This window comes from Salvelinus alpinus, chromosome 38, assembly GCF_045679555.1.
Source record: "Salvelinus alpinus chromosome 38, SLU_Salpinus.1, whole genome shotgun sequence".
Lineage (NCBI taxonomy): Eukaryota > Metazoa > Chordata > Actinopteri > Salmoniformes > Salmonidae > Salvelinus > Salvelinus alpinus.
The window spans coordinates 805,369-946,301 of record NC_092123.1 but is presented as its reverse complement, the minus strand read 5'-3'; the positions used below and the strand labels follow the sequence as shown (position 1 = coordinate 946,301).

Sequence of the window (140,933 nt, the reverse complement as noted above, 5' to 3'; positions counted from 1 at the left end):
GGTGTAGAGATCATCAACTAGACTGCGTGGTGTAGAGATCATCAACTAGACTGCGTGGTATAGAGATCATCAACTAGACTGCGTGGTGTAGAGATCATCAACTAGACTGCGTGGTGTAGAGATCATCAACTAGACTGCGTGGTGTAGAGATCATCAACTAGACTGCGTGGTGTAGAGATCATCAACTAGACTGCGTGGTGTAGAGATCATCAACTAGACTGCGTGGTGTAGAGATCATCAACTAGACTGCGTGGTGTAGAGATCATCAACTAGACTGCGTGGTGTAGAGATCATCAACTAGACTGCGTGGTGTAGAGATCATCAACTAGACTGCGTGGTGTAGAGATCATCAACTAGACTGCGTGGTGTAGAGATCATCAACTAGACTGCGTGGTGTAGAGATCATCAACTAGACTGCGTGGTGTAGAGATCATCAACTAGACTGCGTGGTGTAGAGATCATCAACTAGACTGCGTGGTGTAGAGATCATCAACTAGACTGCGTGGTGTAGAGATCATCAACTAGACTGCGTGGTGTAGAGATCATCAACTAGACTGCGTGGTGTAGAGATCATCAACTAGACTGCGTGGTATAGAGATCATCAACTAGACTGCGTGGTGTAGAGATCATCAACTAGACTGCGTGGTGTAGAGATCATCAACTAGACTGCGTGGTGTAGAGATCATCAACTAGACTGCGTGGTGTAGAGATCATCAACTAGACTGCGTGGTGTAGAGATCATCAACTAGACTGCGTGGTGTAGAGATCATCAACTAGACTGCGTGGTGTAGAGATCATCAACTAGACTGCGTGGTGTAGAGATCATCAACTAGACTGCGTGGTATAGAGATCATCAACTAGACTGCGTGGTGTAGAGATCATCAACTAGACTGCGTGGTGTAGAGATCATCAACTAGACTGCGTGGTGTAGAGATCATCAACTAGACTGCGTGGTGTAGAGATCATCAACTAGACTGCGTGGTATAGAGATCATCAACTAGACTGCGTGGTGTAGAGATCATCAACTAGACTGCGTGGTGTAGAGATCATCAACTAGACTGCGTGGTGTAGAGATCATCAACTAGACTGCGTGGTGTAGAGATCATCAACTAGACTGCGTGGTATAGAGATCATCAACTAGACTGCGTGGTGTAGAGATCATCAACTAGACTGCGTGGTGTAGAGATCATCAACTAGACTGCGTGGTGTAGAGATCATCAACTAGACTGCGTGGTGTAGAGATCATCAACTAGACTGCGTGGTGTAGAGATCATCAACTAGACTGCGTGGTGTAGAGATCATCAACTAGACTGCGTGGTGTAGAGATCATCAACTAGACTGCGTGGTGTAGAGATCATCAACTAGACTGCGTGGTGTAGAGATCATCAACTAGACTGCGTGGTGTAGAGATCATCAACTAGACTGCGTGGTGTAGAGATCATCAACTAGACTGCGTGGTGTAGAGATCATCAACTAGACTGCGTGGTGTAGAGATCATCAACTAGACTGCGTGGTGTAGAGATCATCAACTAGACTGCGTGGTGTAGAGATCATCAACTAGACTGCGTGGTGTAGAGATCATCAACTAGACTGCGTGGTGTAGAGATCATCAACTAGACTGCGTGGTGTAGAGATCATCAACTAGACTGCGTGGTGTAGAGATCATCAACTAGACTGCGTGGTGTAGAGATCATCAACTAGACTGCGTGGTGTAGAGATCATCAACTAGACTGCGTGGTGTAGAGATCATCAACTAGACTGCGTGGTGTAGAGATCATCAACTAGACTGCGTGGTGTAGAGATCATCAACTAGACTGCGTGGTGTAGAGATCATCAACTAGACTGCGTGGTGTAGAGATCATCAACTAGACTGCGTGGTGTAGAGATCATCAACTAGACTGCGTGGTGTAGAGATCATCAACTAGACTGCGTGGTGTAGAGATCATCAACTAGACTGCGTGGTGTAGAGATCATCAACTAGACTGCGTGGTATAGAGATCATCAACTAGACTGCGTGGTGTAGAGATCATCAACTAGACTGCGTGGTGTAGAGATCATCAACTAGACTGCGTGGTGTAGAGATCATCAACTAGACTGTGTGGTGTAGAGATCATCAACTAGACTGCGTGGTGTAGAGATCATCAACTAGACTGCGTGGTGTAGAGATCATCAACTAGACTGCGTGGTGTAGAGATCATCAACTAGACTGCGTGGTGTAGAGATCATCAACTAGACTGCGTGGTGTAGAGATCATCAACTAGACTGCGTGGTGTAGAGATCATCAACTAGATTCAGCCACGGGCCAATTGTTTCTTGAGCGGAAGGTCGGGGGGCCTGAACATAATTACAAATAATTAGAATTTACCGCAAGAAGCCCAAACAGATATAATATTGGAATAAAAACGTAATACTTTCAAACCTTGCTTCCATTTGTTTATGATCACGTGCCTCTCTATTATTCATGGGAATACTTGGGAACAGATTTTCCAAATTAAAATCACATGAAGCTGATTTTCTGGTGTTTTTACTTTTTTTTATATCCAACAATTACATTTTTTTTTAAATGCTCAGAACTTGGGGAGCCAAATAAAACATTGGTGTAGACCTTTGCATCTGTAATTAAAATGATACTCATAAGGTTATCTGATCCTTGATCTGTGCCCGAGGGCAGACAGGAAATATAGCACAGTGTAGTCAAAGTCGACATATAACCGTTGGTAATTAGTTAAAACTTCTTCTTAATATGGGGGCGCTGTTTTCACTTTGGAAAAAATCGTGCCCAAATTAAACGGCATCGTACTCTGTTCTAGATCATACAATATGCATATTATTATTACTATTGGATAGAAAACACTCTGAAGTTTCTAAAACTGTTTGAATTATATCTGTGAGTAAAACAGAACTCCTTTTGCAGCAAACTTCCATACAGGAAGTGAAAATTCTGAAAATGAGGCTCTGTGTCAGGGCCTGCCTATTCAACTGGTTTTTATTTATGGATCTGTATGCACTTCATACGCCTTCCACTAGATGTCAACAGGCAGTAGAAGGTTGAATGGGGTGTCTAGCTTGATGTGAGGCCGAATAAGAGCTTTTGGAGTGACAGGTCCGCTCTTTTGTCAGTTTTCAACTGCGCGCCGGGGAACCTCACATTGTCTTCTGAAAAGCGTTCGGTATACATGATGAATTGCTCCGGCTCTGATTTTATTGGATACATATGAGAAGAACATCATAAAGTAGGATTTTCAACCGAGTTTGACCAGTTTATTCGACGTTTATTGGGAATTTTTGAATTTTTCGTTCCAGGCGCCAAGAGTTGATGGGCATGTTCGCGCCACAATGCTAGCCAAAGTTGCTAATTCGACAGAAGAAATGGACATTCTAAAACCAAACAACGATTTATTCTGGAACTAGGACTCCTTGCACAACATTCTGATGGAAGATCAACAAAGGTAAGAGAATATTTATGATGTTATTTCGTATTTTTGTGGTAAATGTTGGCTCCAACAAGGCGGAGAATATGTGAGCGCTGTCTCACAATACTGCATGCTGTATGTTGTACTAAAGTTATTTTAAAAAATCTAACACAGTGGTTGCATTAAGAACCAGTGTATCGTTCATTTGCTGTACAACATGTATTTTTAAGTTTATGATGAGTTCTTTGGTTAGATTAGGTGACTGTCCAAAATATCCCTGGACATTTTGGCGTATTGTGGCTACGTATTCACAATGTAAAACCAGGATTTGTACCTCTAAATATGCACATTTTCGAACAAAACATAAATGTATTGTATAACATGATGTTATAAGACTGTCATCTGATGAAGTTGTCCAAAGGTTAGTGATTAATTTTATCTCTATTGCTGGGTTTTGTGAAAACTATTTTGGCGGTGAATAAATGGCGTTGTGTGTTTGGCTATTGTGGTGAGCTAATAGAAATATATATTGTGTTTTCGCTGTAAAACACTTAAAAAATCGGAAATATTGGCTGGATTCACAAGATGTTTATCTTTCATTTGCTGTACACCATGTATTTTTCATAAATGTTTTATGATGAGTATTTATGTATTTCACGTTGCTCTCTGTAATTATTCTGGCTGCTTTGGTGCTATTTGTGATGGTGGCTGCAATGTAAAACTACGATTTATACCTCAAATATGCACATTTTCGAACAAAACATAAATGTATTGTATAACATGATGTTATAAGACTGTCATCTGATGAAGTTGTTCAAGGTTAGTGATTAATTTTATCTCTATTTGTGGGTTTTGTGAAAGCTACCTATGCGGTGGAAACATGGTGAAAACATGGCGTTGTGTGTTTGGCTATTGTGGTGAGCTAATGTAACGGATGTGAAATGGCTAGCTAGTTAGCGGGTACGCGCTACTAGCATTTCAATCAGTTACGTCACTTGCTCTGAGACTTAAGTAGGGTTTCCCCTTGCTCTGCAAGGGCCGCGGCTTTTGTGGAGCGATGGGTAACGACGCTTCGTGGGTGTCAGTTGTTGATGTGTGCAGAAGGTCCCTGGTTCGCGCCCGTGTCGGGGCGAGGGGACGGTTTAAAGTTTTACTGTTACATTGATGCTGTTGACCCGGATCACTGGTTGCTGCGGAAAAGGAGGAGGTTGAAAGGGGGGTGAGTGTAACGGATGTGAAATGGCTAGCTAGTTAGCGGGTACGCGCTACTAGCATTTCAATCAGTTACGTCACTTGCTCTGAGACTTAAGTAGGGTTTCCCCTTGCTCTGCAAGGGCCGCGGCTTTTGTGGAGCGATGGGTAACGACGCTTCGTGGGTGTCAGTTGTTGATGTGTGCAGAGGGTCCCTGGTTCGCGCCCGTGTTGGGGCGAGGGGACGGTCTAAAGTTATACTGTTACACTAATATAAATACATATTGTGTTTTCGCTGTAAAACATTTTAAAAATCGGAAATGATGGCTGGATTCACAAGATGTTTATCTTTCATTTGCTGTATTGGACTTGTGATTTCATGAAATTATATTATATGATATCCCTGTCCCGTTAGGCTAGGCTATGCTAGTCAGCTTTTTTGATGAGGAGGATCCCGGTTCCGGGAGGGAGACTCGTTAGAGTTAAGGCAGAAGTTGGGAGAAAAGACAAAAATAGCCAAACCTTTATTAGTAGGCTACCAGAGTAGTCTATTGAAACCACTGACCAATGGTCTTTTTCAAGTGGCTCAGCATAGGGAGAGAGAGCAGTGGGGAAAAAGATAATATCTTCTGTCTAGAACAAAGAGGACTGGATGAGAGAGAAAAGAGAAAGTAAATCAGCAGAAACAGACTGGCTTCCAGAACAGTTCAATTACAATAATTTAAAACACATACCCATGCAACACCAGAGGAGCAACCAAGCAACAAACACAAACACACACAGTGACACACACACACACACACACACACACACACACACACACACACACACACACACACACACACACACACACACACACACACACACACACACACACACACACACACACACACACACACACACACACACACAGTGACACACACACAGTGACACACACAGTGACACACACAGTGAAACACAGTGACACACACACAGACATTGAGCAGCCTCTCCACAAGCCTCTCATTGGACACTCATTGCTTTGCCTGCACAGTGCAATATTTGTACCATACAGTGTCCAGTGGTTTCATTTTAAGCAGTTTGACCACAGTAAAAGGCCAGCAACACTCCATATTATTCAGATCCCTATGAAATGACACCACACAGAAGATTACACTACATGACCGAAAGCATGTGGACACCTGCTGGTCAAACATCTCACTCCAAAATGATGGGCATTAATATGGAGTTGATCCCCCCCCTTTGCTGCAATAACAGCATCCACTCTTCTGAGAAGGCTTTCCACTAGATGTCGGGACATTGCTGCGGGGACTTGCATCCATTCAGCTACAAGAGCATTTGTGAGGTCGGGCACTGATGTTGTGCGATTAGGCCTGGCTCGCAGTCGGCATTCTAATTCAAGGTGTTTGATGGGGTTGAAGTCAGGACTCTGTGCAGGCCAGTCAAGTTTTTCCACACCGATCTCGACAAACCATTTCTGTATAGACCTCGCTTTGTGCACGGTGGCATTGTCATGTTGAAACAGGAAAGGGCTTCCCCCAAACTGTTGCCACAAAGTTGGAAGCACATAATCGTCTAGAATGTCATTGTATGCTGTAGCGTTAATATTTTCCTTCACTGGAACAAAGTGCCTAGTCCAAACCATGGAAAACAGCCCTAGACCATTATTCCTCCTCCACCAAACTTTACAGTTGGCACTATGCATAACGGCAGGCAGCGTTCTCCTGGCATCCGCCAAATACAGATTCGTCCGTCGGACTGCCAGATGGTGAAACGTGATTCATCACTCCAGAGAACGCGTTTCCACTGCTCCAGAGTCCAATGGTGGCGAGCTTTACAACACTCCAGCCAAGGCTTGGCATTGCGCATGGTGATTTTAGGCTTGTGTGCGGCTGCTCGGCCATGAAAACCCATTTCATGAAGCTCCCGACGAACAGTTCTTGTGCTGACATTGTTTCCAGAGGCAGTTTGGAACTCGGTAGTGAGTGTTGCAACTGAGGACCAACGATTTTTACGTGCTACACGCTTCAGCACTCAGCGGTTCTGTTCTGTGAGCTTGTGTGGCCTACCACTTTGCTTCTGAGCCGTTGTTGCTCCTAGACGTTTCCACTTCACAATAACAGCACTTACAGTTGACTAGGGCAGTTCTATCAGGGCAGAAATTTGACGAACTGGCTTGTTGGAAAGGTAGCTTCCTATGACAGTACCATGTTGAAAGCCACTGAGTTTTCAGTAAGGCCGTTCTACTGACAGTGTTTGTCTATTGAGATTGCATGGCTGTGTGCTCGATTTTATACACCTGTTAGCAACGGGGGTGGTTGAAATAGTGGAATCCACTAATTTGAAGGGAGTTCCACATACTTTTTAATATATAGTGTAGATTAGTGTACATCGGCATAGTGAATCATTTTGCCTGTAAGTTGTTTGACCACATAAAAGTCCAGTAACACTTCCTATGACCTAGCTTTTTGTTAAGACTCACCTGTTTTGCATTCTAAGGACTGTAGTGAGTAGACTGGACAATGGTTTAATTGACACGCAATTGATCGTTTGCCCATACTGTGCTATACAGTTGAAGTCGGAAGTTTACATACACCTTAGCCAAATACATTTAAACTCAGTTTTTCACAATTCCTGACATTTAATCCTAGTAAAAATCCCCTGTCTTAGGTCAGTTAGGATCACCACTTTATTTTAAGAATGTGAAATGTCAGAATAATAGTAGAGAGATTGATTTATTTCAGCTTTTATTTCATTCATCACATTCCCAGTGGGTCAGAAGTTTACATACACTCAATTAATATTTGGTAGCATTGCCTTTAAATTGTTTAACATGGGTCAAACGTTTCAGGTAGCTTTCCACAAGCTTCCCACAATAAGTTGGGTGAATTTTGGCCCATTCCTCCTGACAGAGCTGGTGTAACTGAGTCAGGTTTGTAGGCCTCCTTGCTCGCACATGCTTTTTCAGTTCTGCCCACAAATTTTCTATAGGGTTGAGGTCAAGGCTTTGTGATGGCCACTCCAATACCTTGACTTTGTTGTCCTTCAGCCATTTTGCCACAACTTTGGAAGTATGCTTGGGGTCATTGTCCATTTGGAAGACCCATTTGCGACCAAGCTTTAACTTCCTGACTGATGTCTTGAGATGTTGCTTCAATATATCCACATAATTCTCCGTCCTCATGATGCCATCTATTTTGTAAAGTGCACCAGTCCCCCTTGCAGCAAAGCACCCCCACAACATGATACTGCCACCCCCGTGCTTCACGGTTAGGAGCTTGCAAGCCTCCCCCTTTTTCCTCCAAACATAACGATGGTCATTATGGCCAAACAGTTCTATTTTTGTTTCATCAGACCAGAGGACATTTCTCCAAAAAGTACGATCTTGTCCCCATGTGCAGTTGCAAACCATAGTCTGGCTTCTTTATGGCGGTTTTGGAGCAGTGGATTCTTCCTTGCTGAGCGGCCTTTCAGGTTATGTCGATATAGGACTCGTTTGACTGTGGAAATATATACTTTTGTACCTGTTTTCTCGAGCATCTTCACAAGGTCCTTTGCTGTTGTTCTGGGATTGATTTGCACTTTTCGCACCATCTCTAGGAGACAAAATGCGTCTCCTTCCTGAGCGGTATGGCGGCTGCGTGGTCCCATGGTGTTTATACTAGCGTACTATTGTTTGTACAGATGAATGTGGTACCTTCAGGGGTTTGGAAATTGCTCCCAAGGATGAACCAGACTTGTGGAGGTCTACAATTTTTTTCTGAGGTTTTGGCTGATTTCTTTTGATTTTCCAATGATGTCAAGCAAAGAGGCACTGAGTTTGAAGGTAGGCCTTGAAATACATCCACAGGTACACCTCCAATTGACTCAAATGAAGCTTCTAAAGCCATTACATCGTTTTCTGGAATTTTCCAAGCTGTTTATTAAAGGCACAGTCAATTTAGTGTATGTAAACTTCTGACCCACTGGAATTGTGATACAGTGAATTATAAGTGAAATAATCTGTCTGTAAACAATTGTTGGAAAAATGTCTTGTATCAATAACAAAGTAGATGTCCTAACCGACTTGCCAAAACTATAGTTTATTAACAAGAAATTTGTGGAGTGGTTAAAAAACAAATTTTAATGACTCCAACCTAAGTGTATGTAAACTTCCGACTTCAACTGTATTTGTACCAGGCACTCCATTTTAAGCTATTCGACCACAGTAAAAGGCCAGCAACACTCCGTATAATTCCATGGCCCATGAAATTACACCATATTTACATTCTACAGATCCTACTATGCATTCCTGTCGTTTACTTTTGCACCTAGAATAGTTTTTGCTCTGTAAACCAATATATAGTGATTTGCATTGTGGCCAGTGCAATGGGTGGAGTAAATGGGTGTGTGTACCCTTTATTTAACTAGGCAAGTCAGCTAAGAACAAATTATTATTTGACGGCCTACACCGGTCAAACCCAGACGATGCTGGGCCAATTGTGGCCCGCCCTATGGGACTCCCAATCACGGCCGGTTGTGATGCAGCCTGGATTATAACTAGGGTGTTGGTAGTGACTTCTCTACCACTGCGATGCAGTGCTTTAGACCGCTGCGCCACTCGGGAGCCCAAAACAAAAGTAAAAGGCCAGCAATACTGCGTATAATTCAGTGACCCATGAAATGACACCATTTATACATTCTACAGACCCTACTGAGTATTCCCTACAATACTTTTACTGCGGCACCTTGAATAGTTTTTGCTCCAGAGCTAATATTTATGTCATGTACAATGATTTCCATTGCGGGCATTTATTCGACCTTAGAACATTTAATGCAAATGTCACTTAAATATGAACAAATATGAATCATTGTTCATGTTTCGACAATTATTTTTAATGTATCATGAATAATTGAGGTTATTGACACTTTTCTACTATTATGTGGGGGACTTTTATTTAGAGCGTTTCCAAAATTCCGTGACCCGGAAGTGTCGCTGAAGGAGAGGCTGATGATAACAACACAGCTAACTAGACAGTGTGGCTATTAGAACGGTGACAAGAAAGGTAACTATCTGTGGTTACTTAAGATAACTACCATTGGACCGTTAGACGCATCTCTACTGAATGACAGTGCATTAGCCACAAATTTGCGAGTTGCTCAAGCGTCACTAACGTGTTAGCTACAGTAGCATGATACTGACAGGTAATGCAGTTACTTAATGTTAGCTATATGCCTTGGTGATTTTTCACAGTTAAAGGTCCGCCTAAATTGACATATAATCTGCAAACTAGCTAGGTAGTTAGTTACCAAACGTTGGTAACTAAAGTTAGCGAACATGTGTGACAGCTAAGTTAGCTAGCTTCTTAGGAACCGAACATGTTTAACGTTAACTTGCATGGTAACGTTCTTGTGTACCGTAGCTAATCATGTCACAGTAGAAGAGGAAGTTAATAACGCCTTAGGCCTGTCTACATGACAACATAGACAAAGCTCTCTCTATTCAATTCAAATGGCTTTATTGGCATGGGAAACATATGTTTACATTGCCAAAGCAAGTGAAATAGATAATAAACAAACGTGAAATAAACAATCAAATGAACAGTAAACATTACTCACAAAAGTTTCAAAGGAATAGAGACATTTCAAATGTCATATTATAGCTATGTAAAGTGTTAAAATGATGTGCAAATAGTTAAAGTACAGAAGGGAAAATAAATACACATAAATATGGGTTGTATTTACAATGGTGTTTGTTTTTCACTGGTTGCCCTTGTGGCAACAGGTAACAAATCTCTCTCTCTCTAGGCTCTTGTCACTCTGGGGACTCTTGGTGCTTCTCTCTCTCTCTCTCTCTGTGTGTGTGTGTGAAAGAGAAAGATAGGAGAAAGTGAGTGTGTGTTCTCTGCACCTCCTTGGAGGATGACCATGGAAGAGATGAGGATTGAAACCGAGACAAACTCCATGGTCTCCATGACGCTATACGCTGTCATGTACCCAGTTTTTAACGAGGTAATGTGTGTGAGTGTTTTGTCTAATATAGATTGAGGTAAATTTTCAAGTGACACACCGGACCAGTGCGACCTGAAGCTACTGGTCCAAATGAAAAACATACTGGCCAAGGCCAAGATCTCAAAGGATGGTTGATGATGCGTGCATCATTTAAATATCAGGTGGTTTTATCTTTAATTTGTGGGCTGAGCAAGCTAGCGTATAGCCTATAACCTACTCTCCATACACAAATAATAACATTTTAACTTGGCAATGTAATATTTACATTGCTTAAGTTTTATTTTTCCCCTCAAAACAATCAATCTCAAAAAGGGTATTCTTGTTAGTGATTTTGAACAGTCAGTTCTAGGGCCCTTTAAAATCTGTTTTATCTTACGCTGAATTCCGTTTTCAAGGTTTTGTTTGTCCGGGTTTCCGAGTTTTCCTATAGTTTTTTCTGGTTTCCACTCTCTAAATCACACTTTTTCTTACAGAAAAACCAAAGAATTGGGATGTTCTAAGTTCTAAGTCTAAGAAACCGTTTACTCCAAATGCTGTTGATTTCCATTTTATTCTTAAACGGAAGTTGTAGTTCAGTCGTGTCTCTCCTTAAAAAACAAAAATGAGTGGCTGGAAGAAGTTGAAATATGGAACCCTGTGGACTTCACTCCACTTTAGAGCATGGAAGAATTTATAGATGTGCAGCTTGTGCTTAACCTAACGTAGCAGGCTTGTGCCAAACATTCGCAAACTATTCAGATTGGAATGGCAATGTGTGGAAACCATACAAATCAAATTGTATTTGTCATATGATTGGTAAACAACAGGTGTAGACTAAAAGCAGTGGTGGGAAAAGTACTGAAAAGTCATACTTCAGTAAAGGTTCTTTCTTTTCCAACAATGCGGAGTTAAAGATGCACTATGCAGAAATCGCTCCGCCATTTCCTGGTTGCTAAAATTCTAATTTCAGTTTGTGACAAAACAAGCAAGTATAGGGTAGAGAATCATTGTGTAGACCTTACATTGAAATGCTTACTTACAAGCCCCTACCCCAAAATGCTTTAAGAAGTTTTAAAAAATAATAAAAAATAAGTGTCAAGTAAAAAATTGAAAATAAAGTAACAAATAATTAAACAGCAGCAGTAAAATAACAAGAGAGGCTATATACAGGGGGTTACCGGTACAGAGTCAATGTGCATGGGCACCGGTTAGTCGAGGTAATATGTACATGTAGGTAGAGTTAAAGTGACTATGCATAGATAATAAACAGAAAGTAGCAGCAGCGTTAAAGAGGGGTCTGGGTAGCCCTTTGATTAGCTGTTCAGGAGTCTTATGGCTTGGGGGTAGAAGCTGTTAGGAAGCCTCTTGGACCTAGACTTGGCACTCCGGTACCGCTTGCCGTGTGGTAGCAGAGAGAACAGTCTCTGACTAGGGTGGCTGGAGTCTTTGACAATTTTTAGGGCCTTCCTCTGACACCTCCTGGTATAGAGGTCCTGGATGGCAAGAAGCTTGGCCCCAGTGATGTACTGGGCCATACTTACCACCCTGTGTAGATCAGGTGCCTTGCAGTTGCCGTACCAAGCGGTGTTGCAGCCTGTCAAGATGCTCTCAATGGTCCAGGCCACATTTTTTCAGCCTCCTGAGGGCAGGCGCTGTCATGCCCTTTTCACAACTGTGTGGGTGTGTGTGGACCATGATAATTCCTTAGTGATTTGGACACTGAGGAACTTGAAGCTCTCGACCTGCTCCACTACAGCCCCGTCTGTGGATGGGGGCGTACTCGCCCCTCCGGTTTCCTGTGGTCCACGGTCAGCTCCTTTGTCTTGCTGACATTGAGGGAGAGGTTGTTGTCCTGGCACCACCCTGTCAGGTTTCTTTGCCTCCTCCCTATAGGCTGCCTCATCGTCGTCGGTGATCAGTCGTACCACCGTTGTGTTGTCAGCAAACTTGATGATGGTGTTGGAGTCATGCACGGCCACGCAAGGAGTACAGGTGGGGACAAAGCACACACCTCTGAGGGGCCCCCGTGTTGATGATCAGCGTGCCGGATGTGTTGTTGCCTACACTCACCACTTGGGGGTGGCCCATCAGGAAGTCCAGGATCCAATTGCAGAGGCAGGTGTTTAGTACCAGGGTCCTGAGCTTGGTGATGAGTTTGGAGGTGACTGTGGTGTTGGTACATGGGACTATGGTACAACTTCCGTTTAAGAACCCAACAGCTTTTACGTTGAAGAGCATTTGGAATAAATGGTGTCTGTTGCAAAAGAATCAGGACAGTTGAGAGCTGCGTGCTCTTGCTGCCCGACAGATGATTCCGCTCAAATGAGGCTGTGTGTGCGGCCCGTGTGAGATAAATAATCTATATAATGAACTAGCAGCTTCAGGAATTCCTGTTTTTTTCATCAATTATATAGCCTTGATTGAAAATAACTCCCCGGACCAGCAGGCAGCCCTGTATGTCGAACCCTGGATGAGTGTGTTTGTTCTTGTCAGCCCCTAACGATGTGTGTGTGTGTTGGTTTGGCAGCTGGAGAGGATCAACTTGTCAGCTGCCCAGACACTGAGGGCAGCCTTCATCAAGGTAAGACACACAAACACACGATCCCTATCTAACCCCTTACCTCATAAACGTATGACCTTTGCCCTTACGTAACCGCTGGGCTCTGGTTGCAAGGATGGGCAGTGTAATTGTGTGTTGGTGTTGCTAGGCGGAGAGGGAGAACCCAGGCCTAACTCAGGACATCATAATGAAAATTCTGGAGAAGAAAAACGTTCAGATAAACTACACAGAGTCTCTGCTGCGCATGGCTGCAGATGACGTGGAAGGTGTGTGTGTAGAAAAGTGCCAGCACTAAGCATCTGCTTACAAGGGCTTCAGTGTGTTTGTAGCTGTTTATTAAAATATACTCCTATGTCCTATTCCCTGTATGTGTGTGTGTGTGTGTGTGTGTGTGTGTGTGTGTGTGTGTGTGTGTGTGTGTGTGTGTGTGTGTGTGTGTGTGTGTGTGTGTGTGTGTGTGTGTGTGTGTGTGTGTGTGTGTGTGTGTATAGAGTTCTTAGTGGACAGGCCAGAGCAGGAGTTCCAGGACCTAAATGAGAAATCCAGAGCTCTGAAACACATCCTCAGTAAGATACCTGACGAGATCAACGACAGGGTACGCTTCCTACAGACAATTAAGTGAGTACACGCACACTGTACACACTAACACACACACCTTCATGAGCATGTCCTTGACATCCTGCTTCTTGATTGGTGTTGGTTGTTGTTTTCCATAGAGACATCGCCAGTGCTATAAAGGAGCTCCTGGATACAGTCAATAACGTCTTTAAGAAATACCACTACCAGAACCGCAGGGTAAGACACAGATGTGGAATATACACTGAGTGGACAAAACAGCTCTTTCCATGACATAGACTGAGCAGGTGAATCCAGGTGAAAAGCTATGAACCCTTATTGATGTCACTTGTTAAATGGACTTCAATCAGTGTAGATTAATGGGAGGAGACAGGTTAAAGAAGGACATGGATTGTGTGTGTGCGCCATTCAAAAAATATTGAAGTGCTTTTAACCAGGGTATGGTAGTAGGTGCCAGGCGCACAGGTGTGAGTGTCAAGAACTGCAACGCTGCTGGGTTTTTCACGCTCAATAGTTTCCTGTGTGTATCAAGAATGGTCCACCACCCAAAGGACATCCAGTCAACTTGACACGACTGTGGGAAGCATTGGAGTCAACATGGGCCATCGTCCCTGTGGAACCCTTTCGACATCCTTGTAGAGACCATACCCTGACGAATTGAGGCTGTTCTGAGGGCAAAAGGGGTTGCAACTCAAGATTAGGAAGGTGTTCCTAATGTTTTGTACACTCAGTGTGTTTCTTCCTTATCTTTAATGTGATCAATGGCTGCAAGGAGAGCTGATATCATTGTGAAGGCGATGTTCACATCTGTCTGTCTCTTCTCTGTGTGTCCAGGCTCTTGAGCACCAGAAGAAGGAGTTTGTCAAATACTCCAAAAGCTTCAGCGACACTCTCAAAACATACTTCAAAGATGGAAAGTGAGTCGTGTAGAGTAGATTCATAAGGAAGCTGAATAGATAGATATATGCTTATCGAAAGCAGTGAATTGTGATTGGGGGATTTGTTTTCTTCACAAAATAGCACTTACTAAACCCACAGCAAAAATACACTGAACAAAAATTTAAACGCAACATATAAGGTGTTGGTCCCATGTTACATGAGCTAAAATAGAAGATCCCAGAAATGTTCCATACGCACAAAAAGCGTATTTCTCTCAAATGTTGTGCACAAATTTGTTTATATCCCTGTTAGTGAGCATTTCTCCTTTGCCAAGATAATCCATCCACCTGACAGGTGTGGCATATCAAGAAGCTGATTAAAGAGCATGATCATTACACAGGTGCACCTTGTGCTGTTGACAATAAAAGGCTACTCTAAAATGTGCAGTTTTGTCACACAACACACTGCCACAGATGTTCTGGGGGAGCGTGCAATTGGCATGCTGACTGCAGGAATTTCCCCCAGAGCTCTTGCCAGAGAATTGGGAATTTGACAATACGTCCAACCGCAGACCACATGTAACCATGCCAGCCCAGGACCTCCACATCCAGCTTCTTCACCTGCGGGTACGTCTGAGACCAGCCACCTGGACAGCTGGTGAAACTGTGGGTTTGCACAACCCGAAGAATTTCTGCACAAACCAAACCGTCTCAGGGAAGCTCATCTGCATGCTCGTTGTCCTCCACCAAAGCTTTGATCTAACTGCAGTTTGGCGTTGTAACAGACTTCAGTGGGAAAATGCTTACCTTCGATGGCCACTGGCACGCTGGAGAAGTGTGCTCTTCACGGATGAATCTCGGTTTCAACTATACCGGGCAGACGTGTATATTATCATGTGGGCGAGCGGTTTACTGATGTCAACGTTGTCAACAGAGTGCCCCATGGTGGTGGTGGGGTTATGGTATGGCAAGGCATAAGCTATGGACAACGAACACAATTGCATTTTATCGATGACAATTTGAATGCACAGAGATACCGTGGCGAGATCCTGGCCCATTGTCGTGCCATTCATCCACCACCATCACCTCATGTTTCAGAATGATAATGCACGGCCCCATGTCGCAAGGATCTGTACACAATTCCTGGCAACTGAAAATGTCCCAGTTCTTCCATGGCCTGCACACTCACCAGACATGTCACCCATTGAGCATGTTTGGGATGCTCTGGATCGACAGCATGTTCCAGTTCTCTTCAATATCCAGCAACTTTCCACAGCCATTAAAGAAGAGTTGGACAACATTGCACAGGCCACAAGCAATAGCCTGATCGACTCAATCCCCAGTTCAAAACTATTTTTCCCAGTCGCATCTAGTTTTTTCCCGAGTTCCCTGTTGTCTTGAACGCACTGAAGTCGGAAGTCTGAAATTTCCGTGTTCCTAGTTGTTTTGAACACTGCATTAGTCTCAGCGGAGGGAGAGAGCAGCAGAGGGTCTGCCTCTCACGGTCCCTGCTCTGTCCTTCCTTGCCTTGCCTCAGGTGAGACTGACCAGAGATGGGGGACACCGTCTTCCACCTGATGGCAAAATGAGTCGGAGCTCATCTACCTCATGCACAAATTCATGTTGTTCCTATGACCAGAGAAAGTGAAATATTCCTCGATATATTAAAATAGACACGATGAGCTGCTAATAACAATAAAAACGCAGGGCTATCGATACACTTGGCTACTAATTAATCACAGCTGCAGCGCGAGTGGTGTTACAGAGTACGTTTTATGTTTTGTACTCGTGTTGAATAAAAACAGTGTTGACAGTGCGGAATAAAAACAGTGTTGACAGTGCGGAATAAAAACAGTGTTGACAGTGCTGAATAAAAACAGTGTTGACAGTGCGGAATAAAAACAGTGTTGACAGTGCGGAATAAAAACAGTGTTGACAGTGCTGAATAAAAACAGTGTTGACAGTGCTGAATAAAAACAGTGTTGACAGTGCTGAATAAAAACAGTGTTGACAGTGCTGAATAAAAACAGTGTTGACAGTGCTGAATAAAAACAGTGTTGACAGTGCTGAATAAAAACAGTGTTGACAGTGCTGAATAAAAACAGTGTTGACAGTGCTGAATAAAAACAGTGTTGACAGTGCTGAATAAAAACAGTGTTGACAGTGCTGAATAAAAACTCAGTCATAAAAACAGCAGCTCTTTGCTGTATTCTTTGAGTCTCTCTCTGCTCATGGTTTTTAAAAGTTCTGACATCTCATGTAGCTAGTATCAAACTTTGCTGGAAGCTGTAGGCACAGTAGGCCCACTCGATTTAGCCACAGATCTGCCGGTGCGCAGGGCTTCTGAATCAAGTGCACCGCCAATTGCGCCACCGACCGGTTGGTGACCACTGCCTTATATGAACTGTAACTCAGTAAAATCTTTGAAATTGTTGCATGTTGCGTTTTATATTTTGTTCAGTGTACATGAATTCTAATAATATTAGTAGTGGGAATGTTCTTACTAACTGTTTATTTTACGATGACCATGAGAAACCAATTATTTAAGCAGGTTTGAAATGTCAGGGCTATTTTGAAACAACTGTTTTGCTGACATTGTGTTTTCGTTTAATTTGCAGTCGTTAAATAACAATATAAATGAACCATCCTTGTTTCCAGGGCGATCAATGTGTTCATCAGTGCGAACAGACTGATCCACCAAACCAACCTCATTCTGCAGACCTTCAAGACCGTCTCATAGGTACAATAAGAGTGTGTGTGAGACATAGAGATAGTTAGAGTTCTAGTTGGATATAACCTGTTGTTGCATGAACATTGCCATTGAGGGCTTCCATAATTTTAAAGTAGACAAGTGAGTGGCGATTCCTATGGATTGGGAGGTATCAGCCAATGAAGGAATGAGCAGAACATTGGCTGCTTCTTCAAATTGGGTTACCCAGTTTGTAAATGGCTTTAAGCTGTATCACTGCTATCTAATGGCCACAATAAATGAATGACGCACAAGATTTGGTTCAGGATTCCAGCACTGCGGGTGGCGGTAATTCACCATTATAAAGTTCATGCTTTTTTAAAACACAACAAAGAAGAAAATGGACTACTTCAAAATGGAGATAGCACAGGCAGTGCCATTGAGGCTGTCACAGAAGCCATAATGGGACAGATACAAAGATGAGATCTCTAACTAACTATGGTGGGAGATTGTTTATTAGGCTGGTGCTACTGTCTATGTCCACTGACATCCTCCTCTCTCCTCAAATCAAATCAAGTTTTATTAGTCACATACACGTGTTTAGCAGATGTTATTGCGGGTGTTGCGAAATGCTTGTGCTTCTAGATCCAACAGTGCAGTAATATCTAACAAGTAACATCTAACAGTTTCACAAGATATACCCAAAATGCACTTAAATCTAATTAAGGAATGGATTAAGAACATATATACATATGTCAGAGCAGCATTGGACTAAGATACCGCAGAATAGTACAGAGTACAGTTTACACATATGAGATTAATAATGCAAGATACGGAGAGACATTACGTCCTTGATTAAAGTGGCTAGTGTTTCATTTCCTTAAAGTGGCCAGTGATTCCTAATCTATGTCTATAGGCAGCAGCCTCTGATGTGCTGAAGATGGCTGTTTGACAGTCAGTGGTGTAGTCTAGAATACAATACAGTATATACATATGAAATGGGTGATGCAATATGTAAACACAATTTAAAAGTGACTAAGATACCGTAGAATAGTGTGGAGTGCAGTTTATACATATGAGATGAGTAATGCTAGATACGGAACATTATTGAAGTGGCTAGTGATCCATTTCTAAAAGTGACCAGTGATTTCTAATCTATGTCTCCTGTGTTTGTGTGTCTTTGTCTGAACGTGTGTGTAGGCTTGCCTTGGAGAGGCCATCCAATCTTCCAACAAAGCAACATTAAAAATGGCATATGTTCGGAGAGCACCTTTTACCAGATTCAAATGTACAATAGAGGCTTGATTTTTACCGGACAGTTTTAATTTATACACTTGAGGTGCGTTCAAAAAGGCTGATGTTAGCAGTGAAATACGTCAGCTTTTAAACTGTTAGCTAATGTTAGTGAATGTTTTATGGCCAAAAGCTAGCTGAAGAACTTCAGCATATGTGATAGCTTTTTTACTTATCCCTAGCTACTGTTTAATTGTTTGAATCAGCATTTTAACGTTTAGGGACAGTCTTGTTGATCGGGCTGTGACGATAACAGTATGACAATATTTTTTCCATTTTTCTTTGGTCCTATAAAAACCTGCTGTATGTAAAATATTCTGTGCTATATCTTAGAAAATAAATAAATGTGACAAGATAATGATATTTGTTTCTAGCATTAGGGCTGTTTCCTAAAGATGTAAAATTCGCTTTGTGTTTTGTTTCTTGCCACGGTATTAATGATACTGGTATCTTCCTGGCCCTTCTTGTTGAACACACACCTGGTCTTGTTAGAAGTAGAGGAGACGAGGCGTTTGTCAGACTAATTGCCATTTTTGCTAATATATATTCATGTGATTACTTTACATTAGGCTCAAGGTAGAAGTTGCCCCTAACCACATATCTAGGATCAGATTACCTTTCCCCAATCCTAACTTTACCTGTTACTGGGATGGAGAATACAGTTAGCTCCAAAAGTATTTCATTTTTTGTTGTTTTGGCTGTGTACTCTAGCACTTTGGATTTGAAATGATATAATGAATGAGGTTAAAGTGCAGACTGTCAGCTTTAGTTTGAGGGTATTTTCATCCATATCGGGTGAATTGTTTAGAAATTACAGCACTTTTTGTACGTAGTCCCCCCATTTTAGGGGACCAAAGGTATTTCATACAAATTCACTTGTGTATTAAAGTAGTAAAAAGTATTTGGTCCCATAATCATAGTACACAATGACTACATCAAGCTTGTGACTACACATTTGTTGAGTGCATTTGCTGTTTGTTTTGGTTGTGTTTTAGATTATTTTGTGCCCAATAGAAATGAATGGTAAATATTGTATTGTCATTTTGTAGTGAGTTTTAGTGTAAATAAGAATATAATGTTTCTAAACTCTTCTACATTAATGTGGATGCTACCATGATTATGGATAATCCTGAATAAATTGTGAATAATGATATGAGAAAGTTAGACACAAACATGCTAACGTCCCCTGTTATTGTAATGGTGAGCGGTTAGCATGTTTTAGGGGGATGATATTTGTGCATCTGTAACTTTCGCACTCATCATTATTCACGATGCATTCAGAATTATCCATGATCATGGTAGCATCCACATCAATGTAGAAGTGTATTCTATGACAGTCTGCACTTTAACCTCATTGTCATTGTATAATTTCAAATCCAAAGTGCTGAAGTACAGAGCCAAAATAACAACAGCAAAAACTCACTGTTCCAATACTTTTGGAGCTCACTGTATCTGACCTTGTGTCAGTGTTTAGGGGCAACTTCCTCCTGCATCTACTATAGCTTCTTAATCATGCTTTCAGAACGGAAACTGCTTTCACTACCTACTGTGCATCTCAAGTGTCTCCCTCTCTTAAGAGAAAGCAATATGATGTTCTAACCCTACTGGGTATCAGACTGTTTGTCTGGTGGCAAATGTTCAATAAATTATTTCCTAATGATGCAGTTTGTGTTTAGGGGGGAGACAAGAGATTTTTTTTAAAGACTACTGGGATTTACCCCCATGGGATTTTCCATGAATGGAGTACTTTAGATAAGATAGTGTTTTATTGTCTGTTTACACAGACAGTTGCCTCATCATAAAAACTAAACTTGTTCTGTTTTCTGTTCCAGAGATCTAGTGCTTAGCCCCTAACCCCTCTCCTCTAATCACTTGTGTATATCTGAAAGGATTGTATAGGTGGAACCAGACCTGGGTTAAATGACTAATTAAAATATCTCAATTACTTTCACATACATTTCAAAGTAAGTATTCAGATATACTTTTATTTGAAAAGACAAGTAGCTGAATATTGGAAAGTATTTCCTCATTGAAGAACTTTTTTGTTAACAGGTAGACCGGTAGAACTTTCAGGAACTATAAGGTAACTACTTCCTCATTGAGAACAATAATAAGTATGTCAGATTTCTAGGGTGGTCTTGCTTTTTGCAAACACACTCATTACATGAAAATCTAGTACTTTGAAGTACATGGTATTCTAGTTCATTTATTGTAAGTATACTAAAGAAAGTTTTTGAAGACATGAAAAGTATACTTTTTGTAAGTATACTGAAGTACACTTATTGAGATATGAAAATCAAGTGTATGCTCATGAAGTATACTGCAGTACACTTTTCACCACATGAAAATAGAGTACACTTTGGATATACTGTATTTGAATGAAAATGAGGTTGAATATAAACTACATTCATCAATCTGACTTCATTATTATGCGAATAAATACATCAGGCCCTGTACTTTTCTGGAAGATCTTAGTCAAGGAAGCGACCATGGCATCACAACTCATTATCACTATAATGAACATGTGTCTATCTCGCACCTTTATGCAAGTATTAAGAGGCTAGTTACAAATAGCTAATCCTGGCGACCAATGTTCTAGCATTTAATTTATTGAGGCAAGTAGATCAGGGATGTCAAGGTGGAACCAAGCATAAGCTATATGTATAGTGTAAATGGGTCTTTCTATGTACTAGGGTACCAGGGAGGATTTCCTACACTGAACAACTTGTTACAGATGTTGATAAGTCATTGATCATTTTTTAAATGTCATTACATGAAGATAGAAGGGGGCATCATAGCTATATTTAATAAAATTCACGAGTTGATTTAATACCTGTTTAACACACTATCATGGTTGGTGTCTTGACGGATTTGTCCAAAATCATGTGACATAAAATATGACTTTCTGTCCTTGCATTTATGGTAGTGTAAGTTGTCATTATATAATATATTACACAATCAGTTAAATTATACATTGAACTTGAACCCTGAAAGAATCCTGGATCTAGCTGTTGGACAGTTTGTTGTATAGAGATATCAGAAATGCAGTGTAACTACATAACATTTTGTGTCTCCTTATCTTATGGCGTGAAAACAGTTTTCATGTGTACACAATTCCAAAATAATGTATTTGATTGCAAAATTGAATGCTTCTAACCCGAAAGAGTCACCTTACCTTGATACTTAAAACCTAAATCGATATTGTCATTAATGTGGTTCTTCAATGATTATGCATAATACTTGTTGGATGCACATTTGGTGTCCAGCTGATTAGTTATGCCATGATATTTTCACACATCATCATCTGATCCAGAAGGCAATTTTCTGAATGACAGTCAAGTGATGAACAGCTGTTGTGATAGCGCATGCAAAGGTGTTGGCGAGGAATGTCCAGAATATTTTGGTGTCTCATTCCTTAAACTGGTGAAGACAGTTGTGCCTGGATCCACATTGGATCTAATATCTACATAGCCACGGGAAGTAGGGGTGCTGAGGGTGCTGAATCCCAAATAGACTCTTGGATGAGGGGGTAGGGAGGGACTAGGGAAATATAAAAAAAAATCTTCCCAAAGTAGTGCACTGTTACAAGTCCTGTATTAGCAGACCAAATAGCTGTCTGCAGCTCTGGCAATGTTATTTTTTCTCCAGAAAAGTAGTGTGTTGGGCCTTATTTACTGCTCTATTAGCAGATCAATTATACAATTGTATAACATTGAGGTCCTCGAAAATTAAAATGTAGTGCTTGAAAACGTCCCTGAAACTCCTTGAATTAGACTTGCCAGTGTCTGTATGAACCCTACTTAAAGGATGTATAGTCCTAGTCCTGTGTTGTTGTATAGGTGGAGTAATGGGCTAATTTGCATGTATTCCCTTTTATTCCTCTAAGTACACATGTGGAACTGCATGAAAATCCTTTTGATCTTGTTTCAAACCATTTAGAAATGTTAATCCCAATGTCACACATTGGCCCTATTATTTATAGAAAGACCCTAATAACAACTACCGATAGACCTACAGTCGTAGCCAAAAGTTTGGAGAACGACACAAATACAAATTTTCACAAAGTCTCCTGCCTCAGTTTGTATGATGGCAATTTGCATATACTCCAGAATGTTATGAAGAGTGATCAAATGAATTGCAATTAATTGCAGAGTCCCTCTTTGCCATGCAAATGAACTGAATCCCCCAAAAACATTTCCACTGCATTTCATCCCTGCCTCAAAAGGACCAGTCAGTGATTATCTCGTTAACACAGGTGTGAGTGTTGACGAGGACAAGGCTGGAGATCACTCTGTAATGCTGATTGAGTTTGAATAACAGACTGGAAGCTTCAAAAGGAGGGTGGTGCTTGGAATCATTGTTCTTCCTCTTCCTGTCAACCATGGTTACCTGCAAGGAAACACGTGCCATCATCATTGCTTTACACAAAAAGGTCTTCACAGGCAAGGATATTGCTGCCAGTAAGATTGCACCTAAATCAACCCTTTATCAGATCATCAAGAACTTCAAGGAGAGCGGTTCAATTGTTGTGAAGAAGGCTTCAGGGCACCCAAAAAAGTCCAGCAAGCGCCAGGACCGTCTCCTAAAGTTGATTCAGCTGCGGGATCGGGGCACCACCAGTACAGAGCTTGCTCAGAAATGGCAGCAGGCAGGTGGGAGTGCATTTGCACACACAGTGAGGCGAAGACTTTTGGAGGATTGCCTGGTGTCAAGAAGGGCAGCAAAGAAGCCACTTCTCTCCAGGAAAAACATCAGGGACAGACTGATATTCTGCAAAAGGTACAGGGATTGGACTGCTGAGGACTGGGGTAACGTCATTTTCTCTGATGAATCCCCTTTCCGATTGTTTGGGGCATCTGGAAAAAAGCTTGTCCGGAGAAGACAAGGTGAGCGCTACCATCAGTCCTGTGTCATGCCAACAGTAAAGCATCCTAAGATCATTCATGTGTGGGGTTGCTTCTCAGCCAAGGGAGTGGGCTCACTCACAATTTTGCCTAAGAACACAGCCATGAATAAAGAATGGTACCAACACATCCTCCGAGAGCAACTTCTCCCAACCATCCAGGGACAGTTTGGTGACGAACAATGCCTTTTCCAGCATGATGGAGCACCTTGCCATAAGGCAAAAGTGATAACTAAGTGGCTCGGGGAACAAAACATCGATATTTTGGGTCCATGGCCAGGAAACTCCCCAGACCTTAATCCCATTGAGAACTTGTGGTCAATCCTCAAGAGGCGGGTGGACAAACAAAAACCCACAAATTCTGACAAACTCCAAGCATTGATTATGCAAGAATGGGCTGCCATCAGTCAGGATGTGGCCCAGAAGTGAATTGACAGCGTGCCAGGGCGGATTGCAGAGGTCTTGAAAAAGAAGGGTCAAAACCGCAAATATTGACTCTTTGCATCAACTTCATGTAATTGTCAATAAAAGCCTTTGACACTTATGAAATGCTTGTGATTATACTTCAGTATTCCATAGTAACATCCGACAAAAATATCTAAAGACACTGAAGCAGCAAACTTTGTGGAAATTAATATTTGTGTTATTCTCAAAACTTTTGGCCACGACTGTACTAAATAGGAAATAAAATAATTCCTCTGTAAAATGTGGAATGCATTTACTCAATTCAACTAATAGGATGTATTAATCACTAACGAATTAACACTCAACTACAGTGTACATGAAATACATGTGACATTACAGAATAACACACTAACACCCCTTCAAATGAGTGGATTCAGCTATTTCAGCCACACCTGTTGCTGGCAGGTGTATAAAATCAAGCACGCAGCCATGCAATCTCCATAGCCTATATTGGCAGTAGAATGACCTTACTGAAGAGCTCTGTGACTTTCAACATGGAACCGTCATAGGATGCCACCTTTCCAACAAGTCGGTTCGTCAAATTTCTGCCCTGCTAGAGCTGCGCCGGTCAATTGTAAATGCTGTTATTGTGAATTGGAAACGTCTAGGAGCAACAACGGCTCAGCCGAGAAATGGTAGGCCACACAAGCTCACAGAACAGGACCGCCAAGTGCTGAAGTGCGTGGTGTGTAAAAATTGTCTGTCCTTGGTTGCAGCACTCACTACCGAGTTCCAAACTGCCTCTGGAAGGAATGTCAGCACAAGAACTGTTAGTCGGGAGCTTCATGAAATGGGTTTCCATGGCCGAGCAGCTGCACACAAGCCTAAGATCACCATGCGTAATGCCAAGCGTTGGCTAGAGCGGTGTAAAGCTCACCGCCATTGGACTCTGGAACAGTGGAAACGCGTTCTCTGGAGTGATGAATCACGCTTCAATACACATGATTTTTGAATGAGATGTTTGAGGAGCAGGTGTCCACATGCTTTTGTTCATGTAGTGTAAGACTCAACATGGTTACACGTGTCTTCTGATCAAAATTATCTAAGAGAAAAAACTGTGTGTGTGATACACACAGGAGTTTGCTAACAAAGTATGAACAAATTCACTGTCCTTACAACCAAAGTCAAGCAGAAACTCAAGCCCAACCTGAATTAACATTTCTTTGCCGTTTGCTAGTTTAAAGAAGTTAGGAAAACACACCAAGATTCTAATCTAATCAACTCAATTTAAATGACAGGTGCGCACCCCTGTCGCTCAGGCTTTGAACTATCCGCTGTCCAATGAACAGAATAACACAGTTTCCCTGTAACACAACCTGGTCTCAGAACATTTTGTATTTTTCTGTAAGTAAATCCAAGACACATTTAGTATGATATGTTACGTTTCGTATGGTATGTATTAATTTGTGGATGTCCATCATCCATTTTGTATGATATGTTACACATTACAATTTGTATATGTTATGAAATGCAATTAATACAGTATATAAGAAATTGCAATTCGTACAATATATTACAATATGTTAGGAATTCGCAAAATGTACAATATGTTACGAATGTGAAAAAACTTATCATAGGTTACGAATCCAATTTGTTGTGGCTAACGTTAGCTAGGTGGCTAATACTAATGTTAGCTAACTGGCTAACGTTAGCTAGGTTAGGAGTTAGGTTAAAGAGTTAAGGTTAGGGTTAAGGGAAGGTTTAGCTAAAAGGGTTAAGGGAAGGGTTCGCTAACATGCCAAGTAGTTACAAAGTCGCTAAAAAGAAGTAAGTAGTTGAAAAATTGCTGATTAGCTAGAATGCTAAAGCTGTCCATGATGAGATTCATACACAAAACCTTTGGGTTGCTAGACTTTTGCGTAATATGCCTACTTATCCACTCCAAGTAAACAGCAAAGTGTGGTCAATTACGAGCGTTGAAGCATAGGCAACATTTCTCTGCCAGTTTGGTTCCATTGCTACCACACTGTAACAGCATGAAGTCTACCTTTAAGTATACTTTTTCCACCTGCAGGCACACTAATGATATGGTCCTTTTGAAATACTTAAAACACAGAAATAGATTACCCCTCAGTTTAAAAAAAATCCTTTTAGGGGGTAGATCAGCTTTAATGTTGCAGATAGGGTTGTCAATGTAATTGCCTGCATAATTTCCAATCCCCCATATATTTTTTTGTAAATATACAGTGCCTTCGGAAAGTATTCAGACTCCTTGACTTTTTCCACATTTTGTTAGGTTACAGCCTTCTTCTAAAATTGATAAATAGTTTCCCCCCTCATCAATCTACACACAATACCCCATAATGACAAAGCAAAAACAGGTTGAGAAATGTTTGCTAATTTATAAAAAATGAAAAAATATAATATCACATTCACATAAGTATCCAGACCCTTTACTCAGTACTTTATTGAAGCACCTTTGGGATTACAGCATCTTCTTGGGTAGGACGCTACAAGCTTGGCATAGCTGTATATGGGGAGTTTCTGCCATTCTTCTCTGCAGATTCTCTCAAGCTCTGTCAGGTTGGATGGGGAGCGTTGCTGCACAGCTACATTCAGGTCTCTCCAGAGAGACCTGAAGGTCTCTTCGGGTTCAAGTCCGGGCTCTGGCTGGGCCACTCAAGGACATTCAAAGACTTGTCCCGAAGCCACTCCTGCGATGTCTTGGCTGTGTGCTTAGGGTCGTTGTCCTGCTGGACAATGAACCTTGCCCCAGTCTGAGGTCCTGAGCACTCTGGAGCAGGTTTTCATCAAGGATCTCTTTGTACTTTGCTCCGTTCATCTTTGCCTCGATCCTGACAAGTCTCCCTGCCACTGAAGTTTGGACACCTACTCTTTCCAGTGTTTTTCTAGAATTTTTTAAATAGTGAAGACATCAAAACTATGAAATAACACATGGAATCATGTAGTAACCAAAAAAGTGTTAAACTATTAATATTTTTTATAAATGAAGAATAATCATGGATTAAGGTTCCACAATATGTATCATATTTCTAATGTCAGTTAGCCTACCACTGACTCAGTGTTTACAATTATAAAGCGTTTAATATAGATTTCATAAGTGGCAGATATAAAAAAAAAAGAGTCTGGTAGAAATGAAAGAGATGAATTATCCTGCGTTGGTGTCTTATCAACAAAGTGAAACAAACAACTTAAAAAAGCCCCCCAAAATGTTCAAATTTTTTGAGCCAATTTATTTTAACTTCATTGTCATTTGGTGATGGAAACTGTACTATCTCTGACAGGAAAACATTCTGATTTAGTTTATGGTCGAAGCACTCCAATTTAAGCCAATCATTAAGTTGGTTCTGGTTGTACTTACAACCACGAACGGCACATGTTGTCCCCGAGCTCCGTAACATTTCATCATCTAGCGAGTGAATATCTTATTATTGCTTATCCCAGTTGGCTTCTAAAATCTACTCAGTACTTCGCTACTTCTGCCGGAAATGCCACCCATAATCTTTTCCCCAGTAACCTCCCCAGGAAACCTGTGGATACATTTTACGAACACAATCTATTTTACAATAGTTATCTTTTGTTTCTTTTTACTTCTATCCTTCTGCTACACTGAACCCCTCCCATCTACAGTTGAAGTCGGAAGTTTACATACACTTATGTTGGAGTCATTCAAACTCGTTTTCTTTGTGTATGACACAAGTCATTTTTCCAACAATTGTTTACAGACAGATTATTTCACTGTATCACAATTCCAGTAGGTCAGAAGTTTACATACACTAAGTTGACTGTGCCTTTAAACAGCTTGAAAAAGTCCAGAAAATGATGTCGTGGCTTTAGAAGCTTCTGATAGGCTAATTTACATAATATGAGTCAATTGGAGGTGTACCTGTGGATGTATTTCAAGGCCTACCTTTAAACTCAGTGCCTCTTTGCTTGACGTCATGGGAAACTCAAAAGAAAACAGCCAAAACCTCAGGTTCATCCTTGGGAGCAATTTCCAAATGCCTGAAGGTACCACGTTCATCTGTACAAACAATAGTACGCAAGTATAAACACCATGGGACCACGCAGCCATCATATCGCTCAGGAAGGAGACGCGTTCTGTCTCCTAGAGATGAACGTACTTTGGTGCGAAAGTGCAAATCAATCCCAGAACAGCAGCAAAGGACCTTGTGAAGATGCTGGAGGATACAGGTTCAAAAGTATCTATGTCCACAGTAAACAAGTCCTATATCGACATAACCTGAAAGGCCGCTCAGCAAGGAAGAACCCACTGCTCCAAAACCGCCATAAAAAAGCCAGACTACAGTTTGCAACTGCACATGGGGACAAATATCGTACTTTTTGGAGAAATGTCCTCTGGTCTGATGAAACAAAAATAGAACTGTTTGGCCAGGAAACGGGGAGGCTTGCAAGCCGAAGAACACCATCCCAACCGTGAAGCACGGGTGTGGCAGCATCATGCTGTGGGGGTGCTTTGCAGCAGGAGGAACTGGTGCACTTCATAAAAATAAATAGCATCATGAGGAAGGACTTATGTGGATATATTGAAGCAACATCAAGACATCAGTCAGGAAGTTAAAGCTTGGTCGCAAATGGGTCTTCCAAATGGACAATGACCCCAAGCATATTTCCAAAGTTGTGGCAAAATGGCTTAAGGACAACAAAGTCAAGGTATTGGAGTGGCCATCACAAAGCCCTGACCTCAATCCTATAGAAAATGTGTGGGCAGAACTGAAAAAGCCTTTGCGAGCAACGATTCCTACAAACCTGACTCAGTTACACCAGCACTGTCAAGAGGAATGGGCCACAATTCACCCAACTTAGCTTGTGGAAGGCTACCCGAAAAGTTTGACCCAAGTTAAACAATTTAAAGGCAATGCTACCAAATACTAATTGAGTGTATGTAAACTTCTGACCCACTGGGAATGTGATGAAAGAAATAAAAGCTCACGTAAATAATTCTCTACTAGTATTCTGACATTTCACATTCTTAAAATAAAAAGTGGTGATCCTAACTGACCTAAGACAGGGAATAATTTTTACGAGGATTAAATGTCAGGAATTGTGAAAAACAGAGTTTAAATGTATTTGGCTAAGGTGTATGTAAACTTCCGACTTCAACTGTATTTCTGAATACCATCCTGTTTGATTTCTATTTGCCATATATTTTTTAAACTCTACTGTTCCACAAAAGTTCTGAACCTATATACATTTTACAGACACAGTATATTTTACATTAGTTATCTTGTTGTTAGTCCCACCCTTCAGCTCCACTTAACTCCTCCCATCTATCTTTTAACACCATCCATATTGGATTTCTACTTGCCATATTTTTCAACTGTGCTGTGATATTTTACAAAGGTTCTGAACCGTTCTATTCTCATAGTTTCTACAGATTGTAAATGAAAGTTAACATCTTTTGCTGGAAGTTTTATTATTCATTGATTGACTAGGACTTTTTTAAATCACCGAACAGTGCTATCTGCAGAGTTAGCTCCAGGTAAATATTGCAATTCTTCAGCCATTGCTGGACTTTGGTAGTTTAAACTGCAATCGGTGACATTGGTCCCATAGCCACCAATGTGATAGCAGCTGGGTCTTGTCTGCTGAGTTCATTGATTGTATATGAACCAGAAAAAAAAAATTGTGAGTGGATGTCTCACTTCCATCTCTCACTACTCCTTCCTCCTTCCTTCGATTAGTAGTCCTGCTTGCTCCAGTGCTTTATCTACATTAGGCACCAGTTGTCTCTCGTAGTCCCAGACTCTCTTGTCTTCATGCAGCTCCTCCTTGGTCAGTTCTCCTCGTAGGGGAACTCTGACATGGATGATACGACACATGTTAGGAAGAACCTTCACCGTCTGCCCGAAGTTACGCAGCACAGAGTGGACCGACGTCTGCTCCACTGCCCTGGGGTCAGAGACAGAGAAGGGTTGTTAGACAGAGCCTCTATTCTATCCTTTCCTGGGTCTTACTTTCATCTTGTAGGGGTGGTAGGTTCTAACCAGAGCCCTATACTACAAACTCTGAGTTCAACCACTTACATAAATGTGGCTCACCTTTTAGCCAGGTACATTTCTGGGCAGGCTAAATCAGGGCTAACTCTACTCATCCTGAATGAAATATCTGAGCCGTGAGTTGAGGACCATTGAGATCAGGTTCCCATCATCCCTTTCATTTGAGGAGGACCACTGATTAAATATTATATTAATCAAATGTTTTTTCTGTGTCATTTTTTGTTGTTGTAATATTACAATATTAAATACACATTTAGTAATGACAGGATGCATTTGAAACTTCACGCAGAGTATAACTTTTGTATGACTTTATATAATTATTTTATCTATGGGAGTGGGGAGAAAAGTTGCTTGTGCATTGATAAACACACCAAAGACGGCATTAACTAAACGTAATAAAAGTAAGACGGCACTTCTTATGACCTTTTTCACACCATAACCTGCAGAATTTGCAAGGTAGCTTTTATTTCATGTTAAAAATGTAATGTAGCGCAGACTCGCCCATGGATTTATGTTTCAGCATCGTCTCAATGAAGAGTTCGGAGCTCAACTAGCCACGTGCGACATGCATGCGCAGTTATAAGTCTGCCTGAGTGAGCAGCAGGAGGACAAGCAATATCCAACGTCGTAATAGGGATGAAGCCTGACCTGGAATGTGAACCTAACTGAAGCTGACTAGCGTTAGAAAACCCTGAGTATATCTAGCTAGCTTCTTAGTATACTACTCTGGGCCATACTATCATCTTGGAGGGGTGGTAGGTTTGAACCTGGGCCGTACTATCATCTTGGAGGGGTGGGAGATGCGATAGTCTGGCTCCTCTCTGTAGATGTGCTCCATGATGTTGATCCCTGGAACATTTCTCCAGCGGGGCCGTTCAAACCTTCCACTGGGCTCAAACTGGGACTTAGGGAAGATGTGGTTCTCTATGAGGAACACTTCGGCCTGGGGAGAAGGAGGGTTGAGTGAGAGAAGGTGAAAGAGAGAGAATGAATTCAGATTTTTTCCCCCTTCATATCCGATATATCTTTCTCACTGCCCACACCTTTATTGTATTTTGACCCATATCAGATTTGCACATTCACACTGACGTAGCATATGAAATAGCTTGCAAACGCAATGCGTTGCGTCGCAATGCGTCAAAAGACAGGATTCCATGGCTGCGTTTACACGTGCAGCCCAATTCTGATCTTTTTTCAATAATTGGTCTTTTCAGTTCTAAAAAATGTCAGAAGATGAGATATGATTGGTCAAAAAACAATAACAAAACCAAAAACACCAAAGATCAGTAATTGCTGTTTACACATTGGGGAAAATATCAGATTTGTATCAGATAATTGGCAAGAAAATCTGAATTGGGATGCCTGTGTAAACATCCTAACATATGCATACTACACACATAATGATCATAATTAACAGACATACACACTACTTCCCTGAGTCCTCCCCCTACCTTTTGGTTTTGCCTCTGAAGTACATCCATCATCTGGGGCAGGGTTTGATGCTGGTACGGAGCTATAATCTCATCTATGTCGTTCAGCAGTACATAGCGTGACTGATACATGTGTCTGTAGACACAGTCATTCAGAGTGGTCAACTGGCCATAGTAGTGGATGTCCCCTCCATGTTCACTGGGCTGCCACCCGCGGGACGGGTTCATGTATTTGTCGATGGGCCAGGGCACCACCTGCAGTCAATCAATCCGTTAGTTAATTTGGGAGAACGGGCTCGTGGTAATGACTGGAGCGGAATAGGTGGAATGGTATCAAATACATCAAAAACATGGTTTCCAGGTGTTTGATGCCATTCCATTTGCTCCTTTCCAGCCATTATTATGATCCGTTCTCCCCTCAACAGCCTCCACTGCTATCTATCTATGTATCTATCCATCCATCCAATCAGTTAATTCCTACCTCCACAAAGCCGTCGTGTGTGTAAATCTGTAGCAGTCTATCCAGCTCTGATCCACAGCTGGTGTTATACACCACAACATGCTGCACTCCCAACAACCTGCAATATAGAAATCAATCAATCAACCATTTAATCAATCAATTGATCACTCAATCAATCAATCAACCATTTAATCAATCAACCAATCGATCAATCAATACCCACTTGTACATCTCCAGAGTCTGGGTGACCTGAAGCACGTTGTTATAATCGCCAAATAAATTGGACCAACAGACAGTGAAGTTGAACTGAAACTCCTCTTCCTCCCTTTTCACAAGGTTCTGGATGCGGAGGAAGGTTTGCTTCTGAGCGAGCTTGGCGTCAGCTTGTGTGGCGAGGGTCACATGTGACGGGTTGCAGTCGGGAAGATTCGGACAAAGGACGTCGGTCGTCACGAAACGGAAACCTTTATCCCAATACAGAACAGAGTCACATATATGTAAATCCACAAACTAATCAGAGAATCACCAAGCCCCTTATTTCTATGATTCAGGTGTTGATTCAGGTGTGTCAGTGCAGGGCTAAAACCAAATAGCAAATAGCAGGTACCAAAGTGATCCGAGTGCATCTGGACTTCAGCCTTCATTCCATTAGCCCAGTGAGTCCCACAGTAGAACACACAGTACAGAGGCTGGACTGAGTCTCGTCTGAAGATACTGATGATGCGTACGGAGCTTCCCTTCACACGATGTTCCTTGTAGGCCCCCACCATGAAGTGTTTGGTGTCGTTGACAGGCGTGATGGACTGGTCAGAGATGTGGTGCGGATAGAGATGCTGGTGGTTGCCTGGCTGTGACCTGAGGAATCATGGACAGATTTTTCCTTTTGGCACATTTATTAAGTTTCTTGATCGTACGGCAGAGCTTTCACGGTACCTGGGCAATGTGAAGATGACGTAGACCATGACTGCCAGAGCAGAAGCTATCAGTAGAGGGAACGCACGCCTCTTCACCATCATGAGCCAGATCTATGAAGGTAGTTTATAGAAGGTGAAGATTGAGGTGACCTTTGAAGAGAAGGGAAAGTTAATAATGTAGTCGCACTTGCTCCCTGCCTGCGTTTACACATGCAGCCCAATTCTGATAGTTTTTTTGCCACAAATTGGTCTTTCGACCAATCAGATCAGCTCTTTTGCCCATAATTGGGCAAAAGATCAGAATTGGGATGCCTGTTTAAACGCAGCCTCTGATCCTTAGAGTGAGATGAAGATATTCATGACATGCAAAATGTTGTATCTAATGACACTCAATAGGCCTCAATTTTAAGTTTCAACTTTCAGCATTATTTGTCCCAGAGACGGAAATAGTGGCTTTGCAGGAGAGCACGTATGACATGAAAAACATAACAAATCCACATTGACCAGAATAGAAATGACAGCAAGAGACACAATGGAAATAAGTAACTGACTTTGTTGTATTAGTTTTGTCTAGTTTTGTACTGTGTGTATGTATTTCTTAAACTGTCAAATAAAAGAAATCAACCACTGCCTTGAGGGGAAATAAAAGGTGTGTGCCGGGGTTGATCGCAGTTGTAGTTGTTGTGTGTGTGTGTGTGTAGAGTTCTTAGTGGACAAGCCAGAGCAGGAGTTTCAGGACCTAAATGAGAAAGCTCTGAAACACATCCTCAGGAAGATACCTGGCAAGATCAATGACCAGGTACTCTTACCAAAGATGGTTGAAAAATGAAGATGTCCCACTTAGGCTGTTTATCATATAAAACAAATTGTCCATTCCGGTCAACTTAATTAACGGGGTGGCTCTCGCATAGGCACCAATGCATTAGCAGCTAGGTCTGGTCTGCTTAGTTGACTGTATATGAACCAGTAAAAAAATGAGGGAGTGGGATGTCTCTCTTCCTCTTCCGTCTCTGTGCTTACTACACACACACACGCACGTGCACAGATAGAGCCATAGAGGTGGGGCACCTGCACTTTTTCCCTCCTATGAAAAAAGTGCACTTTTAATTGGTAGCAGTTTTTTAAACTAATTCTTCTGTATATCATTGTCGGTATCTTTTCTCTCTTGTAATTTAAATGCAACGAATTGTCCTTCAAAGTACATAATCTATCAGAAACACACACACACACACACACACACACACACACACACACACACACACACACACACACACACACACACACACACACACACACACACACACACACACACACACACACACACACACAATGATTCTCCCTGGCTCCCTGTCCTGACAAACATCCCACACACACAGTGCATTCGGGAGTATTCAGACCCTTGACTTTTTCCACATTTTGTTATGTTACAGCCTTATTCTAAAATGTATTAAATTAATTGTTTCCCCTCATCATTCTACACACACTAGCAGCATACCACCCTGCATCCCACTGCTGGCTTGCTTCTGAAGCTAATCAGGGTTGGTCCTGGTCGATCCCTAGATGGGAGACCAGATGCTGCTGGAAGTGGTGTTGGAAGGCCAGGAGGAGGCACTCTTTCCTCAGGTCTGAAATTTTTACTCCCAATACCCCAGGGCAGTGATTGGGTGCCCTGTGTAGGGTGCTGTCTTTTGGATGGGACGTTAAATGGGTGTCGTGACTCTCTGTGGTCATTAAAGATCCTATGGTACTTATCGTAAGAGTAGGGGTGTTAACCCTGGTGTCCTGGCTAAATTCCCAATCTGGCCTTCATACCATGGCCACCTAATCATCCCCAGCTTACAATTGGCTCATTCACCCCCCTCCTCTCCCCTGTAACTATTCCCCAGGTCATTGCTGTAAGTGAGAATGTGTTCTCAGTCAACTTACCTGGTAAAATACAAATAAATAAATACAACACTACCCCATAATGACAAATCAAATTGAAAACAGGTTTTTAGAAATGTTTTAAATGTACATATATTTAAAAAAACGAAATACCTTATTTACATAAATATTCAGACCATTTGCTATGAGACTTGAAATTGAGCTCAGGTGCATCTTGTTTCCATTGAACATCCCTGAGATGTTTCTACAACTTTATTGGAGTCAACCTGTGGTACATTCAATTGATTGGACATGATTTGGAAAGGCACACATCTGTCTATACAAGGTCCCACAGTTGACAGTGCATGTCAGAGCAAAAACCAAGCCATGAGGTCGAAGGAATTGTCCGTAGAGCTCAGAGACACGATTGTGTCAAGGCACAGTTCTGGGGAAGGGTACCAAAACATTTCTGCAGCATTGATTGTCCCCAAGAACACAGTGGCCTCCATCATTTTTCTTAAATGGAAGAAGTTTGCAACAACCAAGACTCTTCCTGGAGATGGCCGCCCAGCCAAACTGAGCAATCGGGGGAGAAGGGTCTTGGTCAGGGAGGTGACCAAGAACCCAATGGTCACTCTGACAGAGCTCCATAGTTCCTCTGTGGAGATCGGAGAACCTTCCAGAAGGACAACCATCTCTGCAGCACTCCACAAATCAGGCCTTTATGGTAGAGTGGCCAGACGGAAGTCACTCCTCAGTAAAATGCACATGACAGCCCACTTGGAGTTTGCCAAAAGGCACCTAAAGGACTGTCAGACCATGACAAACAAGATTCTCTGGTCTGATGAAACCAAGAGTAAACTCTTTGGCCTGAATGCCAAGCGTCACATCTGGAGGAAACATGGCCCCATCCCTACGGTGAAGCATGGTGGTGGCAGCATCATGCTGTGGGGATGTTTTTCAGAGGCAGGGACTGGACGACTAGTCAGGATCAAGGGAAAGATGAACGGAGCAAAGTACAGAGAGATCCTTGAGGAAAACCTGCTCCAGAGCGCTCAGGACCTCAGACTGGGACGAAGCACACAGCCAAGACAACTCAGGAGGGGCTTCGGGACAAGTCTCTGAATGTCCTTGAGTGGCCCAGCCAGAGCCCGGACTTGAACCTGATCTAACATCTCTGGAGAGACCTGAAAATAGCTGTGCAGCGACGCTCCCCATCCAACCTGACAGAGCTTGAGAGGATCTGCAGAAAAGAATGGGAGAAACTCCCCAAAAACAGATGTGCCCAGCTTGTAGCGTCATAACCAAGAAGACGTAATGCTATATTCGCTACCAAAGGTGCTTCAACAAAGTACTGAGTAATTTTTTATTAAAAAAAAATATTTTTGTAAATATTTATATACATATACATACACGCATGCATACATATACACATATAGACATACACATACCTATATAGACATACATACTTCTATAAGAATAGACCTTTATTATTATTCCCAGCAAACCCTACCACCCTTCCCCAATTGGAGTAAACTAATAAACACTTAGGCTATTACCTTCAGTTTATGCATCTTATACATATTTTACAGACACAATCTATTTTACAATAGTTATATTTCGTTTGTTTTTAGTCCTTCCTCTATTTCTGATGTCCATCCAGTTTGATATCTATTTGTAACTGTGCTATTTCACAAAAGTTATGAAGCTATATACATTTTACAGACCCCGTATGTTTTACATTGTTTTTCTTGTTATTAGTCCCATCCTTCAGCTCCATTCAACCCCTCCCATCTATCTCTCAACATCATCCATTTTGGATTTCTATTTGCCATATATTTTTCAACTGTGCTGTGATGCTTCACAAAAGTATTGAACCTTTCTATTCTCATAGCTTCTACAGATTGTAAATTTAAAAGTTTTTTTTTTGCTAAAATAATTATATTATTGATTGATTGACTATGGCTTTTCAAATCACCCAGTATTGCTATCTGCAGCGTTAGTTCTAGGCAACTGTTGCAATTCTTCAGCCATTCCTGGACCTGTGACCAAAAACGAGCTACATATGGACAATACCAAAATAAATGATCTAATGACTCTGCCTCCTCACAGCAGAATCTGCAGAGCTGGGAAGATTGTATCCCCCATACACACTGCTCAAAAAAATAAAGGGAACACTAAAATAACACATCCTAGATCTGAATGAATGAAATATTCTTATTAAATACTTTTTTCTTTACATAGTTGAATGTGCTGACAACAAAATCACACAAAAATGATCAATGGAAATCAAATTTATTAACCCATGGAGGTCTGGATTTGGAGTCACAATCAAAATTAAAGTGGAAAACCACACTACAGGCTGATCCAACTTTGATGTAATGTCCTTAAAACAAGTCAAAATGAGGCTCAGTAGTGTGTGTGGTCTCCACGTGCCTGTATGACCTCCCTACAACGCCTGGGCATGCTCCTGATGAGGTGGCAGATGGTCTCCTGAGGGATCTCCTCCCAGACCTGGACTAAAGCATCCGCCAACTCCTGGACAGTCTGTGGTGCAACGTGGCGTTGGTGGATGGAGCGAGACATGTTGTCCCAGATGTGCTCAATTGGATTCAGGTCTGGGGAACGGGCGGGCCAGTCCATAGCATCAATGCCTTCCTCTTGCAGGAACTGCTGACACACTCCAGCCACATGAGGTCTAGCATTGTCTTGCATTAGGAGGAACCCAGGGCCAACCGCACCAGCATATGGTCTCACAAGGGGTCTGAGGATCTCATCTCGGTACCTAATGGCAGTCAGGCTACCTCTGGCGAGCACATGGAGGGCTGTGCGGCCCCCCAAAGAAATGCCACCCCACACCATGACTGACCCACCGCCAAACCGGTCATGCTGGAGGATGTTGCAGGCAGCAGAACGTTCTCCACGGCGTCTCCAGACTCTGTCCCGTCTGTCACATGTGCTCAGTGTGAACCTGCTTTCATCTGTGAAGAGCACAGGGCGCCAGTGGCGAATTTGCCAATCTTGGTGTTCTCTGGCATATGCCAAACGTCCTGCACGGTGTTGGGCTGTAAGCACAACCCCCACCTGTGGACGTCGGGCCCTCATACCACCCTCATGGAGTCTGTTTCTGACCATTTGAGCAGACACATGCACATTTGTGGCCTGCTGGAGGTCATTTTGCAGTGCTCTGGCAGTGCTCTTCCTGCTCCTCCTTGCACAAAGGCGGAGGTAGCGGTCCTACTGCTGGGTTGTTGCCCTCCTACGGCCTCCTCCACGTCTCCTGATGTACTGGCCTGTCTCCTGGTAGCGCCTCCATGCTCTGGACACTACGCTGACAGACACAGCAAACCTTCTTGCCACAGCTCGCATTGATGTGCCATCCTGGATGAGCTGCACTACCTGAGCCACTTGTGTGGGTTGTAGACTCCGTCTCATGCTACCACTAGAGTGAAAGCACCGCCAGCATTCAAAAGTGACCAAAACATCAGCCAGGAAGCATAGGAACTGAGAAGTGGTCTGTGTTCACCACCTGCAGAACCACTCCTTTATTGGGGGTGTCTTGCTAATTGCCTATAATTTCCACCTGTTGTCTATCCCATTTGCACAACAGCATGTGAAATTTATTGTCAATCAGTGTTGCTTCCTAAGTGGACAGTTTGATTTCACAGAAGTGTGATTGACTTGGAGTTACATTGTGTTGTTTAAGTGTTCACTTTATTTTTTTGAGCAGTGTATATAACATACTATTGGTTGCAAGAATTTTGTATAGTAATTTAAATTGAAAAATGTGAAGTTTTGAATCCGGTGTTGTTTTGCGTATCAATTCATAAACCATGTGCCATGGAATGGGTACATCGAAAATCTCTTCCCAACTATTTTGTAATTTACATAGCTCAGCTATCAGTTTTTTGGTCCTTAAATGAAATTGGTATATGTTTTTATTTATCACACTTTTCTTTAACCATTTATGTTCTTTAATACAGGGCCGACATACAAGTTCCTTACTTCTTTCCCCTTTTACTTGCCTCTTCCATTTTTGTGGTAATGCTGCAATTAATTGATTGTAATTTTGGGTAGAGCAGACATTTCCATATGTCTGTGTTAGCTGCATGTGTGACATAACTCCACCTGTCCTATTTATGATATCATTCACTAAAATTATATATATATATATATATATATTTTTTTTTTCTTCAAAAAATACGTTTTTTTTAATCAATTTTTAATCAAAATACTTTCAGTTTTTTACTTTAAATAGATTTGCAAACATTTCAAAAAACCTGGTTTTGCTTTGTCATTATGTTATTGTGTTTAGATTGAGAACGGTTTTATTTAATACATTTTAGAACAAGGCTGTAACGTAAGAAGATGTGGAAAAAGTCAAAGGGTCTGAATACTTTCTGAATGCATTGTATCCGGAGACTCTCAAAAACCCACAAAATTAAACAGTAAACAGTTATAAACTGTAACTGTAATCAGGTATGTTATCAGCAGAACATATTGTAATCAGATTACAGATACGTTTGAAAATCTAAATGATTAGTTGGATTTGGATTACTTTTAAATTCAAGAAAGGATGTTGTCTCATCAGGATCCTGGCAACACTGTTAAAGTGTTTAAGATGTAGTGGTGATGACAGTAGTTCTGACTGACAACTTTACCAGGACACTGATCTGCCAATGTCAATCTCTCTCCATAAACCTAATCTATGCTAAATGACACGTTGTTTGCTTAGCTAGCTAGGTAGCTCATGTCAAATGAATAGGTTACTATCACGTATCTGAAAATACATGATCAACTGATGTTTACTGATCATGAAAAGCATGCAGTTACTTGCTGTATAACTCTGATGATAGAGCTAAATGTGGAATAATCAGAAATGTCTGTAGTTCTGACTATGCTATTCAAGAGGTAATGTTACTAAAAACAAATAGTTATACAATGTATTTAACAATCTCTTGAAAACGGCTAGTAGCCCACTTGTTAATGGTTTTTAGTGAAAATCGTATACATTTCTGGCACCAACATCAATCAATTTCTGAATATACCTGTGTGTAAGTCCAGGAAGAGGAGCAAATTGTATCCACAAAAAGGTAGTGATGTGTAGATAGATTCAAAGTTCAAATTGTTTAGTCAAATCCACCAGACGCAGCCAAACCATGGAAATGGTGTGGATATTACAGCCTACTACAGGATACGACAGTAGCCTCTTTCTTTCTTTCTTTCTTTCTTTCTTTCTTTTGAATTGATAGGCTGTTTATCAAATAAAACAAATTGTCCATTCCCGGTCTGCTTAATTAACGGGGTGGCTCTCGCATAGGCACCAATGCATTAGCAGCTAGGTCTGGTCTGCTTAGTTGACTGTATATGAACCAGTAAAAAAATGAGGGAGTGGGATGTCTCTCTTCCTCTTCCGTCTCTGTGCTTACTACACACAAATGGTGTGGATATTACTACACACAAATGGTGTGGATATTACTACACACAAATGGTGTGAATATTACAGCCGACTACAGGATGGGACAGTAGCCTCTTTCTTTCTTTCTCTTTTTTTTTTTTTTCTTTCTTTCTTTCTTTCTTTCTTTCTTTCTTTCTTTCTTTCTTTCTCTCTTTCTCTCGCTCTCTCTCTCTCTCTCTTCCTGTCTCTGTCTCTGTCTCTGTCTCTGTCTCTGTCTCTCTCTCTCTCTCTCTCTCTCTCTCTCTCTCTCTCTCTCTCTCTCTCTCTCTCTCTCTCTCTCTCTCTCTCTCTCTCTTTCTCTCTCTCTCTCTCTCACCTGTGCATCACACAATGCAGATTGTGGAAGCTGTACTGTAATTGGAGAAATACACTTCATTTACATAATGTTGGGGGACCCTAGAGCCTGCACATGGCATCTCATATGGGTGTTTCCCACTTTACATCACATCGCTAACTGGTGCTTGTTGCCAAGAGGAATAACCTGTTTCACAGCACATCCTTGCTGTTAGAACCGGTTTGTGGAGTTTGGGACTATAAGGTTCTATCTGCGTTCAGGTGAAAATGTAGTTATTGACATAGCCTTGTTCTGTTCAATGTTCTCTACCTATATTAATACCACAATTCATGTTAAGTTCAAAAGATACAAATGACTGACCCCATTCTAACCAATGAGTGTTCAGAACTTTATTTCAGAATCCTCTTTTTGCAGATACAACCTTATATTCCCAAGTTCTCGTAATTGTTTGTCTTGTCGTAGCCTAGGCTAATGCTGTCTGTCTGCCTGTCCATTTGTCTGTCTGTCAGGTGAACTTTAGAGTGTAATGCCACTTTCAATGCTGATAAACAGCACAAGCCTACACACGCCTACACACGCAAACACACACAAACTATCTCTACAGTTTGTTTTAATCACTTTGGTACTATTTTCACAAGTATGTGGTACATTTTCACAAGTCTTAGTGCAAAACTCCAAACGGGTCACACTTGTAACACAGCCAGTCTTTCATTCAAAACCTGTCATTGTGCATTTAGATTGTAAACATCTCTACCACACACCCATTGATTCAAAATATATGTTTATTGTGAAATGTAATGAGAACATTGGTTTAATCAAATCAAATTTTATTGTAGACCTTACAGTGAAATGCTTACTTACGAGCTCCTAATCAACAGTGCAGTTTAAAAAAATACGGATAAGAATAAGAGATAAAAGTAACAAGTAATTAAAGAGCAGCAGTAAAAAATAACAATATATACAGGGGGGTGCCGGTACAGAGTCAATGTGCGGATGCACCGGTTAGTTGAGGAAGTATGTACATGTAGGTAGAGTTAATTAAAGTGACTATGCATAGATGACAACAGAGAGTTGCAGTGGTGTGGAGAGGGGGGGATGCGCATAGTCTGGGTAGCCATTTGACTAGGTGTTCAGGAGTCTTATGGCTTGGGGGTAGAAGATGTTTAGAAGCCTCTTGGACCTAGACTTGGCGCTCCAGTACTGCTTGCCCTGCGGTAGCAGGGAGAACAGTCTATGACTTGGGTGGCTGGAGTCTTTGACAATTTTTAGGGCCTTCCTCTGACACCGCCTGGTATAGAGGTCCTGGATGGCAGGAAGCTTGGCCCCAGTGATGTACTGGGCCGTTCGCACTACCCTCTGTAGTGCCTTGCGGTCGGAGGCCGAGCAGTTGCCATACCAGGCAGTGATGCAACCAGTCAGGATGGTGCCGCTGTAGAACCTTTTGAGGATTTGAGGACCCATGCCAAATCTTTTCAGTCTCCTGAGGGGGAATAGGCTTTGTCGTGCCCTCTTCACGACTGTCTTGGTGTGCTTGGACCATTCTAGTTTGTTGTTGATGTGGACACTAAGGAACTTGAAGCTCTCAACCTGCTCCACTGCAGCCCCGTCGATGAGAATGGGGGCGTGCTCGGTCCTCCTTTTCCTGTAGTCCACAATCATCTCCTTAGTCTGGTTACGTTGAGGGATAGGTTGTTATTCTGGCACCACCCGGCCAGGTCTCTGACCTCCTCCCTATAGGCTGTCTCGTTGTTGTCGGTGATCAGGCCCACTGTTGTGTCGTCTGCAAACTTAATGATGGTGTTTTAGTCGTGCCTGGCCATGCAGTCATGGGTGAACAGAGAATACAGGAGGGGACTGAGCATGCACCCCTGGGGAGCTTCAGTGTTGAGGATCAGCGTGGCAGATGTGTTGCTACCTACCCTCACCACCTGGGGGCGGCCCGTCAGGAAGTCCAGGATCCAGTTGCAGAGGGAGGTGTTTAGTCCCAGGATCCTTAGCTTAGTGATGAGCTTTGAGGGTACTATGGTGTTGAATGCTGAGCTGTAGTCAATGAATAGCATTCTCACATAAGTGTTCCTTTTGTCCAGATGGGAAAGGGCAGTGTGGAGTGCAATAGAGATTGCATCATCTGTGGATCTGTTTGGGCGGTATGCAAAATGGAGTGGGTCCAGGGTTTCTGGGATAATGGTGTTGATGTGAGCCGTTACCTACCTTTCAAAGCACTTCATGGCTACGGACATGAGTGCTACAGGTCTGTAGTCATTTAGGCAGGTTGCCTTTGTGCTCTTGAGCACAGGGACTATGGTGGTCTGCTTGAAACATGTTGGTATTACAGACTCAATCAGGGACATGTTGAAAGTGAGTGCTATGAGGCGGTAGTCATTTAGCTCAGTTACCTTAGCTTTCTTGGGAACAGGAACAATGGTGGCCCTCTTGAAGCATGTGGGAACAGCAGACTGGGATAAGGATTGATTGAATATGTCCGTAAACACCCCAGCCAGCTGGTATGCGCATGCTCTGAGGACGCAGCTGGGGATGCCGTCTGGGCCTGCAGTCTTGCGAGGGTTAACACGTTTAAATGTTTTACTCACGTTAGCTGCAGTGAAGGAGAGCCCGCAGGTTTTGGTAGCGGGTCGTGTCAGTGGCACTGTATTGTCCTCAAAGTGAGCAAAGAAGTTGTTTAGTCTGTCTGGGAGCAAGATATCGTGGTCCGCGACGGGGCTGGTTTTTCTTTTGTAGTCCGTGATTGACTGTAGACCCTGCCACACACCTCTCGTGTCTGAGCCGTTGAATTGCGACTCTACTTTGTTTCTATACTGACGCTTAGCTTGTTTGATTGCCTTGCGGAGGGAAGAGCTACACTGTTTGTATTCGGTCATGTTTCCGGTCACCTTGCCCTGATTAAGAGCAGTGGGTCGCACTTTCAGTTTTGCGCGAATGCTGCCATCAATCCACGGTTTCTGGTTGGGGAATGTTTTAATAGACATTGGGTACAACATCACCGATGCAATTGCTAATAAACTCGCTCACCGAATCAGTGTATTCATCAATGTTGTTGTTCGCCGCTTTGCGGAACATATCCCAGTCCACATGATCGAAGCAATCTTGAAGTGTGGAATCCGATTGGTCGGACCAGCGCTGAACAGACCTGAGCGCGGGTGCTTCCTGTTTTAGTTTCTCATCATCTTAAATAAGCATTCCCCATTCAAAAAATTTGAACCAGGAACAGATATAGCCCTTGGTTCACTCCAGACCTGACTGCCCTTGACCAGCACAAAAACATCCTGTGGTGTACTGCATTAGCATCGAATAGCCCCCGCGATATGCAACTTTTCAGGAAAGTTAGGAACCAATATACACAGGCAGTTAGGAAAGCAAAGGCTAGCTTTTTCAAACAGAAATTTGCATCCTGTAGCACTAACTTCAAAAGGTTATGGGACACTGTAAAGTCCATGAAGAATAAGAGCACCTCCTCCCAGCTGCCCACTGCACTGAGGCTAGGAAACACTGTCACTACCGATAAATCCGCGATAATTGAGAATTTTAATAAGCATTTTTCCACGGCTGGCCATGCTTTCCACCTGGCTACCCCTATCCTGGTCAACAACCCTGCACCCCTCACCGCAACTTGCCCAAAGCCTCGCCCATTACTCCTTCACCAAAATCCAGATAGCTGAAGTTCTGAAAGAGCTGCAAAATCTGGTCCCCTACAAATCAGCAGGGCTAGACCATCTGGACCCTCTCTTCCTAAAATTATCTTTCCCGAAATTGTTGAAAAACCTATTACTAGCTTGTTCAACCTTTCTTTTGTATCGTCTGAAAGAAGATTGGAAAGCTTGTCGTGGTAATTTCCTGTATTACTCAATGATGAGAGAGCCAACCACACACAAGTCAGAGTTATATTATAAAGTCCATCTTTAATATAATATGAGCTTCACCATAGCCCTTTTTTGACTCTCAGATCAATTCAGTGTCTATACTGAGTCCTTACAAAACAATTCTTAGTTTCATTTATAGCCAAGATACACGCCTCTCAACTTACAAAGAATCCTTTACCCGAAAGAGGAGTATCCCATAGCTAGACAGCATCAGCTATAAATCATCGTTCAGTTTGGTCCCCTAAACAAGGTTCTAATCTCATTCTTGGTACTTCACTGTCTACCAAAACATTACCTCATCCAATGGCATACATCAATTGTCAAGTCTAGATACTCCCATCCAACATACAACCCCTCCTGGATAAGCTCAGAAAAGACAGTGAGCCTCTTAGGTCATATACCAGATCAAGATAAGGGCAACCTCAGAGGGGACATACAATGGTCCCAAACACTGCCTTACTCCTTCCCCCCATGAGAAAAGTAGGGAGTGACTGGCGTACAGACATTGTATGAGATAACTAACTGGTTCCCCATTAATAACGCCATCCCTTCACATGGTTTAGGAATAGTTACAGACACATTCCCATAAGAAAACAATGTTCCATTCTGTCCTCCTCCCCTTCTGATATTCTACATAGCACCACATGGTTTAACAGATACATTGACATATGAAGACAAGCCTGACCTCTCCCCTCTCTGGGCCCCAAGTGACTAAGCCCTAGCTCAGAAGGGAAAATGCAACTGCCCACAGTATCTCACAAGCATATGATGAAAATAACATCTTATCTATCTATGTTACCTAGCTAAATCTGATTCTGCCACGACAAGCTGCCGCGCTCATCCCCCTCTTCAAAGGGGGGAGACACTCTAGACCCAAACTGCTACAGACCTGTATCTATCCTACCCTGCCTTTCTAAGGTCTTCGAAAGCCAAGTTAACAAACAGAACTCCAACCATTTCGAATCCCACCGTACCTTCTCCGCTATGCAATCTGGTTTCCAAGCTGGTCATGGGTGCACCTCAGCCACGTTCAAGGTCCTAAACGACATCATAACCGCCATCAATAAGAGACAATACTGTGCAGCTGTATTCATCGACCTGGCCAAGGCTTTCGACTCTGTCAATCACCACATTCTTATCGGCAGACTCAACAGCCTTGGTTTCTCAAATGACTGCCTCGCCTGGTTCACCAACTACTTCTCTGACAGAGTTCAGTGTGTCAAATCGGAGGGCCTGTTGTCCGGACCTCTGGCAGTCTCTATGGGGGTGCCACAGGGTTCAAACCTCGGGCCGACTCTTTTCTCTGTATACATCAATGATGTCACTCTTGCTGCTGGTGATTCTCTGATCCACCTCTACGCAGACAACACCATTCTGTATACTTCTGGCCCTTCTTTGGACACTGTGTTAACAAACCTCCAGACGAGCTTCAATGCCATACAACTCTCCTTCAGTGGCCTCCAACTGCTCTGAAATGCAAGCAAAACTAAATGTATGCTCTTCAACCGATCACTGTCCACACCTACCCACCCGTCCAGCATCACTACTCTGGACGGTTCTGACTTAGAATATGTGGACAACTACAAATACCTAGGTGTCTGGTTAGACTGTAAACTCTCCTTCCAGACTCACATTAAGCATCTCCAATCCAAAATTAAATCTAGAATCGGCTTCCTATTTCGCAACAAAGCATCCTTCACTCATGCTGCTAAACATACCCTTGTAAAACTGACTATCCTACTGATCCTTGACTTCGGCGATGTCATTTACAAAATAGCCTCCAACACTCTACTCAGCAAATTGGATGCAGTCTATCACAGTGCCATCCGTTTTGTCACCAAAGCCCCATATACTACCCACCACTGCGACCTGTATGCTCTCGTTGGCTGGCCCTCGCTTCATATCCATCGCCAAACCCACTGGCTCCAGGTCATCTATAAGTCTTTGCTAGGTAAAGCCCCGGCTTATCTCAGCTCACTGGTCACCATGGCTGCACCCACCCGCAGCACGCACTCCAGCAGGTATATTTCACTGGTCACCCCCAAAGCCAATTCCTCCTTCGGCCGCCTTTCCTTCCAGTTCTCTGCTGCCAATGACTGGAACGAACTGCAAAAATCACTGAAGCTGGAGACTCATATCTCCCTCACTAGCTTTAAGCACCAGCTGTCAGAGCAGCTCACAGATCACTGCACCTGTACATAGCTCATCTGTAAATAGCACATCCAACTACCTCATCACCGTATTGTTATTTATTATATTTATTTTGCTCCTTTGCACCCCAGGACCTCTATTTGCACACTTATCTTCTGCACATCCATCACCCCAGTGTTTAATTTGCCATACTGTAATAATTTCACCACTATGGCCTATTTATTACCTCATCCCCCTTATCCTACCTCATTTGCACACACTGTACATAGACCTTCTCTATTGTATTATTGGCTGCATGTTTGTTTATTCCATGTGTAACTCTGTGTTGTTGTTTGTGTCGCACTGCTTTGCTTTATCTTGGCCAGGTCGCAGTTGTAAATGAGAAAACATTTATAAAATTGAGCGGAGGCAGATGGAGAGGAGTGTAACGATCGTCGTCTTCGTCGGACGAGGAATAGGAAGGATCGGACCAAAATGCAGCGTGGTATGTGTCCATGTTAAATTTATTAAAACTGAACACTAAATACAAAATAACAAAAGTGAAACAACGAAAATCAAAACATTCATGAAAGTTGACACAACACTTAGGCTACCTAAGTATGGTTCTCAATCAGAGACAACGATTAACAGCTGCCTCTGATTGGGAACCATACCAGGCCAAACACATAGAAATACAACACACAGAACAAAACATAGAATGCCCACCCCAACTCACGCCCTGACCAAACCAAAATAGAGAGATAAAAAAGGAACTAAGGTCAGGATGTGACAAGGAGGCTCGGAAGAGTAAAGATGTACTTCCAATTGGCTCATTCATCCCCCTCCTCTTCCCTGTAACTATTCCCCAGGTCGTTGCTGTAAATGAGAAAGTGTTCTCAGTCAACTTACATGGTAAGATAAATATATAATATATATATATATATTAAGCTGAGTATGTTAAGTACAATATCACCAATCTGAAATGGTGGCACCATCTCGCGATGATGTGCAGAGTTGGGTTCCTCTCCCAATCAGTGGCAAAGGTTGAGGGTTGAGTGTTCTGATGTGTAGCTGCTGCATCATGGCTATTCATCGAATAATTACATACCACGTTCAATTATTACGTGATTAAATTAATCATATAACAATTAATTAAGTAGTAATCTGGGGTACCAAGAGAAAAATGTATTTAACGAGTTACTGTTTCCCGACTTAACTCAAGGATATCAGAATATCTCAATATACTATCCGTCATCCATCAATCATTTGCTCCTATTTCAGTCTCATTCTGAACGTCGTAATATCCTATAAATCTGTATGAATCTCTAGTCTCCATGATGAATCAGCGATACACAAATTGGCTTAATTATTTATTTACTAACTAATAATTAATCTCACAGAATTACATAAACACACACAGGATAGATGATACACTGATTATTAACATGATGCAATGAAAAGTTCCTAGTGGACTAACCCGATATGATGGCTGGTTACACAATGAAAGGGGGTGGGGAACGAAAGAACGGGAGAAGGAGAGACAAAGGAATTAAACTATCGTACATACAGTTGAGTAACACGCTCATCGTAAATATGGATATTTAGCATCCTAACAACCGCTCATTCGGATTTAGAAATGCAATGTACATATTTACGCTTGTATGTCTTTCGCGTCTCTCTCTGTTGAAATACGCCGGTCCATTTTCTGGGGAGCCAGCCGACAGAAAGTCTTTGGTTGTGTAAGTCTCTGGTTGACCACCAGAGGTCACCATGTCCTTTGTAGTGGTAGCTTCTTGGTCTCGGAGTGTCTGTTAGAACGTATCTTCCAGAGGTGTACCACGCGGTGTTCAGCGGGCCTTGCCCTTCACTCTGGTTGTTTAGAATAGATACCCTAGAGATACCTATAGTGGTGAGAGGAAATTGGTCTCTCGTCTTTGGTCGAGTTTCCTAGGCTAACAGTGCATAAACAGCAGCAGACTGAATGCTCCTGTGTGGTCTTCTTTCCGAGAGAGTTTCAGAGGGTCTTTAAACCATTTCGTAATGTATTCAGCTTGCGCTGCACGTATACTGGTCTTTAGTTTTAAACCATTTCTCAGCCATGTAGCCACTGCTCCACGCTGTCTGGTCTCTATTTAAATGACAACCATTTCAATGTGTAGCCCCATCTCCACGTTTTCTGGTCTAATGTACATTTTGTTTGGAGTCCTTTTATAAGCACTCTTGGAAAAAGGGGCATTCCATCCTTTTGGCATAATATCTGTGCTCACGTGGGCGTGGTTACTGACTGGGTAAAACTTTACATGAAAAACAAAATAAATCACATTTAATCTTCTCACAAATAGTTCCATATTTAACCCTCCCGCTGTTCTTGGGTCAAAATGACCCGCCCTTGTGTTTAACCCTCCCGCTGTCATTGGGTCAAAATGAACCGCCCTTGTGTTTAACCCTCCCGCTGTCATTGGGTCAAAATGCACCACCCTTGTGTTTAAATTCCACAACATTTAGATGTAAATCTTATAACTGGTACGTATACATTTGTAGAGTTACCGTTATTTGGTTATACCGTCCTTAATGATATCACAAAACAACAAATGATTTGACATGATTGTTCTTAAGTCCCTCCCGACCATTTTCCACATTATTTACGTTACAAATATTATTTCAATGTCCAACCTTTTGATGTCAAAGTTTGGCTATCTGTCAGCCCTGTGCCGAGCTGATCTGACGCCTATGATCCTCACCCAAGAGAGAGAGTCATGACAGCACCAAAGGCTAATAGCACCAAAGGCTAATAGCACCAAAGGCTAATAGCACCAAACACAAAAAAGCCAAAAGCATGGTGCTAGAGCATGGCTAAAAGGAGAACATTATTCTTCAGAGTCTCAAGATTATATAATCATTCGGAATGACGTATACATACATCATTACAGACGTCGGTAGATATGAAACTGATACAACTTCCAACTGAACAAACAGTGAGTCATTGCTACTTTGTCATGTTTTGTGGTAGAGAGAGTGAAATTCAGCAGTTTAGCAAATGCAAGGATGGATTGTTAGTTCCTGAGCCTAGAATTTGGTGTCCTGACATCTGATACCAAGACAAATGGAAAACCTGTAGACCAGACCGTTTTAAGTTATGTGCATGTAATCATATGATTATAAGCAAAAGTATGTGAGGATGTGGTCGTCTTGAATATTGGTCGTCATCTTGGATCTTGGTCATCATTTTGGCATCCTGGTCGTCATCTCGGCATCGTGGTCATCATCTTGGATCTTGGTCGTCATCTTGGCATCCTGGTCGTCATCTTGGCATCCTGGTCGTCCCCCACAGTGTGTGTGTGTGTGTGTGTGTGTGTGTGTGTGTGTGTGTGTGTGTGTGTGTGACCAACAAACAAACAACCTCGACTTAAATCGAAAACACACACACACACACACACACACACACTGTGGGGGACGACCAGGATGCCAAGATGACGACCAGATGACGACAAAAACGTGATTTTTGTGATCACGTTTTCACCTGTGTAGTTTCATGTTATCACATGTTGCTTTACATGTTGTCACATGTTATCACATTAACGTCAAATGAAAACGTGTTTTTGGAACACTTCACATGTGATCACATATGAAATGCATGTGTTTTTTCATAAGGTGAGTATGGTGCACCAGTAAGGCCAAGGTCGTCACACACACACACACACACACACCTGAATGCCATCATGCGCATCACCCACAATATGCAGTTAGAATGACTGCCACGGTAGGGAAGATTGATAAATGAGACTAAACTGTCTAAACTGCATAACCATGTCAATAACAGGTGAAAAGAATCCAACCACTTACAGATTGGATTAGTTTGATTTAGGAACAAGCATATTATGATCCACTCCACTTCCCTGGCTCGCTGTCCTGGCAAACATCACCCCCACACCAAATATAAGCCTCCCATCAAGAAAGTACCAGGACAAGGATTTGCGGGTGGGTATAATTTGTGGAACGTTCCAACAGGAATCCGTTCCAAAAACTTCTAAATATCAAGGTTGCCAACAAACAACGCATACAGAGTCGTATAACAGTAGAATGAGATACCGGGTAGTGAGTGAGCTATATAATTACGTTTTTCACTCACCACGTTTATTGAAAAATGTCTCTCTTCATTCTGGTAGCCTCCACCATTTCTCGTTCGTTGGTTTAGTTATTATTTCCGATGTTCCTGCATTCGCCGGTGAACTCTGTTGCGCCTCAATTATGGAATCGTTGTGGTTGAAATGTAACTAATGACCGCTAGCCCAAGTATTTTATTAGCTAGGTGGCTTGTACACAATTGTTACCGATGATACTGTATATACCTACTCGTACTACAGAAACATGCATTGTATTTTACCAAGGTCTCTTTGTGTTAATCCTGTTTCCCAAATATAGCAGGTAACTTGTGTCTATGTCGATGTTGTTGCGTTCATCTTGCCTAGTTAAATAAAGATTAAATAAATTAGAACATTTAAAATATATACTTTGACCTATTTCAGGTAACCCCAAGATGCTTGATTCACTACAGCTGCTTTTGAATAACTTTCCAGTCGTTTTAGCTTTACATTCCGACTTTTGAACGTCTGTTTATTGGACATGTATATAGTGTCTAATCAAAAAGAACAACGTATGTAAAGCATCCCATCTGTTTTAAGGTTATAGTGTTTGTGTGTGTGTGTGTGTGTGGTGTAGGTCCTCTTGATGTCCACTAGGTGTCAGCACAGCTTCAATAATGTCACACCAGGTTCACAACATGTTTTCATGTGTAACAAATCAAATTGTATTTGTCACATGCGCCGAATACTACGTGTAGACCTTACAGTGAAATGCTGATTTACAAGCCCTTAACCAACAATTTAGTTGTAAGAAAATGTGTTAAGTAAAAAATGAGAAATAAAAGTAATAAATAATTAAAGATCAGCAGTAAAATAAAAATAGCAAGGCTATATACATGGGGTACCGGTACAGAGTCGAGGTGTGGGGGCACCTGTTAGTCGAGGTAATTGATGTGTTCCAAGTCCAGTGGTGTAAATTACTTAACAAACATGTATTTAAACTACTCCACTACATTCTGTTTATATCTGGGGGGTTTTGTATCTGTACTTTAATGTTTCTGTTTCTTTACAACATCAAGTTTTACTTCACTACATTTCTAAAGAAAATAATGTATTTTTTACTCCATACAGTTTCCCTGGCACCCAAAAGGTACTTTTTGCATTTCGAATGCTAAGCCGGACAGGAAAATGGTCCAATTCACTCACTTATCAAGAGAACATCCCTGGTCATCCCTACTGCCTCTGATCTAGCGGACTCACTAAACACATGCTTCGTTTGTAAATTATGTCTGAGTGTTCCCATGGCTATTTCTTAAATAAAAATGCAAGAGAATCGTGCAGTCTGGTTTGCTTATATATGGAAGGTCAAATCATTTATACTTTTACCACTGATACTTAAGTATCTTTTAGCAATGACGTTTGCTTAGTATTTTACTGGGTGACTTTTACTTGAGACATTTTCTATGAAGGTATCTTTACTTTTACTCAAGTATGACAATTGGGTACTTTTTCCACCACTGTTCAAGACATTTAGCACCCAAGACCCAACATTCACTTGGTGGCTTGAAATAAGAGTGCTGAACTAGGATCTGTTTAGCATTTGTGAGTAGAATGAATAACATTACTTTGACGGGGGTGGGGGGTACAGATTCCAGTTCAGCATTCTTAGCCTGAGACATTTCATAAATGCGTACAGAGGAGTACTTTTCTACGATCAGCTTTGCCCAGATCATTCTGAATCAGTTGTCTCTGGAATAAGATTATATGGACAGGCGTGGGTTTGATTGTAGATCAGCACTCCTACTAAACACCAGTTGCTGTAACCTAACATTTTATCATCCAATTTCCCTTGCTGTCTAATGTCCTTCCGGAACCCCACCTCAACATTGTTCTGTCAAGGCAACAAAAGCAAGTTGGCATGCTCTTGCAAGGATCTTAACTCACAACCTCTCCTTTGGGAATTCACCACCATGACTACTACTACAACTATTTCTAAACTATCTTAACATGTGGCTTTCTTCAGGGGGACCAAGACTAGGAACACCTTTGAATGGTCTACAAAGCATGCCCCCAGGTCAAAGTTGCCTTTTTGCAGACAAGGATAATACCTGGTGTGACATTACTGAAGCTGTGCTGACACCTAGTGGACATCAAGAGGATCTACACCACACACACACAAACACTATAACCTTAAAACAGATGGATGCTTTACATACGTTGTTCTTTTTGATTAGACACTATATACATGTCCAATAAACAGACGTTCAAAAGTCGGAATGTAAAGCTAAAACGACTGGAAAGTTATTCAAAAGCAGCTGTAGTGAATCAAGCATCTTGGGGTTACCTGAAATAGGTCAAAGTATATATTTTAAATGTTCTAATTTATTTACTCTTTATTTAACTAGGCAAGATGAACTCAACAACATCGACATAGACACAAGTTACCTGCTATATTTGGGACACAGGATTAACACAAAGAGACCTTGGCAAAATACAATGCATGTTTCTGTAGTAGGAGTAGGTATATACAGTATCCTCGGTAACAATTGTGTACAAGCCACCTAGCTAATAAAATACTTGGGCTAGCGGTCATTAGTTACATTTCAACCACAGTGATTCCATAATTGAGGCGCAACAGAGTTCACCGGCGAATGCAGGAACATCGGAAATAATAACTAAACCAACGAACGAGAAATGGTGGAGGCTACCAGAATGAAGAGAGACATTTTTCAATAAACGTGGTGAAGTGAAAAACGTAATTACATAGCTCACTCACTACCCGGTATCTCATTCTACTGTTATACGACTCTGTATGCGTTGTTTGTTGGCAACCTTGATATTTAGAAGTTTTTGGAACGGATTCCTGTTGGAACATTCCACAAATTATACCCACCCGGATTTGCCAATGTCAATCTCTTTCCATAAACCTAATCTATGCTAAATGACACGTTGTTTGCTTAGCTAGCTAGGTAGCTCATGTCAAATGAATAGGTTACTATCACGTATCTGAAAATACATGATTAACTGATGTTTACTGATCATGAAAAGCATGCAGTTACTTGCTGTATAACTCTGATGATAGAGCTAAATGTGGAATAATCAGAAATGTCTGTGTAGTTCTGACTATGCTATTCAAGAGGTAATGTTATTAAAATCAAATAGTTATACAATGTATTTAACAATCTCTTGAAAATGGTAAGCGGCCTAGTTGTTCATGGTTTTACCAAAAATCGTATACATTTCTGGCACCAACATCAATTAATCTCGAGAAGGATCTGAATATACCTGCGTGTAAATACAGGAAAAGGAGAGAATAATATCCACAAAAAGGTTGTGATGTGTAGATAGATTCACATACAAGCACTGACATTTTTTCAAAGTTCAAATTGTTAAATCGAATCCACCAGACGCAGCCAAACCATGGAAATGGTGTGGATATTACAGCCTACTACAGGATACACAGTAGCCTCTCTCTCTCTCTCTCTCTCTCTCTCTCTCTTTCTCTCTCTCTCTCTCTCTCTCTCTCTCTCTCTCTCTCTCTCTCTCTCTCTCTCTCTCTCTCTCTCTCTCTCTCTCTCTCTCTCTCTCTCTCTCTCTCTCTCTCTCTCTCTCTCTCTCTCTCTCTCTCTCTCTCTTTCTCTCTCTCTCTCTCTCTCTATTTCTCTCTCTCTCTCTCTCTCTCTCTCTCTCTCTCTCTCTCTCTCTCTCTCTCTCTCTCTCTCTCTCTCAATTCAATTCAATTTCAATTCAAGGGGCTTTATTGGCATGGGAAACATGTGTTAACATTGCCAAAGCAAGTGAGGTAGATATTATACAAAAGTGAAATAAACAATACAAATTAACAGTAAACATTACACATACAGAAGTTTCAAAACAATAAAGACATTACAAATGTTATATTATATATATACAGTGTTGTAACAATGTACAAATGGTTAAAGCACACAAGTTAAAATAAATAAGCATAAATATGGGTTGTATTTACAATGGTGTTTGTTCTTCACTGGTTGCCCTTTTCTTGTGGCAACAGGTCACAAATCTTGCTGCTGTGATGGCACACTGTGGAATTTCTCCCAGTAGATATGGGAGTTTATCAAAATTGGATTTGTTTTCAAATTCTTTGTGGATCTGTGTAATCTGAGGGAAATATGTCTCTCTAATATGGTCATACATTGGGCAGGAGGTTAGGAAGTGCAGCTCAGTTTCCACCTCATTTTGTGGGCAGTGTGCACATAGCCTGTCTTCTCTTGAGAGCCATGTCTGCCTACGGCGGCCTTTCTCAATAGCAAGGCTATGCTCACTGAGTCTGTACATAGTCAAAGCTTTCCTTAAGTTTGGGTCAGTCACAGTGGTCAGGTATTCTGCCACTGTGTACTCTCTGTTTAGGGCCAAATAGCATTCTAGTTTGCTCTGTTTTTTTGTTAATTCTTTCCAATGTGTCAAGTAATTCTCTTTTTGTTTTCTCATGATTTGGTTGGGTCTAATTGTGCTGTTGTCCTGGGGCTCTGTGGGGTGTGTTTGTGTTTGTGAACAGAGCCCTAGGACCAGCTTGCTTAGGGGACTCTTCTCCAGGTTCATCTCTCTGTAGGTGATGGCTTTGTTATGGAAGGTTTGGGAATCGCTTCCTTTTAGGTGGTTGTAGAATTTAACGGCTCTTTTCTGGATTTTGATAATTAGTGGGTATCGGCCTAATTCTGCTCTGCATGCATTATTTGGTGTTCTACGTTGTACACGGAGGATATTTTTGCAGAATTCTGCATGCAGAGTCTCAATTTAGTGTTTGTCCCATTTTGTGAAATCTTGGTTGGTGAGCGGACCCCAGACCTCACAACCATAAAGGGCAATGGGCTCTATGACTGATTCAAGTATTTTTAGCCAGATCCTAATTGGTATGTTGAAATTTATGTTCCTTTTGATGGCATAGAAGGCCCTTCTTGCCTTGTCTCACAGATCGTTCACAGCTTTGTGGAAGTTACCTGTGGTGCTGATGTTTAGGCCGAGGTATGTATAGTTTTTTGTGTGCTCTAGGGCAACGGTGTCTAGATGGAATTTGTGGTCCTGGTGACTGGACCTTTTTTGGAACACCATTATTTTGGTCTTACTGAGATTTACTGTCAGGGCCCAGGTCTGACAGAATCTGTGCAGAAGATCTAGGTGCTGCTGTAGGCCCTCCTTGGTTGGTGACAGAAGCACCAGATCATCAGCAAACAGTAGACATTTGACTTCGGATTCTAGTAGGGTGAGACCGGGTGCTGCAGACTGTTCTAGTGCCCGCGCCAATTCGTTGATATATATGTTGAAGAGGGTGGGGCTTAAGCTGCATCCCTGTCTCACCCCACGACCCTGTGTGAAGAAATGTGTGTGTTTTTTGCCAATTTTAACCGCACACTTGTTGTTTGTGTACATGGATTTTATAATGTCGTATGTTTTACCCCCAACACCACTTTCCATCAATTTGTATAGCAGACCCTCATGCCAAATTGAGTCGAAGGCTTTTTTGAAATCAACAAAGCATGAGAAGACTTTGCCTTTGTTTTGGTTTGTTTGGTTGTCAATTAGGGTGTGTAGGGTGATTACATGGTCTGTTGTACGGTAATTTGGTAAAAAGCCAATTTGACATTTGCTCAGTACATTGTTTTCATTGAGGAAATGTACGAGTCTGCTGTTAATGATAATGCAGAGGATTTTCCCAAGGTTACTGTTGACGCATATTCCACGGTAGTTATTGGGGTCAAATTTGTCTCCACTTTTGTGGATTGGGGTGATCAGTCCTTGGTTCCAAATATTGGGGAAGATGCCAGAGCTAAGGACGATGTTAAAGAGTTTTAGTATAGCCAATTGGAATTTGTTGTCTGTATATTTGATCATTTCATTAAGGATACCATCAACACCACAGGCCTTTTTGGGTTGGAGGGTTTTTATTTTGTCCTGTAACTCATTCAAGGTAATTGGAGAATCCAGTGGGTTCTGGTAGTCTTTAATAGTTGATTCTAGGATTTGTATTTGATCATGTATATGTTTTTGCTCTTTATTCTTTGTTATAGAGCCAAAAAGATTGGAGAAGTGGTTTACCCATACATCTCCATTTTGGATAGATAATTCTTCGTGTTGTTGTTTGTTTAGTGTTTTCCAATTTTCCCAGAATTGGTTAGAGTCTATGGAGTCTTCAATTACATTGAGCTGATTTCTGACGTGTTGTTCCTTCTTTTTCCGTAGTGTATTTCTGTATTGTTTTAGTGATTCACCATAGTGAAGGCGTAGACTCAGGTTTTCCGGGTCTCTATGTTTTTGGTTGGACAGGTTTCTCAATTTATTTCTTAGATTTTTGCATTCTTTATCAAACCATTTGTCATTGTTGTTCATTTTCTTCGGTTTTCTATTTGAGATTTTTAGATTTGATAGGGAAGCTGAGAGGTCAAATATACTGTTAAGATTTTCTACTGCCAAGTTTACACCTTCACTATTGCAGTGGAACATTTTACCCAGGAAGTTGTCTAAAAGGGATTGAATTTGCTGTTGCCTAATTGTTTTTTGGTAGGTTTCCAAACTGCATTCCTTCCATCTATAGCATTTCTTAATGTTACTCAGTTCCTTTGGCTTTGATGCCTCATGATTGAGTATTGCTCTGTTCAAGTAGACTGTGATTTTGCTGTGGTCTGATAGGGGTGTCAGTGGGCTGACTGTGAACGCTCTGAGAGACTCTGGGTTGAGGTCAGTGATAAAGTAGTCTACAGTGCTACTGCCAAGAGATGAGCTATAGGTGAACCTACCATAGGAGTCCCCTCGAAGCCTACCATTGACTATGTACATACCCAGCGTGCGACAGAGCTGCAGGAGTTGTGACCCGTTTTTATTGGTTATGTTGTCATAGTTGTGCCTAGGGGGGCATATGGGGGAGGGAATGCTGTCACCTGCAGGCAGGTGTTTGTCCCCCTGTGTGCTGAGGGTGTCAGGTTCTTGTCCAGTTCTGGCATTTAGGTCGCCACAGACTAATACATGTCCCTGGGCCTGGAAATGATTGATTTCCCCCTCCAGGATGGAGAAGCTGTCTTTATTAAAGTATGGGGATTCTAGTGGGGGGATATAGGTAGCACACAGGAGGACATTTTTCTCTGTTAAGATCATTTCCTTTTGAATTTCTAGCCATCTGTGTTATCTCATCTCATCTCATCTGTGTGAACGTGCCTTAGGCATGCTGCAAGGAGGCATGAGGACTGCAGATGTGGCCAGGGCAATAAATTGCAATGTCCGTACTGTCTCTGTCTCTGTCTCTGTCTCTGTCTCTGTCTCTCTCTCTCTCTCTCTCTCTCTCTCTCTCTCTCTCTCTCTCTCTCTCTCTCTCTCTCTCTCTCTCTCTCTCTCTCTCTCTCTCTCTCTCTCTCTCTCCCTCTTTCTCTCTCTCTCTCTCTCTCTCTCTCTCTCTCTCTCTCTCTCTCTCTCTCTCTCTCTCTCTCTCTCTCTCTCTCTCTCTCTCTCTCTCTCTCTCTCTCTCTCTCACACCTGTGGGTACACAATGCCGATGTCGGAAACTGTACTGTAATTGGAGAAAAACATTTCCATAATGGTGTGGGGCATGACATCTCATATGCCTGTTTCCCCCTCAACGTCACATCGCAAACTGGTGCATGTTGCCAAGAGGAAAAGCCTGTGTCACAACGTGTCCTTGCTGATTGAACCGGTTTGTAGAGTTTGGGACTAATAAAAAACAAATAGTTATACAATGTATTTAACAATCTCTTGGAAACGGCAAGTAGCCTAGTTATTCGTGTTTTTTAAGTGACAATCGTACGTATATATTTCTGGGACCAACATCAATCAATTTCAAGAAGGATCTGAATATACCTACGTGTAAGTACAGGAAATGTAAGGAGTGGCGCCAGACAGGAGAAGCAGATCCTTCGCCCTCGAGCGCCAGAGGGAGGAAGAGTGGGAGCAGGCGTGACAGGAAAAGGAGGGAATTAAACTCAGCAAAAAAAAGAAACGGCCCTTTTTCAGGACCCTGTCTTTCAAAGATAATTCATAAAAATCCAAATAACTTCACAGATCTTCATTGTAAAGGGTTTAAACACTGTTTCCCATGCTTGTTCAATGAAGCATGAACAATTAATGATCATGCACCTGTGGAACGGGCGTTAAGGCACTGACAGCTTACAGACGGTAGGCAATTAAGGTCACAGTTGTGAACATTTCTGACACTAAAGAGGCCTTTCTACTGACTCTGAAAAACACCAAAAGAATGATGCCCAGGGTCCCTGCTCATCTGTGTGAACGTGCCTTAGGCATGCTGCAAGGAGGCATGAGGACTGCAGATGTGGCCAGGGCAATAAATTGCAATGTCCGTACTGTGAGACGCCTAAGACAGGGCAACAGGGAAAAAGAACGGACAGCTGATCATCCTCGCAGTGGCAGACCACGTGTAACAACACCTGCACAGGATCGGTACATCCGAACATCACACCTGCGGGACAAGTACAGGATGGCAACAACAACTGCCCGAGTTACACCAGGAATGCACAATGCCTCCATCAGTGCTCAGACTGTCCGCAATAGGCTGAGAGAGGCTGGACTGAGCGCTTGTAGGCCTGTTGTAAGGCAGGTCCTCATCAGACATCACCGGCAACAACGTCGCCTATGGGCACAAACCCACCGCTGGACCAGACAGGACTGGCAAAAAGTGCTCTTCACTGACGAGTCACAGTTTTGTCTCACCAGGGGTGATGGTCGGATTCGCGTTTATCGTCGAAGGAATGAGCGTTACACCGAGGCCTGTACTCTGGAGCGGGATCAGTTTGGAGGTGGAGGGTTACAGGGAAGACATCCTGTTCCCTCATGTGATACCCCTCCAGCATGACAATGCCACCAGCCATACTGCTCGTTCTGTGTGTGATTTCCTGCAAGACAGAAATGTCAGTGTTCTGCCATGGCCAGCGAAGAGCCCGGATCTCAATCCCATTGAGCACGTCTGGGACCTGTTGGATTGGAGGGTGAGGGCTAGGGCCATTCCCCCCAGAAATGTCCGGGAAATTGCAGGTGCCTTGGTGGAATAGTGGGGTAACATCTCACAGCAAGAACTGGCAAATCTGGTGCAGTCCATGAGGAGGAGATGCACTGCGTTACTTGGTGGCCACACCAGATACTGACTGTTACATTTGATTTTGTTCAGGGACACATTATTCCACTTCTGTTAGTCACATGTCTGTGAAACTTGTTCAGTTTATGTAGTCCGTCTCTCTACATCACTCTGTCATTCTGCTTTTGTTGTATTCAGTGCATGTGTGTGCCACCCATACACAACAGAGGTATTGTTAAAATGATTATTGACATTGTTTTAATGTGTCAGGTTTTGTATGATATGAAGCACTGGTTTATGGTAAGTGTCCTTCTGTGCATAAGGGATTATTAAACACAAAAACAATGTTTTAAATGACAAGTTAGGCTGGAGACAAGATTCTAGATGGCCTGGTCCCGGAGGTGCAGTGGATCGACAGCAGATCCGATAAGATCTCTAGCAGGCAGAAAGAGGGATATAAATCTTGAATGTGCAGAGATGTTGAGATAGAGTGAAATACACTTGATGTTTATGTCCTGCTTTGCAATGTATGCGTGGATGTGTGTCCATTGTCTATCATAAAAGTACATACTAAGTTGAGTCAATCTGACTTACCTTCAGTGCTTGAATATATTTATTTTACATAATGCCATGATATATGGTTTCCCACTGGGAAAAAACGGATCAAATCAACGTTGTTCACACACCATTTCAATCAAACAAATCTATGTGATGACATTGAATTAACGTGGAAAACGGATTGGATTTGCAAAAAGTCATCAACGTAAGGGCATTTTGTCTTTTTTCACCCAACTTTTCACCTAAATCCAATGATATGGGGACATTTTTTGTTGATTTTACATTATGTAAATTCAAAGTAGACGTTGAACTGACGTCTGTGGCCAGTGGGTTGTTTGTATGTGTGTGCAGAGAGAATGAAAGGGAGGAAGACAGGCTCATAGGCTGAAATGGATTAAATGGAAAGGTATGAACCCATCCTTCGATATTTCCTCCCACCAACCACCTTGTGTGTGTATGTGCATTAGTGTTGCGATACCTCTAACTGTGGCTCTAATAGCAGATTGTTGGTCTCCCTCCTGTGGCAGTCAGAGGAACAGCAGGCGGCAGAGACCTCAAAGACCAAATTAATTCACCACATGGCACCTCACTACTTACCGCCCCTAGGCTCCACAGTCTAAGATGTTCTCCTCACAAAAAGATTGTATAGATTTCCTACCATTAATACGTCGGATTTCACGCTATTAGTGACTATCTATATCCTTCAATGTTTCATGTCCTAAGGCCTCTCTCATTCTCTGTTACGCTTTTTTATTCTCTCTCCCTCTCCCGCTTTTTGTGTGTGAGGCACAGTGTAATTCAGGCCATGGTTTTAGAGTAGCACCCTTTATTGTATATATGATGTGGTCACTGTAGAGAAGGCTAAACCAGATGCAGAACTGTCCTTTACACCAGGGCTGGCCAAACATCCTCCTGCAGAGATACCATCTGAACAAGCTGCTTTTCATCGCTAAAATGAAGAGTGTTTATGTTGGGCTGGAGCAAAAGCCTACACCTACAGTAGGGTCGTTACTAGCTTCCACAGCCACAAAGTCATAATTATGGTTCAACTCTGCCTATTTCTACAATTTCTCTTCTTAAAATTTGATTTTAAACATAACAATAATCTTAATCCTAACATGAACCACACTGCTAACTTTATGCCTTACCCTAACCTTAAATTAAGACCAAAAAGCCAACAAAAAAATCCCATATATTTTTTATATGCGGCCAATCTTGACTTTGTGGCTGTGGTAACCAGTGGAAACCACCCTGTATCTCTCCAGGAGGAGAGGAGGCCATCTCTGCTATACACTGATATAATATGATCCCATACAGTAGCAAAGCTCCAACACACAAGAAACTAAGAATAAATATATTCACAATTCCCTCTAATATTTGTAGGAGATAAAAGCATAAAAAGGTACCTCCTTTAAAAGATAATCGATATTTCATAGAAGTGTCTTTCCCGTGTCGAAACGCTTCGTCCTGGTTTTCTGTTCTTTTTCCCACTTTAAGTCCATTGAAGTGACTTGAATGCCGTTGTCCGATGAAAGTAGTCAAGTCAACATCCCCTTTAGGGGTTTATAGCTGTATCTCACGGTTCTCTCGTATCCCGCAGGTCCTTATATTCCACCTGAGAACAAACACTCTCAGAGCCCTATTCAGGAAATGCAAACATACAAACGCAAATAAACTCTTACAAATGCAAATATACTCCTCTGTCTCTTCACATGAGGAAGGCTACTTTTGACTATAATCCGGGAAATACAGTTTCAGCTTTTGATTGAATAGGGCCCTCAATTTCCCAGAGCAGCTCTGAGTCCCGGCCATTACTATTCAAACCTCTGTTTAGATAAATAGATCTGTGTTCATAGAAAAATAAGCCTTGACCACTTGCTGGCTGCTTGCAGGCCCCGGTCAAATACGTGTGTCAAATACATTCAAATACTGTACTTGAGCTGCCTTTGAGTTAGTTTGCCCAGTACAACTGTGGCACCAACGGAATAGCCCCATAAGTGTGTAAGCTAAATCCAAACTCATCTCAAGCACTTTTTTGAAAGTATCGGACATGTGTATTAGACCCAGGTCTGGCTGCTAGTTGCTAAGGCACTTGACTGTGTCATATCTCCCTCTTTCCACACCACAGGAGGCTGGTGAGAGGAGGACAGCTCATAATAATGTCTGGGATGGAGTGAATGGAATGGTACCCAACACATGTTTGATACCATTCCATTATTCTGTTCCAGCCATTACAATGAGCCCGTCCTCCTCAGTGAAGGTACCACCAGCCGCATGTGGTCCACAGTAACACTCAGACACAGTGACACTAATACCAGGAATGTAGTGTCCAGGGTAAACACACTTCAACACCTCTTCCACATTGTTTTCATATGGAAAGTGTTACATGCTACATTAGACGACCGTCAGACTGGGACTCTGTGTTTACACCCCCCTCTCTTTACCACTTCATTCCTGACTCCTCCCTGTGTCTCAGTCTCTCTCTCTCACTGTGCTTCATGATGTTATTTGAGAGGCAGAGCAACTGAGTGTCTCATCAGCAGGTCTTTAGAGAGCAAACATGAACACACACACACCCACTATATTGTCTAACATGAACACACACCCACCAGGAAAAGAGAGCGAAGGTCTGTACCTACAACAAAGATACACAATGAACACACACCCACCACATTGTCTTGTTTTGTGATGCTGGGAATAAAAAAGCCTGATCTGATACTTAGTACTTAGTCATCAATGGTACAAAAAATAATTGCTAGTCTCAGGCACTGATCTAGGATCAGCTTACCCTTTCCAAAGCCTCATCTAAGGGTAACTTCATCCTAGTCCTAACAGCTCTCGCCACCCACAGGTTTCCCTCCACATATCAACATATTACAGGAGTCATTTCTTGTCATCGCCAGCGGTTCCATAGTAACATTTATCTATTAGAACTGATAAGATCTGTCCAGGACTTCCATGTAATCCGGCTTGGTACTGAGTCTCATTCTCAACTCTCGCGGAAACTCTGAGTTCTGGCTCTGATTACTACTGCTTGGCCCCGCGCACACTGTCATTGTAGTAACCACGAGTGATTGGCTGGGTCTAGTTTCCTCTTTGGGTTCGGGGGGCTGAGGGGGTTGTGGAGGGTGGGGATAGCGGGGTGGTGGGGGACGTGTATACCTGTCCGGCAGGTCTCGGAACTCTGGGACGGCGGCGGACATTCCGGAGATCCCAAACAGGCAGTCAACCAATCCCACCTTGGGGGTGGGGCCCTGGCTGTCTATGACCGTTGGGCAGAGGGTCCCGTTTCCGTGGAGATCTGAAAGAGGGGGTCCCACTGCCCCGGCAACGGTACTGATGGAGGGGGGGGACACCTCCATATTCCATTCTCTCTCTCTCTCTGCCACCAAACGATAGTGTCCTTCGCTCTCTCTCTCCCCCGCCAAGCGGTATCTTCCCACGTTACCTTTCTCTTTAGAAGCAGAGAACTGCTGCTGTTGTTGCCTCACCACTGAATCATCCTCATTCTTATAGACTGGGCTACTGCACATGTGTGTTGAGGGACTGAGGTTAGGGTTAGGGCCAGGGTCGACGGGGAGGATGCTATCGTAGACGAGGCTATGATGCAAGGCAGATGGAGGAGGGGTCTTTGGTACCGGTAACCTGTGGTGCTGCTGCTCGGTGAATATTCCACATTCCATCTGAATCCCGGCCAGATCCACCTCACCCTGCCGCCGGAACGGCAGCTTGTCCCGCCTCCTCAGGGCATAGGCAATCAGCGCCGCTGCCGCAAAGAACGCCGACACAAACAGCACCAGCAGGCTGAGCACCAACACCGACAGAGGGATGGAAGCCTTGGTGATGGGACCCAGGGGGCCATTGCCTGGCACGGGGTAGCCCAGAGAGAAATCACCGTCTGGGGCTGTGGAGCTGTTCCACTCTCCATGGTTCTCCACCGTGGCCTGGTGGGTGTCCAGGTCTGGACAGAGGAGGTCCAGGGAAAGAGAGCGAAGGTCTGTACCTACAACAAAGATACACAATGAAAAGAAAGGCACTTTCTTTAAGTCGCTGAAGAGCAACAAACCAAACAAATATAGGAACAACAGTGGAAGAGCCCCATGCATTCACCTACACTGCACACCTGTGTAGAGGAGCGTCAACTTCACACATCCATGCCAGACATCAACCACATTGAAAATATGCAAAGACCTTCCTTCACTGGCCAGAGAACACAAGAAGAGGGGTGCCACGTTCACAGCAAGTTCCCAGCAGGAGCCCTCCCCCCTTTTGTTCAATACTGAGTAAAGGCTCTGAATACTTATGTAAATGTGATATATTTTTTAAAATAAATTAGCACCAAAAAAAACTGTTCCAGCATAGGACAATGCACAGAACAATCAGCCTTCTGATTGGGCGGAAGGGCGGCATGCACCTCCAAATGGTACTCAGAGGCCTGTAGGAGACAGAGACCCAGCAGGGTCCTGATGAAGACTGAGGAAGACTACGACTCAGCTAAACTACTTCTCCATGGAGAACAGTGGACCGAAAGGACCTCCAATCTCTCTTATTTCTTCAAGCTAATTTTCACATTCTGTCCCCTTTCATTAATGTAGCCTTTTTCCCCATCCTCCCTTTCTTACAGGTCACAACCCTCTGATTCCTTCCACCGTCATCCTATGCTGTTTATTTGCTATATAGCATCGATTCAGAGCTGTTATGAACAACTAAAACAACATATTTCAATGTATTTTAGAATATCTAATGAAGGAAAATACATTTGAATTGATTAAAGGTTAATTTTGTGCATTTGTATAGCTGAAAAGGTCCCTGTCCCACTATTCAAACTACATTCAAGGGAAGTGGGACAAATCCAATCTAAATCTGATTTCATAAAACATAATAACTGTTTACATGAGTAGTTATTATATTTTAAAACACTACCAATAACTATTCATTTTAACACCAAAAGATAGATTGTTGAACAATAATTGACAGAATGGTTTGAAATGAGTTTCAAACGGTCACCCCATCTAGTGAACCTGGCCACACCCACTACAATGTCACATTAACCCCCCAAAAAATGTTTAGTGCACAAAACACATTCAGCAACAACCCCAAAATATTGGGTTGCAAAATGACCATAATATAGTAGCCTCCAACACACACGCACCACTACACCTGATATCCTACTAATGCTGACATCTCCCTAAGCCGGTCTAGAAACTAGATTTGACTTAGACACTTATTTATATAATAATTATAGGAGCCACCTCCCATATCTTACAGTCCCACACTAGGATTCTGTAGTCCCATGGTGTGGTTATGTTTGTTATAGCTAGATGACTTGTAAATACTGTAGCTATTGAAAAAGCTGTTCCATGATGTCAAATCCAATTTGTCACGTGCCGAATACAACAGGTGTAGTAGACCTTACCGTGAAATGCTTACTTACAAGCCCTTAAACAACAATGCAGTTTTAAGGTAGTAATAAATGTAAAAAATAGTAACACAATAAAGTAACGAGGCTATATACATGGGGTACCGAGTCAATGTGCGGGGGGTACAGGTTAGTCGAGGTAATTTGTACATGTAGGTAGGGGTGAAGTGACTATGCATAGATAATAAATAGTAAGTAGCAGCAGAGTAAAAACAAGGCGGGGGGGGTGTCAATGTAAATAGTCCGGTGGCCATTTGAATAATCGTTCAGCAGTCTTACGGCTTGGGGGTAGAAGCTGTTATGGAGCCTTTTGAAACCTAGAATTGGCACTGCGGTACCGCTTGCCGTGCGGAAGCAGAGAGAACAGTCTATGACTTGGATGACTGGAGTCTTTGACAATGTTTTTGGCCTTCCTCTGACACAGCCTAGTATATAGGTCCTGGATGGCAGGAAGCTTGGCCCCAGTGATGTACTGGGCCGTATGCACTACCCTCTGTAGCGCCTTACGGTCAGATGCGAAGCAGTTGCCATACTAGGCGGTGATGCAACCGGTCAGGATGCTCTCGATGGTGCAGATGTTGAACTTTTTGAGGATCTAGGGACCCATGTCAAATCTTTTCAGTCTCCTGAGGGGGAAAATGTGTTGTCGCGCCCTCTTCAAGACTGTCTTATACAGCTCGTTGAGTGTGGTCTCAGGGCCAGCATCGGTTTGTGGTGTTAAATAGACGGCTACGAAAAATATAGATAAACTCTCTTGGTAGATACTGTGGTCTACAGCTTATCATGAGGTACTCTACCTCAGGTGAGCAATACCTCGAGACTTCCTTAATATTAGACATTGCGCACCAGCTGTTTTTGACAAATAGACACACGACACCACCCTTCGTGGTGTTCTGTCCTGCCAATGCACAGAAAAACCAGCCAAAAGTATAATTTCCGTGTCGTCGTTCAGCCACGATTCTGTGAAACATAAGATATTACAGTTTTTAATGTCACGTTGGTAGGATAGTCGCACTCGCCGATGAATTCTCACAAGGCACCCGGATCTGCGCCACCTGTATCTCCGTCTTTTCTTCATGTGAATGATGGGGATTTGGGCCTGGTCCCGGGAGCAAGAGTATATCCTTCGCGTTAGACTCATTAAAGAATAAATCTTTGTCCAGTTCGAGGTGAGTAATCGCTGTTCTGATATCCAGAAGCCATTTTCGGTCATAAGAGACGGTAGCAGAAACATAATGTACAAAATATGTTACAAACAATGCGAGAAAAAAAAAAAAAGCACAATTGGTTAGGAGCCCAAAAAACGTCAGCCATCCCCTTCGGCACCATTAGCATGATACAGTAGTAGCCAATGTGTAGTGTTCAATGTAGATATACATTCCATGAGACTTTTGAAAGCATTAACCTTTTTAGCCACGTGTCCTTCAGACAAGTACGCTATATATGCAAAAGTATGTGGACAACCCTTCAAATTAGTGGATTTGGCTATTTCAGCCACACCCGTTGCTGACAGGTGTATAAAATCGAGCACACAGTCATGCAATCTCTATAGACAAACATTAGCAGTAGAATGGCCTTACTGAAGAGCTCAGTGACTTTCAAAGTGGCACCGTCATAAGATGCCACCTTTCCAACAAGTCAGCCCCGGTCAACTCTAAATGCTGTTATTGTGAAGTGTAAATGTGTAGGAGAAACAATGGCTCAGCCGCGAAGAGGTAGGCCACACAAGCTCACAGAATGTGACCGCTGAGTGCATGCGAAAATCATCTGTTCTCGGCTGCAACACTCACTACCGAGTTCCAAACTGCCTCTGGAAGCAAAGTCAGCACAATAACTATTCGTCGGGAGCTTCATGAAATGGGTTTCCATGGCCGAGCAGCCACACACAAGCCTAAGATCATAATGCGCAATGCCATGCGTCAGATGGAGTGGTGTAAAGCTCGTCGCCATTGGACTCTGGAGCAGTGGAAATGCATTCTCTGGAGTAATGAATCATGCTTCATCATCTGGCATCGGACAAATCTGGTATTGGTGGATGCCTGGAGAACGTGTCCTGCCCGAATGCATAGTACCAACTGTAAGGTTTGGTGGAGGAAGAATAATAGTCTGGGGCTGTTTTTCATGGTTCAAGCCCCTTATTTGTAGTGAAGGGAAATCTTAACGCTACAGCGTACAATGACATTCTAGACGATTCTGTGTTTCCGACTATGTGGCAACAGTTTGGTGAAGGCCCTTTCCTGTTTCAGCATGACAATGCCCCTGTGCACAAAGCGAGGTCCATACAGAAATGGTTTGTCGAGATCGGTGTGGAAGAACTTGACTGACATGCACAGAGCCTTGACCTCAACCCCATCGAACACCTTTGGGATGAATTGGAAAGCCGACTACGAGCCAGGCCTAAACGCCCAACATCAGTGCCCGACCTTACTAATGCTCTTGTTGCTGAATGGAAGCAGCAGCAATGTCCCCCCTAGTGGAAAGCCTTCCCAGATGAATGGAGGCTGTTATAGCAGCAAAGGGGGGACAGACTCCATATGAATTTCCATGATTTTGTAATGAGACATTCGACAAGCAGCTGTCCACATACTTTTGGTCATGTTGTGTATGTAACTGAAAATGTTGTTGTATTGTGTTGTATGATGCAAGAAACCACGAGACAAAATACAATTCATTATTATTCCCATACCATTATCATTACAGAGAGTCAGACAAAAACATATGCTACCCTTTGCCTAATGGCTTCTTAGCTTATTCAAGTCGGTCTCAAAATACAACACTGCCCCTTTAAGATATAAAAAAGCTCTTTACCTGACTCGCTTTTCAACGTTGACTAGAAATGTACATGTTTTGTGGTCTTGTAGGAAGCGTTCACTCCCTTATTGCTGACCAGAAATGAGCTACAACTGGGCTAATAACTCACAAACTAGCATAGAATATGAACAAATGTGCACACGTGGCTACATGCATTGATCTCAAAACAAACACATCTTCTCGCGAATGGTCGTGTCTGTCAATGCAATAGAATCCTCCTCCGGTGCGCTCTGCTTAAAACTTCTTCTTAATAGGGAGCGCTGTTTTCACTTTGGAAAAAATCGTGCCCAAATGAAACGGCCTCGTACTCTTTTCTAGATCATACAATATGCATATTATTATTACTATTGGATAGAAAACACTCAGAAGTTTCTAAAACTGTTTGAATTATGTCTGTGAGTAAAACAGAACTCATTTTGCAGCAAACTTCCATGCAGGAAGTGAAAAATCTGAAAACGAGGCTCTGTTTCAGGGCCTGCCTATTCAACTGGCTTATATTTATCGATATACATGCACTTCATACGCCTTCCACTAGATGTCAACAGGCAGTGGAAGGTATTATGGGGTGTCTAGCTTGATCTGAGGTCGAACAAGAGCTTTTGGAGTGGCAGGTCAGGAATTTCCTTTCTCTATCAAGGCGCGCGAAGCACCTCCATATTGTCTTCTGATAAGCGTTCGGTATACACGGCTAATAACTCCGGCTCTGATTTTATTTGATACATGTGATAATAACATCGTAAAGTATGTTTTTTCAACCGAGTTTTATCAGATTATTCAACGTTTATTGTGACTTTTGGAGTTTTCCGTTCACTGCGTCGAGAGAAATTGGGAACGTCATCAACATTGGCTAGCATTGTGGCGCGAATTCGACAGGAGAAAAGGACATTCTAAAACCAAACAACGATTTATTCTGGACCAAGGACTCCTTGTAAAAGATTCTGATGGAAGCTCAGCAAAAGTAAGAACAATTTATGATGTTATTTCGTATTTCTGTGGAAAATGTTATTTCTATTCTCCGCCGTTTTGGCGGGCGCTGTCTCGCAATAACGCAAGCTGTTTGTTATGGTAAAGTTATTTTTAAAAATCTAACACGGCGGTTGCATTAAGAACCAGTGTATCTTTCATTTGCTGTACAACATGTATTTTTTAGTAAAGTTTATGATGAGTTCTTTGGTCAGATTAGGTGAGTGTCCAAAATAGCTCCTGACATTCTGGGGAAATGTTGCTACATTTTCACAATGTATAACCATGGTTTGCAGCTCTAAATATGCACATTTTCAAACAAAACATAAGTGTATTGTATAACCTGATGTTATAAGACTGTCATCTGATGAAGTTGTTCAAGGTTAGTGATACATTTTATATCTTTTGCTGGTTTTTGCGAATGCTATCTATGCGGTGAATAAATGCGGTTGTGTGTTTGGCTATTGTGGTAAGCTAATATAATGCTATATTGTGTTTTCGCTGTAAAACACTTAAAAAATCGGAAATATTGTCTGGATTCACAAGATGTTTATCTTTCATTTGCTGTACACCATGTATTTTTCATAAATGTTTTATGATGAGTATTTAGGTATTTCACGTTGCTCTCTGTAATTATTATGGCTGCTTTGGTGATATTTTTGATGGTAGCTGCAATGTAAAACTATGATTTATACCTCGAATATGCAAATTTTCGAACAAAACATAAATTTATTGTATAACATGTTATAAGACTGTCATCTGATGAAGTTGTTTCTTGGTTAGTGACTAATTATATCTCTATTTGGTCGGTTTTGTGATAGCTACCTATGCGGTAGAAACATGGTGAAAATATGCGGTTGAGTCTTTGGCTATTGTGGTTAGCTACTAGAAATACATATTGTGTTTTCGCTGTAAAACATTTTAAAAATCAGAAATGATGGCTGGATTCACAAGATGTTTATCTTTCATTTGCTGTACTGGACTTGTGATTTCATGAAAATTATATTATATGATATCCCTGTCCCGTTAGGCTAGGCTATGCTAGTCAGCTTTTTTGATGAGGAGGATCCCGGATCCGGGATGGGTATCACTGAAAGGTTAAAAGAAAATCACCTACTAAATCTTGTGTTTTTGTTATGTTTCATTGAATGCGGCTAATATGTTGATTCGATCACAATTCCCACAGCAGAATGAACCGCTAATAGCGTAAACCAAATGAGTTTGACACCCCTGGTATAGACTAACTCTAGTATAGCTCAATCTCGTGCGTCTCGCACAGACTTCTATTTCCTCTGCGCGTCAGTTTATCGGGACCATTGCTTCTGAAATCCTTTGTTTTGGACTTTGCGTGCAAGGAGAGTTTTCTGAAGACCGTTGGTTCCAGACAGATATGTAAAACGGTTGTCCAGCTCAATCTCATCTTCCCAGATTTGAATGTGAGCATGTAGTCTATCTTTGTTACTTTTTTATCTGTTATTATTGGCTGTCTTTCCCCTGAACATTCCTGTCTCTATTCATATTCAGGACTTTCAAACTCCTGGCCATTTTTCCATTTAATCAAATACTATGGAAATACCTTTTCCCTTCCTTTCATTTAGCATTATACAAACATCTTTATTATTCATTCATCCTTTACATTCAGTACATGATCCTGTTTATTTCCTAATAAATCCGTTGTTCATAAAGTATCTACTGTTCTCCATGAATGCATTGCCTTGCCATTTAAGAGTACTCAATTACCTTCACATAGAATTATGTGATAAGTTGTATTTATCCCTTGTTGCTAAATGCTGACTCAGAACAAACAAGTGGTGCCCGATTAATGAATTCACATAGACCAGACATGGGCAAACTACGGCCCGCGGGCCACATACGGCCCGTTAGGCTTTTTAATCCGGCCCGCCGAACTTGTCCAAATTATAGTAAAAACCTCTTTTTTTCCCCCTTTCCCTGCAATGCCCACGTTTCCCCAATAGATGGCGCACTCAAAACACATTGACCGTTGTTGGAGTGGCGCGTATTTCTCTTTATTTCACTTTAATTTTCACTTCGTTTCACGTCACCATTAAGCGAGAATTGCCACAACAAAACTAACTCCAGACTTTGATGCACTGGCAAAAAAGGGAGACCAACAACACTGTTCCCACTGAAATGGTGAGTTTTTCTGCTGTGTTATGAAAAAATGCATATGGAAAGTTTGGAAGTGCGTCTTTTAATTAAGAGCAATGCGCATTTACGCACAGCAGCGGTACAGTAGCTTTATTAACACGCCGCACATCGCTCTTAATTTAAATTTAAATTTTCAGCTGCAGGTAGGATATTTAATACAGCCTATGTCTGTGTGCTTGGCAACGATACACGTGTACTGTTTGCGCGTGAAGGCGAGGGCGTCCGTGGCGAGTTTGTAGAGCGCGCGGTCAGGACAATCCATCCATGATTTTGCGGAGTTTAACACAAGTAGATATTATTGAGCTTGAGTATTTCGTTGTGTAATAATATGTTTTGAATGTTGAAAGTGATTCCATTTTTCAATAAATGTTGATTTCTTTAACTTTGCACCTTCGATTGAAACTTATTAAAAACAGACGCAATCTTGATAAATCACAGTGCGTATGTTATTTTAATCTATTTACATTTCCTCATCCCGGTATCTGCGAAATAGTATGTAAATGCCATATCTTGCATATTCCTTGAGACAAATTTATTAACTGATAAGGGCTATTTTTCACATTTGAAAGACAGTTAATAAATTGGGTTGTAGTGTTCTTACTGTGCTATGAGGTTTGCACACACTACATTTAATGCTTTAGTATATCCGGCCCAAACACTCCCTCCAAATGCTCCTGGCCCGGCCCCTCTGTCAAATTTTAGAACCCATTGTGGCCCGCGAGTCAAAAAGTTTGCCCACCCCTGACATAGACACTCCTTTACACCTGGGAAGTGTGGGAAGTGTCAAGGGGAGAGGAATGGTGAATGGTATGGTAATGTTAACTGCGCTAGAAAAATAAATAGAGCCGCACACTCTATATATACAGCATATAAACTCATTTATTGGGTAAAACACCAAAGTTTCGGCAGACGTTCGGAAGCCTTCAGATGTTGCTGTTTTACCCAATAAATTACTGGGAGTTTATATGTATATAGAGTGTGCCCCTCTCTTTATTTATTTTCATAGCTTACAGTTTATTCGCCGTTAGTCAGCACCTCTACACAAAATAAGGTTCTCTGGGTGTGCGCCAGTTCATGCTTTTTATTAGAATGTTAACTGTGTTGCCATGAGCCTTAGACCCCGGTACCTGTGGTCTCTTCTGGTGAGTGACAGACCACCTCCCCCACCACCACCACCGCACTCAGGCCCTCCAGCCAGCGCTTCAGAGGGGCCGCATCACACCTGCACTCCCATGGGTTCTGCTGCAGGTCCACCTGGGAGGAGATGATGAGAAAAGCTTTATTTCAGTCTGTTTCCATAGAAATGAGGAACATCTGACTAGTTCAGTTAGATGCTCTATAATCCCCTTTACAGACAGACTGACAGACACCTGTGCCCATACATGTTACACACACACACCTATACTCATACACACCGCCCCGCTACACACACCCTGTCTGCACACACACCTAACCCACTAAAAACACCCCTCCCCATCCCTTCCTCCTACCTGCACCAGTCCAGTGAGGTGCTCTAACACCCCCTCTACAGGCAGGCTGAGGAAGTGGTTGTTGCGGAGGTTGAGGCGGGAGAGGGAGATGCTCTGGAACACTCCGACAGGAAGTGACCTCAACAGGTTGGCGTTGAGGAAGAGCAGCTGGAGAGACGGCATGGGGCTGAACGCTCCCGCCTCCACCACACCGATCTCATTGTACTCAAAGTACAGGTACCTACAAGGAAACATGATCACACAGGACCCAGGAATGTGTGTGTGAGAGAGTGAGTGAGTGTGTGTGGCAGTCAGTCCTACCTGAGGTTAAGTAGACCCAGGAACATGTGTGGGCTAAGCCTCTGCAGGTTGTTGCCGTTCAGGTAGAGACTCCTCAGGGTCGGCAGGCTGGAGAACGCTCCCTCCTGGAGAACCAGACAGAGAGAAAGAGAGAGAGAGGGGAGAGAGAGAGAGAGAGGGACAGAGAGAGAAAGAGAGAGAGATAAAGAGAGACCGAGAAAGAGAGCGAGAGAGAGAAAGAGAAGGTAAATACAGGGACTTCATGTCCATTGTGCCACTGGGCCCCTCAATTTCATCAAGCGGTATGCTGAAATCCAGGTTATAGGCCTAATGTTTTGTTTTTACGCATAATTAAATCATAGATATCAAACGTGGACATCAGTGCTCCCCGTGTATGACGCCTCAGGCTAAAGATAATCTGCACCCTAGGAGATTTTCTGCATAAAGATACCATGAATAAAGGAGATCCTCTGGCTAAAGACAACCTGAATAAAGGAGATCCTCTGGCTAATGACAACCTGAATAAAGGTGATCCTCTGGCTAAAGACAACCTGAAAAAAGGAGATCCCCTGGCTAATGACAACCTGAATAAAGGAGATCGTCTGACTAATGACAACGTGAATAAAGGAGATCCCCTGGCTAAAGACAACCTGAATAAAGGAGATCCTCTGGCTAATGACAACCTGAATAAAGGAAATCGTCTGGCTAAAGACAACCTGAATAAAGGAGATCCTCTGGCTAATGACAACCTGAAAGAAGGAGATCGTCTGGCTAATGACAACCTGAATAAAGGATATCCTCTGGCTAATGACAACCTGAATAAAGGAGATCCTCTGGCTAATGACAACGTGAAAGAAGGAGATCGTCTGGCTAATGACAACCTGAATAAAGGATATCCTCTGGCTAATGACAACCTGAATAAAGGATATCCTCTGGCTAATGAAAACCTGAATAAAGGAGATCCACTGGCTAATGACAACCTGAATAAAGGAGATCCTCTGGCTAAGGACAACCTGAATAAAGGAGATCCTCTGGCTAATGACAACCTGAATAAAGGAGATCCTCTGGCTAATGACAACCTGAATAAAGGAGATCCTCTGGCTAATGACAACCTGAATAAAGGAGATCCCCTGGCTAATGACAACCTGAATAAAGGAGATCCCCTGGCTAATGACAACCTGAATAAAGGAGATCCTCTGGCTAATGACAACCTGAATAAAGGAGATCCTCTGGCTAATGACAACCTGAATAAAGGAGATCCCCTGGCTAATGACAACCTGAATAAAGGAGATCCTCTGGCTAATGACAACCTGAATAAAGGAGGTCCCTTGGTTAATGACAACCTGAATAAAGGAGATCCTCTGGCTAATGACAACCTGAATAAAGGAGATCCCCTGGCTAAAGACAACCTGAATAAAGGAGATCCCCTGCCTAAAGACAACCTGAATAAAGGAGATCCCCTGGCTAATGACAACCTGAATAAATTAGATCCCCTGGCTAATGACAACCTGGGAAAAAAAGGAGATCCCATGGCTAAAGACAAGCTGAATAAAGGAGATCCTCTGGCTAATGACAACCTGAATAAAGGAGATCCCCTGGCTAATGACAACCTGAATAAAGGAGATCCTCTGGCTAATGAACACCTGAATAAAGGAGATCCTCTGGCTAATGACAACCTGAATAAAGGAGATCCCCTGGCTAATGATAACCTGAATAAAGGAGATCCCCTGGCTATTGACAACCTGAATAAATGAGATCCCCTGGCTAAAGACAACCTGAATAAAAGAGATCCCCTGGCTAATAACAACCTGAATAAATGAGATCCCCTGGGTAATGACAACCTGAATAAAGGAGATCCCCTGGGTAATGACAACCTGAATAAAGGAGATCCGGTTGTTTCCCAGGTGAAGTAGATCCAGACTGGAAAAATTCCAGAAATCTGACTTATAGATCCGCTGGATGAGGTTGCCACTGAGGTACAGCTTCCGTCCGTTGAGGGGGCGTGGCATGAGCTGGGACACGTTGTGGAAGCCGCTCTCCTTACAGTTGACTGTCAGTCCTAGGTCTGGAACAATTATACTGAATCAACTTTATTTGTTCAGCTCTTTTCATACAATTCAGCCCAAAGTGTTTTGCATTGAGCACATATGCAAAGCTAGTCTCAGCACTATGACATTATCAGACACAGTGGGGTGACTTCCTGTTTACAGACAACCACATAAATCAGATTTGTCCCCTGTGCATAGTGCCATGATTGTCCCTGTTAGTTTGTGTCCTTTGTGGCTTGCCCACATTGTGAAGAGCACAATAGTAGCAGTCTTGGCAAATTCAAATCATGCTGTTGTTTATATCTGTTATCAGGAAGTCACCCTGCTGTGTGTGAGATCATACTCCTGAGCCAAAGAAGTCCCATCCAAACTGTACCTGAGATGTGAAGGTTACAGGTGCACCCTAGAGGACATATGATAGGGATGGGGGGGCGGGTCTGGTACCCTGCGATGGGAGGGGGCTGGTTGGGGAGGAGGCTACGCTGGGTGGGGGGCGTCCTGGAGGGCCGGGGCCGCTTGGTGGGCCGAGGGGACCTCTCTCTCCCCCTCCGCTCCGCCGATGAGGAAGAAGTCGACGAAGATGAGGTATGTGTGTTCTGATGGTGAACCATGGAGGACGGCTTGGTGGGTCTGGGCCTCCCAGGGTTGGGGTTCGCTTTCGGGTGAGAGGGCGGATGCTGAGGAGGCTGTACCCCTCCATGCTTCTCCCTCTCTCCCTCCTTCTCCCCCTCTCCCTCCACCTCTCCGGCACACAGTTCTTTGCGTGGTATCTCCCTCAGGTCTTTCCCGTGCAGGTCGAAGGGGTATTCACAGGTGATGTCCCCCACCACTGCGGTGTAAGGGATGTGTCCCAGCCACGTCTGCAACTGGACAACCTCACAGCCACAGATCCAGGGGTTCTCCTCCAGCTGGAGCTCCATCAGGCTGCGGCCCACGTACTCCAGGGTCCCGGCGTAGGCCAGGCTCTTCAGACGGTTCCCCCGCAGGTCCAGGTGGGTCAGAGACACAGATCTGGGGGTGGAAGGGATCATTAGGGCTGGGGTCAATTCCATTTCAATTCAGGAATGACATTTCCACATTGCGAAAAATTGGAATTGGTGATCATGTTATTGAAGAATAAGGAGCATGACTGATGCATGTTATAAATGTGATTGAAAACAACTTTGTCAGACAGTCACCTTGGTCAGAGTGAGAAACAGACCCATGATGTGGACATGGTAAAGCACGTTTAATAAGCAGGTAGATACCTGAAGAGGTGAGGAGGCAGAGCAGGGATCAGGTTGTCATTGAGGATGAGCACTCGTAATTTATGCAGGTAGCGTAGCGCCCCACTGTCGATGCGTTTGATGACATTGTAGTCGGCCTGTAGGTAGAGGGGATAGAGGTCAAGTCAAAGTGTTCAAATGTGACATTTTGACACAAACAGGAACTCATCAGGCTCAGGAGATCACACATAACTTATTGATTATCATTGTCACAGTAAGTATGGATGAGGACTAATCACAGTGATTATTGATGAGGATTAACCACAGTGTTTATTGATGGTTCTGATGGGTAGTAATGATGTCAGGCCTACCTGCAGGTACTCCAGTGCCTCCAGGCCAGAGAAGGTGTCGTTGCGGAACACCTCCAGCTTGTTCTCGTGGAGGTAGAGGCGTCTCAGTGTCCCCAGACCATGAAACGCCCCGGCACGGATGTCCTGCAGCGCGTTGTTGCCTAGGTTTATCGCCACGGCATTGCTATGGTGCAGGAAGCCGTTGCTATAGAGACGCCTCAAGGAGTTCCTCTGCAGGTTGAGCTTGAAGGGGCGGAGCCAAGACTGGGACACCTGATTGGTTGATTGATTGATTGGTTGGTTGACTTCATTTAATCGTATACAAATACATATATGCCAAAACAGAAACAGTACATTTAGTGCAGTAATGCAGTACAGTGCAGAACAGGGTTGTTTATTAATATACTACTGCAGTATGTATATTATAAAATGAGGTACATTAGATTAAGGTAGTGCAGTGCAGTCACCTGGCTGGCGTTAGTGAAGCCCCGCCCATCACAGTGCACGTGCAACACGCCCTCTTTGACCTCGCACGTGCACGGCTCGAAGCACGGTTCGTCCACCTCCTCCTCCGAACTGTCCACCATAGGGGTGTGTGTGGAGGTGGGCGTCGGGGTGTGTGTGTGAGTGTGTGTCTGGGTCAGGGTCACACAACCCAGGACCACCACAGACAGCAGGGAGAGCCACAGCATCCTACCTCCTCTGCCTTCAGCCCAGGCCAGGGCAGCGGCACACACCCACCCCTCACCGCACTGCATACAGAAATACACACATGGCTACTGTTAAATGGGATCCTATCAGACCCAGCAGAGTGATGCTTATGCATGTCCCTTTATTTATGAACTACTGGCACCGTCGCGTTACTGCTACTGTTCCTGGTAGTACTCTGGTTTCACATGCTGGAACCAACACTTGGACTGGAACCAGAATAAACTTGGTTTCACATGAGTGAAATATCGTTTTATATCGTATATAGATATATGAGTTATAGTGCTATATTTAAGGGGGTGTGGTATATGGCCAATATAACATGGCTAAGGGCTGTTCTTAGGCACAACGCAACGCAGAGTAAATATTATTATAAACTGGGTGGTTCGAGCCCAAATGCTGATTGGCTGACAGCCGTGGTATATTAGACCGTATACCACAGGTATGACAAAACATTTATTTTTACTGCTCTAATTACCTTGGTAACCAGTTTATAATAGCAATAAAGCACCTCAGGGATTTGTGATATATGGCCAATATACCATGGCTAAAGGCTGTGTCTAGACACCCCGCGTTGCGTCATGCTTAAGAACAGCCCTTAGCTGGTATATTGGCCATATACCACACCCCCTCTGACCTTATTGCTTAACTATAATATAATTATAATTTATAGTATATATATTAATATAGGAGTTATAGCACGGTTCAGGATACATAATGCTTCAGGTTCCATACCAGACAGTGACGTGGAAAACACCCATTACATTCATCAACAAGGAACTAACAACAGCAATCCAAGGCCATTATAATACATTAGGTTGATTACCATGATAATACAGCAGATAGCATGAGAGAGGATCTGAAGACCTCTTCAGGACATAAGAGGCTGCTTTAAAATCATAATGACAGTCAGAGTGATGCTGATGATGACAATAAAATAATATATTATAAACACAGGGCCGGATGGATGAGAGGAGAAGACTGCACTAGAAAACTAGAGATGCAGTATAATTCTATGCTGTCTTTAACCAGGAAAATGACATCTAAATCAGGAGGCTCTCTTTGCCTGACTCATGTAACTTGGAGGCCACCATGCAGAAGGTAATGGGCTACTAATCAAAAAACAATAACAATCAGAAGCTACTAGCCAGTTCAATTGCTCCTGCATATAGACAGACAGAGAGCCGTCCCCAGGCTCAATTGCTCCTGCATATAGACAGACAGAGAGCCGTCCCCAGGCTCAATTGCTCCTGCATATAGACAGACAGAGAGCCGGCTGGCTGCTGGACGAGATTAGTTTAGAAGCAGCTACCACACACTGAAGAAGGCCATGATAATGAAGGTAAAAAAAAGAATAATGAATAATGCAATGATAACAATAACAGCAACTACAACAGCGATAATGTAACAATAAGGACAATGTAATAAAGTGCAGTGGTAATGTAACAACAAGGACCATATAATAAAATGTAATGATAATGTAACAATAAGGATAATGTAATAAAAGGTAATGATAAGGTAATGATGTGAATCGGTGCCTGGGAAAATACTGCAGTACGATAAACAGACAACCTGAGATGAGATGTCAGAGAGAGGTGATTATGGAATGAGAGGAAGAGGACAAGGGGAGTGGAAAAGAAAGGGGGAGAGGAGAAGATGATAGATATGAAAAGAAGACTGGAGAGCAGGGAAAAGAGAATGAGAGACGGGGAAGAGAAGAAAATAGAAGATTGGAGTGAGGGGGAAATGAGCAGAGGAAGAGAGGGAGCAGAAGAGAGAGAAAATAAGAGGAGAAAAGAAAAGAGAGGACTGAGGGTCTTATGAGAAAGAGGAGAGGAGGAGCAGAATGTTGTGCTGAAGAGAGAGGATTGATTGCGTAACCATGAGAAACCGTGAGTCAGTCAGTCAAGGCTATCGTGTCTCTTTCTCTCTCGCTCTCTCTCTCTCACACACACAGACACACACAGGAGAGCTCCAAGTGAAACGGCTCAAATCTACTGATATTGATTGTATCAAAAGCCTTCCTTTTCCCTGCACACAGTGTTCCCTGACGGGGGGGGGGGGGGGAAGAGGAGGAGGAGGAGGATGAGCGAGAGAGAGAGAGAGAGAGAGGTTTGTAGATTGAGTAGATAAACACATGCAGGTTTGTATTCAGTGGATAAATACATGCAGGTTTGTATTCAGTGGATAAATACATGCAGGTTTGTATTGAGTGGATTCTAGTATTCTTTTCACACTATAATTATGATGTTAAACATATTGTGCAAGATCAATATTTAAATAGACACTACTGAAGTATTGCAATTTGGTCCTCATTGGATAATGACTGTCTGACCTACAAGACAACACTGTTTACTTGCTCTAGCCACTTGATTGGCTAATAACTCAGGCCCCTCTCTCCTGTCACCCTCTCTCATTTTTCATCTCTCTCTCTCACAGAAATCTATTCATCCATCCATCCACTCATCTATCCATTCATCTATGCATCCAGAGCAGGTGTGGTTAGACCTACTTTGCTTTTCTTTCGTGACTCTTCCTTCCTTGTTTCCTTCCTTCCTACCTTCCTCCCCCTGTTCTCCATCCCAAGGCCCTGCACCCTGGCGCAAACCAACCATCAATGACCGCGGCAGCTGCTTACTACAACACATATTCATGTCACATAATCCCAGCGTCTACCTTTCCTCACGAACGCACTGTCCAACCAGGGCCGATACATAGCTTTCCCTGCCTGGCGCAATCCGGCCCCTCTTCCCTAGAAACACAACGCACCATCCAAAATCAAGACTATGTTGATAGCTATATCCATACAATAATGTAAATTAGTAACATTACTGGGCACAATTGTAATTATAGAATTACTGCATGTCCAAATAGTCATTAATATAACCTATTAAGGCACTAAATCCTTGGCACTAACGCAAACCATTTATATTCGCCTTTGTCTGCCTCCCCTTCCCCTCCCACTAGCGCTAAGAACCATACAGCGGCAGTGGAGAGACGAGGTCTTTACTCACTCAGGTCCCGCGTAGAAATCCACGAACAGCCGATGGGAGACTTTACGCGTTGGCTGTCGACATGTCTGTTTGCTTTTCAGCTGCACTCTTCCTTCCCTCTCTCCTTGCCTCTCCTGGAGCGGTTGAGGCGGATGGGGGGAGCAGAGGGAACGTGACAGGACTGCAATGTGGATGAGAGAGAGAGAGAGAGAGAGAGAGAGAGAGAGAGAGAGAGAGAGAGAGAGAGAGAGAACCGTAGAAAAAGCGCACCGCTTTAGAATGCAGCTCTGTTCCCTTCTCCAGCGCTCAACAGTGCTGCCCGCGGGAACTCAGCTGCGGCGCGGGACTGCCACCGAACACGCGCATGATGCTGCGTGGAATATTTTAGGAGGATGACTTGTCTCTCCATCTTTGATAACCGGGTAGCCTAATTAAAGTAAAGAAAATTAAGTAGCCTAAAGGACAATAAAAGAAAGGAGGAATGAGTGGAGTGAAGCTGGGGAAGTATTCGAAGAAGAACCTGGTTTGGATTTAGTGCCATGCTTAATTCTATTTGAATTAATTATACAGGCCTAAAGAAAACCAGAGTAGGCCTACTGTATAGGGCTATAGAGTAGGTTACTTCGCTAAGAAACAGTTTAGTACTAGAGTGGTGGATCGTGCATCCAATGTAAATGTAATCGGTGTCCATTGGGGTATTTGTAAATAAGAGTTTAAACGTCAAAAACGGGTAGGTCTGTAAAAGTGGCCAAATATTCTTCGTTTTGAATTATTCCTCAATCGAGGGCTGTTGACAGATGACATCACGCAGACATTAGGCTACCTAAACTGTTGGCCTAGCGGGCTATCAACTGTATCTTCACATGAACAGATGTAAATCACCCTACCCAGGCCTTCAGATTTACCGACAATAATTCATCATCTCATTACTTTATTCATCTCTGCTCATGCCCTTAAGCACCAACAACGGATTTCTAGAGAACCGGTGTTTTAGTTACCATGGCGACCCGCGCCAGCCGGCATCCTTGCAGCATCCTTGCACACCTCGGTAGACTGACTTATCTTCTGCTCTTCTACTGTACTGTATACACAGAATCTACTGTATAGACCGGTTGTACACACACACACACGCACGCACACACACACACACACACACACACACACTAGTTAATAATAAAAAGTTGAATTGGGCTAGAACAATAATGTGATGGAATGTATGGAGAAAGACTGGCCATAATAGCCAACATAGATCAATGCTACCCCATGGTAGGCTAAGGCCTGAATGCGTTCTTCCCTCCCAGACACAGTAACTTCAAAGCAGCTCATTGGCAAGTAAGTTACTGTATTTCATATTGCAGTACACCTACTGTAATCTAAATACAGAATCAAAGCAAGAACTGTGTAATGACACAGTACAATACCGTATAATTGACTGTATTATACAGTAACAAAGTAAATGCTACTGTAATCGTAATGAATGAGTGGATTAATTAAATTCATTGAGGGGAGATGGGGTTTCTATATTCACAGTATTTTATTGTAATTGGTGCAAGCAGATTACAGCATATCAATGAATATATGGTGTTTGTTATTACGTACACTTCTAGAGACCTTATTAACAACGGCTTCCAAACTGGCAGCGACTAAACAGACCAACATGACATGGCAGAATGCTCAACCATTAATGGTTTAAGACTTGCTGCCCAATCTGTCCCTTATACTTTTTAAATTGATGGGGCACTACTACCGCATACCAGTTAAATTGTTACAGCACTCTCACTAACAGGTGCAACAAACATAGCCTCTGACAAGGCACGCCTCAAAATATGTTACTGAGCCAGAACAAAATACCATGCACCCACTAGTGTTCCCCCCAATAATTGCACTCCACAAATATGGAAATACAGGAATTCTTTCCCTGGCCACAACATTTTCCCACTATGAACCATAATTTAGAGTATGCTGCAGTGAAATGTTTCACAGTATTTTACTGTTGATAATGCCAAAAATGACTGTATAAATTACCGTTTTATTTTAGAGTGTGGGCCTAACAGCACATCACAACATGTACATGCAGGCCTGGCCTACATACCATTATAACCATTTCCAGTTCAATTTCACATTGATCTCAGCTTACATTAATGTGAAATCCCTACGGGTAATGGAGTAGTACTTACATCTATCTCTCTCTATATATATATATATATCTCAATCTGTCTGTCTGTCTGTCTGTCTGTCTGTCTGTCTGTCTGTCTCGCTCTCTCGCTTTCTCTCTCTCGCTTTCTCTCTCTCTCGCTTTCTCTCTCTCTCTCTCTCTCTCTCTCTCTCTCTCTCTCTCTCTCTCTCTCTCTCTCTCTCTCTCGCTTTCTCTCTCTCTCGCTTGCTTTGTCTCTCTCGCTTTCTCTCTCTCTCGCTTGCTTTCTCTCTCTCTCTCTCTCTCTCTCTCTCTCTCTCTCTCTCTCTCTCTCTCTCTCTCTCTCTCTCTCTCTCTCTCTCTCTCTCTCTCTCTCTCTCTCTCTCTCTCTCTCTCTCTCTCTCTCTCTCTCTCTCTCTCTCTCTCTCTCTCTCTCTCTCTCTCTCTCTCTCTCTCTCTCTCTCTCTCTCTCTCTCTCGCTTTCTCTCTCTCTCTCTCGCTTTCTCTCTCTCTCTCTCCTGACAGAGATAAAAAAATGAGAATCTTTCCTCGTAGATGTTAATCAGAGAGGGAGAGACTGAGGCACTTCCAGTAATGTCAATGTGTGTGTGTGTGCGTGTGTTTGTTTGTGTGTGTGTGTTAGATGATGGTTATAGATTTCAGAGCTCTCAGGTGCATTAGTGTATGATAACAGTTTTCCCACAAAGCTATAATGCACAAACAATGGAAACACACACACATACACGTACGTGCACACGCACTTGTACACGTACACATGGTACAGGACCAGATACAGTGCATTCGGAAAGTATCCAGACCTCTTGACTTTTTCCACATTTTGTTACGTTACAGCCTTATTCTAAAATTGATTGAATACTTTTTTCCCTCATCAATCTACATACAAAAGCCCATAATAACCAAGCGAAAACAGGTTTTTAGAAAAATCTTATTTACATAAGTGTTCAGACCCTTTGCTATGAGACTCGAAATTGAGCTCAGGTGCATCCTGTTTCCATTGATCATCCTTGAGATGTTTCTACTTGATTGGAGTCCACCTTTGACAAATTCAATTGATTGGACATTATTTGGAAAGGCACACACCTGTCTATATAAAGTCCCACAGTTGACAGTGCATGTCAGAGCAAAAACCAAGCCATGAGGTCGAAAGAATTGTCCGTAGAGCTCCAAGACACGATTGTGTCGAGGCACAGATCTGGGGAAGGGTACCAAAACATTTCTGCAGCATTGAAGGTCCCCAACAACACAGTGGCCTCCATCATTCTTAAATGGAAAAAGTTTGGAACTACCAAGACTCTTCCTAGAGCTGGCCCCCCGGCCAAACTGAGCAATCGGGGGAAAGGGGCCTTGGTCAGGGAGGTGACCAAGAACCCGATGGTCCCTCTGACAAAGCTCCAGAGTTCCTCTGTGGAGATGGGAGAATCTTCCAGAAGGACAACCATCTCTGCAGCACTCCACCAATCAGGCCTTTATGGTAGATTGGCCAGATGGAAGCCAATCCTCAGTAAAAGGCACATGGCAGCACATTTGGAGTTTGCCAAAAGGCACCTAAAGGAGACTCAGACCATGAGAAACAAGATTTTCTGGTCTGATGAAACCTAGATTGAACTCTTTGGTCTGATTGCCAAGCGTCACGTCTGGAGGCTTCCTACGGTGAAGCATGGTGGTGGCAACATCATGCTGTGGGGATGTTTTTCAGTGGCAGGGACTGGGAGACTAGTCAGGATTGAGGGAAAGATGAACGGACCAAAGTACAGAGAGATCCTTGATGAAAACCTGCACCTTCCAACAGGTGAACCTAAGCACACAGCCAAAACAACACAGGATTGGCTTCAGGACAAGTCTCTGAATGTCCTTGAGTGGCCCAGCCAGAGCCCGGACTTGAACATCTCGGGAGAGACCAGCAATTAGCTGTGCAGCGACACTCCCCATCCAACCTGATAGAGCTTGAGAGGATCTGCAGTGAAGAATGTGAGAAACTCCCCAAATGCAGGTGTGCCAGGCTTGTAGCATCATACCCAAGAATACTCGAGGCTGTAATCGCTGCCAAAGGTGCTTCAACAAAGTATTGAGTAAAGGGTCTGAATACATATGTAGATGTTATCTTTCATTTTTTTTAAGTATACATTTGCAAAAATTTCACAAAAACTGTTTTTTAAATTATCATTATTGGGTGTTGTGTATAGATTGATCAGGAAAAAACACAATTTAATACATTTCAGAATAAGGTTGTAACGTATAAACATTTGGGGGAAAGTCAAGGGGTCTGAATACCTTCCAAATGCACTGTATGTATTTATCCCCCAGGTGAATATGTTATGATTCAAGTACACAGTAATCGGATCCTAAAATCTGTGGTTAGGGGCACATTGTAAGACAGAATCCATAAAAAAACACCTAAAAACTGTAATCTACGGAGGACTCCAAAATTAAGAACAAAGTGCCCTTTACTGGTTTTAACAGCCGATCAGTCAGTTTGCTGCCGGCTCTTAGTAAACTTTTGGGAAAAAATGTGTTTGACCAGATACAGTGCTATAGTGCCTTGCAAAAGTATTCATCCCCCTTGGTGTTTTTTCTATTTTGTTGCATTACAACATGTAATTTAAATGGATTCTTATTTGGATTTCATGTAATGGACATGCACAAAATAGTCCAAATTGGTGAACTGAAATGAAAAAAATAACACGTTTCAAAAATTAAATTAAAAATTAAAAAGCGGAAAAGTGGTGCGTGCATATGTATTTACGCCCTTTGCTATGAAGCCCCTAAATAAGATCTGGTAGACCCAATTACCTTCAGAAGTCACATAATTGGTTAAATAAAGTCCACCTGTGTGCAATCTAAGTGTCACATGATCTGTCACATGATCTCAGTATATGATCACATGATCTCAGCCACACCTGTTCTGAAAGGCCCCAGAGTCTGCAACACCACTAACCAAGGGGCACCACCAACCAAGCAACACCATGAAGACCAAGGAACTCTCCAAACAGGTCAGGGACAAAGTTGTGGGGAAGTAAAGAGGAGGGTTGGGTTATAAAAAAATATCCAAAACTTTGAACATCCCACGGAGCACCATTAAATCCATTATTAAAATTGGATAGAATATGGCACCACAACAAACCTTCCAAGAGAGGGCCGCCAACCAAAACTCACAGACCAGGCAAGGAAGGCATGAATCAGAGAGGCAACACAGTGACCAAAGATAACCCTGTGGGGGCTGCAAAGCTCCACAGCGGAGACTGGAGTATCTGTCCATAGGACCACTTTAAGCCGTACACTCCACAGAGCTGAGCTTACGGAAGCGTGGCCAGAAAAAAGCCATTGCTTAAAGAAAAAAATAGGCAAACACGTTTGGTGTTCACCAAAAGGCATGTGGGAGATTCCCCAAACATATGGAAGAAGGTACTCTGGTCAGATGAGAGAAAAAAAATAAAAAATTGGCCATCAAGGAAAACACTGTCTGGCACAAACCCAACACCTCTCATCACTCCGAGAACATCATCCCCACAGTGAAGCATGGTGGTGGCAGCATCATGCTGTGGGGATGTTTTTCCATTGGCAGGGACTGGGAAACTGGTCCGAATTGAAGGAATGATGTATGGCGCTAAATACAGTGAAATTCTTGATGGAAACTTGTTTCAGTCTTCCAGAGATTTGAGACTGGGACGGAGGTTCACCTTCCAGCAGGACAATGACCCTCAGCATACTACTAAAGCAACACTTGAGTGGTTTAAGGGGAAACATTTAAATGTCTTGTAATGGCCTAGTCAAAGCCCAGACCTCAATCCAATTGAGAATCTGTGGTATGACTTAAAGATGTACCAGCGGAACCCATCCAACTTGAAGGAACTGGAGCAGTTTTGCCTTGAAGGATGGGCAACAATCCCAGTGGCTAGATGTGCCAAGCTTATAGAGACATACCCCAAGAGACTTGCAGCTATAATTGCTGCAAAAGGTGGCTCTACAAAGTATTGACTTTGAGGGGGTGAATAGTTATGCCGTTTTTTTGTCTTATTTCTTGTTTGTTTCATAATAAAAAATATTGTGCATCTTCATAGTGGTAGGCATGTTGTGTAAATAAAATGATACAAACCCCCCAAAAAGCCATTTTAATTCCAGGTTGTAAGGAAAATATGAAAAATGCCAAGGGGGGTGAGTACTTTCGCAAGCCACTGTATTTCTCTGTGAACAATTTAACAACAGATTTTCAGCATGCTTATTTGTATTAGTATTTATTATGGATCCCCATTAGCTGATACCAAGGCAGCAGCTACTCTTCCTGGGGTCCAGCAAAAATGAAGGCAGTAGTATACATTTGTAAGGAACAGATGCTGGGAGACGAAAAACAGGTACAGGAAGTGAACATTTAATAAATCACGGACATGAAACAAACCAGAACAGTGTCTGGACAGGGGAAAAACAAAATAACAATACGACAATAATGCTGACAAAGGGAACAAACTAAGGAACAGACAGATATAGAGGGGGCAATCAACAAAGTGAAGCAGTCCAGGTGAGTACAATGAGCACTGATGCGCATAATGATGTTGACAGGTGTGCGTAATGATGGGCAGCCTGGCGCCCTCGAGCGTCAGGGAGGGGAAGCGAGAGCAGGAACAACATTATAATAACATTTTTAAACATTAAAATACATTTTACAATGGATTTCACAATACATTAAGTCTGTGCCCTCCGGCCACTACTCTACTACGTCACAGAGCACTCAACATGAGAAGGGCACTCAACATGTACTGCACTGACACAAATGACTGATGATTGGCTAAAATAAATTGTAATGGCTTTACATCTACCATATCATGGGTTGAGAGCTATCTATCCAATAGAACACAGAGGGGCTTCTTTAATGGAAGCTTCTCTAATGTAAAACATGTAAAGTGTGGTATTCCGCAAGGCAGCTGTCTTGTTCCTTTACTGTTTTTTATTTTTACTAATAATCTACCACTGGCATTTAACAAAACCTGTGGGTCTATGTATGCTGATGATTCAACATTATATTGTCAGGAACCACAGCTAGTGAAATCACTGCAACCATAAACAAAGGGTTAGACTGCAATATGTCATGGTCAAGGCATATTGGTTCAATTGTTGTAAAGATGTTGAGAGGTATGTCCTGTGATAAAGAGATGATCAGCATTTTTAACACCACAGTCAACCACAAGTTCTGCAGGCTCTCGTTTGATCTAATCTTGACTATTGCCCGGTGAGGTGGTCAAATGCTGCAAAGAAGGACCTAGAAAAGCTGCAGCTGGCCCAGTACAGAGCAGCACGTCATGCCCTTCAATGTACCCAGAGGTCAATGTCAACAATATCCATGTCGGTCTCTTTTGGCTCAAAGCAAAGAGATTTACAGCATGAATTATTTTTTGTCATATAGGTCAACTGAACAGCAAACCTGATTTAAAAAAAAAACAAATAAAGCAACTCCTCACGGCACAAAACCTCTCCCCCATGTGACCTAATTTTTATGTGTATGTAATGACATAACTGATAGACACACACACACACACAGACACACACACACACACTTTAGTTGTAGTTTTAAAAATATTTGTTTATAAATAAGTCTGTAATGTGTATGTTAATTTTTTTTTTTAATATGTAAATTCTAAAGTATTTTTGTCTGTAATATATTTTTTTGTTATGTGTCAGACCCCAGGAAGACTAGCTATCGCAGTTGGCGTCACCTAATGGGGATCCTAATAAAAATAATAAATCATAAAGGGAGCCAACAGAGATGCTAATCAGATACCTCTGTCTATTCTCTGGGGGTAGAGTTGTGCACTGTGTGTGTGAGTGTACTTTTTAGACTGTTGGAGGAGCCTCTAAAATAGGTAGTCTATTTATACTCATGTACTATCTTGTTAAGAGCTGTCCAGCGCTGAAATTGACTGCATTACTTCCCTCTCTTCTCTTCCTCTTTTTTGTTCATTCCTCTGCACCGTTAAACCTGACAAATACCTCTTCTTTCTTTCTTTCTTTCTTTCTTTCTTTCTTTCTTTCTTTCTTTCTTTCTTTCTTTCTTTCTTTCTTTCTTTCTTTCTTTCTTTCTTTCTTTCTTTCTTTCTTTCTTTCTAACCCTACTCTCATCTTCCGTGGACTCTACCCAGCCAGAGACAAAACACTCTGCTCTGGCTTCTACTCACCTCCAGTCTCTTGCATTTGGTTCTGGAACACACACACACACACACACACACACACACACACACACACACACACACACACACACACACACACACACACACACACACACACACACACACACACACACACACACACACACACACACACACCAGCTAATTAATTAAACCTCCTGCTTTAATTAGGGTTTTAATCAGTTGCCATGGGAACCTTGGCCCTTTAAAATCTAAAGTCAGACTAAGTACACACAGACACACACGCACGCACGCACGCACGCACGCACACACACACACACACACACACACACACACACACACACACACACACACACACACACACACACACACACACACACACACACACACACACACACACACACACACACACACACACACACACACACAGAGAGAGACAAATATAATATAAATAAATTGCATAGAATTACATAGAGTAGACTGTATTTTTGTAAGTATTGTTTAATCTTCCCTGGCCTGGTTCTGCATTAAACAGACTGAAGTCTGTGGTTTCATTAGTCATTATCAGGATATCCAGCACATTATCATTAGTCTTCAGTCTGTTCAGGAGAATGAGAGTCTAATCTGTGTCTCTGCAAACGGCCCAAAAGCAAGGTCATGTCTTTAGCAGTCGCTCGTTCAACTGTAGGCCTACAGACCATCAACAGACAAACTCTATCAATATCGGCCCTGTTGTCGCCTACCCCCTAGCGGCTCAACACTGCCACTGGAAGGTTTGGAATTTAGGAAGCAATTCAATAGAACGTATCACTACTGTATCTGCATCACAATGTACAGTTGCATATCTCAAGCCTTTCTATGGACAAGCCAACAAGCGACTGTAACTACCTCGATGCTGTTTTTATTACGGTGCAATGAATGAGTGCTGGAAAATATAAACTCATTATGGACTGCTGTAACGCGGGACTGTGGTAAGTATAGGTCCTGTCAGACAACTTGTCGACACTGTCCATTTTGTTGTTGCTGCTAGTGCTACAGTACTTGTTAGTTACAATGTAACAAACAGTCTCGTGTTGCTGCTACAATGTAACCACAATGTGAAGAGTAGAGAAGTTCCCACGTGTGGCGTATTTTTGCCCTATCACGATCGTTCAAAGTTTCCGTAATCACGCCCCTGGGTGTGTCTGCCTTGTTTCGGAGCAATCAAATGCTGCAATGTTGAAATGCTCTTCGTTTTCGACGAATCAAGGCGCTTCTTATAGCAAAATAATCATCTGACCACATGCAGGGGAAACGCTAGGTTCCATCCCTGTGATATCAAGAAGCAAGGTATGGAAACATCGCCGGGACCAAAGCTACTTTGTTAGCTGTCAAACTTGACCAAACATAAGATTCATTTCTAGGACATAGAACCAATTTGAAGTATACGATCCTGTAGTATAAAAGTTGGGTGGGGTTTGACATGTGTTGTGTGAGTCGCTAGCCTAGAAAAGTCTGAGGCTTTTTGATAGACGTGTCGGTCGATCAAGGTGAAGTAGCCTGTATCTGTGTTACTGTATCTTTCATAGTATTGCCATTTTGTAACCGATGTCTCGATTGCTATAGCGATATAAGTTGGCTGACTTGAAGTGCTGACTGACCCTACATAAAGTCCGCAGAGAGGCGAGCCGGGGACGGTGTAGTGTGGGGCACTAGGGTTGTTTTTGTAGCTGACACAGCTGAATACGGGCGAACAAACGAGACAGGCGTTGGGTGAATAGATGTATTGTCGCCCCCCCCCCCCCCCCCCAATTGCATCTGTTGACTGTGTCTGGCATGATCATATTTTTTTTGACAGCTGATCAAACTAATACATAGATGTTTGCTTCACAGAGTCTTACTTTCAATCACTGTCACTTCTTGACAGACGTGTCATTAAAATGAAATATTTACTCAGTAGCCTAGCTTAAGCAATCATTTTAAATTAAATTAAATCCAGCCCATCACCATTGCTGTCCTTAGAGTGACACGCTGTGTCACAGTGTTGGCCAGTAGAGCAGGGCTATTCAGTTCCAGACCTGCAGGGCCCAAACCCCTTTGGTTGTCATCCTTCCCTGCTAATCATGGGCTGACTCAGACCTGGCACACAAGGTGAATGGACTCTCTGCCCGATCAGTGACATAAATTAACTTCCAAGTAGAGAAGAGTCCCTCCAGACCTGGTGTTGAATAACCTGTCTATTGGTTTCCCTGTGTCCTATTCACCGTGGCTCGCTGTTGTCGCCCCACAGTGCCAAAGTGCCGTCACTATTCAGAATGCCACAGACCAACAAGTCCAGAAGTGCCTCAGCCAGTGGCTCTAGTACCGGACTGGGCCGAGGGGAGGAAAGAGAAGAAGAAAGAGAGGAAGCTGAGCCAGAGCCAAAGGTCCAAGTCCAGGGAGCAGGGGATGGAGGAGGAGAGAACACTGGAGACCCAGAGATCATCAAGTCCCCTAGTGACCCCAAACAGTACAGGTAACATTGTTTACCTTACACACCAACGTTTGTGTGTGTGTGAGTGTGAGAGAGAGACTTTGTCTTTCTTTCCATCCGTCTGTCTGCGAGACTCTGCAGGGTGTCTGGGGGAGTAACAGGTCACATGTCGGCCAAGGAGCGGTGTAAACAAGCTGAAGCGCGCAGTAAACAGCTGGAGGGCCAAACTCTGTGTGTGGTTGTGTCGGCATCTTAGAATAAGAGAATAGTGTTTACCTCTGTCTAACCCCTTCCACAGGTACATCGAGCTGACCAATGGGCTTCGAGTTCTGCTAATTTCAGACTTCACTGGTCCCGCCTCCTCTGGAGATGATGAATCAGAGGAGGAGGAGGAACTGGGGGAGGAGGAAGAGGAGGAAGAAGACTCAGGAGAGGGAACAGAGGAAGAGTCTGAAGAAGAGGAGGATGACAAGGACAGTGATTTTGAGGATGATGAGGATGGAGGGAAGAGGAAGAAGGGACACTCAGAGAAACAGGTGAGAGGGTGACCTGAGGAGGAAATAACAGCACATTAGCAGCAATAGTAATAAGGGTGTTGATGATTGTGTGTTTGTTTATGTGTGTGTGTGTGTGTGTTTGTGTGTGTGTGTGTCAGTCTGCAGCAGCGCTGTGTGTGGGTATTGGCAGCTTCAGTGACCCCAATGACCTCCCAGGCCTCGCCCACTTCCTGGAACACAGTGAGTATGATGGCCCTTAAGGATGAGATTGTTTTGTTGTGATAAATCTGGTGCAATGCTGTGTTTGTGACAAGGGGATATAAATAAGACTTTCCTCCTCTCCTCACTCTCTCTTCTCCTCTCCTCCCTCTCTCCTCTCCTCTCCTCCCTCTCTCCTCCTCTCCTCCTGTAGTGGTGTTCATGGGCAGTGAGAAGTACCCATCAGAGAATGGTTTCGATGCCTTCCTGAAGAAACATGGGGGCAGTGACAACGCCTCCACGGACTGTGAGAGAACGGTCTTCCAGTTTGACGTCCAGAGAAAGAAATTCAGAGAGGCTCTGGACAGGTCAGCAACACACCACCATTATAGTCTCTGTGCCTTGTCTCTTGATTCGGATTAGTCCATCTGACTCTGTACCTGTCTGTGATTGGCTCTCTCCAGATGGGCCCAGTTTTTCATCTGTCCTCTGATGATCCGAGACGCCATCGACAGGGAGGTGGAAGCTGTCGACTCCGGTGAGAGGCATTCTGGGGGAAAAAATGTTGACCTTATTAAGACCTTATGCACTGGTTATGTAGTGACCTGCTCCCCCTTCTCTCTTTTATCAGAGTACCAACTGGCCAAGCCGTCTGACTCTCATAGGAAAGAGATGTTGTTTGGGAGTCTAGCGAAGCCAGGTCACCCCATGGGCAAGTTCTGCTGGGGTGAGGACACGCACGCACACACAAAAACTACTCTGTGTACTGTGTTGTCATGTGTAAATGAGAGACAGATGTTGTGTTATTGTGGTATGTGACTGAGCTGTTGTCATGGTTTCCACCGGTGGTTGTCATGGTTTCCCCAGGTAACGCCCAGACTCTGAAGACAGAGCCCAGGAAAAAGAAGATCAACGTTTACAAGAGGCTCCGCTCCTTCTGGAAGAGACATTACTCTGCTCACTACATGACCCTGACTGTGCAGTCTAAAGGTGACGCGCACTCACACACACACATACACACACACGACCTTGCCGCGCAGTCACACATGTAACTCTGTTGTCCTCCTCTGTCTGTGTGTGTGTGTGTGTGTGTGTGTGTGTGTGTGTGTGTGTGTGTGTGTGTGTGTGTGTGTGTGTGTGTGTGTGTGTGTGTGTGTGTGTGTGTGTGTGTGTGTGTGTGTGTGTGTGTGTGTGTGTGTAGAGAAGCTGGACACTCTAGAGGAGTGGGTGAAGGAGATCTTCAGTGGAGTGCCCAACAAGTGAGTCTCAGCTGTACATAAATCCCTCACCATTCAAATATTATAATATGGCCATTTAGCGAACACTTACTGAACCCTGTTCCTCAGTGCTCAGCCCAAGCCAGACTTCTCTGAGCTGCTGGATCCCTTTGATACTCCAGCCTTCAACAAGCTGTACAGAGGTAGGAACGCCTGTCTATTGAGCGGACCTGTACAGACTTCTGATCTCCTTTAGAGCCATACTGCTTCAGTTCAGCTCAATGAAAACAGGATCTTGAATGGGAATCAATTGTTGGTCCCCAAAAAGATATGCTCACAAGTATAGTAAGACATAGCTGTGTGTTTCAGTTGTTCCTGTGAGGAAGGTCCATGCTCTGACCATCACCTGGTCCCTGCCTCCTCAGGAGAAACACTACAGGTAAGACACACAACTACAGATAATACAGCTACTACAGATAATACAGTTACTACAGATAATACAGCTACTACAGATAATACAGCTGCTACAGATAATACAGCTGCTACAGATAATACAGCTGCTACAGATAATACAGCTGCTACAGATAATACAGCTGTTACAGATAGTACAGCTATTACAGATAATACAGCTACTGCAGATAATAAAGGTATATGATACAGCTACTACAGATAATACAGCTGCTACAGATATTACATATAATACGGCTACTGCAGATAATACAGCTATTACAGATAATACAGCTACTACAGATAATACAGCTACTGCAGATAATAAAGGTATATGATACAGCTACTACAGATAATACAGCTGCTACAGATATTACATATAATACAGCTACTACAGATAATACAGCTACTGCAGATAATACAGATACTACAGATAATACAGCTACTGCAGATAATACAGCTACTACAGATAATACAGCTACTGCAGATAATACAGCTACTACAGATAATACAGCTATTACAGATAATAATACAGAACCAATACACGCAGTCAGTCAGGAAAGCAAAGGCCAGCTTTTTCAAGCAGAAATTTGCATCCTGTAGCTCTAACTCCAAAAAGTTCTGGGATACTGTAAAGTCCATGGAAAACAAGAGCACCTCCTCCCAGCTGCCCACTGCACTGAGGCTAGGTAACACGGTCACCACTGATAAGTCCGTGATAATCGAAAACTTCAACAAACATTTCTCAATGGCTGGCCATGCCTTCCTCCTGGCGACTCCAACCTTGGCCAACAGCCCCGCCCCCCCCGCTGCTACTCGCCCAAGCCTCCCCAGCTTCTCCTTTACCCATATCCAGATAGCAGATGTTCTGAAAGAGCTGGAAAACCTGGACCCATACAAATCAGCTGGGCTTGACAATCTGGACCCCCTATTTCTGAAACTGTCCGCCGCCATTGTCGCACCCCCTATTACCAGCCTGTTCAACCTCTCCTTCGTATCATCTGAGATCCCCAAGGATTGGAAAGCTGCCGCGGTCATCCCCCTCTTCAAAGGGGGAGACACCCTGGACCCAAACTGTTACAGACCTATATCCATCCTGCCCTGCCTATCTAAGGTCTTCGAAAGCCAAGTCAACAAACAGATCACTGACCATCTCGAATCCCACCGTACCTTCTCCGCTGTGCAATCCGGTTTCCAAGCCGGTCACGGGTGCACCTCAGCCACGCTCAAGGTACTAAACGATATCATAACCGCCATCGATAAAAGACATTACTGTGCAGCCGTCTTCATCGACCTGGCCAAGGCTTTCGACTCTGTCAATCACCATATTCTTATCGGCAGACTCAGTAGCCTCGGTTTTTCTAATGACTGCCTTGCCTGGTTCACCAACTACTTTGCAGACAGAGTTCAGTGTGTCAAATCGGAGGGCATGTTGTCCGGTCCTCTGGCAGTCTCTATGGGGGTACCACAGGGTTCAATTCTCGGGCCGACTCTTTTCTCTGTATACATCAATGATGTTGCTCTTGCTGCGGGCGATTCCCTGATCCACCTCTACGCAGACGACACCATTCTATATACTTCCGGCCCTTCCTTGGACACTGTGCTATCTAACCTCCAAACGAGCTTCAATGCCATACAACACTCCTTCCGTGGCCTCCAACTGCTCTTAAACGCTAGTAAAACCAAATGCATGCTTTTCAACCGGTCGCTGCCTGCACCCGCACGCCCGACTAGCATCACCACCCTGGACGGTTCCGACCTAGAATATGTGGACATCTATAAGTACCTAGGTGTCTGGCTAGACTGCAAACTCTCCTTCCAGACTCATATCAAACATCTCCAATCCAAAATCAAATCAAGAATCGGCTTTCTATTCCGCAACAAAGCCTCCTTCACTCACGCCGCCAAACTTACCCTAGTAAAACTGACTATCCTACCGATCCTCGACTTCGGCGATGTCATCTACAAAATAGCTTCCAATACTCTACTCAGCAAACTGGATGCAGTTTATCACAGTGCCATTCGTTTTGTTACTAAAGCACCTTATACGACCCACCACTGCGACCTGTATGCCCTAGTCGGCTGGCCCTCGCTACATGTTCGTCGTCAGACCCACTGGCTCCAGGTCATCTACAAGGCTATGCTAGGTAAAGTGCCGCCTTATCTCAGTTCACTGGTCACGATGGCTACACCCACCCGCAGCACGCGCTCCAGCAGGTGTATCTCACTGATCATCCCTAAAGCCAAAACCTCATTTGGACGCCTTTCCTTCCAGTTCTCTGCTGCCTGCGACTGGAACGAATTGCAAAAATCTCTGAAGTTGGAGACTTTTATCTCCCTCAACAACTTTAAAAATCTGCTATCCGAGCAGCTAACCGATCGCTGCAGCTGTACATAGTCCATCTGTAAACTACCCACCCAATTTACCTACCTCACCCCCCATACTGCTTTTATTTATTTACTTTTCTGCTCTTTTGCACACCAGTATCTCTTCTTGCACATGATCATCTGATGATTTATCACTCCAGTGTTAATCTGCTAAATTGTAATTATTCGATTTATTGCCTACCTCATGCCTTTTGCACACATTGTATATAGATTATCTTTTTTTTCTACCATGTTATTGACTTGTTTATTGTTTACTCCATGTGTAACTCTGTGTTGTCTGTTCACACTGCTATGCTTTATCTTGGCCAGGTCGCAGTTGCAAATGAGAACTTGTTCTCAACTAGCCTACCTGGTTAAATAAAGGTGAAATAAAAAATAAAATAAAAAATAAATAATACAGCTACTACAGATAATACAGCTACTCCAGATAATACAGCTATTACAGATAATACAGCTACTACAGATAATACAGCTACTCCAGATAATAGAGCTACTACAGATAATAGAGCTACTCCAGATAATAGAGCTACTACAGACAATACAGCTACTCCAGATAATACAGCTACTACAGATAATATAGCTACTACAGATAATAAAGCTACTCCAGATAATACAGATAATACAGCTACTACAGATAATACAGCTACTACAGATAATATAGCTACTACAGATAATATAGCTACTACAGATAATAAAGCTACTCCAGACAATAGCTACTACAGATAATAAAGCTACTCCAGATAATAAAGCTACTCCAGATAATAAAGCTACTCCAGATAATAAAGCTACTCCAGATAATAAAGCTATTACAGATAATACAGCTACTCCAGATAATAAAGCTACTACAGTTAATATAGCTACTACAGATAATACAGCTACTACAGATAATACAGCTACTACAGTTAATACAGCTACTCCAGATAATAAAGCTACTCCAGATAATAAAGCTACTCCAGATAATACAGCTACTCCAGATAATAAAGCTACTACAGATAATACAGCTACTCCAGATAATAAAGCTATTACAGATAATACAGCTACTACAGATAATACAGCTACTCCAGATAATACAGCTATTACAGATAATACAGCTACTCCAGATAATAAAGCTACTACAGTTAATATAGCTACTACAGATAATACAGCTACTACAGTTAATACAGCTACTCCACATAATAAAGCTACTCCAGATAATAAAGCTACTCCAGATAATAAAGCTATTACAGATAATACAGCTATTACAGATAATACAGCTACTACAGATAATACAGCTACTACAGATAATACAGCTACTACAGATACTACAGCTACTACAGATAATACAGCTACTGCAGATAATACAGCTGCTACAGATACTACAGCTACTACAGATACTACAGCTACTGCAGATAATACAGCTACTGCAGATAATACAGCTGCTACAGATAATACAGCTGCTACAGATAATACAGCTGCTACAGATAATACAGCTGCTACAGATAATACAGCTACTACAGATACTACAGCTACTGCAGATAATACAGCTACTGCAGATAATACAGCTGCTACAGATAATACAGCTGCTACAGATAATACAGCTGCTACAGATAATACAGATGTATAATACAGCTACTACAGATATTACATGTATATAATACAGCTACTCCAGATAATACAGCTGCTCTAGATAATACAGATACTACATATAATACAGCTACTACAGATAATACAACTACTACAGATAATACAGCTACTACAGATAATACAGCTACTGCAGATAATACAGCTACTGCAGATAATACAGCTACTACAACTTTATAATACAGGAACTACAGGAGAGATTCTACAGTTGATGATGCACCTCTCTCTGCCTCACTCTTTCTGCCTCTCTTCGTCCCCCCCCATCCCGTTCTCGCTCTACCGCTCTCTCTCTCTTTCTCAGGGTGAAGCCTCTCCACTACATCTCTTGGCTGATTGGTCACGAGGGCACAGGCAGCATCCTATCAATTCTCAGGAGGAAGTGAGTCAGAACTACAGCATACAGGACTACATAACCCATAATGCACCGTTTATAGCAATGTTTATGTGGTAACTGTACTTAGGTGCTGAGGTGTGTGTGTGTGTGTGTGTGTGTGTGTGTGTGTGTGTGTGTGTGTGTGTGTGTGTGTGTGTGTGTGTGTGTGTGTGTGTGTGTGTGTGTGTGTGTGTGTGTGTAGGTGCTGGGCCAGGGCTCTGTTTGGAGGGAACAGTGAAACAGGCTTTGACCAGAACTCTACCTACTCCATCTTCTCCATCTCCATCACACTCACTGACCAAGGATTCCAGAACTTCTACCAGGTTGGTACACACTCACTGACCAAGGATTCCAGAACTTCTACCAGGTTGGTACACACTCACTGACCAAGGATTCCAGAACATCTACCAGGTTGGTACACACTCACTTATACACTCACTGACCAAGGATTCCAGAACTTCTACCAGGTTGGTACACACTCACTCACACACCCATTCAAAGTCCTATTTTCCCTAACCCTAATTATAACCCTAACCCTAGTTATAAACCTAACCCTGAAGCCTAAAATAGTATTTTTACAAGTGAGGACTGGCAAAATGTCCTCACTTCTCTGAATTTTAGTTGGCTTACTATTCTTGTGAGCACTTTTGGTACTCACAAGTATAGTAAAACGTTTGGTACACAGTACACACATTATCTGTGTTTCTCTACAGGTGGCTCACCTGGTCTTCCAGTATCTCAAGATGCTGCAGACCCTGGGCCCCCAACAAAGGTAATGTCTCTGATTAGGGCTTCATTATAGGCATGTGAAATGCAGAATATGTGCTTTATTTATACAGTATATGAGTATATCTCTCTCTCTCATCTCTCTCTCTCTCTCCATCTCGCTCGCTCTCTCTTTCTCTCCATCTCTTTCGCTCTCTGTCTCTCTCTATGTTTGTAGGATCTATGAGGAGATTCAAAAGATTGAAGCCAATGAGTTTCACTACCAGGAACAGGTAATACTACTAGCATTCTCCTCCTATCTACAAGTACAGGAATGAATGCACCCAACCAACAGATGCACCCCTGTGTGTTTCAGACGGACCCTATAGAGTATGTGGAGGATATCTGTGAGAACATGCAGCTGTTTCCTAAAGAACACTTCCTCACCGGAGACCAGCTCATGTTCCAGTATTCACCTGAGGTACGGACTGTGTGTGTGTGTGTGTTAAGGTGATCGTTGCGGCCCTTTCCTTGCTTACTAAGCTAACCTGGTGTGTGTATGTGCTGTTTGGAGAAGGTGCTTTCTGTATCCTTAAGTGTCCATGCATACAAAGACCTTTGAAATGTTTGAAACCTTCTTGAATGTAATGTGATTTGTTGATTCAAAGAAAGTATTTATAGTGTGTGTGGTGTGTGTGGTGTGTGTGGTGTGTGTGTGGTGTGTGTGGTGTGTGGTGTGTGTGTGGTGTGTGGTGTGTGGTGTGTGTGTGTGGTGTGTGTGGTGTGTGTGGTGTGTGTGGTGTGTGTGGTGTGTGTGGTGTGTGTGTGTAGGTGATCAGTGCGGCCCTGTCCTTGCTGACTCCAGACAGATCCAACCTGTTGCTGCTCTCTCCAGACCACGAAGGCCACTGTCCCCTCAGGGAGAAATGGTTTGGGACACATTACAGCATAGAGGGTGAGAGAGAGAGAGAGAGAGAGAGAGAGACACACACACACACACACACACACACACACACACACACACACACACACACACACACACACACACACACACACACACACACACACACACACACACACACACACACACACACACGGGCCTACTACAGTGGCTTCAGAAAGTCTTCATACCCCTTGACTTGTTCCACATTTTGTTGTGTTACAGCCTGAGTTCAAAATGGATTAAATATACACTACCGTTCAAAAGTTTGGGGTCACTAGGAAATGTCCTTGTTTTTGAAAAAAATAAAATAATTGTCCATTAAAATAACATCAAATTGATTAGAAATACAGTGTAGACATTGTTAATGTTGTAAATGACTATTGTAGCTGGAAACGGCAGATTTTTTATGGAATATTTACATAGAGGCCCATTATCAGCAACCATCACTCCTGTGTTCCAATGGCACGTTGTGTTAGCTAATCCAAGTTTATCATTTTAAAAGGCTAATTGATCATTAGAAAACCCTTTTGCAATTATGTTAGCACAGCTGAAAACTGTTGTGCTGATTAAAGAAGCAATACAACTGTCCTTCTTTAGACTAGTTGAGTTTCTGGAACATCAGCATTTGTGGGTTTGATTACAGGCTCAAAATGGCCAGAAACAAAGACCTTTCTTCTGAAACTCGTCAGTCTATTCTTGCTCTGAGAAATTAAGGCGATTCAGAGCTTTACACACCTGGATTGTGCAATATTTGCACATTATTCTTTTTAAAGTTCTTCAAGCTCTGTCAAGTTCGTTGTTGATCATTGATAGACAGCCATTTTCAGGTCTTGCCATAGATTGTCAAGCCGATTTAAGTCAAAACTGTAACTAGGCCACTCAGGAACATTCAATACCGTCTTGGTAAACAACTCCAGTGTATTTTTGACGTTGTGTTTTAGGTTATTGTCCTGCTGAAAGGTGAATTTGTCTCCCAGTGTCTGTTGGAAAGCAGACTGAACCAGGTTTTCCTCTTTGCCTGTGCTTAGATCTATTCTGTTTCTTTTTATCCTAGTCATGCCGATGACAAGCATACCAATAACATGATGCAGCCATCACCATGCTTGAAAATATGAAGAGTGGTACTCAGTAATGTGTTGTGTTTGGCCCAAACATAACATATTGTGTTCAGGACATAGTTTATTTCTTTGCCACATGTTTTTCAGTTTTACTTTAATGCCTTAATGGAAACAGGATGCATGTTTTGGAATATGTTTTATTCTGTACAGGCTAGTGTTGTGAAGTAACTACAATGTTGTTTATACATCCTCAGTTTTCTCCTATCACAGCCATTAAACTCTAACTGGTTTCCTTCCTCTCTAGCAACTGAGTTAGGAAGGACGCCTGTATCTTTGTAGTGACTGGGTGTATTGATGCACCATCCAAAGTGTAATTAATAACTTCACCATGCTTAAAGGGATATTCAATCTCTGTTTTTTTTTGTTTTTTTTTACCATTTAACCAGCCCTTCTTCGCAAGGCATTGGAAAACCTCCCTGGTCTTTGTGGTTGAATCTGTGCTTGAAATGTACTGCTCGACTGAGTGACCTTACAGATAATTGTATGTGTGGGGTACAGAGATGAGGTAGTCATTCAAAAATCATGTTAAACACTGTTATTGCACACAGAGTGAGTCCATGCAACTTATTATGTGACTTGTTAAGCACATGTTTACTCCTGAACGTATTTAGGCTTTTAGGGTTCGAATACGTATTTACTCAAGACATTTCAGCTTTTCATTATTAATTCATTTGTAAAAATGTCTAAAAACATAATTCCACTTTGACATTATGGGGTATTGTGTGTAGGCCAGTGACACAAAATCTCAATTGAATACATTTTAAATTCAGGCTGTAAAACAAAAAATCTTGGAAAAAGTCAAGAGGTGTGAACACTTTCTGAAGGCACTGTATGTGTTTGCATTATTAGAGGACCAGATCATATCAACATGGTTCCAATATGTGGAGAAAGAGAGAGGGTATCCTGATAGTTGTCTCTTCTCTGTCCAGATATCCAGCAGGAGTGGAGAGAGCGCTGGAACGGAGACTTTGAGCACAACTCTGACCTGCACCTCCCTGTCGAGAACAAGTTCATCGGTTAGTGTGTTTATGTCTGTGTGTTTCTGTGTTGTGAACCTTCCTAATGTGTTTATATTTCTTGTCTTCCTTCCAGCGACTGATTTCAGCCTGAAGCTGTCTGACTGTCCTGATACTGAGCTGCCAGTCAGAGTAACTGCCAACGACCGAGGATGTCTCTGGTACAAGAAGGACAACAACTTCAACATACCCAAAGGTGTGTGTGTGTGTTAGGACTGTGACGGTCATGGCATTTTGGATGACGGTAATTGGCCAGCCAAATGACGCGATCTCCGTAATAACCATTTGAATAGTAATAAAAAAAATTGAATGGGTGTCCCCATTCAAGTCAATGGTGGCATAACGGGTGGACTGGCAGCCATTGCGAGTGTACCCACAGGAGGGTTTACTCCGCCCAAAATCTGTCCACGAAAATAAGGCCACCAAGTGAGGAATTTTTTGTATGGAGGTCAATGAGAGAGTGTTGAATTTTGTGAACAAACAATGTAATTGCTATATTCCTACGTGAGGCTTATTTGATCTGCTAGGTTTTCAGGAATGGTTAGGTTGTTACGACTGCACTGATATAAGTGGACGCGTTTGACCAACTTTGAAAAAAACGACTTTATATCAGAGTTGTTCAGGTGGGACCATTCTGCCCTCTCATTGGCTAGAATGGTCCCACCTGAATGCCTTCCATCTTTAAGGACATGCATTTCCATTGTTAGAGCGGTCACTCCACTATCTTGTCAATATAATTGAAAATCTTTGATTCAACTCAACTGACGTTACAAAAAAGACCTTTCATTACAAGAGCCACATCAGTCATCATTTGAATTAACATTCTACATTACCGTGGAAGTTATTACTTCACAATACCATGCAGCCATCCCTAGTGTACCTATGAGTTTACCAGTCAAATTGCCAGGGTAAGAGGTTCCAAGCATATAGATCCTCCTAAATGATTATTCTAATTGATAATTCTATGGTTCCAAGCCCGTTCTTTTCATGTGTGCTGCTGTTTCCTAGGCAACCGAAGACTCGTTTGCTACAGCACCTTGCTTGTTTCAACTAGGAGCAACAAAGTTTCATCATGTTGTTTAGAGTACATGTTACAGCAGAAACACACTCAATTGCACAAATTCCAGGCCGTCCTGTTCGTACCCCAAAAAACAAAAATGATGCCGGTTATTTTCTCTTCATAATGGTTTTCATCCATACAGTAATTGTGCCAGCCCTAGTGTGTGTGTGTTTCAAAGTAACTACTTTAATCTGGCGTCAATGTCCACATATTCTCTTAAAGGAAAATTTCACCCAAAAACTCTTTTGGTATTTGTTTCATTAGTCCATTGTTGATATAGTCACAAAATGTCAGCAGTTTATAACTTCATCATACTGGCTTTTTATTTTTTTACCTTTATTTAATGTATAAAGGGCTTTATAAAACATTTGATTTGAGTTACTACAACAGTGAACAATTAACATGGTCAATAGCTATACTCTTTCATTGATCTGTCGTTTCTACTCTCCTTTGCTGATCTGTCGTTTCTTCTTTCTCTCCTTCAGCGTATATCCGCTTCCATCTCATCTCTCCGGTCATCCAACAGTCAGCCAAGAAGTAAGTCCAGGGTTTAGTTAGCCATTAGCCAACAATTGTTTCACAGGTAGAGATTGTGCTAAAATTGCTAGCCTCTCAAGAATGCAGCCATAGCTAGGAACTGTTTTACACAGTATTTTAATCCTGTTTCTCTCTGCTTATCTCCCTCTCTCCACTCTCTCATTCCCAACCCTCATTTCCCCCCCTCTCTCTCTCTCCCTCCCTCCCACCCCTCTCTCCACCCGCCCCTTCCTCTAATTCTCTGCTCTCTCCCCCCCCCTCCCTAGCCTGGTGTTATTTGACCTGCTAGTGAACATACTGGGTCATAACCTAGCAGAGCCAGCCTACGAGGCTGACGTGGCCCAGCTGGACTACAAGCTGTCAGTAGGAGAACACGGACTGGTTATCAAGGTCAAGGGCTTCAACCACAAACTGCCTGTGAGTTAGACCCAGACACACTGCACCGCGCCACACACACCCACCACACTCAATGATGATGATGGTGTTCCCTCCTCTGTAGCTCCTGTTCCATCTGATCCTGGACCATCTAGCTGACTTCTCTGCCTGTCAAGATGTCTTCAATATGTTCTCTGAGCAGCTCAAAAAGACCTACTTCAACATCCTCATACGACCTGAGAAACTGGGCAAGTACGTCACGCGCGTGTGTGTGTGGGTCTCTTTGTTGGTGTGTGTGTCCCACCTCACCATTGTCTTCTCTCTCTCACCAAACACACACTCTCAGGGACGTGCGGTTGTTGGTCCTGGAGCATGGTCGCTGGTCCATGGTAGAGAAGTACCAGGCGCTGGCAGACGGTGGTCTGACTGTAGAAGAACTGATGGAGTTCAGCAGAACCTTCAAGACCCAGCTCTATGCAGAGGGACTGGTGCAGGGGAACTTCACTAGCCAGGTGACTGGACCATGAAAACACACACACACATTACACACCCTTTCCACCAAACCCTCTTGTATGATTTCTGATGTTTATTAAAGTGATCTGTTTTCTCTACAGGAGTCAATCCAGTTCCTGCAGTACGTCACTGAGTAAGTTCACACACACACACACACACACACACACACACACACACACACACACACACACAACTTTCTTTGCTATCTGTCTGTCAGTAAGCTGCAGTTCTCCAAGTTGCCAGCAGAGGTCCCTGTGTTGTTCAGAGTGGTGGAGCTGCCTTTGAAACAGCACCTCTGTAAGGTCAAAGCACTGAACAAGGGAGACGCCAACTCAGAGGTCACAGTCTACTACCAGGTACACACACACACACTGGTACAATTCATCTGTTCATGACTGATTGACTCGCCTCTGACATTCATTCACTCTCTTCTCTTCCTCTCTCCCTCTCCCTCTCCAGTCTGGTCTGAAACACCTCAGAGAACACACACTGATGGAGCTGCTGGTGGTGAGTACACCAACAACCATTCATCCCCTAACCCCTCATCCCTTCTTCCTCTCATCCTCTGACCTCTGTGTTGTTGATATTGTTGTTATTGTTGTGGTTCCAGATGCACATGGAGGAGCCCTGCTTTGACTTCCTCAGGACAAAAGAGACTCTGGGGTCAGTGTCTGTCTTTCACTCGTCTGTCTCTCTGGTGACTAAATAGACCATGGAACCTCTGGAAAGAGTAGGAGTGTTAACCACAGTGTACCAACCTTCCTGAGTGTCCCAACCTTCCTCAGTGTCCCAAACCTTCTCCAGTGTCCCAACCTTCCTCAGTTTCCCGACCTTCCTCGGCATCCCAGTGCCCCAACCTCCAGCTTCTAATTGGCTCAGTCAACTTAAACCCCTCTCTCCAACTCTCTCCTCCAGGTATCATGTTTATCCAACCTGCAGAAACACATCTGGAGTCCTGGGCTTCTCTGTCACGGTGGAAACACAGGCCACCAAGTTCAAGTGAGATCCTCATACTGACTGTATGAACCAATGACATTGTGCACTGCAGTGATTTTGATGTCGCCTTCCTGAGGCTAGAAGTACTATCTCTTATGACCTGTAAACGCCTCTTATAGTAATGACAGTGGGCTCTCTCTCTCTCCATCTCTTCTCTCTCTCTCTCAGTACTGAGCTGGTAGAGTTGAAGATAGAGGAGTTCCTGTCTTCCTTTGGAGAGAAGTTGAGTGCTCTGACTGAGAGTGCCTTCAACACACAGGTGTGTGTGTGTGTCTGACTATATATCTGAGTGTACTGAAGTTTACTTGTTAAGCTGAAGGTGTGTGTGTACACAGGTGACTGCGCTGGTCAAGCTAAAGGAGTGTGAGGACACACACCTGGGAGAGGAGGTGGACAGGAACTGGGCCGAGGTCGTTACACAGCAGTATGTCTTCAACAGGCTTCACAGAGAGGTGAGACACACACACTGAACAATTCAGTTTTTCTGGTGTGTGCAGAATTTGACATTGCTTTCTGTAGTTGCTGCAGATGTTTCATGTGTGACTGTGTGTAGATTGAGGCCCTGAAGCAGATGACCAGAGCAGAGCTGGTATCCTGGTATCTGGAGCACCGCGGACACAACTGCAGAAAACTCAGTGTACATGTAAGTGTATAGTTGAGCAGTGTAATCAATGTTTAAGAGCTGTGTGTGTGCGCTCTAACATCGACCTCCCTCCCCAGGTGGTGGGTTTTGGGCCGGAGGAGGGCGACCCCCCAGGAGATGACAAGCAGAGTCGTCATGGCAACGGAGAGAGGGATGAGGAAGAGTGTGGCAGTTCATCCTACGGTGAAGTGTCCAAACTGACCTTCCTCCCCGCCTCGCCCAAGATGGCCGCCGCTACATCCATCATGGACATTCCTTCATTTACCCAGAGCCTTACCCTCTTCCCATACCACAAGATCACCCAATAGACTACCAATATCTATTTTCTCAATATTTCTTTCAAACTCTCTCCATTGCCTGACCATAACATCATCTAATAAACTCAGTGGTAGTGTATCTCATTGTCTTTGGGGCTGACTATCATATCACAACTTCAATATCTCCTAAGACTTTAAAATTGCACCTCTATAAGTACTATGCATGTTTATAAGGCAATACAACACTTTCTATAAATACAGGATGGAGAATGTTTTATGGGATGTCCTATCTCTGCAGTGTATAGCTTATGTAGACTTGCTACAAGTGTTCATAACAGCTTATTGGCAGTCAGCAAGCAGCTCCCTGCAACATTCAGGTAAGGGTCAAACATGGACGAGTCCTAGCCTGTCATATTCAACATGTCTCTCATAGAGGTCGACCGATTTTGATTTTTCAATGCCAATACCGATTTATTAAAAATATATATATAATTATATATATATCACACACACATTTTTGTAATAATGACAATTGCAACAATACTGAATGAACAATGAACACTTTTATTTAAATTAAATACACACACGCACACAGCTCTGAAGTGACAATGATACTTAGGAGACAAATACTCAACTGTTTGAATAAAAATAGAGTCTAAGTTACCTGTGATGAATGTTGAAAACAAAAACTTTAATTTCTATATGCAGGAAATCCTATTTTAATAATGGGCATGGTAAGAATTGACAACCAAAAGTGCGATAAATCATAATTCCCATGACACCTAGCAAAATCTGAAAAGCGGTTCCTTCATTTATTCCATAGGATATTTTTTAGATTCACTTAAAATAAGGTCTGTGTTTCGTGTAGGCTTACACCGCCAATTTTATAACTGTGTAGATATCCATAGGACAAGGTAACTCTGATCAATATTGGCTAAATATAAGCGAAGATAAAAAAATGTGTAGAGTGGATTTATGAAAATATGTTGACAAACGTTACCTTATCCTAGTGAGATTTACACGGGTATCAAAACGCCGAGGCGGTTTATGCCTGCACGAAACAGACCTTATTTGAAGTAGATCAAGACATTCTCTACGGAAGGTAAAATAACGAAGGAACCCCTTTCAAATTCAGCCGCAAGTTATTACAGGAATTATAACGCGTCGACTATTTCTCTCTAAACCATATACGTTTGGCTAATCTGGAAACTATCACCTCGAAAACAAAACGTTTATTCCGTTCCGTATTTTATCTAACGGGTGGCATCCATGAGTCTAAATATTCCTGTTACATTGCACAACCTTCAATGTTATGTCATAATTAGTTCGCAAAGAGCCAGACTGTTGCATATACCCTGACTCTGCGTGCAATGAACGCAAGAGAAATGACACAATTTCACCTGGTTAATATTGCCTGCTAACCTGGATGTTTTTTAGCTAAATATGCAGGTTTAAAAATATATACTTGTGTATTGATTTTAAGAAAGGCATTGATGTTTATGGTTAAGTACACATTGGAGCGATGACAGTCATTGATTGATTGTTTTTTATAAGATACGTTTAATGCTAGCTAGCAACTTACCTTAGCTTACTGCATTTGCGTAACAGGCAGGCGCCTCGTGGAGTGCAATGTAATCAGGTGTTAGCATTGGACTAATTAACTGCAAGGTTGCAAGATTGGATCCCCCGAGCTGACAAGGTTAAAAATCTGTCGTTCTGCCAAAAATCTGTCGTTCTGCCCCTAAACGAGGCAGAACGTTCCTATGCCGTCATTGAAAATAAGAATGTGTTCTTAACTGACTTGCCTAGTTAAATAAAGATTAAATAAAGGTGTAAAACAAAAAAAACGGCAAATCGGCGCCCAAAAATACCGATTTCCGATTGTTATGAAAACTCGACCTCTAGTCTCTCACTGCAGTCACCCTCTCACACAGCACACGCGGAATCAAAGATGGTGTACACAGTTCCACTGGATTTTTATTCCGGCAAACAAACTATTTGCGGCATTTAGAGTTTTGGAATGCCACCGGTAAATCAGTTGATGCTAGTGACTCAGAGTCAGGTGTGAGTACGCTTTTTAAGCTTCCTCACTGAAACTCTTCCCACACTGAACACGCTGGTGTCTCTTAACACTCCCCGACTCACTGAAACTCTTCCCACACTGAGAGCAGTGATACGGCCTCTCTCCTGTGTGAATACACTGGTGTTTCTTTAAATGTCCTGACACACTGAACCTCTTCCCACACTGGGAACAGTGATATGGCCTCTCTCCTGTGTGAGTACGTTGGTGCACCGTTAAGTCTCCTGATCGATGGAAACTCTTCCCACACTGTGAACAGTGATACGGCCTCTCTCCTGTGTGAATACGCTGGTGTGCCTTTAAATTTCCTGACACACTGAACCTCTTCCCACACTGGGAACAGTGATATGGCCTCTCTCCTGTGTGAGTACGTTGGTGCACCGTTAAGTCTCCTGATCGATGGAAACTCTTCCTACACTGAGAGCAGTGGTGAGGTCTTGGCTTCCCTGTGTCTCTGTGTTTCTGGGTGGGGAGTGTGATGGGGGTGCGATCTGAAGTTGTTGAACACCGCTGAGAGCCACTGGGTGGTGCTAGTGTCTCTGATCTAATCCCTCCACTCCTAGGCAGCCTGACGTACTCTTCCCTGTGGCATCTCTTTATGTGCTTGTAGAGGTAGATCTGAGCCGTGAAGGAGAACGGACAACCAGAGCAGGAAAAGATCTGAGACTGGGACGACTCATTCACACCTGAAAGGAAAGGAGAGAGGGAGGAGAGAAACGGAAGGGGTGTTTAGAGAGGTCAAAGAGAAAAGCAAGTTTGATAGAGAAGCAAATACTGAAAGAAAAAGACTAATGATATCATTATATTCCACTTGACTTGAATAGAGAGATGGAAAGAGAGGGGGAAATGAACAGGTAGTTCTGGAGTAGTGGTAGTCACTACTATTCCTGGGGAAGACACATTTGTCAAACACACTCACTGGGTGAGCCACCGTAGCCTACCCAAATTGATTCATATTCATGCTATTTGAAATACTATTAACAAGGACCATGAAGCTATTTGGTTCACAATGTTTGGACACTTGGGGGTATCATTATCTCAATAATAGCACAAAATATGTCAAATCAGATAATGCCAAATTTAAGTCTGAAGGAAGCAGTGGTGGAAAGTCCTTAAGTAAAAATACTTTAAAGTACTACTTAAGTAATTTTTTGGGGTATCTGTACTTAACTACTTATATTGTTGACAACTTTTACTTCACTACATTCCTAAAGAAAATAATGTACTTTTTACTCCTTACATTTCCCCTGACACCCAGAAGTACTAGTTCCATTCTGAATGCTTAGCAGGACAGGAAACTGGTCCAGTTCACACACTTATCAAGAGAACATCTCTGGTCATCCCTAATGCCTCCAATTTGGCAGACTCACTAAACACAAATGCTTAGTTTGTAAATGATGTCTGAGTGTTGAAGTGTGCCTCTAGCTATCCATAAACACATTTTTTTTTTAACTAGGAAATCCTGCAGTCTGGTTTGCTTAATATAAGGACTTTTAAATGATTTATACTTTAGCGATTACATTTACTGTTGATACTTAAGTATATTTAAAACCAAATACTTTGACTTTTACTCAAGTAGTATTTTACTGGGTGATATTCACTTTTACTTGAGTCATTTTCTACTAAGGTATCTTTTACTTTTACTCAGTATGACAATTGGGTACTTTTTCCACCACTGGAAGGAAGTATGTTTTGGGGTGATTGAAATGCATCAACGGTATTGGAAAGTTCAGGAAAACATTAGGGATGATCATCAAGCAATCTGTGTGTATGGTCCTCCGTGGAGAACCCATTTATTTCAACTAGTCATTCTGTGCAGATACATTCACATCACTGCCTTCTTACAAGGCCTGCACAGCCTGTGTGTACAATAGATGGAAACAGACGATACGTGTTCCTGACAATCTTAGCTTTCAGGCATGGGGTCATAGTTGCTAATAGCGGCAACCGTTAAAAAGCAAGAGACAAATTTGTAGGAAGAAAACTATTTGAACGTGGGCTAGAAACCGCTGTTACCTCTGTTTGCCCCAGCCGCTATAGCGGATATAGAAGATTACTCACGGTTCTATGAAGTAAGCTGTGCATTCAGCTGACTGAGGGAAACACATTCATTCAGATTATTGCACAATGACTGCCTGTTCTAGAGGGACGAGGAAAGGGAATAGGGAGAGAGGTAGAGAGAGAAAGCCCAAAGTACCTCTAGCTGAGCTCTTTTTGTCCCAGAGGAAGTCGAAGACGATGCCCAGGTCTCTGGCGTATTCCTCTCCGTACCACACCAACAGCTCCTCTCCAACAGCTATAGGCTTACAGCAGCGGTACAGAATCCCTCCTCTGTACTGGAAGGCCAACAGATTCTGCTCTTCTTCACTACGGGCACAGTTCACATACCTGACAGAGAGAGGAGTGATAAGAGAGAGGGAAGGTATTTTGTAGCTGTTACAAAAGCAGCAGCTACTCTTCCTGGGGTCCACAAAACATGAAACATGACATAATAGAGAACATTAATAGACAACAGCTCAAGGACAGAACTACATACATTTTTTTTTAAAGTGGGAGACAATAAGAATTAAATAAATTCAGGCCAACTCAACATCATCGAACCAGATGAAAACACAGGAGGATAGAAAGATGTAGAGACTGGGAGAGGGATAGATAGAGAGAGAGGGATAGACAAGATTTGTGACCTGTTGCCACAAGAAAAGGGCAACCAGTGAAGAACAAACACCATTGTAAATACAACCCATATTTATGCTTATTTATTTTAACTTGTGTGCTTTAACCATTTGTACATTGTTACAACACTGTATATATATAATATAACATTTGTAATGTCTTTATTGTTTTGAAACTTCTGTATGTGTAATGTTTACTGTTAATTTGTATTGTTTATTTCACTTTTGTATAATATCTACCTCACTTGCGTTTGGAAATGTTAACACATGTTTCCCATGCCAATAAAGCCCCTTGAATTGAATTGAATAGATACTAGAATCCGAAGTCAAATGTCTACTGTTTGCTGATGATCTGGTGCTTCTGTCACCAACCAAGGAGGGCCTACAGCAGCACCTAGATCTTCTGCACAGATTCTGTCAGACCTGGGCCCTGACAGTAAATCTCAGTAAGACCAAAATAATGGTGTTCCAAAAAAGGTCCAGTCACCAGGACCACAAATTCCATCTAGACACCGTTGCCCTAGAGCACACAAAAAACTATACATACCTCGGCCTAAACATCAGCACCACAGGTAACTTCCACAAAGCTGTGAACGATCTGAGAGACAAGGCAAGAAGGGCCTTCTATGCCATCAAAAGGAACATAAATTTCAACATACCAATTAGGATCTGGCTAAAAATACTTGAATCAGTCATAGAGCCCATTGCCCTTTATGGTTGTGAGGTCTGGGGTCCGCTCACCAACCAAGATTTCACAAAATGGGACAAACACCAAATTGAGACTCTGCATGCAGAATTCTGCAAAAATATCCTCCGTGTACAACGTAGAACACCAAATAATGCATGCAGAGCAGAATTAGGCCGATACACACTAATTATCAAAATCCAGAAAAGAGCCGTTAAATTCTACAACCACCTAAAAGGAAGCGATTCCCAAACCTTCCATAACAAAGCCATCACCTACAGAGAGATGAACCTGGAGAAGAGTCCCCTAAGCAAGCTGGTCCTAGGGCTCTGTTCACAAACACAAACACACCCCACAGAGCCCCAGGACAACAGCACAATTAGACCCAACCAAATCATGAGAAAACAAAAAGATAATTACTTGACACATTGGAAAGAATTAACAAAAAAACAGAGCAAACTAGAATGCTATTTGGCCCTAAACAGAGAGTACACAGTGGCAGAATACCTGACCACTGTGACTGACCCAAACTTAAGGAAAGCTTTGACTATGTACAGACTCAGTGAGCATAGCCTTGCTATTGAGAAAGGCCGCCGTAGGCAGACATGGCTCTCAAGAGAAGACAGGCTATGTGCACACTGCCCACAAAATGAGGTGGAAACTGAGCTGCACTTCCTAACCTCCTGCCCAATGTATGACCATATTAGAGAGACATATTTCCCTCAGATTACACAGATCCACAAAGAATTCGAAAACAAATCCAATTTTGATAAACTCCCATATCTACTGGGTGAAATTCCACAGTGTGCCATCACAGCAGCAAGATTTGTGACCTGTTGCCACAAGAAAAGGGCAACCAGTGAAGAACAAACACCACTGTAAATACAACCCATATTTATGTTTATTTATTTTAACTTGTGTGCTTTAACCATTTGTACATTGTTACAACACTGCATATATATAATATGACATTTGTAATGTCTTTATTGTTTTGAAACTTCTGTATGTGTAATGTTTACTGTTCATTTTTATTGTTTATTTGACTTTTGTATATTACCTACCTCACTTGCTTTGGCAATGTTAACACATGTTTCCCATGCCAATAAAGCCCCTTGAATTGAATTGAATTGAGAGAAGGATAGATAGAGAGAGAGATAGGGATAAATGGAGAGAGAGATAGATAGAGAGATAGGGATAAATGGAGAGAGAGATAGATAGAGAGATAGGGATAAATGGAGAGAGAGATAGATAGAGAGATAGGGATAAATGGAGAGAGAGAGATAGATAGGGATAAATGGAGAGAGAGAGATAGATAGAGAGATAGGGATAAATGGAGAGAGAGAGATAGATAGGGATAAATGGAGAGAGAGAGATAGATAGAGAGATAGGGATAAATGGAGAGAGAGAGAGAGATAGATAGAGAGATAGGGATAAATGGAGAGAGAGGGATAAATGGAGAGAGAGAGATAGATAGAGAGATAGGGATAAATGGAGAGAGAGAGATAGATAGAGAGATAGGGATAAATGGAGAGAGAGAGATAGATAGAGAGATAGGGATAAATGGAGAGAGAGAGATAGATAGAGAGATAGGGATAAATGGAGAGAGAGAGATAGATAGATAGGGATAAATGGAGAGAGAGAGATAGAGAGATAGGGATAAATGGAGAGAGAGGGATAGATAGAGAGATAGATAGAGGGATAGATAGATAGAGAGAGGGATAGATGGAGAGAGATAGATAGAGAGAGGGATAGATGGAGAGAGATAGATAGAGAGAGGGATAGATGGAGAGAGATAGATAGAGAGAGGGATAGATGGAGAGAGATAGATAGAGAGAGGGATAGATGGAGAGAGATAGATGGAGAGAGGGATAGATGGAGAGAGATAGATAGAGAGAGGGATAGATGGAGAGAGATAGATAGAGAGAGGGATAGATGGAGAGAGATAGATAGAGGGATAGATAGAGAGAGGGATAGATAGAGAGAGGGATGATGGATGGATGGATGGAGCGAGGGATGGATGAGAGAGGGATGATGGATGGATGGAGAGAGAGAGAGAGGGATGATGGATGGATGAGGGATGATGGATGGATGGAGCGAGGGATAGATGGAGAGATAGAGACGGATGGAGAGATAGAGAGAGGGATGGATGGAGAGAGATAGATAGAGGGATAGATGGAGATAGATAGAGGGATAGATAGAGAGAGGGATGATGGATGGATGGAGCGAGGGATGGATGAGAGAGGGATGATGGATGGATGGAGAGAGAGAGGGATGATGGATGGATGGAGATAGAGAGAGGGATGGATGGAGAGATAGAGAGAGGGATGGATGGAGAGATAGAGAGAGGGATGGATGGAGAGAGAGATAGATGGAGAGATAGATAGAGACACATATTTCCCTCAGATCACACAGACCCACAAAGAATTAGAAAACAAACCCAATTTTGATAAACTCCCATATCTACTGGGAGAAATTCCACAGTGTGCCATCACAGCAGCAAGATTTGTGACCTGTTGCCACAAGAAAAGGGCAACCAGTGAAGAACAAACACCATTGTAAATACAACCCATATTTATGTTTATTTATTTTCCCTTGTGTACTTTAACCATTTGTACATTGTTACAACACTATATATGTACATAATATGACATTTGTAATCTCTTTATTGTTTTGAAACTTCTGTATGTTAAATGTTTACTGTTAATATTTATTGTTTATTTCACTTTTGTGTATTATCTACCTCACTTGCTTTGGCAATGTTAACATATGTTTCCCATGCCAATAGAGCCCCTTAAATTGAATTGAATTGAGAGGGATAGATGGAGAGATAGATAGAGAGAGGGATGATGGATGGATGGAGAGAGGGATGATGGATGGATGGATGGAGCGAGGGATAGATGGAGAGAGAGAGGGATGGAGAGAGAGAGAGATGGAGAGAGAGAGAGAGAGAGAGAGAGAGAGAGAGAGATAGAGAGGGATGGAGAGATAGAGAGGGATGGAGAGATAGAGAGGGATGGAGAGAGAGAGAGGGATGGAGAGAGAGAGAGAGGGATGGAGAGAGAGAGAGAGGGATGGAGAGAGAGAGAGAGGGATGGAGAGAGAGAGAGAGGGATGGAGAGAGAGAGAGAGGGATGGAGAGAGAGAGAGAGGGATGGAGAGATAGAGAGGGATGGATGGAGAGATAGAGAGGGATGGAGAGAGAGATAGAGAGGGATGGAGAGAGAGATAGAGAGGGATGGATGGAGAGAGAGGGATGGAGAGAGAGAGGGATGGATGGAGAGAGAGAGGGATGGATGGAGAGAGAGAGGGATGGATGGAGAGAGAGAGGGATGGAGAGAGAGAGAAAGGGATAGATGGAGAAAGGGATGGAGAGATAGAGGGATAGATGGAGAGAGGGATGGATGGAGAGAGGGATGGATAGAGAGAGGAATGGATAGAGAGATAGAGAGAGAGGGATGGATGGAGAGAGGGATGGATGGATAGAGAGAGGAATGGATAGAGAGATAGAGAGAGAGGGATGGATGGAGAGAGGGATGGATGGATAGAGAGAGAGGGATGGATGGAGAGAGGGATGGATGGATAGAGAGAGGGATGGATAGAGAGAGGAATGGATAGAGAGATAGAGAGAGGGATGATAGAGAGAGAGAGGGATGGATGGAGAGAGGGATGGATAGAGAGAGGGATGGATAGAGAGATAGAGAGAGGGATGATAGAGAGAGAGAGGGATGGATGGAGAGAGGGATGGAGAGATAGAGAGAGGAATGGATAGAGAGATAGAGAGAGGGATGATAGAGAGAGAGAGGGATGGATGGAGAGAGGGATAGATGGATGGAGAGAGGAATGGATAGAGAGAGGAATGGATAGAGAGATAGAGAGAGAGGGATGGATGGAGAGAGGGATGGATGGATAGAGAGAGGAATGGATAGAGAGATAGAGAGAGGGATGATAGAGAGAGAGAGGGATGGATGGAGAGAGGGATAGATGGATGGAGAGAGGAATGGATAGAGAGAGGAATGGATAGAGAGATAGAGAGAGAGGGATGGATAGAGAGAGGGATGGATAGAGAGAGGGATGATAGAGAGAGAGGGATGGATAGAGAGAGGGATGGATGGATAGAGAGAGGGATGGATAGAGAGATAGAGAGAGAGGGATGGATGGATAGAGAGAGGGATGGATAGAGAAAGGGATGGATAGAGAGAGGAATGGATAGAGAGATAGAGAGAGGGATGATAGAGAGAGAGAGGGATGGATGGAGAGAGGGATGGAGAGATAGAGAGAGGAATGGATAGAGAGAAGAATGGATAGAGAGAGGAATGGATAGAGAGATAGAGAGAGGGATGATAGAGAGAGAGAGGGATGGATGGATAGAGAGAGGGATGATAGAGACAAAGAGGGATGGATGGAGAGAGGGATGGATGGATAGAGAGAGGGATGATAGAGACAAAGAGGGATGGATGGAGAGAGATAGATAGAGAGGAATGGATAGAGAGATAGAGAGAGAGAGATGGATGGAGAGAGGGATGGATGGATAGAGAGAGGGATGGATAGCTGGAGAAAAGACACACCTCATCCAGTTGGAGTGAGTGTCTCTCTTGGCATCAATGTACTCGTCACTCTGCTTGCTTTTGTAGATCTGAGGACCAATTGCATCTCAGCAGTTATCTCACTCAGCCAATCAGAACTTGGTGTTGTGCTTTAATCAGACAGATAGTCAGACACACACTCCTCTCACCACCCAGGAGTATCCACTCTCCAGGTCCAGCTCCGTGTCTGTGAGTTCTCCTTCATACGGTCCGTAGTGCGTCCCTTGGGGCACGGTGTGTCCGTGGTTGAAGACCCCCAGCCCAGCTCCAGGGATGGCTGATGTCCTGACCTCCAGGCCGGGCGGCACGGTGAGTCTGGCCCTGTCTGGGGCCCCCAGGGGGGCCGGGGTGTCTGGGCTGAAGAGGGGGGGACCGTGGAGCTCACACTCCTCGATGAAGAAAGACTTGCACTCCTCACAGACTGATAGAGAGATGAGAAACAGCAGATTCTCTACACAATATACAAACTAACCATTAGTTACAAGATTGTATCATGTTTATGCTAGCCAGTAGATAAAACAAGACATTAGGGCCAATTAAACCAAATATCACAAAAATACTGCATCTATAAAGACCTTAAAAACAGGTTCATGAAGGTTTCACAGAGATACACTGTATTTAGATGGACTCACAGAAGTAATCTTCGTCTCTCAGCTTCTCTTCCTCAGTATAGCAGACTCTGACTCTGCTGCGGAGGTTCACCTGCCTTAGCCACACCCTCTTCATCTGCTCTGACACACACACTGGGTCCTGTAAGGACGAGGAATGGTTCCACAGAGTAGCAACAGTGGTGTGGCTCACACCTGAGTAGAGTTGTTATTACTCAGAGACATGCATTACTAAATACTTGCAAGGATATGTTCATGGAATTAGTCAACATGAATAAAATATTCTCTCTCCTTCGCTCTCTCTCCCTCCTCACTCACCCTGTGAGAGCTACTGGGTGTGCTCTCTCCTTCACTCCCGCTCTCCTCCTCTCCCCCTCTCCCCCACTCTGATTCCATCCCTCCTTCGCTCTCTCTCTCCTTTTCTCCATCCCTCTCTTCGTTCAGCGGCTCCTGCTTCTCCTCTTCTCCCGCTCTTTCCTTCTCTTTCTTTGTCTTCCTCTCCGTCTCATCCCTACTCTCTCTCGCCTCTCCTTCTCTCTCTCCAGTCAGCTCATCCAGGTGAGGTTGTCTTGAAGGTTCTCTTCCCATTTTGTGACTGTCCCAGTCAGTCCACATCCAGGTGTAAATACGTGTCACCACTGGGCCTCTGCTCAGCTGGGGTCTGGCTGGGGTCGAGGGGTCAGACCATGTGGTTACCTGTGTAGCAGTGGACCTGGCTGAGGCTGGGCTCACCTCTGAGCTAGTCGAGGTTTTAGGTGTGGCTGTGGTGTCAGAACGTTTGGTTCTGATTGGGGACGAGGTTAAGGTCTGTGTCTCAGTAGGGGTTAAGGTCGCTGTGTTGAGGGTTTTGGTTGAGATAGCAGGTGAGATATAGGACCCTGTAGTCAATGATGTTTTAGTTGTTCTGGACTGAGGGGGTTTAGAAGTGGAGGCTGTAGAAGGTCTTCTGGACTGAGGGGGTTTAGAAGTGGAGGCTGTAGAAGGTGTTCTGGACTGAGGGGGTTTAGAAGTGGAGGCTGTAGAAGGTGTTCTGGACTGAGGGGGTTTAGAAGTGGAGGCTGTAGAAGGTGTTCTGAACTGAGGGGGTTTAGATGTGGAGGCTGTAGAAGGTGTTCTGAACTTATTCTCCCTTCTCCTTTGAGTTTTACCCTGGTGTTGTCTCTCCAGGTGAGGGGTCCATTCTTCCTCTTCCTCCACTGTGTCACTAGGTCCTTGTGGGGGCGGTCTACGCTCTCTCTCCCTCCCCTCCCGGCCATGCATCATAAATACAGGGACCAGCGGCTGCAGACCTGGGGTGTATTCAGAGAGGTGGCACAATCCGAACTTTCCACATAGAAATATAATGAATAGAGGTCACGATTCCCTGATCTACCAAACAGACAATTATATCTGTTCTACACAACACATTTCTATCTGAGGCTAATGTCCTGAAACAGGCCCCTGAGGAACAACAGAGAGCATTATCCTTCATCATGGCCTCATAGAGATATATAGTACCTACAGCCAACATGGCCAAGTGGTTCCTCTTCATGTTTCTGTAGCGTTTTTTCTCCCATTCCGCCAAACTGGTCCATTTGCTCTGGGAAAATACAGTCATCCTAAGAGTTAGCACAATACAGGTTGCACACCTAGTATCAAATAGTACCGGCCTAGTTTACTTTTAATAAGCACCAACACATCTGAGACTTAATAGATGTTAGAAAACAAATTGAAGTTGGTGCTACATGCTAAAGTTAGACCTACTGTTGTCCATGTTGAACCTCACGTCATCACTAGAACTCGTCTCTCCGCTGGTGTAGCACGTGTTCGCCTTTTGGTCCTCCGCCTGCTTTGCCAACTTAGCGACGTTGTCGCTATATTTAGCGAGTATTCAGACCCCTCTAGCGACACATTTTCAAAAAGAGACTAGCGACTTTTTCTGGTGTTATTGGAGACTCTGACGTGAAAGCACGTATCGTTCTTACTCTTCTCAACGAGCAGCGGGTGCTGCCGTCCCACCCAGTGTTGCAAACTACTTTTCAGGGTAAGTTGCTAGAGGCAGGTTGATTAGTTGCTAAATGACGATGTCATGTCATTGCGTGATAACGTAAAAGTGCGTCATTACGTAGAATACACAATAACGGTACTCGGTTCCTTATGGTTTACGTTCACTGCTCCTACGTCTTTGACTCATCCTACTACAGTTTATACTTTTATATAATCTTTGTTGTTTTGTCTTTGTCTTTAGTTTCTCTTAATGCTAGGGGGTTACGAAACAATGTGAAGCGCAAAGCCTTATTTTTATTTGCTAAACAATTTCCAACAGATTTTTGCTTTCTTCAAGAGTCTCACTCAATTTCGGCTGATGCCAACTTCTGGAGATCACAGTGGGGCAACGATATTTGTCTTTCCCATGGATCTGAACGCTCCGCTGGCGTCACTACAATGAAAAATACCTTTGGTGGTAATATTCTACACTCGGAATGTGACCCCTTTGGTCACTTTATTTGTCTTGTGATCAGTTACAATGACATTACGCTCATTACTGTAAACTTCTACGGGTACAACACCAAACATGAGAATGATGAATTGCTTGAATCTATAGAGAAACATATACTTCATTGGTTATCTAAATTTCCCAATTCGTTATTATTGATAGGAGGGGACTTTAACATTACTATAGATAATTCAACTGATAGATGGCCGCAAGGTAGACCAACCAATCAGAATTTGGGTTTAATACTTTTTATGGAAAAGTTTGATCTTACTGATATATGGAGAGAGAGGTTTACGGCTGACAGATCATTCACTTGGAGTAACAAAACAGGTTCCAAATGTATTGATAGTGAGTGTTACTACAAATATCTGTACTACGCCCCTCACAGACAATAGGGCCATTTACATTGATATCAAAATATTTACCCCTGATACTAACCTTGGCAGAGCATCCTACTGGAAGCTAAATAGCTCATTATTAAATAATGATATAGTTAAATTTGAGGTTAAAAATCTGCTCTCACACTTTTGGGAAAGGGCTTGTGAAGAAAAATCTTATTGCAAGAACTGGGAGCTCTTTAAATTTGTGGTGTCCAAATACTTTAGAAAATATGGTAGTAATCTTGCTAAGACCAGAAGAGCTGAGGAGGAAAAGGTGATCATTAAGATAACTTCCCTTTCTCAGAGGTCCCCAGCCGGCCTCTCGGGGGAGGAGAAGATGGAACTAATTGAGTTACAAAATAAACTGGATAATATACACTGCTCAAAAAAATAAAGGGAACACTTAAACAACACAATGTAACTCCAAGTCAATCACACTTCTGTGAAATCAAACTGTCCACTTAGGAAGCAACACTGATTGACAATACATTTCACATGCTGTTGTGCAAATGGAATAGACAAAAGGTGGAAATTATAGGCAATTAGCAAGACACCCCCAATAAAGGAATGGTTCTGCAGGTGGTGACCACAGACCACTTCTCAGTTCCTATGCTTCCTGGCTGATGTTTTGGTCACTTTTGAATGCTGGCGGTGCTTTCACTCTAGTGGTAGCATGAGACGGAGTCTACAACCCACACAAGTGGCTCAGGTAGTGCAGTTCATCCAGGATGGCACATCAATGCGAGCTGTGGCAAAAAGGTTTGCTGTGTCTGTCAGCGTAGTGTTCAGAGCATGGAGGCACTACCAGGAGACAGGCCAGTACATCAGGAGATGTGGAGGAGGCCGTAGGAGGGCAACAACCCAGCAGCAGGACCGCTACCTCCGCCTTTGTGCAAGGAGGTGCACTGCCAGAGCCCTGCAAAATGACCTCCAGCAGGCCACAAATGTGCATGTGTCAGCATATGGTCTCACAAGGGGTCTTGAAAGAGAAACTTCACAGAAGTGTGATTGACTTGGAGTTACATTGTGTTGTTTAAGTGTTCCCTTTATTTTTTTGAGCAGCGTATATAGATTAACAGCAGAAGGAGCCTTTATTAGATCTAGGAAAAAATGGATTGAGGAGGGAGAACAGAATTCATCCTATTTCTTTAGACTTGAGAAATTTCACTCTAAAAATAACACTATCCATAAATTAAACATTTTTGGTGTTATTACAGATGACCAAAAATTAATCGCTAAATACTGTAGCAATTTTTGTAAATTGTATAGCTCTACGTACTGTCAGGAATCCACAGATATGTTTTTTAACTCACTGAATAATGTTTACTCTATCAGTGATATAGAATCTAAACAGTGTGATGAACCCATCAAAGTTGAAGAGATTATAGAGTCTATCAAACATCTAAAGAACAATAAATCACCAGGTGTTGATGGAATTACATCAGAATTTTACAAATTATTTTCTGAACAAGTAGCTCCCTTCCTATTTGAAGTCTTTTTAGAGAGTATTAAAAACAATGTTCTCCCTCCTACAATGAGTTCGGGGTTAATAACACTGATACCTAAGCCTAAAAAATAAGTGCTGCTCATCGATAACTGGCGTCCAATTTGTCTTCTTAATAATGACTATAAGATATTAGCCTTACTACTTGCAAAAATAATTAAAGAAGTCCTGGATGCAATCATTGATGAAACACAGCCTGGCGTTATGAGGAACAGACATATTTCTAACAATGTCAGACTAGTATTAGACATACTTGACTACTCAGACCTAATAACCGAGGATAGCTTCATATTATTTTTAGATTTTTATAAGGCATTTGACACAGTAGAGCATCAGTTTCTCTTCCACTCCCTTGAGAAACTTGGCTTTGGGGATTTTTTTCTGTAAGGCTATTAAAACTCTCTATGCAAATGGTAACAGCTCTATCAAATTGAAATATGGCACCTCACCTAGATTTGAGTTAAAGAGAGGAATTAGGCAAGGTTGTCCTATCTCCCCGTACCTGTTTTTATTAATCACCCAACTTCTTGCAAATTCTTTAAATAATAGTCCTGTACAAGGTATTTCCATAGCTGGTAAAGAAATTATTATAAGCCAGCTGGCTGATGATACTACACTTTTTCTGAAAGACGCTAACCAAATTCCCATATCGATCAATGTGATACAATCCTTTTCCAAAGCGTCTAGTCTATATCTTAACATTAATAAATTTGAACTCATAGCTGTCAAAGATTGTGTGACACCTTCATATTATGGTATTCCAGTAAAAGAAGAACTTACATATTTAGGCATGACCATTACAAAGGATCAGAAGGGTTACTAAATTTTAACCCTCTTATTAAAAATACCCAGAAGAAGCTACATCAATGGCTACAGAGGGACTTATCTTTAAAAGGTAGAGTCCTAATAACCAAGGCTGAAGGTATCTCTAGACTAACATATGGCGCTCTATCTTTATATCTTGACATTAAAATAAGCAAGGAGATAGACCAGATGCTTTTCAACTTTCTGTGGAGAAACCGTACCCATTACATTAGGAAAACTGTTGTAATGAACACTTATGAGAATGGTGGACTGAATTTTCTGGACTTTACTACTTTAAATAATACTTTTAAGATCAATTGGATAAAACAATTCCTAAGAAGACCCACTTCTATCTGGAATTTTATTCCTCATCATGTCTTCTCTACTTTTGGTGGCCTTAACTTCATGTTGTTTTGCAATTATAATATTGACAAAATTCCAGTGAAACTTTCTGCTTTTCATCGGCAGGTTTTCTTGTCATGGTCCTTAATTTATAAACACTAATTTTCTCCACACAGATATTATATATGGTATAATCGGGATATATTGTATAAAAATACTTCTTTGTTTTTAGAATATTGGTTCCGAAATAATATCCTATTGGTGAGCCAACTGGTAAATGCAGAGGGTCTTTTACTCGGTTATAAGGAATTCTTATCACTTTACAAGGTCCCTGTAACACCTAAAGATTTTGCAATTGTTTTAGACGCCATTCCCTCAGGTGTTGCTCTGTTATTCAGGAACGTGTCAAGACCTGACCCTCAGAGCCTACCTTCTATTGACCCTGTTGACTCATCAGTAGGAAAGATTTGTTTCTCTTTTGGTCCATTCAACAACAGAGCGATACGAACCTTGTTTCAGCAGGATGTTGTATCTATACCTTATGTCAGATAATATCTTTTGGAAAAAAGTTTGGATGTTGCCACACACATACCTACTTGTTAACAAAATTAAGGAAGTTTCCTTTAAAATTATTCATAAATATTATCCTGCCAACCACTATATGAAGAAGTTTAAGGAAAACATCAACTCAAATTGCTCATTTTGTAATGACCACCCAGAAACATTGTTGCATCTTTTTTTTACATTGTATTCATGTAAGAAAACTGTGGCAAGACATCAGTAGATTTATAATTTAACACATTTATGAAGATTTTACACTATTGTGGAGAGATGTACTGCTTGGGTTCTTTACATACGATAGAAATAAGCTGAAACATTTTTATGTAATTAATTTCATTATTCTTTTGGCCAAATTTCATATACACAAATGTAAATTTACAAACAAAAAAACACATTTTCTTACCCTACAAAAAGAAATTGAACTGTATTTTAAGACTATTAAATACTCTACTAACAAAAAAGCTGTTAGAATTGTAAGTCTATGTATGTCCCTTATTAAGGTCCTTGTGTAATTGTAATGTGATATTGTACCCTGTCACGCCCTGACCATAGTTTGCGTTGTATGTTTCTATGTTTTGTTTGGTCAGGGTGTGATATGAGTGGGCATTCTATGTTGTATGTCTAGTTTGTCTGTTTCTATGTGTTTGGCCTGATATGGTTTTCAATCAGAGGCAGGTGTTAGTCGTTGTCTCTGATTGGGAGCCATATTTAGGTAGCCTGTTTTGTATTGTGGGTTGTGGATGATTGTTCCTGTTCCTGTGTTTACGTTACGGGACTGTTTCGTCTTCGGTCATTTTGTCTGTTTATTCTTTTTGTTCGTTGTTAAAGTATTCTATTAAAATAATAATCATCACGCTGCATTTTGGTCCTCCTCTCTTTCACCCGACGAAGAACGTTACATACCCCCTAGCTCGATTGTCCATTGTATATAATCTATATATACTTGTGTTCCCTCATGTACTTTCTGTATTGATTTGTTGTTAATAAATAAAATTAAAATAAACAAAATAACGTTACTCAAATTGACTGGCCATCTCGGCAAAAAATATGATTTGACATTTGTTCAGGTACAGACTCCTCCCACTCTTTTCTGTACATTTTTGATTGAGGCATGTTGATTGATGTTGTAAGTTCTGTTCAAGATCAAACATTCGTGACCAACTATATTCATTGGGTTTGACTTGTCGAACCCATACTACTGCTGCTGCAGTCAGCCAACAATGATTTGCAATTTGCTGAAATTGCTGCTGGCTGTGCACGAGCTGAGCGCCTGCTGCTGACGTCACTCACAAAGCACTTTTGCAGCCGGGCACGTGTGTTGTGACTGAGTGTGTGACAGAGAAAATCGTTATTGTGTCATTTAGAGGGAAAATGCGTGCATTTTAGCGTTTGAGTCACTTTTCAAAAGTTGCTAAAAGTTCCAAATAAAACATTTTAAGTAGTTAAATTTGTTGCTAGGTGCTGTTTGAAAAAAAAAGTTGCCAGGGTAGTCTGAAAAGTTGCTAAATATAGCAACAAAATTGCTAAGTTGGTATCACCGTCCCAAAGCACTCACAAGTGGCCCAGTCCTCGCGCAGCAGTCCCGCCCAGCTGCAGTCAAGACAGGAGATGTTCACCCCTCCACGTCCAGACTGCAAATGAATCGCTCATGTGGGAAGCCGCCGCTGGCTGATCCCGCCCTGGCTTACATAAAATAAAATAAATTAACTTGAATTAGGGCCAGACTAGTTACCATAATTTTCTCACATTGCCATTGACAGTTTTTTCTATTGTCTCTTTTTGGTCCATTTAGATTGTTAATGTAGATTGTATACAAACAAATGTTATTGTTAAAAATGTTCATATTTTACTGTGACTTGTACAGTCTTGGCCAAAAGTTTTGAGAATGACACAAATATTAATTTTCACAAAGTTTGCTGCTTCACTGTCTTTAGATATTCTTGTCAGTTACTATGGAATACTGAAGTATAATTACTATGGAATACTGAAATATAATTACAAGCATTTCATAAGTGTCAAAGGCTTTTATTGACAATTACATGAAGTTGATGCAAAGAGTCAATATTTGCAGTGTTGACCCTTCTTTTTCAAGACCTCTGCAATCCGCCCTGGCATGCTGTCAAATAACTTCTGGGCCACATCCTGACTGATGGCAGCCCATTCTTGCATAATCAATGCTTGGAGTTTGTCAGAATTTGTTGGTTTTTGTTTGTCCATCCGCCTCTTGAGGATTGACCACAAATTCTCAATGGGATTAAAGTCTGGGGATTTTCCTGGCCATGGACACAGAATATCAATGTTTTGTTCCCCGAGCCACTTAGTTTTCACTTTTGCCTTATGGAAAGGTGCTCCATCATGCTGGAAAAGGCATTGTTCGTCACCAAACTGTTCCTGGATGGTTAAGAGAAGTTGCTCTCGGAGGATGTGTTGGTACCATTCTTTATTCATGTCTGTGTTCTTAGGCAAAATTCTGAGTGAGCCCACTCCCTTGGCTGAGAAGCAACCCCACACATGAATGGTCTCAGGATGCTTTACTGTTGGCATGACACAGGACTGATGGTAGCGCTCACCTTGTCTTCTCCGGACAAGCTTTTTTCCGGATGCCCCAAACAATCGGAAAGGGGATTCATCAGAGAAAATGACTTTACCCCAGTCCTCAGCAGTCCAATCCCTGTACCTTTTGCAGAATATCAGTCTGTTCCTGATGTTTTTCCTGGAGAGAAGTGGCTTCTTTGCTGCCCTTCTTGACACCAGGCCATCCTCCAAAAGTCTTTGCCTCACTGTGCGTGCAGATGCACTCACACTTGCCTGCTGCCATTGCTGAGCAAGCTCTGTACTGGTGGTGCCCCGATCCCGCAGCTGAATCAACTTTAGGAGACTGTCCTGGCGCTTGCTTGACTTTCTTGGGCGCCCTGAAGCCTTCTTCACAACAATTGAACCGCTCTCCTTGAAGTTCTTGATGATCCGATAAATGGTTGCTTTAGGTGCAATCTTACTGGCAGCAATATCCTTGCCCGTGAAGCCCTTTTTGTGCAAAGCAGTGATGACGGCACGTGTTTCCTTCCACTTAACCATGGTTGACAGGAAGAGGAAGAACAATGATTCCAAGCACCACCCTCCTTTTGAAGCTTCCAGTCTGTTATTCGAACTCAATCAGCATGACAGAGTGATCTCCAGCCTTGTCCTCGTCAACATTCACACCTGTGTTAACGAGAGAATCACTGACATGATGTCAGCTGGTCCTTTTGTGGCAGGGCTGAAATGCAGTGGAAATGTTTTTGGGGATTCAGTTCATTTGCATGGCAAAGAGGGACTTTGCAATTAATTGCAATTCATCTGATCACTCTTCATAACATTCTGGAGTATATGCAAATTGCCATCATACAAACTGAGGTAGCAGACTTTGTGAAAATGTATATTTGTGTCATTCTCAAAACTTTTGGCAACGACTGTAGGCTCCTAAGTGGAGCATAAGGTTAAAAACCAAACCAAATCAAGAAAACTAAACTAAATAACAAAAAAAACAAAAAATTATTCAATAAAAAATAATAAGTAACTCTGCCAGAGGGTCACTTTTGCCAGTCCCAAGCCCGGATAAAGGAGGAGGGTTGGAATTGTGACATTAAAGAAAACAAGAATTGTGAACGCTGCGTGTAACACATCCGGTGTCAGGATAAATAAAAAGCAAGGTCTGCTAACTTTCTTTAATTATGTTTAATTACCGCAAACAATGAATGGCAAATGCAATTTTCGTATATACGGGTTCGCTGTATCACCGCGCAGGGTAAACAGGGAACTGGCAGGAAGTACGTAAACAGCTGTTCTTATACCGTGATGACGTAGTTCCAACGCGTCTGTTGGCCTATCACAGTAGAGGCTGGGCGCGGTTTAGACTTTGCCCCGCCTTTGCTGGCCCTCGGAGCTTTCCTTTGTCCACATCTGGTTGCTGGGTAGATTAGCTCCGTCTTGTGTCTCCCCTTGATTCTTCACTCAAACAATTCCTAATATGGACTGAACAGTCTCCCAACATCCCTGGTTGGCCTAGAGTGATGCACACCTCCCCTCTGTTAGTAAAACGTTTACTGTTGACAGGAGAACAAGAGGAGACAATAGGACGAGGTGGATAATTTTATAATAAGGCCGTTTAATTACGTGTAAAGATATCTTAGTAAAATCTTGCAGCAAGGCTCTTTCAGTCTGACTCCTAGTGAATCGTCCGGAAAAGAGACCAGTTTCCAGAAATGTACAGTACTATATAGACAACAAGCAAAGTAGGTAGATCTGCGAGTCCGGCCTTCCGATTGGTCGATCTGGGTCTTGGGTAGTCCTGATCAGGCCTGGTGTCCACGTTCCATTGGTTCCTGAGAGTTCTTTGTCCTGAGGTCCAACCATGGGTTGGGTGTGTCTGTGTGATTGTCATGGGGGAGGGGAATTGTGGGTGCCGTGTATATGTCCTATGTGTCCAGCATATGTCCAAGAGAAAGAGGGGGTGTGTATGTTGTGTCAACTTATAGGTAATGTTGAGAAGTTGTTAAAACAAGTTACCAATATCTAATACAATTTCTTACAAATCCCCCTCTTCACGTCTCACAAGAGACGTGACATAAAAGTATATAAAAGACAAAACTAAAGGATAAAATTTGTCAGAAGACAAATTTTTAATTCCCTCTCTTCACGTCTCACAAGAGACGTGACATAAAAGTATAAAAAGACAAAGCTATGGGATAAAATTTGTCAGAAGACAAATTTTTGATTCCCTCTCTTCACGTCTCACAAGAGACGTGACATAAAAGTATCTTAGTCCTCAAATAGATAGACAGGTCCAGCTTCCCCATCATCAAGCAATGGGAACATTTGGGCCCTTTCCTGATTAGGGTCTATGGCGGCAGTTATAACACAGCTACCAAGCGTGCGCGCACATGGAATGCAACAGCATCCACAAAGTACAAGAATGGCCGCAAAAACAGAAATTGATACTAGGATGGAGGAAACCAGCGTCTTATATTTACCAAAAGCATCCATCCATGAGTCCCACATAGTAGTGTCCACTCCAGAATGCTGTTTCATCTTACCATTAAGGGTACGAAGTCCCTCCAATGCTACAGTTAGACTCCCATCCGTAGCTGTGTTATTGGGAATGAAAGTACAACACTGTTCACCAAACATTGCACAGACCCCCCCCCGTTCAGCCAATAACATATCAACCGCGATTCTATTTTGAAATGCCATCAGGGACGTAGCTGCCAATTGTCCATGGACCGCCTCGAAGCCTTGTTGAGTCCAATTGCCCAGTTTCTGGACATTAAAATGAATGTAGTTAATTCTGTCCACATTTTTATTAACTGTACACCACCAACAAAATGATGATTCAAACCCAGCTGTCACTTGGTCCGCCAGTTTATATTCATCTGGCACCCCCTAGGGAGACCAATAGCATCAATGTAAGTTGAGTCGTAAATGAGCAAGGACCAAAAAGGAGACCACTCCAATAACTACCCCTGGAGTGGCCAACCACACATTAGTAAACCAAAAAACGAGAATATGTTAAACCCTCAGGTCCATCCCTCTATGCAACCTGTACCAGGTGGGCTCGTCGCCACCCGGGAACTTCAAACCTTCACAACAGGGAGGACAAACATCACTTTTTATTCATTCAACATCAACTACAGCAAACCAAGGGTCCTCCTCTGTCAGCCCACTCTCCTGCGGAAGCTCGTTTTCGTATCAGCCTCTCCAACTGGAGCATCAAGCAACGGCATCATACTAGAGTCTCCTTACACATCTGTAACAAACTTCTTCAAACAAGGTATGATACAGGCAACACAGAAATGAAAAACCACAACTAGTGTCAGAAATCCAGTAATCATCATTGCAGTGTACTTACCAAAACAACCACCCAGCCAGGGGAACAGTCCACTCTCCTCCACACCTGCAAGACCCTTCATCTCCACAGATAACCTTGCCAACCCACTCAGAGCTTTTGAAATGCTCCCCTCCGGACTAGTATTGTTAGGAACAAACGTGCAACACTGTTCTACAATCTTTTTACATACACCTCCCTGGTTGGCCAGACTTATGTCCAGTGTTAGTCTATTGTGTCTACTGGTTTGTGAGGCAGCATCCAATTGTTCAGCCATCCCAGTAAGTCCTGTGTGGGTGTGTTTATAATTGATCCAGACCTTTTGTTTAACATCAACAATAGCTGGGCCAATGATGGGCATCAGATGCCACAGGCCATCATTCCTGGTTAATGTCTGGAATTCGTGGGGGACCCCTATTGGGACCCCCAACAGGTTGGTGTGCATGTTATCTGTACCCTCGGACCAAGGAGCGTCACGTTTCTGCCGTCTCCTGGGTTGGTCCCAAGCCTCTGTGTCCTGTGTAACTCCCAGAAGTTGATTAGCTATAATAATAGGCAACGGTGGTATCAGACTGGCCAAAACACATGAGCAACGACAATTTCCTTTCAAAAATGGGGTCACCCGCCTGGCAGGTCCACACATCCACCATACATCAGCAACACCTCTAGTTCCTAGTGGTATTAGTGATGCAGGTAGTAGCAGGGAGCCCTCCATAGTCTATACCGCTACCTGTGCCAGGGATACAGCTGTTATATCCCCCATATGCCTTAACTCCCCACGGTACCTTCTGGGGAGGGACCACTGGGAACACAAAACTCAGAGTTTTACACAGGGTTGAATTTGGCTCGAACTTTTCCAATATGCACATCCAACCTTCCCCATTACTTAGGACAAATGGGTGAGCAACCAGAATAGGTCTGGCATGTCCACATACGACACAGTCTTTTCTATTAAGTGTTTTGTAGGCCAACCACATATTCTCCCTTTCCTCATAAACAGTTTCAGTCCCCAAATGTTCACTTATCTGAGATGTCTTTTATATTTATTATCTGTACCAGATTGGAGAGCTTAGGTGATGGCGTGGGACTTGGTCTTGAAGTGGTGGAGGAGGCCGGCTGAACCCTGGTCCGTTGGAACTGGTGGTGGTTCTGGCAGCACTGCGATGGTATCATCCCCATCGTATCCTGATCAGGCAGCTCAGGACTACAAGCAGTCCTGTAAAACCCCACCCTCTCCCAGAGAACACATCATCAGCCAGAGATCAAGCAACACTTTCACTTCTATGAACGAACACAGTGAGGAAAGGTCGGGGGCAGGGAATTCTTCATTAAGGAGTTGATCCCCGAGCTCTATTAGCAACAGTTCTTCTCCTTAACTCTGTGATCATTCGGCAGTGTCAGTGTGTCTCACCCTCCAAGTGCGATATGCCCCCAGGTCGAGTGATTCACCTTCTCCCTTAATTCACCTGCAATGTATAAACTCTTGGACATACAGGTTTGGTTAGCAAACAGTTCCTCATTTGTTCTTTCTGATTATATATTTAACTTCTATGCCTAATTATTTATTTATTTTTTTAGCTATAAATGTTTAATTTTAAATAAGTTTATTATCCAATAGGCCCCATCCTTTCCTAGTCCACAATGTACCCTCCTTCGTTTGATACCTGGCTCTGGCCAGGTATCAACCTTACCTACTCTAAATAATAACTTAGTACATCATATTCTAGGAACGTCCCTTTTATTCCCCGCATATCCAATTCTCCCTTTGGCGTACATTCATATCTATTCTTTTCTAATTCTCTGTCAAGTGACTTATCTACTTTGAAATGTATCTGTGCTGCTTATATATGTTAACCCCTTTCTCCTATCTTATTTCACAGCCTACCTTGCTCATTTCCTGGTCCACCCTCCCCACTCTGCTCTCAAACCTTCAAGGTCTGAACAGTGCGGGGTAGACCCATCTGTCTGCCTTTTTGTAATAATAGTCAATAACAACTGTGTGTTCCTTTACAATATTAACTAAGTGTCTCACTGTTTTGACTTTATCTGCATGGATTTAAAAATAACCACAGGTCTTATAGTGTCAACCTTTAAAGTCCTAACATAACCTTAATTAACCTATCTCTATCTTCTAATGGCCAATACAAATGCTTACCTTATGGTCAAGAGTTATAAACTCTATTATAATCAATTTACCTCAAAACTAGTATCCCAAATGACACAATCTCATTATTCTCACCACATTTCCCCGCGAGTGATCAAGTCGCCGGAAAATGCAATGGAAACAGAAAACAGGTCAAAATGTTACACCTACATTCGTGTTCCATATCTAAACATACCAAAAGAACCCTTTATCTTCTCAAAGTCCCTTGCCTAAATAAAACTCAGAAAGTAAAACTCCTATTCCCATATGAGTGTATTCTTTTAAGATATCTTATCTCTGGGTACACGGAAACCCTTAACCTTAATGTTTACTCCAAAAAACAAAATTATGTCACCAGCATTCAACCAGTCGGCTGGGAGACCATTTGGGTGCTGCAATACTGCCATCTTCTGTCCATTCTCTGCATAGCTCTCCACCCACTCTTATTCAACCTTCTCAATTTGAGCCATATTAGTTTCTTATTTTAACTATTGTTTTCTAAATTTTTAATTTTTATTTTTAATTTTTTAATCTATTATTACCTAGTTAGACTAGAGTGTCCGTGACATACATCCATGGGGATCCGGTTATAGTTATTCTATTAACCATGTGAAAGTGCCCAGGGACACCCCAAATGTCAGTAGGAATATCACAAATAAGGGGCCAGATATCCCTAGCCTTGCCCAGGGAGGGAGAAATATCCCTCTAACTGGGCGAGGTTCCTTTATCAGGGGAGGCGGAGTTTGATTCCGCATCACCTGAGTCAGAAATGTCTTCATTTGGAATCGAATTTAAGCTGTTTAAATCAGCTCTGACTTCTGTCAGTGTTCTAGAAGGGATTGGGGCTGGAGTGCAATGTGTGAGGTGGTGCCAAGGTGCGCCTGATTTACCTTTGACCTGGACTGAGTGTGAAGTAACCTCCCTCACTTCGTACTGTCCAGTCCACCTGGGTTCTAGCCACTTTCTCTTGTGGACATTAACCCCACCCAGTCACCAATTTTTACCTTCCGTGTGCCAGATCTCCCTTCTGCTTCCCCGTTGGACCTTATGAATCTGTGTGGAGAGAGCTGCAGAAAGTTCCGTCAATTATCAAACATTACAATTTGTTGTACATCAAGGGCGGGCATATGACCTCCCTTCCTTGGTGGACCAAGCATGACTCCTCCAGCCATTGTCTCATGAGGAGAGAGATGGGTGCCTGCACCTGGAGAGGCTATCATGGCCAGCAACGCCAGGGGCAGGACTTCAACCCAAATCAACTTCAAACCTGCACATACATTTGATTGGCGCGTTCCACGAGACTTATGAGATTGTGGCCTGTACACTAACCCCATCATTAAACAACAATCAGTTGACATTTACACATCCGACCCTATTGGTACATGGAGCGTTTGTCATTAAACAATACACATGAGTTCGGTTTGCAGCCACTTAATGACCTATTTTGCATCCTCCCCTGCTGTTGGTATTGCCTCAACCCATTTAGAGAACCTGTCTACCATAACTAACAGGTACCTTTTTCCATTTGTCACATTGTCTTTCCCCATATCTGTGTGTGTTGGTGAGTGGTTCGTTCCCCAGGTCAGGTCTCCGTTTCAGTTCCTGTGCAGCTCTTTCTGCACAGGAGTGGGGTATACCTTCAGCATTGAGTGCGTCTGCCATGTTTTTGTCAGTGTTGACAAATGTGATGTGTGATTGTGTGCATTTATTCTGGATTTTCGTTTTCCTTTCAGCGCTGAACGTGAATTCTTTGCTCATCAGATATGCTGCAACCCCATGGTGGGTGTGGATTTCCAATGGATGGCACATTATCATGTGGGCTGTTTTTCCAATAGCTTTTGCCACTGCAGCCACATACCTGGAGCATGTGATTTGTCCTTCTTCAATGTGGCCCAGTTTGGAGGAGTGATACACCAACACTCTACTCTCCCCCTCTAGGTTCTGGAAAAGGATGGATGATGTAAATCCTTCTTTTTCAGAAACATCCAGATGGAACTTTTTTTTTTTTTTTTTTTAGTCAGGTGCTGTTAGGGCTACTGCCACTTAGAGATCTGTTTTCAAGAGTGCAAAAGCCTTTGATGCTTCAGTAGTCCAGGTCAATGATGAGTGTAGGTTAGTGGTGAGCAGCTTCAGGGCCATGGGGCATATTCGTCAGCCATGCCCTGAAAAGGGGGAGGTGATTGCTGATTCGGGTCTGGATTGGGGTGATTGTATGCGGGTTGAAGGGCCGCACGTGGTTGATACATCATTGGCCTGACTCCCCCTTGGTCTAGGGGCGTATCCTCGTCCCCTTTTGGCCAGAAACTGGCTTTGGGCCGGGGTTATTGGGTGTGGACACTGTCGCACCATATGCCCAGCTTGTTTACAATTATGACAGCTTCCATAAGATCCAGAGTACCTCTGGGGCTGTCCCCATGTGGGTGAATAGTTTGATTGTGGTAGTGGGTAGTAGGGTTGTAGTGGTGGTTCCGACGAAGGGTATGGCTGAAACGGGTAGGCATACGGCAGTTGGAATGGCTGCTCCTGGGGTGGGTGTATAGGTGGTCCCTGCTGGGTGAAGATGGGTAGTTGTTGTTGCTGTATCATTCGGGAAACAGTTTTTTCAATGATTTGTGAGATTTCTTGTTGGTCTTCAGCCACCATCTGTTTCTTGGGTTTCTCTCCTTTCTGGGCCTCTTTCAATTGTAGTTTCAAAAGTTGTACCTGTAGGGACTGGATTTGTGTTTCAGCCCCTCCCTTATCCTTATTGTATTGGGTAATGTGGTGATGCACATGGGAGTTGAACTGAGCCTGGGGAATTGCCATTAACCCCACAGTGCCCCTGAGATGGGTTGGGGCCGATGGGGCTGCTGTGGTGGTAGGTGGGGCGTCATTATTGTTGGGCCTGCCCTCTTTGGTGTCAGTTGGTGCTCCAGTGACCACTCCCATCGTATCAGGTTTCCGGTAAGGGAGAGCTTTCCTAATTTCCTCAATTGCCCATAAACCTATTCTCATCTCAGCCTGTGCCTTTTCCCTTTGCTTTGTCCCTTCTTTTTAAATAAGTGACTCTTATTCTTATCAACTTCACATTCTATCCCTTGCTTCACTGCTTCCTCCAATTCTTTCTCCATAATGAGGAGTTGCCCTTTTGATGGGGCGACTCCACTAAGGAAACCTGTTTGAGTCCATCTCAGCCTCACTTCCTCCCAAATCTTTTTAACGGGTTTGTAGTGTAATTTCCCGCCTGCTCTGTCTTTCATTCTCTGATCTAAATATTCGTTGAATTTGTGTTTGGGGACGATAGTCGTGGTCATTTTGTCGTTAAGCTATGTCTGGGTCTATTATTATCTTTGTATACTTTAGCCCGTCACTGATCGAAACCAGCGATGTATTTTCTTCCTCTAACCTCCCCCAGTCTCGTGTCCGACTCGCGTGGACAAAGAATTTTATTGCCGTGTATTCGATGAATTATTTTCGTTTTCCAACAATATTTCAGCTATATCTTTTTGAAACAATATATGAATATATTCACGCGCTCCTGTTATAATTGGAATGACAGTTTTAGGTACTTATAATAAAAAATATTATTGCTTTTCGCTAATTTAATTAATTAAATACTTTGGCAAAATATTTCAGAAGTTTCCTTTGGAGACAATATACTAGTAATTCAGGCGCTCCTGATATAATTGGAATGGCAATTATAATATATATAATTCGAAAGATATTATTTCTATTAACTTTTCCGATTAATTTGAACTTTTTCCGATTAATTAAATACTTTGCCAAAACATTTCAGAAATTTCCTTTGGGGACAATATACTAGTAATTCACGCGCTTCTATAATAATTTTCAAATTGATTCTAACCCTTAGGGATTTATCAACAGTAGGAGAGGGAAAAATCCGGTCAACTTATCAGCAGAAAATAGTTGCTTCACAGCAATATATACACATCGACACGGCGGTCACTTTAGCACAGCCTCAACTTAGCATATGGCTAGTTAGTAGCAATTGGTCTCGTGGAACGTTCAATCCCCCACATTGCGACAACACAACTTACACATACAATTACAGCACAACTTATCACATTAGATTCCTCACGTAACACCTAGCTAAGTATAGCTACTGCACGACTATTTGAATCGTATTATATTAATTATGGATTCTTCACGGTACCCCTATCTGATCGACTGTCAAATATGGCCCGACTATGTGAATCGTTATATATTTTTATTTTTATTTTTTATGGGTCTTCACGGTAACACTTAGCTGATTTGCCAAATCTAACTACTGCCCGGCTATATGGATCCCATCTTTTAATTGTGGATTCTTCACGGTAACCCCTATCTGATCGACTGTCAAATATGGCCCGACTATGTGAATCGTTATAAAGCTTATTCTTCACTGTACACCTACTCGATCAGCATACCGCGTAGTGCCAGACTATGTGAATAAGTCTTTGACCTATTAATACTTAGATATCTGTACACAATGCCTTAAATTCTAAACAATTCCACATAAATTTAGCAACAATTCACACTCACCACAGTACTCCTGATCATTGAATTTAGATATTGGCTATAATACAATATACAGATTTTGGTTAAACGGGCATCTGCTCACCTCTTTAGTTTCGAGCTCTCTGATCAGTTTCCTGGGTGGGTTGAATCGCGATTCTCCCTCGAAAAGGTCACCTCTCCTCTGGAATCTTTCTCCCTCTCGTCTCCTGTCCGATTAATTTTCTATTGGGCCAAATTCAAAGATGAAACCATCCTCTGCTTACCAAGTCTGTTAGTAAAACGTTTACTGTTGACAGGAGAACAAGAGGAGACAATAGGACGAGGTGGATAATTTTATAATAAGGCCGTTTAATTACGTGTAAAGATATCTTAGTAAAATCTTGCAGCAAGGCTCTTTCAGTCCGACTCCTAGTGAATCGTCCGGAAAAGAGACCAGTTTCCAGAAATGTACAGTACTATATAGACAACAAGCAAAGTAGGTAGATCTGCGAGTCCGGCCTTCCGATTGGTCGATCTGGGTCTTGGGTAGTCCTGATCAGGCCTGGTGTCCACGTTCCATTGGTTCCTGAGAGTTCTTTGTCCTGAGGTCCAACCATGGGTTGGGTGTGTCTGTGTGATTGTCATGGGGGAGGGGAATTGTGGGTGCCGTGTATATGTCCTATGTGTCCAGCATATGTCCAAGAGAAAGAGGGGGTGTGTATGTTGTGTCAACTTATAGGTAATGTTGAGAAGTTGTTAAAACAAGTTACCAATATCTAATACAATTTCTTACACCTCTCCAGACTGTCCACAGCTTTTATGGCCTGTGTTGGTCAGTCCTTACACCTACACACACACCCCCCTCTGTATTGTTTGTGTGTGTGTGTGTGTAACAAAACAATATTCATCTTCAAACAATATGCTAACAGGCTATAGTGCATAAACATAAATCCTAACAGAATCGACAGAAGAAAGTTCATTTGTAGTTCTAAACATATTTAGGGTGTTTTTTACTGTCTCTCCCACGACGTTATTCCTCTCTCCTACAGCGTCCATCACAATTACATGCACATGGCCAATTATGCAAATTGGGTGACGACATAATTTTGCGACTTTAGCGACTTTTAGGACAGCTAATAGCTACTTTCCTTACTGAGGATTTGGCAAAACTGTCTCCGCTGCCTAATAAAGTCAAAACAAATGCAAGTTGAAGCTGCTATTTTACCCGTTGCACTGAATGTCTAAAATCACGTAAAACAAAAAGCATACATAGGCCTACTACTGTTGGTCTATCTACCCAGCCCAGGCAAGCATTTGGGATTTTTTTCTCCCCAACGTTCTGAGGGATATAACCCACATTTCTGTGGATAAGGCCTAGGACTAGAAAACTCGTGCACGCAGTTAGACATTTCGAATTGAAAGTTATCGTTGACTGTCTTTCTAACACTGTAATAACATACCTTACTAGCCTAATATGTTTGGGTCGTGGGTGCCAAGGGATGGTACACCCTGGACTTGAACAGCCTCTATGACCAGGTCCACCTCTACAAGGCAGCAGTGCCCACCTTTGCCCGGACTCTAAAGGACATCGCTCTCAAACGCAGCCCCAACACTTCACACAGGAGCAACAGATCAAGAGACACCCCACCCAGACCAGCGAGACACCCTCCAAGACCTGCAGGACCCCCCCCCCTGGACCTACACATAGAGGACCAACGCCAAGAGGACTTACATCCAGACCACAGCACCCCCAGACACATTCACACCCCCACCCCAACCAATCAACACCCCCCCACATCAACCATGCCCACACCCCATTTAGGCCCCCTCAGATCAGACCTATGCCAGTCCTGCCCACCCCATGCACCCCACCCCCGCAAAGAGGGCACCAACATGGAAGTCACACATACGCCCAGGTAGTGAGCGGGCAAACAGGCCCAACCCCCACTCTTACACTCGCCCAAGCCAACGGCATGTACCAGATGCTCAGCAGGCTCTGCTCACACTTACTGGCCTGAGGCCAAACCACGACCAACAACATTGGACACTTTATGGAACAAAAAGCCTTCACTATATCATCCTGGATGAAGGCCTGAGGTCATCGGCCATTTGTAATGTCTTTATTGTTTTGAAACTTCTGTATGTGTAATGTTTACTGTTCATTTTTATTGTTTATTTCACTTTTGTATGTTATCTACCTCACTTGCTTTGGCAATGTTAACACATGTTTCCCATGCCAATAAAGCCCCTTGAATTGAATTGAATTGAATTGGTAGTCCAACAGACGTTTTCTTAATATTTACTTTTCTTGGCAAAATAATTGAGCCCTGCAGGTCAGTGATTATGATTTAACGTTTTCACAACGGGCTTTAACCCCCATCCTCTGGTGTAGGATAGATGTGGTTGTCCCTGGAAGCTGATCTGAGGCCAGTTTGAAGTTAGAATGAGCGGTTTAAAGTTAAAATGAGAGGTTTGGTAATCTGATCCTACATCAGCAGAATCCACCCAGGGTGCCGTTAGATACCCATACAAGTAACATATCGCATATCGCAGGCTGTTGCGTTTTCTCGGAGGGAGTAGCACTACGCGTAACAGTATCCATTCTCCCCAATCCCCCAGTCTCAGCGGTGTGATGGATAAAGCCTCGCCGACCACAGACAATCTCTGCCCGTATCAATGCCTCTGTGTCCCTACCGACACCATCTGGGAGATGCCATGAGATGTCAGCTGAGTTATTTCTCGACGTCTCAGTACAGATGAGAGTGTGGAAACAAGGGACAACGGAAAAGAAGGATAACATGAGATTTCGGTTATAGCGCGAACTGACTACAAGCTGCTGGAGCGAACAGGGCAAAGGACTTGTGCAGTCGAAGTAAAGCATCGGGCAACGGTGTAATACAGTAGGCTAGTTAGTGCACCATTGACCATCACACCGAAAAGTGTTTTAGTGAATATCCCAATCACAGGTTTGTGAAATACCAGGATACGGGCTTATCTGACAGGTACGTTTTTTTTTAAATAGAATAATTGGTCCTGTGTTTCCCGCGGTGTATGATTACATTAACTATCACTATTACCAGTTGCTATTAACGCCTTTCCTATAATGTCACTGTAGCCGATGTTATGTTTATACCCTGGCATCGCTGACCCAACTGTCTCAGTTATGTCCTTAGATGAGTGCCAGTAGTGCTATCAGTTTAAAGGTAGTGTAGATCTATTTCCAGGAAACTATTACATCTACATAATGGCATTGTGTGTGGGGTACAATTCATGTTATAGGAAGGGAAGAACGCACAGAAACACTGTTTTGAATGCGTCCTTAATTCAAAGGCAAAGTTGCAAGACTGTTGAAGACCAGTAAGTTAGTGTTCCAGCATGTTTGTGCTCATGTCTCAACCATTCTGACAATGTGCTGTGCTGATGATGTCATGTCTCTCTTCCCAGGGGACTGTTAGGTGCCTTCCACTCCTGACCTACAGGATGCATTCTCCTGGTGCTGATTTACACAGGTGAGATCTCTGTGTGTGTGTGTGTGTGTGTGTGTGTGTGTGTGTGTGTGTGTGTGTGTGTGTGTGTGTGTGTGCAACTTTTCAACCCAAAGATCTCCGTCAGGTAGACAGCATAAACAGTAGACCACTATGACTCTGCAACTGATGTTTTTGGATTATGACAAGGTAAGAAAGATGTACTGAGCTAGTTCAGGTATTTCTCGGTTGTATTCGTATCACTAAATTGTTGCATATAGCACCTTTAATGCAATAAAGTATAAACTCCAAACACTGGGACATATAGTTACAGTCTATTGGCAGCCACAGAAGACCAGGTGTGACTGAATTCCCTGTAGACGTTTCTCTCTCCACTCCTCCTCTTCTGCCATTGTTCATTTCTGCAAGTGGTGCGGCTGTCCTAGACACACACACATACTGACACACACGCTCACACAGAGATTAGGAATGAGTGTGTATCTCTATTTACACGAGAGAAGAGTGCTTTCAGAAGAGGGAGAGAGCAGAGAGGAGAGGGAGAGTCTCGCCTTGACTACCTGGCTAAATTGTCCCCTGATGGAAAAATATTGTTGCAGGAATGATTTTTGAATAATTGAACGTCCAGGGCTTTAAAATTGCAGGCTCACCGAGATTTATTCCTGTGAAAAGTTAGAAGCCACACACACACACCACTGCGAATATTAATATCATTATATTTAAAAGAAGATATATTGAGGATCTACTACGATATTGCAAGTCTCTTCTCCTCTTTTCTCCTCTCCTCTTTTCTCCTCTCCTCTTTTCTCCTCTCTTCTTTTCTCCTCTCTTCTTTTCTCCTCTCTTCTTTTCTCCTCTCTTCTTTTCTCCTCTCCTCTTTTCTCCTCCTCTTTTTTCTTCTCTCCTCTCCTCTTTTCTCCTCTCTTCTCCTCTCCTCTCCTCTTTTCTCCTCTCCTCTTTTTTCTTCTCCTCTCTTCTCTGTTATCGTCTCTTCTCTCTTCTCCTCTCCTCTCCTTTTTTCTCCTCTCCTCTCCTCTCCTCTCCTCTCCTCTCCTCTTTTCTCTTCTCCTCTCTTCTCATATCGTCTCTTCTCTCTTCTCATATCTTCTCATATCGTCTCTTCTCTCTTCTCCTCTCTTCTCATATCGTCTCTTCTCTCTCCTCCTCTCTTCTCATATCGTCTCTTCTCTCTTCTCCTCTCTTCTCATATCGTCTCTTCTCTCTTCTCCTCTCTTCTCATATCGTCTCTTCTCTCTCCTCCTATCTTCTCATATCGTCTCTTCTCTCTTCACTTTTCCTCTCCTCTCCTCTCCTCTCCTCTCCTCTCCTCTCCTCTCCTCTCCTCTCCTCTCCTCTCCTCTCCTCTCCTCTTCTCTCCTCTCCTCTCCTCTCCTCTCCTCTCCTCTCCTCTCCTCTCCTCTCCTGAATTCCCTGTAGACTATTTTACGTAGGTAATATAGTGATCCTGTTTTTCTCCTCTCCTCCATTGTCTCTCTCTTTCCTCCTGGTTAATAGTTAATGGAGTTTTCTGCAGATCCCTCCTGGGACCACACGTTCCTTTTAGGTCATACAGTACAGGAGTGTCCGTGTGTCTTCACAGTCAAATCCCACAGCATTTTCTGACACAGTGTGTGCTGTGATGGTCAGAAAAGGTAGAGGAGTGAATCTTCAACCCTATATTTTATTCCAGGCTTAACTCTCTGCCTCTTTCTTTCCTCCCTCTGTCTCTCTCGCCATTGTAATCAGCCCTTGTTGTGTAATGAACTGCTTGGACATGGTCCACAGAGAGAGAAGGAGGTGAGGAGAAGAGAGGGAGTAGAGAGAGGTAGAAGGTTGGGAAAAGGAGAGAGAGAGGGGGGAAGAGAGCAAGGCAGAGAGAGAAAGAGAGATGGAGATTTCACATTGCTTTTAACGGCATCAACCTGCCCATGCTGTATATAATTTAGAGCAGTGGTGACATAGAGGAGGAGCTGTCTGATGGACACAGATGCACGCACGCACACAGATTTGTGGAATGCCCCTTCTCTCTCTCTCTCAATTCAATTCAATTTAAGGGGCTCTATTGGCATGGGAAACATATGTTAACATTGCCAAAGCAAGTGAGGTAGATATTATACACAAAAGTGAAATAAACAATAAAT

The 140,933-nt window shown here is 42.8% G+C and overlaps 5 protein-coding genes across 16 annotated transcripts; 2 read left to right on the top strand and 3 right to left on the bottom strand.

Moving 5' to 3' along the window:
* The first annotated feature begins 9,544 nt into the window (after positions 1-9,544).
* On the top strand, positions 9,545-18,931 carry LOC139566184 (programmed cell death protein 10-B-like). 2 transcript variants are annotated; one of them, XM_071387191.1, is made up of 9 exons: positions 9,545-9,649; positions 10,392-10,595; positions 13,102-13,155; positions 13,283-13,400; positions 13,626-13,752; positions 13,851-13,929; positions 14,545-14,627; positions 17,247-17,328; positions 18,478-18,931. In XM_071387191.1, the coding sequence occupies exons 2-8, from the start codon at positions 10,506-10,508 to the stop codon at positions 17,326-17,328; spliced, it is 633 nt and encodes a 210-aa protein (XP_071243292.1). In that variant the 5' UTR covers positions 9,545-9,649; positions 10,392-10,505; the 3' UTR covers positions 18,478-18,931. The 2 variants fall into 2 exon arrangements, with proteins under 2 accessions (XP_071243292.1, XP_071243294.1); XM_071387193.1 differs by having other exon boundaries at positions 9,597-9,788.
* Positions 18,932-29,317: 10,386 nt separating this feature from the next.
* LOC139566380 (uncharacterized) lies at positions 29,318-40,095 on the bottom strand. Of its 2 annotated transcripts, XM_071387505.1 has the most exons (8): positions 39,635-40,095; positions 32,743-32,873; positions 32,417-32,664; positions 32,033-32,273; positions 31,831-31,927; positions 31,371-31,604; positions 30,687-30,862; positions 29,318-29,812 (listed from the first exon to the last, which is right to left on the bottom strand). In XM_071387505.1, exons 2-8 carry the CDS (start codon positions 32,823-32,825, stop codon positions 29,578-29,580), a joined length of 1,314 nt encoding a protein of 437 aa, XP_071243606.1. In that variant the 5' UTR covers positions 32,826-32,873; positions 39,635-40,095; the 3' UTR covers positions 29,318-29,577. The 2 variants fall into 2 exon arrangements, with proteins under 2 accessions (XP_071243606.1, XP_071243607.1); XM_071387506.1 differs by lacking the exon at positions 39,635-40,095 and having other exon boundaries at positions 29,645-29,812; positions 30,698-30,862; positions 32,743-32,963.
* Positions 40,096-60,866: 20,771 nt separating this feature from the next.
* On the bottom strand, positions 60,867-80,821 carry LOC139566480 (SLIT and NTRK-like protein 3). 3 transcript variants are annotated; one of them, XM_071387700.1, is made up of 11 exons: positions 80,763-80,821; positions 80,514-80,673; positions 77,259-77,543; positions 76,813-77,064; positions 76,484-76,599; positions 75,613-76,247; positions 75,063-75,253; positions 73,210-73,313; positions 72,910-73,129; positions 72,547-72,673; positions 60,867-64,060 (listed from the first exon to the last, which is right to left on the bottom strand). In XM_071387700.1, exons 3-11 carry the CDS (start codon positions 77,481-77,483, stop codon positions 62,985-62,987), a joined length of 2,946 nt encoding a protein of 981 aa, XP_071243801.1. In that variant the 5' UTR covers positions 77,484-77,543; positions 80,514-80,673; positions 80,763-80,821; the 3' UTR covers positions 60,867-62,984. The 3 variants fall into 3 exon arrangements, with proteins under 3 accessions (XP_071243801.1, XP_071243800.1, XP_071243799.1); XM_071387699.1 differs by lacking the exon at positions 80,763-80,821 and having other exon boundaries at positions 80,514-80,721; XM_071387698.1 differs by lacking the exons at positions 80,514-80,673; positions 80,763-80,821 and adding an exon at positions 80,012-80,426.
* An 8,885-nt stretch (positions 80,822-89,706) lies between these two features.
* LOC139566478 (nardilysin-like) lies at positions 89,707-106,275 on the top strand. 5 transcript variants are annotated; one of them, XM_071387692.1, is made up of 32 exons: positions 89,707-89,752; positions 91,051-91,275; positions 91,532-91,769; positions 91,889-91,970; positions 92,143-92,296; positions 92,393-92,466; positions 92,560-92,655; positions 92,796-92,918; positions 93,130-93,187; positions 93,275-93,348; positions 93,515-93,584; positions 97,902-97,979; positions 98,176-98,296; positions 98,687-98,745; positions 98,917-98,971; positions 99,055-99,159; positions 99,510-99,633; positions 101,669-101,755; positions 101,832-101,951; positions 103,301-103,352; positions 103,619-103,769; positions 103,852-103,979; positions 104,074-104,239; positions 104,342-104,373; positions 104,458-104,596; positions 104,700-104,747; positions 104,851-104,903; positions 105,156-105,239; positions 105,405-105,495; positions 105,572-105,688; positions 105,790-105,879; positions 105,957-106,275. In XM_071387692.1, the coding sequence occupies exons 1-32, from the start codon at positions 89,727-89,729 to the stop codon at positions 106,185-106,187; spliced, it is 3,351 nt and encodes a 1,116-aa protein (XP_071243793.1). In that variant the 5' UTR covers positions 89,707-89,726; the 3' UTR covers positions 106,188-106,275. The 5 variants fall into 5 exon arrangements, with proteins under 5 accessions (XP_071243793.1, XP_071243789.1, XP_071243790.1 ...); XM_071387688.1 differs by having other exon boundaries at positions 92,393-92,655; XM_071387689.1 differs by lacking the exon at positions 89,707-89,752 and adding an exon at positions 90,014-90,110 and having other exon boundaries at positions 92,393-92,655.
* Positions 106,276-106,679: 404 nt separating this feature from the next.
* LOC139566479 (histone-lysine N-methyltransferase PRDM9-like) lies at positions 106,680-118,816 on the bottom strand. 4 transcript variants are annotated; one of them, XM_071387694.1, is made up of 8 exons: positions 118,508-118,816; positions 118,266-118,343; positions 117,083-118,053; positions 116,789-116,906; positions 116,306-116,577; positions 116,139-116,206; positions 110,414-110,604; positions 106,680-108,902 (listed from the first exon to the last, which is right to left on the bottom strand). In XM_071387694.1, exons 1-8 carry the CDS (start codon positions 118,515-118,517, stop codon positions 108,214-108,216), a joined length of 2,397 nt encoding a protein of 798 aa, XP_071243795.1. In that variant the 5' UTR covers positions 118,518-118,816; the 3' UTR covers positions 106,680-108,213. The 4 variants fall into 4 exon arrangements, with proteins under 4 accessions (XP_071243795.1, XP_071243794.1, XP_071243796.1 ...); XM_071387693.1 differs by lacking the exons at positions 106,680-108,902; positions 110,414-110,604 and having other exon boundaries at positions 114,134-116,206; XM_071387695.1 differs by lacking the exons at positions 106,680-108,902; positions 110,414-110,604; positions 117,083-118,053 and having other exon boundaries at positions 114,134-116,206.
* Positions 118,817-140,933: the final 22,117 nt, after the last annotated feature.

Coding starts and splice junctions, on each gene's coding strand:
- LOC139566479 (XM_071387693.1), bottom strand. Junction 116,578..116,788: donor GAGAGACGAAGATTACTTCT/GTGAGTCCATCT, acceptor TCTCTCTATCAG/TCTGTGAGGAGTGCAAGTCT. Junction 116,207..116,305: donor AGAGTGGATACTCCTGGGTG/GTGAGAGGAGTG, acceptor ATTGGTCCTCAG/ATCTACAAAAGCAAGCAGAG.
- LOC139566480 (XM_071387698.1), bottom strand. CDS start 80,080: ATGGAGAACAGGGGGAGGAAGGTAGGAAGGAAGGAAACAAGGAAGGAA. Junction 77,065..77,258: donor GCTTCACTAACGCCAGCCAG/GTGACTGCACTG, acceptor TCAACCAATCAG/GTGTCCCAGTCTTGGCTCCG. Junction 76,600..76,812: donor AGGCACTGGAGTACCTGCAG/GTAGGCCTGACA, acceptor CTCTACCTACAG/GCCGACTACAATGTCATCAA.
- LOC139566184 (XM_071387191.1), top strand. CDS start 10,506: ATGACCATGGAAGAGATGAGGATTGAAACCGAGACAAACTCCATGGTC. Junction 10,596..13,101: donor TGTACCCAGTTTTTAACGAG/GTAATGTGTGTG, acceptor TTGGTTTGGCAG/CTGGAGAGGATCAACTTGTC. Junction 13,401..13,625: donor GGCTGCAGATGACGTGGAAG/GTGTGTGTGTAG, acceptor GTGTGTGTATAG/AGTTCTTAGTGGACAGGCCA.
- LOC139566380 (XM_071387505.1), bottom strand. CDS start 32,825: ATGATGGTGAAGAGGCGTGCGTTCCCTCTACTGATAGCTTCTGCTCTG. Junction 32,274..32,416: donor GATGCACTCGGATCACTTTG/GTACCTGCTATT, acceptor ATTGGGATAAAG/GTTTCCGTTTCGTGACGACC. Junction 29,813..30,686: donor AAGATGATAGTACGGCCCAG/GTTCAAACCTAC, acceptor CTCTGACCCCAG/GGCAGTGGAGCAGACGTCGG.
- LOC139566478 (XM_071387688.1), top strand. CDS start 89,727: ATGGACTGCTGTAACGCGGGACTGTG. Junction 98,297..98,686: donor GATTCCAGAACTTCTACCAG/GTTGGTACACAC, acceptor GTTTCTCTACAG/GTGGCTCACCTGGTCTTCCA. Junction 105,240..105,404: donor ACACAGGCCACCAAGTTCAA/GTGAGATCCTCA, acceptor TCTCTCTCTCAG/TACTGAGCTGGTAGAGTTGA.